The 144,179-nt window shown below is 38.6% G+C and overlaps 2 protein-coding genes across 4 annotated transcripts; one reads left to right on the top strand and one right to left on the bottom strand.

The window, feature by feature from the left end:
• The first annotated feature begins 73,129 nt into the window (after window positions 1-73,129).
• On the top strand, window positions 73,130-109,108 carry rgs5.S (regulator of G-protein signaling 5 S homeolog). The gene is made up of 6 exons (XM_041561538.1): window positions 73,130-73,193; window positions 73,471-74,040; window positions 90,756-90,866; window positions 92,037-92,098; window positions 97,596-97,762; window positions 104,380-109,108. The coding sequence occupies exons 2-6, from the start codon at window positions 73,997-73,999 to the stop codon at window positions 104,539-104,541; spliced, it is 546 nt and encodes a 181-aa protein (XP_041417472.1). The 5' UTR covers window positions 73,130-73,193; window positions 73,471-73,996; the 3' UTR covers window positions 104,542-109,108.
• An 8,003-nt stretch (window positions 109,109-117,111) lies between these two features.
• rgs4.S (regulator of G-protein signaling 4 S homeolog) lies at window positions 117,112-131,521 on the bottom strand. 3 transcript variants are annotated; one of them, NM_001087536.1, is made up of 6 exons: window positions 131,484-131,499; window positions 126,492-126,677; window positions 121,880-121,972; window positions 120,621-120,682; window positions 119,170-119,336; window positions 117,417-118,547 (listed from the first exon to the last, which is right to left on the bottom strand). In NM_001087536.1, exons 2-6 carry the CDS (start codon window positions 126,656-126,658, stop codon window positions 118,308-118,310), a joined length of 729 nt encoding a protein of 242 aa, NP_001081005.2. In that variant the 5' UTR covers window positions 126,659-126,677; window positions 131,484-131,499; the 3' UTR covers window positions 117,417-118,307. The 3 variants fall into 3 exon arrangements, with proteins under 3 accessions (XP_041447140.1, XP_041447139.1, NP_001081005.2); XM_041591206.1 differs by lacking the exon at window positions 126,492-126,677 and having other exon boundaries at window positions 117,112-118,547; window positions 131,484-131,521; XM_041591205.1 differs by lacking the exon at window positions 131,484-131,499 and having other exon boundaries at window positions 117,112-118,547; window positions 126,492-126,746.
• Window positions 131,522-144,179: the final 12,658 nt, after the last annotated feature.

The following is a 144,179-nucleotide window of genomic DNA, read 5'->3' as shown; positions in this document are numbered from 1 at the left end:
ACTGATTTTGCTAAGGTTGGAAACAGCATAGAACTTTTGCACAGGAGCGCTGGGTTTGTAGGTGTCACAATACAAGGACGCGTTTAATCAGAAACTCCGGGTAGCTCACTTTTAAAAAGCTTAGAGAAGGGATGTTAAACTAACAGTTGAATAGGGATTTATTGATTTAGACCCCCCCTCGGTTGTTTCTGGAGAATAGAATTGCTGAGTTTTATATTGAAAGGCCGTATAGTAAAATATATAGTTGGAAAGTGAGGTATTATTTTTCACAAGCACAGGATAAGTTAAAGAGATACTGTCACGGGAAAGCATCTTTTTTTCAAAACACATCAGTTAATATAGCTGCTCCAGCAGAATTCTGCACTGAAATCTATTTTTTATTTTGAAATCTGACATGGGGCTAGACATATTGACAGTTTCCCAGCTGCCCCCAGTCATGTGACTTGAGCTCTGATAAACTTCAGTCACTCTTTATTGCTGTACTGCAAGTTGGAGTGATATTGCCCCCATCCCCAACCAGATAACAGCTGCCTGATAGATCTAAAAACAGCACTCAATAATAAAATCCAGGTCCCACTGCAACACATTCAGTTACATTGAGTAGGAGAAACAACAGCGTGCCAGAAAGCAGTTCCACCCTAAATTGCTGGCTCTTTGTGAAAGCACATGACCAGACAAAATTACGTGAGATGGCTGCCATTTTTCCAGATGTGATCACCACAATACTGGGTCACCCAGTTAGGTTTTTGGATGCATTTGTCACCACACTGTGCTCTGCCCTCTGCTAAAACGGTCTCTTGAGTTTCACTGAAATGTGACGTACAACAGGGCACCTGCGGGAATCTGCCCTTCTTTAATTTAGTCACAAACCATATTTATGGCTTAGAAAATGAGGGATGCTGATCTTCAGCTGAGTACTGGACCAGGCCCGGACTGGCAATCTGGGATCTGGCAAATGCATGAGGGGCTGCTATAAGGTCCCATAGAAAGTCAGTATTCAGTGGGCTGGTGGGGGCTGATTGGGCCTCTATGTGGGCTGTTTGGGCCTCTGTACCTGAAATGCCAGGGAGTGCTGTGCTAAATAATACTGTGTACACTCTATCGTGCAAACAATGGTCAGGAATAAATTAGGTTGCAGTAGAAGAGACAAGAAGTCACCTTGTATCGGACATCTTGCTCTTTCACTAGCAGGAGAGCAGCATTTAGTGTGAGAGTCTTATCTAATTTTGTGATGTGACAGTTAGTGATGTACTTAACATGAACTGTCATGTCAACTCTACTGTGAAAAAGTGGCTTCTAGTGGCCACATTATAGCATCAATACTTTGAAAAAAACGTAGTTGAGAATAACATTTCACGCTCTCAGTTGAAAACTATGTTAAATCATGACAATGCTGTACATCATAAAATTTATGACATCAAGGTGCAGCTTTATTAAGGGTCGATTGAAAATTCTAATTTTCTTTTATGGTCAAAACTGTCAAATTCAACTAGGGAATTATCCAAACACGATTTGAGTTTTAAAAAAAATTCAAATTTCATTTTTAAGTTTTATTCTCTGGACCTTTAAGAATTAGACTATTTGCCACCTAAAACCGGCTGAATTGCTGTATAAGTCAATAAGAGAGGTCCAGAGATGTTTGCAACCTTCCTGACATTCAAGTTTTCTTCAGAGAAAAAACCTGAATCGAGCTTGATCGAATTCAAATCAAATTCAATTAGAGTTTTTGGATAGTTTAAATTTGTCGAGTTTTTACAAATTGGATTTTATTTATAAATTACCCTAAGTCGAATTTCAAATTCAATAGAATTTAAGCGAGTTTTATTTAACTCACATGAATTAGAAATTCGACCCTTTGATAAATGTGCCTCCCAGTCCTTGTGAAAGTTTCTCATGCGGCACTAGACTAAGATATTGCATGATGTGAGGTTGAGAAGAGCCGGGTAGCATCAGTATTCAAAGCAAAGTGGAATTGAAAGCAGTCACCCAGTAGTTCCAGAGTTGCAAAGTGTAAAAGCAATTTCAAAAAGGTCTATGTAGTGTGTTAAAATTGAGAGCCAAAAACCCCCATATCTTGAAGATTATGAAAGAAGAGTCATGAAGTTTGCAGAAGTAATTCCAAGTGGTTCAGAACAATGACAATAAAGTAATAAAGCCAGTAAACCTCCCACCCCACTCGCCCTGCCCCAAGTTGAGCGAGTTGTTCTCCCAAACGAATGAACCATACTAGGCCCTGATTATCAAGAAGGAGTGAAATCAGAGGTTTCTCAATTCAGTTCTCTGATTTACACCTGCTGCTCTCAAGGTGTTAAAGTTTTGTGCAAAAGGGAGCTCCAGTCTAAAAAAAACAGCCCCACCGGGTCAGAGTAGTATATGAATAGAATAGTATATGAATAAATAGAGTAGTGTATGAATCAAAAAGGTGAAGGCCTATGTTGTGGAGATCGTGGCGGCTGCTCTGGTGGAGCTGCAGGTAGTGCCTCAATCCACATGTCCAATCAAAGTGGTTGGAAAGCTTTAGCAGCCATTTCTCCAGGAATATTTCCATCTTTTTCCATTCAGCCCTCTCTGGTAAACCAATGATATGTACATTACTCCAGTCTGACAGTCTGAGGGGTATATTTATCAAAGAGTGAAGTAAATAGTGATGTTCCGCCACTAGAGTGAAATTCCGCCATTCTCCATTCATTTCTATGGGATTTTTATAGGCGTATTTATCAAAGGGTGAACTTTCACTTCACCCATTGATAAATATGCCTTTCAAAATCCCTTAGAAATGAATTGAGAGCTGCGGAATTTCACTCTAGTGGCGGAACTTCACTCTTTGATAAATTTACCCCTGAGGGCTGTATTTTCCAATTGATAGGGTCTGTCTAGGGAATAAGGTGTACCAGATCATCCGTTCAAGTCAGATACAAGTTTTTTAACTTCTGATGTGCTATCTCTAATGTTATGTACATGCTGTTTGACTAGATTAAAGTACATTTTTAGCTCATCCAGTTCATTAAGTAACATAGTATGATTCTGCCTCAGTAACTGCATAACTTCCAGCAAAGTAGGCTCAGTAGCTATCTGTAATGAAGCTGCTTCAGCAGCAATCCTAGTATCTCTCATGTTAAAGGTATTCTGTCATGATTTTTATGATGTCGTTTTTATTTTTAAATTATACTGTTTACACTGCAAATAATTCACTCTACAATATACAATTTAATTCCTGTGATATTGTATTTTTTTTTTTTGTAATATTGGTGTGTAGGCAGCCATCTCAGGTCCTTTTGCCGGGTCATGTGCTTTCAGAAAGAGCCAGCACTTTAGGATGGAACTGCTTTCTGGCAGGCTGTTTCTCCTACTCAATGTAACTGAATGTGTTGCAGTGGGACCTGGATTTTACTATTGAGTGCTTTTCTTATATCTAACAGGCAGCTGTTATGTTGTGTTAGAGAGCTGCTATTTAGTTACCTTCCCATTGTTCTTGTAACGGTTGGCACCCTGAATCTAGAACCAATGTCAAGCACCCTGGTCTCGGCTCTTGCTTCTGCTTGTAGCAGCCGCCTTTGGCCTCGGGAGGAGCCCTCAGCTACTCAGATGCCGCCAGGTCTTAAAATGAGAGGTGCAAGGCAAAAGGTTCTAAACCAGCGAAGAAGCACAACTGTAGGTAAAGTCTTTGTGCAGAAGGTCGTGGTAGAAGACGTTAGGCAATAGAGTAGTCAGATCAGGCCGGGTCGGGGCAGGCAGAGAATAAACGTAGTCAGGCAGGCAAGGGTCACACCAGGAAGTCAATCAGAGGGGTTAAGCAGAAGAGGTAATCGGTATTCAGGCAAGGGTCAGGATCCAGAGGTCAGAATAGTCAAAAGCCAGGCAGGGGTCACAATAGGAATCAAACAGGTTCAAAAGATTAGCACAAGCTCAGATAGCACCAGGAACAAAGTCCTATAACGGGCAATGATAGAATAACTGAGCTCCCTTAAATACCCATTTGAATTTCGTGCCAATCTGAGTCAATAAAGCAAACGAGACGCGGGCGCGCACGCCCTAAGTAGCCGCAATGGCGGCTGAAGAGGAGTGGAGCGGCAGGCGTCCCCGCCAATCCACTGGACCACCAGGTACGTTTTTTATTACAGTTCTGTTGTTATTCTGCTGGTGGAGGGGGAAGGGAGTGATATCACTCCAACTTACATTACAGCAGTTACTGTAAGTGTGACTGAAGTTTATCAGAGCACAAAACACATGACATGGGGCAACAGGGAAACTGACATTATGTCTAGCCCCATGTCAGATTTCAAAATTAAATGTAAAAAAAATCTGTTTCCTCTTTTGAGAAATGGATTTCAGTGGTGAAGTCTGCTGGAGCAGCACTATTAACTGATGATAGTATTCCTTTAAGTAAGCAGGGGGTTTAGGCAGCCTGTGTCATCGCTTCAGGGGCTCTAGCAAATTTGCTCAAATTCTGTTGGGCAGCCAGATTTACAGAATTACAGGTGATGAGTTGAGATCAGGTTCTGGTGAGGAGTCTTGGTTTGGTCATGAAGCTGCAATGCCACCTTGAGCAGGATGGAGTGTTGTATCCGAACACATTTCTCTGTGTTTGCCCATTCAGATCTGTAATAAAAGACACTGGCTAGCTCGTGTCTGCAATTTAGAATTGCTGCAGGTGATGTTCAGTTCCCATTGGCAGTTATAAAAACAACCTTACCAGGACGTTTTGCAGAGCTCCAGCAGTTACATCCTATTCAGTGTGCATCCAGGGCACGCCCCCTGGGTACATCTTAATATATTTACAACTGAACATCAACTTGACAAAAAGGACCAAAAAGCCCTCTCTAGGATTAACATAACTGAGATCCACCTTTTACTCATACAACTCCTTTATTTGTTCAGTCACCACCCTTTCTTGTTTTTAGAGATAACTTAATAATATGTTGGAGGTGTCGGATAAACTTAAAGCAAATATTTACTAAATACAACCTCACTTCTGGTTCCCTTAATAAACAGCTTTCTTGCCCCATGGCTTAACCCAATCCAGTGTAAGAGTTAGTTTTACCTGAAAAAGAGTTAAAAAGGAACAGTTCAGTGTAAAAATAAAAACTAGGTAAATAGATAAGGCAAATAAAAAATGTTTTTTGTATAGTTAATGTGAAAAACAGAATAAACAGAATAGCCAGAACCCAACTTCCTGCTTTATATCTCTCTAACTTAGTTAGTCAGCAACTTGAAGGGGGCAACATGGGACATAACTGTTCAGTTAGTTTGCTTCTGATCCTTAGCATGCACGTTAGTTATGTGGGGGTTGGCTACGAAGGTGCTGCCAGACTTTCAGCACCCTTGCCTGACCCTAACCTCCCCTATTTATATACATGCTCCCGCCCCACCCTGCTGTGACACAGCAGAACAAATAGGTGCGAGAATATAAAAAGGCATGTATGAAGGAAGAAATGGGGGCACTAGAAGGTTGCCCATGAACATTGTGGGGAAGTTGGCCCAACCCACTGGTCCAGCGGGCTTCAGGCCGACCTGCACGTCACTAATGCAGGTCATATTCAAAAGCAAACAGTAATGACCCATATAACCCCCTCTCCCCCAAGTCACTGATTGATTATATACGAGAGCTGCAAAGCAGGAAGTTGAGTTCTGGCTATTATGTTAGACATCCAGTCACTCCAGTCTTTATACATTACATTCTTGGCTGAATAACTATATTGAAAACATTTTTTATATTGCACGGACTATCTATTTACCCAGTTTTTTCACTGAACATTCCTTTAACTTGTAAAGAATTGACAGTATTTGAAACTATCTTTTCCTCCGGATGAGCCTCCAGGTCACATCCTGGAGGCTTATCTTTGTAAAACTCTAGAATATTCATCAAAAGTTTTATGCTTGTTCTAGGGAGCTGAAGACAGAGTTGGAAGATGTACAAATCGAAATTTGATGCAAGATTCGAAGTGCTGTAGGATACAGGACACCTGACAGGATATTTGTTTATACGGTATAGTAGGCGTCCTGTTGACTGCTGATTTGTTTTGATTGTGCTTGTATAAACCTGAAGTACAATGTGACTTTAGTTTGTGTTAGATTTTCCCATTTAGTGGTAGAAGCACCAGACCTATTTATTGCACTAATGCTGACTAATCAGAATAATGAGTGAGTATAATAAGAAAGGTTTGCCATAAGCCCTTCATAGTCTAACAGTTATATTATATTATATTAACTGGTACAGATTAATGGAGAATAACAAATTAAATGAAATATTTAAGAATGTGAATTACAAGACTGTAGATTTACTTATCTAGATCTACCCACTAGATGGTAGTATAGCCTTACATGCTCAGTAAATGGAGTGCCCTATTTCACTGTAATCAGAATCTGAAATACATAAAATGGAAGAGCAACTTTCTATCCAGGTGGTACTATTCCAGCGCACCACTGATCTCTGGAAGTGGAACATTTCTGAAACATAGTTGGTCTGCAATCTATCTTTTATATTCATCTCACAAGACTGAATTGGACAATTTGTGACTTATGAGGAAAAAATACACGTAAAAAGATCTTTCTTTGTTCTCCTGCAATGGGTAACTCATGAAATCAGTACCTAAAGATGAAGCAGGTACTGATAGATGCCATGTTTTTTAAGGAAAACTAAAGTTTATTATAAAAACATATTTAAGGCTATCCCTGTACCTGATATGTGCTGACTTTTTTTTTTTTTTTAAATAATGCTGCGTGGCATCTGTGTTAGTACTAGTTACCTCCTCAAACTGTTTGTCTAGGGCATGTACACACAGACCCCACTTTTCCAATGGTGAGCTTTCATCCTTTGGTTATAGCACTATGGATCTGTTATATCCATTTTAACTCCTAAAATGAGCCAAGCTTTCTGAATGCTAAAAAAAATTTGGATTTCACATATGTTTCGTTTCATTTTATTTGTAGCCTGTTTGTATATATCATAATTTTATTATGATAATAATTTTATTGTTGTAGTATGAAATGCCCGACGTTTCGGTCCACATTTGGACCTTTTTCTTGAAATGTGGACCGAAACATCGGGCATTTGATACTACGACAATAAAATTATTACGTTTTTAAAGGGAGTGCTGGTCTGCTAATTGATATATATATATATATATATATATATATATACTACCAATTGATAAGGTTTATATATAGACAAATACAAGAGTCCTCTGCACTCAACCCATTATCAATATATTTAAAACAGAGCCATTTTGTGCACACTTCTTCTGAAAAATGCCTTACCCTTTAAACAAAACAGGGATTGTTATCCCTATTTGTTTATATGTATTTTGTGGTCACAGCCTCATTGCACCCCCGCCTAATGGTTTTAAAAATTAGTGGTGAGCACAACTTTCCCTTGTTTGTTACAGTTATACAGGAGCAGTGACCAGCTCCATGTTGTAGCTCCCACCCCTCCCAGCTATAGTCAGGTGATCCCACTGGTGTCTAATAAAAGGGCAGCCAAGTTTGGGAGTTTTACTTTGAAAGCAGCAAGTAAGTTGCAGGTAAAACTTAGTCCCTTTGTAAAATGTATAATGAAGCAATAGAATTCTTAATGAATCAGATGAAAATTGAGCCTAGGACTGGCCAGATATGGGATGACTTTGACGTAGTTGGCCAGCTTAAATATATTGCAATATATGGACAAACAATCCCTGTTTTGTTTAAAGGGTAAGGCATTTCTCAGTAGCAGTATGCACAAAATGTCTCTGTCTTAAATATAAATATATTGATAATGGGTTGAGTGCAGAGGACTCTTGTATTTGTCCATATATATATATATATATATATATATATATATATATATATATATATATATATATGTATATATTGTTTTAGCTCCAGTGTTATCTAGCAGAGAAAACATATGTTCACCACAAGGAATGTATAGGGCAGAAATAACAATAAGCACCCCCCAAATCAGACATACTGTATAGAATAAATACAGAAATACATGTATCTTTTATGTTTATGGTTGTACTAAGAACAAGCCTCCCTATTTTTCCAACATCTTTCAAATGAAAACACGAGTCAAATGCTACTCAGCTACACGTATATAAAGCAATACATGTCCGCGAACTAGCCCTTAGATTTGTATTTTGGTTAAATGTTCTCTTTATCAATAATGGTTATGTAATATTGATTTGCTCTTTAAGCCAACGTCCCAAATGAGAAGATCAAGACGGAAGTGGTAAGGAGGTGCTGCCTTTGTCGCCTTATTTGTCAATGCGTCATCCTCCTGTTGTCATGGTTTCTCTCATTCTCCTGATGATTCCTATTCATTGAATAACTCAGTGTGACTTTCATTGCTGTTTTTTCATCGATAATATAGTGCTTATTAAAGGAAGGCATTTAGTCAGCACAAAAGTGGATTTTGGTGCGGAAACACAAAAGTATGTATTAATATTTTGCCATTCGCTGCACAGTTAGGGGCTGATGTCATATACATGCCAAATACAGGTTTCCTGATAAAACTGGAATGCTGGAAATGAAGGTTCACAACATCGGCACTTCCGTAGGTTTAACCAATATCACAAAGTATTTTTGATATCTGATTGATCTTTCTTTTTTTACTTAAACCTTATCAATTGGTAGTATGATAGAAACAAAATAAAACTGAACCTACCAGTACCTGAGCTACCACTCCTCTCCATGTAATGTGTCCCTGGGATAGAGAAATGTAATAAATACATGTAAAACAATTTTACAAATTTATCAGCATCAACCTTGATTAATGCTCGGGCATCTTTATTATCAGAAAACAACAAAAATCAATGGAACATTTTCTGTTGCTAAATAGAAGTTCCTTTTCTGAAGAATTTACTTTGTTTGTTTTGATAAACATGATCTATGGATGAGAACAAGACAAATGAAAACACAAACAGGTTTATATTAGTAAGGAATGGCATAATAGTGTAATGGCGGTAGTATCTGCATCTGCATGGCTTTAGGAAGGCCATTGGCTGAACAATAATTGGTTGTTATATAATGCTCTGATAATTAGTACAGTAAATATCCATCCTGCTGTGCCACTTTCTTTGTACTGTGAAATGCAATTGATGCATTTAGTATTGATAATGGAGCTTCATCTCATCTAAGGACACAAAAAGAGGAAGCGAATATGCTAAAGGTCATGTGTCAGGGCAGATAAAAGCAGGAATGCCATCATGTGCCAATATATCTCTCTTGAAATGTACTTTCACTGTACATTACATTAAATTGCACATTGAATGTGCACCTGCCTGGAGCCTTATTACTGGGGATTGTAAGTGCAGTAAAACTGTACACGTTGAACAACATCCAAATGTGTTTGATGTAGGTGCAGTATTGTTACTAAACTGTGTTCAACAGTCACCCCCATTGTAAATATTAACCCATATTGGGCAGGCATTCAAGATGTGCTCAAACACAATTTGCCTTGAACATGAAATGCAGATGCTAAAAAAGCTGCCAGCTTTCTGCCTGACAGAAAGGCCCTGCTGCCAATAATAATGGTAAAAAATGTCAAATTTAATGCTAACGCTGTTCATGACTACAATATGATATCACTGGAACAGAAAGCCCAGTTTGTGGCCAGTTCTAGTAGTATGGCCTGTAACAATGAAAACAACTGATCGTTTGCCACCAATATTGTTGCTAACCAACTGCTTACAATTGTAGAATGACATCTCTTGGTCTTATATTCCTAGCAATAATGTGCAAATTTTGTAAAATACAGTTGAGGAAAACAAATGCAACTGTTAATAAAATGGGCTTGAGTCAATTCAATGCAATACAGTACATTTTGTGTGATAAGTGCAACTTTTTGTTTTTCTGCTATGCAATTTATTGAGCTAAGCACTTATCGCATTAATCAATATATCTTTCCGTTACCTATGTTTTCGCTTTCGGGACCTTCCCCATAGGCTAACATTGGTGCTCGGTAGGTTTTAGGTGGCGAAGTAGGTGGTCGAAGTTTTTTTTAAAGAGACAGTACTTCGACTATCGAATGGTCGAATAGTCGAACGATTTTTAGTTTGAATCGTTCGGTTCGAAGTCATAGTCGAAGGTCGAAGTTGCCAAAATATACTTCGAAATTCGAAGTTTTTTTCCTTCTAATCCTTCCCTCGAGGTAAGTAAATGTGCCCCTATGAAACAGGACAGTTCTGGCTTTCACCAAGTTAGCCAACCTGTCATCTTCTGATATCTGGCAGCTTTCAGCCATCAGAAGGTCTTGTCAGTGGCATGTCTTAATTCAGGTTCTCTCGGTCACTGACTCATGTTGTACAAGCTCTTAAAAAAGATGTCCTTTATTGATTAATTTTCCCAACACCAGACAGGAGTGGTTGAAAGTGAAAAGGGACTTTTATGTCTGAGGAGGTCTGCCTAACATCATAGGTGCAATAGATTTCACTCATGTGGCTTTATTGCCCCTCGTGGTCAGGAACAAATTTTCCGGAACAGAAAGCAATTTCATTCAATCAACACTCAAACACATATTTGTGATGCAAATATAAGTTTGATTAATGTTTTTGGCGCTCTCCCTGGAAGCACACACTATTATATTCTGTTCAATTCATCATTCTACAGGCATTTTGAATCTGGTCAATTAAGTGGTGGTTGGCTTGTAGATAAGTATTGTTTTAACTTTCCATATAATACTAAATATATTGGCATAGTTTAGTCATGTCAAACATCTTAGAACACTTATTACATATTAATGTTGTTTAGTGATGGGCAAATTTGGGGCGTTTTGCTTCGTGAAAAATTCCGAAACAGCGAAAAATTTGAATCAGCATCTTGTTTTTGACACTGGCATCTGTTTTTGACGCCGGCGCATAGTCGCCGGCGAAAATGCACTGGCGTTCAAAAAAACAGACGCCAGTGTCAAAAACAAGACGGCGATTCAAATTCGCACCTGGCTAATAAATTAGTCCATCACTAATGTTGTTTAAAGAGTGCCAAACAATTAATTAATATGAACTATTACAAGTAATTCTTTGTCAAAATCCACCCTTAGTGCGTAGCCCCTTTGCCTATATGATGTTTGTGAGATGTGTTACTACTAAACACTCAATACCAGGCCTGTTAACAAAGGGATGAAAGAGGTGTCCATTAGGAGCAAATTCGTTGACACTCTAGCCTTTGTTTGTAGTAGTAGTAGTTAACTAGCTGTTTTACATTAAATTTTCTATTCACTCCAGCTGCCCCCCACTAACAAAAATGAAAAAGCAATTGTAAACAGAATTAAAGATGTTAAAAGTGTAAATTATATTTAAAGGTTAATCTATGTAGAATGCTAAAACTCACTATATTGATTTAATCTTATATCCAATCTTTTTTTAGGAGATGCTGGTTATAGCAGTCAACCATGACAGTTTACTGAAATTGCTAATCCAGCCACACCTGGTGAACAATGGTACATTGCAGCTCATCAAAGGGCCAGCGAAGTCACTGAGCATGCATTTGTCTTACACAAGATGCTCTTCCACTGTTTGGACCATTAAGGGGGTGTTCTGCAGTATTCCCTTAGTAAAATGTGCAATATCATTTTAGCAGCCTGCATTTTACATAATATTGCAGTGGACAATAAGCTATTGTGGGATCTACAACTACCTGAAGCTTTTGAGGTGATGAGCAACCTGAAGGTCCTCTTACTTACCAAGTCTTTGATAAGTGGATGGATCTTCTGTATCCACGCAACCAGGTACACCAGACACAGCCAAAGGAAATTTTCTCCCGTAGCAACGATTCCCACACAGAGAACTGTACAAGCTGAAATGGGCTTTCTCCAGTTTTTTTGGCCTGAAGGGCTTCTTCCTACATTTTTTGTTTGACTATTCTTTTGCAGTTGTTAAAGGGGAAGGAATCCTAGTTGGCGCAAAAACCCTCCCCCCCTCCCGTGTGTTGCCCACCCTCCCTCCTCCCCCCTGACCTACCCGTCCCGCTGGGCAAATGCCCCTAACTTGTTACTTACCCTTCTGCGCAGGTCCAGTCCAGGGAGTTCACAGACGACATCTTCTTCCACACGATATTCTTCCTGCTTTGAACGGAGTTTTGGCGCATGCGCAGTAGGAGCATATCGCCGGTACGGATCTACTGCGCATGCGCCAAAAGTCACAAAGTTTTCCGATTTCACTTTGTGACTTTTGGCGCATGCGCAGTAGATCATACCGGCGAAATGCTCCTACTGCGCATGCGCCGTTCAAAGCAGGAAGAAGATCGCGTGGAAGAAGATGTCGTCTGTGAACTCCCTGGACTGGACCTGGGCAGAAGGGAAAGTAACAAGTTAGGGGCATTTGCCCAGCGGGACGGGTAGGCCAGGGGGAGGAGGGAGGGTGGGCAACACACGGGAGGGGGGGAGGGTTTTTGCGCCAACTAGGTTTCCTTCCCCTTTAAACCTTTTTTTTATAATGACATTAGAGGTTCTGAGTACACTGCGTACTCTGGTGACTTATTGTTATTAGGATGTATGGACCTTGTCAGTTCCAAACAGATCATCATATCTTTCAATGAAAGCTGTGATTAGTGCAAAATTTTCTTCAGAGCTAAACCTGTGGACTTGTTGCTTATCATCATCATCATCATCATCATCCACTGGATTGACTTTGGTGTGGCCTGAATGGATGTTGTCTTCTGACCTTGCTGGATTGACTTGGCTTGAACAACTCCTTGTACATGAGCCACGTCTGGAGTTGGTATATATACTGATTTCGCTTTCACTTGTTTTTTAGCCACATCACCATGTGGGTTGGTCTCGTCAGGGCCACCGTGGACTGTGCTAGGGTCCATTATACTTAAAAGTTTTTATGTAAGGGGGAAAAAATGATGTTTAGGCCTTTGAGACACTCTTGGGGGGTTATTTGTCTCAATATTTTCTGCTACAAACTCAGATCAAATCCACTTGGGTTTTTTGCACTTATTTATTATTACATTTTCCTGAAAATTAGCTTTGCTGGAAAAAATCATAATTTCACGATTTTTCCGATTTTCACGGAAACTCCAGGGTATTGCACGAAAACCAGCGCACATCAAAAAATCATTGCGACTTCTCCCATTGACTTATATGCAACTTCGACAGGTCTGAGATGCTGGATTTTCCGATTCAGACCTTTCCATCCTCGGGGTTTATTAAATTCAGAAAAATTTGTGATTTTTTAAAAGTCCCGATTTTATAAAAAAGTAAATAACCCCCTTATAGACACAGTGACATTAACATCAAATAATAACATGGGCTACACAGAGAAAATTCAATATAATTGAAGGTTTAAAATCAAACAAAGCATGGTAATAATGCTTATCTTATATTTTTGTTAATTCACCATTTTTGTGTGTTTCATCATAGCTACTGCTGTTTTTCTTTACAACACCTCTAGTAGTTACCCGTGTTTGTAATGCCAGACAGGAATAGTGTTTGAAACCGACACAAACATAAGCTATTGATAAGCATAAAAAAAAATCAAACCTGACACTGAAAAATTATTTGATCATAAGATCAATCACTAATTGTGTAAATATTATATTATGTTGAAATAATCTTAAATATTTTTCATTAAAAAGTGATTTAACCCTTTAAATGCACATTCTGAAAAAGCCTAATTACATTTAGACTTAAAATAAGTGAAGAAATTAGACATGGCCAATAAATGGTTGTAAATAAATAATTATATACTTGTTTGAATTGTTGGAGATGATGGATGCTACAAATATGATTTGAGTTGTTTTTGTACACTGAAGTTAACATGGTTGTCTTGTTGGTTGTGAATGCACATGGGTGTATAGTTTGCAAGGCCAAACATACCTGGAATAGCGGACTTGAAGCATGCAAGCTGTCACCCCATGGAGGGCAAAGGCAGTCCCACAGATTTTCCAGAACAACTTTTGATTGGATTTGATAAGCCAATATAAGATGTTGATAGAGTGATAACAACTGTTTAGCTCAATATGGGAGTCCAAAACAGATACCGCGATAACACAGTACAGTTGACTTTAATGTTTCTCGCATTCGCTAAATTCCATATTGCAATGAATTGAATTAGGTACAATAGTGCATTATTTATCGCAGGGAAACAAGCCTTTTCTTTATCGCACATTTAGCACATTGAATTGAACCGTGCCTAGGTGTATTATATATTATTGTGCTTGTATATTATGTATACAGATTATAAAATGTATAGTCTTGGTCATAAGGGCTCAAAATGCCACAATTTGTAAATTTCAGGATCTGCAGCAATACCTTGTTATGGAGATATGGCTTTTTAATCTTCGTTTTTCCTCTCTCATTCTACCAAAGAGTAGAGCAGGGGAACTTATGGCTTCAGGGGTACAAGTTTCAGAAATTTTCTAAAAATAAATATAACAAAGCTTTACAATTTGGTATTTTGGAGTAGAATTACTTTCAAAAATATAGTTATTAAAGGACCAACTTACTTTTAGGGGCTTTTACAACACATAAAAGCAATGTTTTAATTTTGCTGTAACCAAATTGTCAGCCACAACAATGGTATGCACTTTAGAAATTCTATGCAAACAGGGCACTAGACTGTTATATACACCTGACTTTTGTATTTATGATGTTTTATATTTGTGCCTATGGACATATAGGATATAAGTTGCAATACGTTGCAGTTGTGAGTTGATTACCAAATATATATACAGTATGGTATCTGTGTAACTTAGTTAGCAGACTTTTACTTTAGCTTTAAAGAAAAAAATTGCAGTTTGGTAGTATGTTGTAAATAGACATATTTACCCACTTTTAGGATACATTGTTTCTACATTTTATGGACAGTTAGCTTAATACTGAAGGCGTTTACCACAAAACACTAAGTTTGCGCAGGAGCAGTAACCAATAGCAACCAATTAGATGTCTGCTTTAAAAAAAAAGGGGCCCAGTAAATGCTACCTGCTGACTTGTTGCTGCACCTGGGCGAACTTAGGGGGTTGTTGATCAAAGTCCGAATTTATCTAATTTATTTCTGAAAAAAACTCAGACTAAATCCGCACAGGTTTTTTTGACTTATTTATTAATACACTTTGCTGAAAATTTTGTTTGTCCGAAAAACCCGAAAAAAACCCGAATTTTCAGGATTTTTTTGGATTTTTCACCCGAAAACTCAGATTTCTTATGCTTTTTGCCCGAAAACTTTGGGATATTGCACCAAACCCACAACACATCAAAAAATCATTGGGACTTCTCCCATTGACTTATATGCAACCTCGACAGGTCTGAGATGCCAGATTTTCTGATTCTGACTTTTCCATCCTCAGAGTTTAATAAATTGCAAAAAATTCGTGATTTTTTTTTAACTAAAAAAATCGGATTTTACACTAAAAAAAAAACCTCAATTTTTTAGGGTTTTTGGCATTCAGGGTTTAATAAATAACCTTCTTAGTGTCTTTTATTACATAACCCCCAAACAGCGGATTTTTTTCCGGGTCCAAAATGTCATTATATACTGGACATAGGTTAGGTAATTATATGCAAATGTTGTATCACAATATTCAGACCTGCAATTATCATATTTATGATGTTTTGTTTTTCTATCCTAGAGCAGGTGGGAGATAAAGGAGCTGATTTATCAATTTTCAAATTTCGATTTTTACTGCGATTCTATTTTTTTTGTTGTGCTAAAACTCACAAACTCAAATTATAACTTTAAATCAAGTATTTGTTAAGCAAAAAAACTTGACACGGGGAGGCCCATTTATCAAAGGTCAATTTTCGAATTCATATGAGTGTTTTTTAACTCGAAAAAATTCTAATATACTCGAAATTTGTTTGGGAGGCTATTTAAGAAACAAATTGGATATCTAAAACTCGAATATAACCAACTTGAAAACTCAAATCGAGTTTTTTCTCTGAAAAAAACTTGAATGTCAGGAAGGCTAATAGCATCTTCAAATTGGTCACTGGACTTCTCCCATTGACTTATACATGAACTCAGCAGGTTTAAGGAGGTGAATAGTTAAATTCAAATTATTCCCAGGGTATAGGTTTGATAAATCTTGAAATTAAAATTCAAATCGAATTTGGATAATTCAGAATTCGAATTTGAGAATTTTGAATTCAAATTCGAATTTACTATTCGACTCTTAATAAATATGCCCTTGATTTTGGCATCTAAAGATTACAAGGTCATGTAGAAGTCATGTAGAGTTGTCAATGGTAACATTTAGGGGCACATTTACTTAGGGTCGAATATCGAGGGTTAATTAACCCTCGATATTTGACCATTGAAGTAAAACACTTAGAATATCGGAGTCGAAGGATTTACCGCAATTACTTCGATCAAACGATTCGAAGGATTTTAATCCATCGTTCGAACAATTTTCCTTCGATCAGAAAATTGTTAGAAAGTCTATGGGGACCTTCCCCATTGGCTAACATTGATGTTCGGTAGGTTTTAGGTGGCGAAGTACTTGGTTGAAGTTTTTTTTAAAGAGACAGTACTTCGACTATCGAATAGTCGAACGATTTTTAGTTCGAATCGTTCGATTCGAAGGTCGAAGTAGCCAATTTTATGGTCGAAGTCCAAAAAAAACATTCGAAATTCGAAGTATTTTTTCTTCTATTCCTTCACTCAAGCTAAGTAAATGTGCCTTTTAAATTATTAATTACATTTTTTTGTTTGTAAACTCACAATTTTTATATATATTTAAGTTTTCAATGATTTTATACATTCAAGTTTTTTATTTTCAGTTTTTTAATAAATAAGGTAAAACAAATTCTAAATTTAGATTATTTTAAAAAAAGAAATTCCTCTAAATTATGCAAAACCATATTTTGATAAATAAGGCTTTTAAATTAGAATTTCCATTTACTGAAATCCTGTGTTCAGCAGCACTGTATTTATGAGAGGCACCACATACAAACTACAGATAATTGACATTGCAGGCTTCAATGCAAGCAATGAAAATTAAAGGGGTCTTTCACTCTTAGGTTATTTTTTAGTATGTTAATAGAATTGCCAATTCTAACCAACTTTTCAATTGATCTTTTCATCTTTCAAAATGGGGTCACTGACCCCATCTAAAAAACAAATGTTTTGTAAGGCTACAAATTTATTGTTATTGCTACTTTTTATTACTCATATTTCTATTCAGGCAAAGTCGCTTCGTTACCCACAACATCCTGTTCGAGGGAGAAGGATCAAACCCCAAATAGCTTACCCAAACCATTCAGCTCTTTATTGAATTCTATAGTATTAGCACACATACTGTCATGTATCACTCCACTTATAGGTGCAGCTACTAGGAAACAAGAACCTTCTGAAATGTCTGATTTCAGAATACATTGTGTTCAGGAAATGTATAGAAAAAATAAATAGAAAATGAATTAAAGATTAACACAGAAGTGCATATCATGCTTTCTGTTAAATACTTAACCTTAATTCTAGTTAATGGTATTTACTGGATATTTGGAAATCTGTATATCAAGACTAGGGTGTAACAGTGTATTGCTGTGTATCAGTTGTCATGACCTACAGGTTCAGATTACGTGCTTCTAAGCTACCACATGGAATATACACACGCTATTATATAATATAATTGTTTTCTTTTGCACGGTAGACCTTATGGCAGCTGCCTCTTCCCTCCCTAAAGGCCAGTGATTATGGAAATCATTAGTTTTGCTTGAACGTTGGACCACAATCCTTCTTGTTAAGCCACAGGCAGTTAGCAATGTCTCACCTGTCTTGTGCATCAGTTTTCCCTGGGTGCTGTGAGAGACAAAAGAATATAATCGTTATTCTTTTGGGAAATATTTCTGCTTTATTGTTAGGTGCATGAACTAAAATAACCAATTCATTAATTCATTAATTAGTTTGTGTGCCTTTATATGCTGCTCATAGACCTCCTATGTGATATCCTATATCCTTATATTTTATCAAAGGTCCATTATTCCCTATATGTTTGTCTGGATATTGTAGTGCTCAGTTTTCCAGAAAAGTTGTCTCTATAAACAGTGCTATTCAGAAACAGTTAGATCCTATGCACAATAGTCTCTGCACATAAGTGGTGAATTTTTGCTCTGGCGAATGCACGTTACTGCGCAAATTCATTAAAATGCGGATTTTACTGAGCTTTATCTGTTTTGCCAGACTTGCCTTCGAAGTTCAGACCAGGCGAAGTGCAATGGAGTAGCTAGATTTTCCTCAAAATTCTGTCACTTACATTATATTCTATGAGCTGAAAATGCATCAAAGCTCAAAAAAGGCTGGCGACTTTTCCTTTTTTCGGTTTCCTTATCTTCGCTTTTAAATGCTCTCATTACCAAAGTACCGCTAGCGTAAAGTCGCCAGCGTTCGGCACCCTGGACAAAACACCACATATTAGGGAAGTAGCGTTGTCTAACGAAGTGGCGAAGTGTTGCACTGGGTGCGAAGCTGACTCTGGCGAATTTTCGCTGGTTAGTGAATCCGCCCCATAGTTGGATAATCATTGTACAACAATTTCAGCGGAGGAGTGTCTAGATTCTATGTATACTTAGTAGTGATTGACTGCAAAACTCCTAAAAAGCTTTTTTGTAACCGGCCTCCCCCATACATTTTCCAACATATGGAACATTAACTTTACAGTGGGCTCATGTTTAGGGCATTAATATAACTCTATGGTCTCTATGGTTCCCTGTACATGTGGTTTAACAGTGGAAATGTTAAGTATTTGAACCAACATTGACAATAAAGACATCCATACAGCTTTAAATTTCCCACCCTATGCAAATTGACCAGAGCGCAAGATCACTAGCAAATTTTTGCTAGCCAGAAATGAACACTAGCACATATTCGCTTTTAAATGCTCTCATTACCAAAGTACCGCTAGCGAAAAGTTTTCAGTGTTCAGCACCCTGGACAAACCACATATTAGGGAATTAGCGTTGTCTGATCGCATTTGCACCTGGCTAAGTGTTGCACTGGGTGCGAAGCTAACTCTGTCGAATTTTCGCTGGTTAGTGAATCTGCCCCATAGTTGAATAATCATTGTACAACAATTTCAGCGGAGGAGTGTCTAGATTCTATGTATACTTAGGAAGAAAAACTTCCCAAAATGCAGTGGGGAGGTCTGGGCTACAACCTCAGTGTGTCATTAGGCACTATGAAATCACAGAATTAAAGCGAATAGAAGACTTATTTCATGCATGCTTAATTTAGATTCAGTTATTGCTGGGCGATTTTGATGACATACCAGCCAGTAGCAAGCAACATGGTGGCCAAAGAGAGGGCTACTTACTGCAGCTTTAAAACATTCATGATAAAATATCCAGGTATTTGATTAAAACAGTATGGTGGTTAGGGTTGCAGTCTGATAGCCTTCCAAAGTGTTGCCTTCCCTTTTTAGAATAAAAAGTTCCTTTGAAATAAAAAATAGATAAAGAAGAAATAAAAAATGAAGATAAAAATATTTGTTGCAGTACAGCCAAGCAACACAGTTGTGTATAATGTAATTAGATAAAGTGCCAGTTTGTGGAATACATATCTAGGAATGTGAGCAATGCTCCAGCACTTCATTAAATGTCCTATGCCAGTAGCTGTTCCCGTTAGGATTTTCTTTTATGCTTGAGATTGTGAAACACTCTTGAGGTTCACAGTTGGAACACTTGTCCACTTAGGAGGCTGATGAAGCATTTATGGAGTGGGCCTCTTAGGCAGAATTCATTGCTTGATATTTGCTCTGAACTCTAAATGTAAACCATGCTAAAAATAGCTTGGATGAATTCTTCTACCTTTCTGTGTATTTAACTGAACATCTCTAAACTCTAAAGTAAGCAATCTCTGCAGGCAGCAAGTGCCTTCTCCTTGAACACTTCTCATTACCCCATAAATAGCTGATGTTGCTTTACAAACGTTTTATAGACCTATGATATGCATGTAGCAATAGGTATTGGCAGATATTTTGTTTAAAGTTTTTATGCCACAGATGGAATATTAGCTCTGGTACGGTACAGGATTATACCATGAAGACTTGCTCTGCCCCAGGTTATTTATTGACAAGGTTGAGAAATTTACACACATTTAGCACTTATGCAAATTGTTATTATTTAAAATACAGCTAACTAGCAGGCTTTATGCTATTGTCTGTCAGGAGATATCAAACCCCAATCCCTTATGCACCAGGAGCTGGAGACCTACACAGACAGTAAGAAAAAGGTCTTGCAAACTGGTCTTCCAGGTGTTTAGTAGAGCAAAAAGGCATTCCGCCCAAATCTTTCCCCGACTGACCTTTAGACTGAGCTTGAACACTGACACTGCTCCAAGCCCTCTCAAGGGGAATAAGCCTTTAAAGTGGACCTGTCACCCAGACATAAAAAGCTGTATAATAAAAGGCCTTTTCAAATTAAACATGAAATCCAAATTCTTTTTTTTATTAAAGCATTCATAGCTGTTGCAAACTCATTTAAAAATCTCAGTTGTCAATCAAATATTGTCTGCCCCTCCTCTATGCCTTATGTGCTCTCTCCACATTCGCCCAGTTCTCTTAACCATTTCATTGTGTAGCCAGGGCATGGGGATGGATATCAAGTCCCCCATTCTGGTGCACAAACAAGATTCTGAGATGATGCAAGGCTTGTCTTAATAACAGTGTCCACAAAATGGCTCCTGCCTGCTTGCTATAATTATGAATTCCCAGACTGATGGAAACAAGATTCAAATAATTAACAGTATACAGTGTATTTAAAGTTCATTTTGCTTGACTAACATGATAAAATAGGATTTGGAATCATTTTCTTGGGTGACAGGTCCCCTTTAATTTGGAAACCACTGCTATATTTCCATCCTTTTCTATAGTAGATTTTATACACCAAGGTGTGCTATAACCCATATTATGTTATACTGTAAACTTTAGGATAGATGAGCAATTAAGATGATGAGGATTAAAATAGCTAATCTTCATTTCTTCTTCAAAGAATATGCTTTTCATCTGTCACGCACTCCAAAATGAGGCTTTGCATTTGAAAATAAGACAAAATCACAAAACCCCCACCAAGCATTACCGATAGAATCACTACAGTTTGTCCTAAAATTGCTCCTGCTTTGAACTTGAATTCCACTATACAGGTAGATCACCTCATGATACTGATGTGACCTTGTAATATGCCTTTCTGCATCTTTGTCTGATTTGAAATGCCAGGAATAGACCCCTGAGAAATTAGCGTTTCCTTGATCTATACAGAGGAAAATTAATCTGCTTATGGTGAAAAGCCCTAACTAAATTTAAATCACCAATAGACCGTAAAAACAGGCACCCTACAGCCTGATCATTTCAAGGCAAACTCACATGAGACTGAACTTGGATGCTTCCAAGATGCTTTGCAAAAAATAAGTCAGTCTCTGGGAACTGTTCCTTATCATGCTTGGGGGACACACTGGCACAGACGAATAGTCCCTATGATTAAGTGTCATGTGCAGATGATTTAAAGGCGGTAAACTCACATCCCTTGTTATGCACCATAAAGACATGAAGTTCTTCTCTTTAACACTAAAGTACTCATTTATAATGTGGGAGCAGGGAGCAAACTGAAACTGGTAAAGATGATGCACCATTGTTTTGCACCTTGCACCCTCCCTTTAACACTATATGAAATGCTGCAGGTCTATATGGTCCGTTCCAGAGGACAGAAATCTGTCTGATGAGTACAGTGCTGCCTACATTCAGCATCCAGCCTCTTGTCCCCCTAACTTTTGTTCATTCAGGCAATATGTTAGGGAGCAGTGACAGACACAGGCTGCATCACGCCCTCTTGGTGGATTTTTATCTGGCAAGAGTTGCAGAGCAAAGTCAGACTTTTAAATAAGAAGTGTAAACACTAATAGGGATGTAGCGAACTGCCGATTTGGTGTTCGCGAACGCCGTTCGCGAACACCGGCAAAAAATGCGAACGTTCGCGAACAGTTCGCGAACTTCGAACACCCGCTAAAATCGTTCGATTCGAACGATCAAAGGATTTTAATCGTTCGATCGAAGGATTTTCATTCGAATCGAACGATCGAAGCCATTCGATCGAATGATTTTCATTCGATCGAATGCTTACAATCGTTCGAACGAATGGAAATCGTTCGATTTTTAGCGGTCGAAGGAATTCGAATGGTCGAACGATCGAACGCGAACTCAAAATGCGAACGTTCCCAAACGTTCGAGAACATTCGGCGGACGCGAACGGTCGAAGTTCGCGCGAACTAGTTCGCGGGCGAACAGTTCGCTACATCCCTAAACACTAAGGAATGCTTCTTTCTTGGGTTTATGTGTATTTGACAGAATTGTTGTAATCTGTATGTTACAGTCATTAACTGATATACATAAATACTGTACATATGTTTAAGAAATAAATCTAGAAATTAGACTAGTAAATATATTCTGATCAACTTTAAAGACAACCTACTTTCTTTTTTTCTGTAAATTTGTATTTCTAAATATTGAACATTTGACTGGACTAAACCCTGAAAAGAAATATGGCTACAAATGCCATATTTTATATACTGAGCTTAACACTATCTTAAGGTTTTAGCATCACTATAACAGTAATGATAATAATTCAGGCCTCCAAATTTGCTACAGGAGCTAATCATTTTGTCAGTGACTCTCACATGCTCAGTGTGCTCTGGGCAGTTGTTGGTAAGCGTAGGGGCTGTTGCAATCTGATGCCACACAACTGATTAGGACTGATTTTGATGCTAATTGCACTGGTTTATGACCTGCCATGTAATCGGAATCTAAATTAATTATTAGCCTTGTATTGTGACTTTTAGGCTGGTGGCACACGGTAAGATTCAAGGTAGATTAGTCGCCTAGCAACAAATCTCTTCTTCGGGCGACTAATCTCCCCCAAGTGCCTTCCCGCCTGCAAGAATTCGAATCGCCTGGCGGAATGGCATATGTAGCATTTCGTTTTTCCGAAGTCGTCCGAAGTTTCCTCGTGAGGCAAACGGTGGGAAGGCATTTGCGGGAGATTAGTCGCCTGAAGAAGAGGAAATTTATCGCTGGGCGACTAATCTCACCCGAATCTTACCATGTGCCACCAGCCTTATATTATATACTATATATTTTCAGTCTGTGCCTAAGCTTAGGTAATAGACAGAAGCCCAGAGCATGTGCAGTGAATCAGAAGAAAAGAAGATGCTAATAGCTTTACCACCAAAGGCTTCGGTTGCTTTGGGTTGATACAGAAAACAAAGCACAATGTGTAGCATTTCAAGCCAACTTCAGTGTTAAGTTTTATTTCTCCTTTAAGTCATTATGACCCTTTAGAAGTTTCAATTAACAGGCCAAAGATCAAAACAGAATGCAGGCAAAATGTAGTGCCCTTGCCAAAATTCAAGGCAGATAGCTGTCAAAGTCCAGCACAGAGGCCAGGGGTCAGAAACAAGGGAATCAGTGACTGGCTCAGGGATTCGTGACTGTAGATTGAAGCAATAAGGCTTCTTGTCCTAGCACTGGTGGCAGGAAGAGACTGGCTATATAGGACCCTAATTGCTGGATTTTCTTTACACGACTATTGACCAAACAAAGCTCAAAAAAAAACCCTCTGGGAAATGCACTTCTGAGATAGATGGTAAACTATTAAGGCAATGTTAATGGCATGAGCCAGAACATTTTATTTGCATTTGTATGTATTATAGGCAGCACTGCTGCTCAGTGGGTAGCACTGCTACCCTGTAGCATTGGGATTCTGAATGTGATTCCAGACAGTGTTTGTATGTTTTCCCATGTCTGTGTGGGTTTCCTCTGGGTACTCCAGTTTCCTCCTACACCCAACATTCAGGTAGCTGATAAATTATCTCTACTGCATGGGAATGTTATAGGAACATTAGATATTAAGCTCCACTGGGACAGGGACTGATGTGAATAATGTATAATCTCAGTTCTGTGGAAATGTGTTGGAAATAAACAATTATGCACATGAATGGAAACTCAAATAGGGCACATAAGCCAGAATGGAACTTTTAAATCACTCGAAGATAGTTTGGGTCTTGTGATTTGTATTCCTCTATAAAAAACAAAATCCCATTTGTAACTTTAAATACTAATTTATAGCTATTATTATTTTTATTATTAACATGTAGTTATAAAGTGCCAACATATTCTGCTGCTCTGTACAATACAGGGCCGGAACTAGGGGGTAGGCAGAAGAGGAAGCTGCCTAGGGCACAATGATAGGGGGGCACTGGACAGCTACCTCTAAAATTGTCTTCTGCCTACCACTAGCCAGGTTCGCACCCCTCAGTCTTACTCCCCTTACTTCCCTCTGTCACCCACCCCTCCGTCACTGTCCCCTCCCTCCTGTCACAATGCTCTCCTTCACTCTCCCCTCGGTCACTCTCCCCTCCCTCCTGTCACCCTCCCCTCCATTGCGTTCTCCTCCCTCCCCTCTGTCGCTTTCTCGTTCGATGCGGCCGTGTGCACGCGCGAATGCATGCACGGAGGACAGCCTGTTTGTCTAGAGACACCTGGCCGGCCTGGCCTGGCACCATAAATTGGTTTAAACATATAGAATTACATACAAAACTACCAATAAATACCTGTTAATAATAACAGCCATGTTAACATACATCATTTAGCATTGTCAGGTAGCTTGTTTCAGGAATCAAGAGACATAAATGCAGCTGCTGGAACTCAGAAGCAAAAAGTACACTTAAGTGATAGAATATTGTATGGTAACAACAGAGGTAAATAAGAAATGAAATATTAGTACATGAGTTTGGTAGCAGCCAAAGGCTATTCTAGGGAAGCAAGCAGAAATCATCCTTTTTATACAGTAACAGCTTAGACAACGTGGAATTGCTTTTGACACAGTCTTTGTCTTTCAGATAAAAGAGAATAGGAAAGGGTTCAGTGATTGGCAGACAGATTAATTCAGGGAATAGCACTTTTCAAGGGTTTCATTCGTTTCATGTCTTTACCTTCACCCAGATATTTTTACACTTATATCTCTTAAGGCAGTATGAGTTAATGAAAGTGTAAAGGAACATTAAAGCCAGAGATTATTTATACTTTCAAATCCTCTTCCCGTATTCCTGGAAAGGTCAAAGGAAAGCAGCACAAGTGGTAGGAGGATAGATTATCAGCCATGCACTTTGATTATCTTCCATTATAAAAAGGCCACCCCCATCTTCCATTTCTTGTGAAAGTTCTCCAAATTGCCCACATTCCAAATCAGTCACAGAGGCTGCCATTATCTGAGCTGTATTTAAGCCTGCCTTCATAGCTGACACTGCATCAAAATAAAGATGTAATAAAAGTGCATTTGCAAAAATATAAATGTTCTGGGATGCTGGGAAAATACACGCAGCTCTCTCTGAATGACATTCTGAGCTCTCATGCTGCTCCAATTTATGTAAAATAAATAGGTCTATTAAATAAAAAAAATGCATTCTGTTACCACTTAAATTGTATGTGTAATCAGTGGGTCATGGTTGAAATGAGTAATGAACAGAGGAATCTGGGACAAATTGTAGTGAAAAGTTAGACACATGTGAAAGAGACTCTGTTGAATGTTAAAGTTATCCCATAAGTCACTATTAGCCCTAAACACAACTTGTTTTGCCTAATACACACACCATATTATTTTTGCTATCAGCATGTTTTACAGTAGAGTACAATATACTCTCTCTTCTGTTACCTCCCTTTAAATAAAATGAAGGGAGGTGATAGCAAAATTATCTGTTTTATCCTATAAAAATGTCATACAGGTATGGGATCCATTATCCGGAAACCCATTATTCAGAAAGCTCTGAATTACAGGAAGACCATCTCACGTAGGGGCAAATTTACTTACCTCTGTAGATCCGCCATCGTTGTCTTCACCACACTTTGCCGAATTTCACCAGGCGTAGATTCGTCAGGACATCGCAGATTCACAAAGATCCGAAGTTCCGCACAAGTTACTGATCGTTTCCGAAAGTTGCGCTAGCGAAGTTGCGATGAGCAGTCTGAAGTTGCGCTAGCGAAGGCTAATTTGCTTACGGCGCCAAATTTGAATTTCAATGGTCGTGTATGCAGCAGCGCATACAGAACACTACACAAGCGCAGGGAAATGTAATAAAAGTTTATTTAGGTGTTCTAATGCCCTACAAATGTGCCCACAGTATAGTTAAGGTGCCACAAATGTAGGGGGGAAGGTGGGCACCCTAAATCATTATTTTTCCATCTTTTTCAACTATTTTGGGACTTAGAAATTTTTTTTTTTAAATTCCTATCTACTCTGTTGCACTTCGCCTGCTCTAACCTGGCGAAGTAAACTCTAACGAAGGAGGTCACGTTAAGAAAAAGTCCGATATTAGTAAATTTGCTTATTTTCGCCCCCTTCGCCAGAGTGCAACTTCACCAGCGTTAGGGTGCGAAGTTGCGCTAGGCTATTAGCATGGCTGGTGAATTTTCGCCAGAGTGACCTATAGTAAATTTGCATAGTTGCGTTAGTCGCTTCGCCCTTTAGTAAATTTGCCCCATAGAACTCACATATCAAATAATTAAAAATGTTAAAATATATTTGGGGAAATGTAACATTGGTTGCTAACGCAAAAATCGTTAGCAATGCAAATTAATGTTTGCAAAGTGAACAATTTTGCCTTTGCAAACACTTCAACCCTCACACGACAGTTGGATAGTAATTGCGAATTTTATAGTTTGCGATAGTACACAGTGTATGTAATAAAACTAAGTTGTTACGTTTGCTCCAAAAGTTTACTCTACCTTCAAGCAATTCTTAAAAGTTCACAATGTGCAATTAAGATTCACAATCAAGGCATAATAAAGAATATTACATTGTGACCTGCAATTTTTTGTTTGCAAATTTGGTCTCTTTGCAAATTTTATTTCATTCCCCCCATTTACTTTTTTGCTAATAGCAGTACCTTGTACTTGATCCCAACTAAGATATAGTAAATCCTTATTGAAGGCAAAACAATCCTATTGGGTTTATTTAATATTTAAACAATTTTTTTAGTAGACTTAAAGTATTATGATCCAAATTAAGAAAGAGCCCTTATCCGGAAAACCACAGGTCCAGAGCATACTGGATAACAGGTCCCATACCTGTAGTTATTCATTTGTTGTAATGGAGATGTACAACTTTGTAACCCCTGTAATACACTAGGGCACCTCCTGTATCCTACTCTTCTCACTGACAATTGTAACCCACAAAATGCAATGCCTCTGGTTTATACATTGGCCATGGCGTGTCAGTACAGGGCAAATCTCCTACAAACCAGAATTATTCTTTTCAATTGATTTGTGCAAGGTCGGCTACTGCAAAATATATAGAGAACTGAAGTCTAATCAGCACACGGAAGTATAAAAGCAGCACACGTTTTCTCTTGTATAAGTGATTCTCCTGTAAGTGATTCATGGTGACAGCCTGTAATTTTCTGCACAGCTGTAAAGTGGCGTCCCAGCATATAAGGAAACAGAGAATAATAAGCAAGGTTCTAAACTGCAGGGAAAATGAGTACCATTGCATTTCACCTTACTTCTACCACTAAGTGTCATAAAAATACATTACTGGACCACAGCTAAAGTGTCGATTAAGCAAATATGTTTAGTAAAATGCAAAATAATGCAACAGCATAACAAATAATATATACTAATAACATATAGAGTAGTTTGATTTCAGATAATTTAGTTCAATGTGGAATGCTTACTGTATTTTAAGAGTCACTGCTAATTTGGACTAGATGCCAGTAATATCCCTTTAAAGGGCAGCTAAGCACTGAGAGTAGATCTCTGCTAAGAACATGGAAATTGCTATACAGGCATGGATTAATAAGGGATCATTCAGCAGTGCTGTATTCATGATGGGTGGGAGGGGACGGCACGTAGTCGTCATTCAGACGTGCATGTTAGGGAGCGATAATGGATGCAGTCCCCAGTTCAGCCCTATGCCTACCACATGCCATGTGATCTGTTAATCTGCAGTGAGGTGCAGAACACTCTTGTGCCCCTCTTTGCCCCTTCTGAACTTCAGCCCAGGGGTATAGTAAATGCCCTCCTTGGTAAGTCTCCATAAAGTCTATAAGAAAACCTCTTCTTAGTTCTTCTTAGGGAGGGTTCCTTTTATAGCTCTGTTTACCTGGCCATGCCCCCTGTGACAATAGATAAATATAATGTTCAGGTACTGGGTTGGATTGTTCTTTTACTTTAAACCTGCTCATCACTAGGTCTGGTAGATAATGGTAATGGGGTAGTTTACCTTAGAATGAAAGATTAAGGGGGTATTTACTAAAACTCCACTTTTTGTCAGTATGATTTAGAAAAAAATCGGTGCTGGAAAAAGTTGTGACAAAATCGTGCTTCAATTCGAATTGTGTGACTTTTTCGATTTGACGCTCGAATCATACAACTTTTTCAAGTTGTTGTTGCCCGAAAAACACAATTTTATTGGATTATCGAACAAAAACCTACACAAAGCTTTCAAAGTGCCTAAAACCACTTTCATAAAATTTACTGGCATCAAAATGTGATCCTTACACTTTTCGTGCACTTTTTGCACTCGGTCCTTCCTGCCTTTTGTTTAGAATCGAGTGCTGCTGCACCTATTGAATGCACAGTCACTCATGGTGAATCCCAGAAATGCGGCCGGGCAGACTTTAAAATATTTGGCACAACTCCACCCAATTTGTGATGAAGTGTATGTGCAGCTGCATCCATTTTGAAAAATCAGATGCAATTGTAGTAGACACAGCGCTATTGCATCAAGAGAATCGTTTGTTTGTGTCTGCAATGATGCCGGAACTTTTGGAGGAAATGGTGCATTGTGGGAAAAACATGGTTATTGCTCTGAAAAGTGGACTGTGCCTCAGTAAGTGAATGCACCCTTTTGTTTTCAGTTGATCGTCAATTTGTATGTTTTTAACTTTAATTCTGAATTCTGTGATTGAAAAGCTCTTCAATTTGGAATTTTAGGCGCTAGCAACCAGGCAGATATACAGAATTCCAAATGGAAACTGTATAGGAGAGGGCGCCTATAGAAAGATAAGTCTTGATCTGAAAATTGACTTTGACACACACACAGACCAGACACACAGCCTATCTACTGTATCTAAACACATACCAACTCATTTAAGATTGTGTTGAGTAGTAAAAAGAATGAAAGTTCCTGATGTAGAAGTAACAATGGCTGTAATTCACATTAAGGCTGAATAATCGTTATTCTAATCACACACTCTTCAGAATGAGGAAATGTATAAAATGTGTCATTTCCTGGAGCTATTTGATGGCTGATTATTTTCATTTAAAAATTGGTCTGTCACTGCTTTACATTGCTGCCACTGTCTGTGTTATTATGTCACTAAACTTTTATATCATTTGATTTAAAAAATCATGTATTTTACTGCTTTTAATGGCTCCCAGCAGAAAACTTTGGCAATGTATATCAGGTGATCCATTATGATGCCCAAAAAAATTTTTGCGATATAAAATGCTTCACGGCAGTACTGAGACATAAATACTTTGTCTCAAGCAGTACATAACATGTTTATGGGATGGAGTTGTGGGAATGTTAGCTCTTTTCTGTTTGAAACAAAGCAGTGCTTTTATACTGAAGACCTCTCTTATGTTGAATTATGTTACAGACGGAATGACTGTGTAGCACATAGACATTTTGCCCTTGTCTTCTGGAAAGCTGATTAACGCCAGGTGGGAACTAGAGATTCTTGTTAAAATGATGTTTTGTTTTGCAGTTTATTTCTGGTTATGGTGCTTTTGTGGAGAAAAATAGTTTCAATTGACATTTCATTACATTTGATTACCTGTTACTAGTGATGGGCAAATAAATTCGGCTGGCATGAATTTTGTGGCGAATTTCGGCGCCTGCGAATAAATTTGCAAATCTCCCACGAAAAATTAGCAGGTGAAAATTTGCCTGTGTCAATTTCAGATTTTTACGTTTTTTTGGTGAAAATTGCTAGGTTTTTTAGTGAAAATGTTTGAATTGTGCAATTTTTTCATGAACTTTCTGATTTCACGATTTTTCGTGAATTTTGCTGCAAAGCAAAATGGGAGAAATTCGCCCATCACTACCTGTTACCTATTGCTTTTCACTAATAATGGGAAAACAAAATCTGCATGCTATCTGTAGCATCTTTGATCAGTCTCCTAATCATATTAATACTACTGCCAAAACCTGCTGTGTGTTCCTTTCTTTCACAAATAACAGCCAAAACACTAAATCCATGTCCTTACCCTATCCCATTTAGACTTTTGCAGTCTCCTACTAAGCTGTCTCCCTGACTCCCTCTTCTCGACCCTGTAATCAGTCTTAAATTCTGCTACTATTTATTATGCTTTGTAAAACAAAATTTGCTGAAAAAAACTGTAAAAAGCTGTGTAAAATAATCAAGGTGTGTGTCAGGTACCACTGTAAGTCGGGTCAAAACCAGAAGATCCAGAAGCCGAGAAGTCAAGCCAAAGGGGTTACAGGAAGAGAAGTCAAAGAACAAGCTGAAGGTCAGGAATCCAGAAGGTCATAAATCTCAAAAGAATGCTCAGTGTCAGCCAAAGACAATCACCTCACTCTGAACATAGGCATTGGTGTCTATTTACGCTGAGAGTGCTTGTGTGTATCCCCATTTTCATATATTGGACTGTCCTGCAGGTCATTACAGCGCTTACCAAATAAAGTTATACATAGGAGTCCAGCACAGGAATGAAAAAGGGCCCTTGTATGCAGACATAGCTGTGTTTAAATATTGGAAGTGTTTGAAGGCACATGGCCATAGACTGAGCCTGGTTTTGTGATATGTTAAAAGGGAACCTATTTGACTATGAGGGGGATTTACTCTATTATGGAATTCAGCTGAGTAACACCAAATTGTGATATGTGTGTGCCTAATAAGTTGGTTTGGGGCTTGGATACACCATAAAGGAGACTTCTACTTGATTTTATACAACACAGATTGACTGTAATGCCAGTTTTGGCTGTACTCCTGGACACTCTCCTTTAAAGGCGTATAATGATTTTAAGTGATTTGCTACCCAACACCGGCTAATAACTTCACAATACCAGCTGCAGCTATTAAAACAATGATTTGGCAATTTCATGAAGCGGACATATACAGGCATATGATATATGTATTAACTAGAGGGGTCCCTTTCAGATACCGTGCTTTTTTATGGGATTGGGTATTTTAACATGAGCGGTGTATAAATAAAATCTGTACTGCATCTTATGGTTTTGGTGCACATGCCGTTATCAATTACTATGCTAAGATTTCCAAGAGGGGAGCTGTAGTTCATCTTCAGTGTTGTTTTAAAGTTATACATACATACATACATAAATAGGCCCTTCAGTGCACTACCTAGAGACCGTCTTTTTTTTTTTTTTTAAACAACAAATAAACTCCTGATGGTGGAAGACATAAAATTCAATATGACATGTGGGTATCAGAGTGTGATGGAAATATATTGGATTCCCATGCTAATTTCTTTAGAATTTCCCCTTAAATGACTCAGTGTGGCTGGGAAATGCTGGGGAATTACAACAAAACATTTGTTTATGATACAGTTTTATTGTTAGAATGTGGAGGGAATAAATGTGGGAGATGCACTGCTGGACCAGTGCTTATTTTCGGTTGTGTCAGATAGCAGGTGTGCTTTTGAATTTGTTTGCACACATACACATGCTCCTCTCTAAGGGGCAAATTCACTAAAGGGCGAATTGTCGCCAGCAACTGCTTCGCACACATTGCACCACTTCACCAGGTGCAAATTCGCTACCACTACACCAATTCACTATATACGAAGTTGGGCCCTGGGCACCAAACGCTGGCGACTTTTTGCTAGCGTTACTTCGGCAGTGTGAGCATTCCATCGCGAAGATGTGCTAGCATTCATTTGTGCCTAGCAAAAATTCGGTAGTGATCTTGCACTTAGGTCAATTTGCATACGGTGGGTAATTTAAAGTTGTATGGACCTCTTTATTATAAATGTTGGTGCAAATGCTTGAAGTTACCACTTTTTCTTACAAATGCCCAGGGAAACTTAATAAAGACAAGAGAGTTAATATAATGCCCCTACACATAAGCCCACTGTAAAATGAATGTTCCAAATGTTATGAAATGTCTGGAGAAAAACGGTTACCCAAAAAAAGTTTAAGCAAGGATTTTTGCAGGCAATTCCGCTTCAAAAAGGAAAAATCGCGAGCATTTTTGGAAATGTAATGCACATTCGGCACACAGGATATAATGTGACGTTAGATTGAGGAAGATCTAGCTTCTTTTTAGCACTTCGCCTGGTCTGAGGCATCAAAGTCAATTCTGATGAAGAGGTAACATTCAGTAAAAATCGCACTTTACTGAATTTGCGGAGTAATAACCTTTCGCCAGAGTGAAAAGTCAAGTGGCGATAGAATGCAAACGAACGCTAGTGACAGTCTCCTTTGCTAGCGAATTGGTGCCTGCGCCTGTTAGTGAATTGGCGATGTCGCTGCGGATGGTAATGCTAGTGAAAAGTCAGCGACTTCTACCTTTAGTGAATCTGCCCCTATGTCGCTGCACCATGAAATAATGTGTCACGACGATGATGTTGTTGTGTTGTGCTTTTGAAGCCAGTTATTTTATATTAAAGACTCTGGTCAATTCTACTTAGCGCTATGGACTTTGGCTTAATTTAAATCCTGTTACTGTCATTTTCACCTTGCCAAGTTGGCTTCAGGTTATACAGATCCTGCTCAAGCCTCTTTAGTGTGATTTGTTGCCTGTTTTTTACTATGATTCTTGCTGCCTGCCTTAAACCCCTTGCCATTTTTTGACCACTTTTGGGGGAATGTAAAAAAAGTCGGTAACGGAAAAAATATTTGCAATGCGAAAAGTTGTGCCTTTGTGCAAAGAAATTTGCCGTTGTGCGAATTTAATATAGCTTTTGTGAACCCGGAAAGTGTTTACCAACCACTTCCGACAGGGGAAGAAGGTTTGCGAATGTTATAGTTTGCACCAGTGCTCAGTAAATGTAATAAAACTTCTTACTGAAAAAGTGGTTATGTTTGCTCCGAAAGATTACGACACCTTCAAGCACTTCTTAAAAGTGGGCAATGCACAATTAAAGTTCGCAATGCGCAATTAAAATTTGCAATGCAATAACTTTAATAGTTTAAGGAACAGTATTACATTGCAAGATGTGAAGTTTTATTCTTATTTGTACAAATTGTTTTGCTCTTTGTGACTTTTATTACATTCCCCCAATCTTATCCTTGCTTGTTCCTAAGTGCCTAGTCTCTGAAGTTATTAGATTGCCAGCTAGTACTACAGTGAAAAGTTCTGGGCATCCAAAAGGACTTCAAAGAAGATTGCAACTATCTGGGGCCTTTTTTCTTTACAGAAGATAAGACTTGTGGCCTCCTTCTGGGTTCTAATGTGCTATACCATTACAACATGCTTTGATACAAGTCTTCATTCTTGTTTCAACAGTGCCTACATGTCACATACCCTAATAAAGGAGCATTTGAGAAGTGATAGTAACCCTTGCAAGTTTGTTCAAATGGTGTGTGAAATGAGGACAGAGCAGCAAGTGTAGCACAAAGGTAGGAGAGCGATGTTCTTCTAGGCAGGCAGCTCCCATGAAGATTCTTTAGCTGAGCAAGGAAGAAAGCCAGCAGGAAAAAATGTCAGAATTAGTAGAAATAAGCAGAGAACAAGTCAAGGTCAGGGCTGGCAGTAAACAAGCAAAGTCAGTAATCAGACATCCATCAAAACAGGCGACAATAGATGAAGTCAAGGAACAGACCAAGGGTGAAACGCATTAAAAAGGGAGAATATAAGCAAGGTTGGTGGCAGGAGTCAAGATACTGAGGAGCAACCAGACAGCCAGGCAGACACCAAGCCAAGAATGTGTTCAGCATCCTTAAATATGTAACGCACAGGCCAAATATTCAGACACCAATGTGTGCACAGTCTGGTGACAATTCATGACAGCATGAAAAAAATGGGCAAAGACAAGTATATTTTTACACAGGAATATGAAACAGAGCTGTGACTTTAAAGCAGCTGTTACAAACCCGACAACCATGTGTGGCACTATGGAATGCTCCAGTCAGAACTCAAACACCAGGCATAGTGATTTTACCGCAAGGTATAGATGCAGATCTGACTGTCTCTCTTATATCTCAAAATGCTGGGAAAATGATCATATAGAACAAGAGATGGTACTATGTGCTATATCAAAGGCCTGACCACCAAATATTAGTTAAGAGGGTACTGCACCATTTAAACAACTGACAAGGATATCACATAGCATTACAGGAACTGCTGAAATTGCACTGTGGGACATATATATGTACTAAACTGTACTACTGTAGTGGTGAAGAAAGTAAGGCTAATTGACATATTCTGCATTTCCACTGTCATCTAATAAATATGGTTTTAGTCGTTTTCAAAATATAAACAGAAGTATATTAAGAAGAAAATATTTGAAGTTCAGAATGAAAAAGTTTAAATATAAAAAGTTTTATGGAAACAATACAGGGCATAACATTAAGGGGTGCAGACCACAAGACTGTGTGGGGAGTTGGGGTTCCCAGTAAGACACCTGTGCCTTCTTATGGATACATTTGGTGGCCCAAGCACATTTGTGGGATGTGTAAGTATCTTATTTGCTGGGGGACAACAATCACATCATCAGGACTCCATCAAAAGAATAGGTTAGGGGTTTGCCATAGCTTATGTTACGATACTGAGGTGTGTATGTGTCTGTACATGTGTCTGTCTCTTTCCCTGTGTCTCTTTGTCAGTGTAAGAATGACTATCCCGTGCCCCTGTTAGTTATTTTGATCATTTCCTGATTCTAGTTAATTATACCATCCCAGCGTCAGGCAGGAAGCTCCATTACATGTTGGCATTGTGGACAGTGGGCAGGAAAGGGCTGTGATCCCTGATAATGACAGATTGAACCCATTGTTTAAGGGACAGTAAACAAAATTTGTGCAGAGTTTATACAACAACATGCAATTTGTACATCGTTTTCTACTGTGTTACGATCTTGTTATGGCTCTTAGGAACTATCCATCCCTTTCCTTTTTCTTGTTTTATCATAACCTTTTCTTCTAATTACGTTATTATTTAACAAATCACTATCTGTTTTCCTGGCCATCAGACTTTCTGACTTTGCATATGCTTCTCTTCATTTTATCATAAGTGTAGGTGTGTGGGCATTTATATATTATATACATTTTTAAAGGGCTAGGTCACCTTAAAGTGAACTTTTTGTATGTTATAGAATGTCCTGTTCTTGGCAACTTTTTTTTTAATAGTTCATTTAATTTAAATGGGAAGCACTGATCCCAGCATCCAAAAAACTATTGCTATGTAAAACTACTGTTTTAGTGTTATTGTTACTTTTTATTATTTATCTTACTATTCAGACAGACCTTCACTTAAGAGCTTAAGACAAAACAAGAAGCTGTAGTTAAGAAAACTTGAAAGATAAGTTCCACTGAACACCAATATTTTTTTAAAAAAAAAAACTTTTATTGGGGTACCCAGGCCACCAATGTTTTTATTTTTTAAACTTTTATGGGAGCTGGCCACCAATGTTTTTTTTACTTGTGGCGGGGTGGCCACCAATGTTTTTTTAAATTGAGGGTGCCTGGCCACCAATTTTTTTTGATTTGTAGGGGGGGCCCTGGCCCTTGTCATAAGGAGCCCTGCTATTTCTGATGGCGGCCCTGATCATCTTGGTTTATTTTGGGAGGGGACTGTGCTGAATAGTTCTGCCAATGCGTGAGAGAAATAAATGTTGGAGAAACTTTCAATTTTTAATATGGAAATTCTGCCTTCACTGAACTGAACACCTTAAGACCTGTGTATACAGGTAATGGAACTTCAAGGTGATGTCTAATATGCTCATAATTTACAACAAGAAGGAAAATCATTTTTTATAAGGATATACAGTATATTAGACTTTATATATCTTTTGACAAGAAAAAAGGGAAAGTCCAGGAATATTATGAAAGGATGAGGCTATAAAGTTTGCACCATGTCTAGTAACTCATAGCCAGTCACGAGGTAGTATTTATGGAGTAAATCACAGCCAGTTACTAGGTAGTATTTATGGAGTAAATCATAGCCAGTTACCTGGTAGTATTTATGGGTCACCTGTTTGAAAGCATACATTTGATAGGTTGCTAGATGATGCTAGAACAAATGTTTTATAACATTTGACACTGTGCTTACATGCCATAAAATTGTCTGCCCCTATCTACACCCCAATAAAATTCAGCTAATAATGGTTTAACCTAGCGAGTTCTGTCCAGTATACAGATATCTTTAAACAAAAGCATGGTACTGTACAGGATCATTGCTAACTAAGCTCCCACGTATATACACAGTGAATAATAAGCATTGTAACATGATCATTTTAGGAATAAAGGAATACATGGATTTTCTGAAAAATGACCCAATGGTGCATTGATGATCACAAGTTAGATTTTGAAGCTAATGCAAACCCTAGTTTTAAAAAATATTAATTGATTAAAAAAGTGATATACAGAGCGGAAAGAATGCCTTCACCATAAACAACTATGGTATGTAATATGGGATACAAGAAGTATGGTATGGAAGCACTGCATTATTGTTTTTACATTTCCTATTGTATGAATGTATAAATAATACCATTTCTGCCTGTAAGATAAAGTGTTGGCTCTGTTGCCCTGTTTCCTAATCCTCTGCTACCTGTTTATATTTATTCTGGATGCATTTCTTATATATCAGAAGACTGGAGGAAGCAGCTTTTGTTTGTAATTGTGAAACATATCCTATTTACAGTGAATAGTGTGCTCGGTGGAAAACTTCATGCCACGTACATTATCAACATAACTATGATTGTATAGCTCATGACTAGTTAACCAATACTATGTTAACACAAGCTGCTTAAACATACAATATGAGTAGAATATTACAAGAAACTTGCAGTATTTAAGTTATTTTTTTACAATCACAGTTCCTTCTAGCAAATGCTTTCATCCCATCATTTATAGTCTTAAACACCCAAAACATCAGTACATTTTAATAACAGACGCCCTTCTTGATGTCAGGTACCAAAGATCTCTATACTTTGGAGTTAAAGTCAGGCATTCTTCTAGTTGTGGATGCTATCAATTCACAGTTCCAGTGAATATATATATCCTGCCTTTTATAATATAAGCTGCAAGAAAAAAAGCCCAAAACTGCAATACTAATATAAAGTGTTTCTATTATTTTATCCATACTTTGCAGATATCTTTTAGAATATGTATCTGTCGTATAAAGGTATATTTTAGTTCATATGGTGAAATGGTTAGCAATGCTTGCTTCTGAGTGTTAAATCCTAGGGACATTTGCTACATGCAGAGCATAGTGCAAAGTGCAAAAAAAAATGCTGCAAACCACTTTGTTTTTAAACACTTTGTTTTAAACATTTGCCCATGCCTCACAACACTGTAGGCAGAATGGAGCAGAAAGATTTGCGCTTACCTAAGCTACATGTGTTTGGCAGTGCTGTATGCTTGAGGGTCAAGGTGAGAAAAGCACAAATGCTTCTCATATCCCACCCTAACAGATGCACATAAGGTATAGTGCAAAGAAGCCCTGTCATTATTGACTATCCTGTTCACAGCAAATTTTACAGCAACAACACTATTTAGGTGGCCTAATATGCTTGATGAGATCTTCTGACTCTCAAAATGGCCAATGGCCCAATAGGAAGCAGCCAGATATTTTTTGGGCAGGTTAGGAAATCCCACCATGCAGGGACTATAAGGGCAGAGACACACGCTTAGGTTCGGGAGATTAATCACCCAGCAACAAATCTCCTCTTCTTCGGGAGCGACTAATCTCCCCGAACTGGCGATTTACATTCTAGCCGGCGGGAGGCAGTTTGGGGAGATTAGTCACCCGGAAGAAGAGGAGATTTGTCGCTGGGCAACGAATCTCCATGAATCTGAGCGTGTGTCTCTGCCCTTATGGCAAACGGTGCGTTTCGTTTTCAGAAACTTCGGACGACTTTGGAAAATGCAGCGCTCTGAGTGTCACCCCGCTGTCGATTTAGATTCCAGCCAGCGGAAGTCAGTTCGGGAAGATAAGTCACCCCAAAGAAGAGGAGATTTGTCGCTGGGGACTAATCTCCCTGAATCTGAGCGTGTGTCTCTGCCCTAAAGTTACATAGCAGTAATTTACAGAGGAGCAATGATAATCCTTAAAAGTTATCAGAATGTATAGAAAGTGAATGAGATTTTCTGTGTAATCTAATTTTACCTTTTAACAATTCTGACCCTTAAAGAATGTGAGAATTCCTTTAATGTAGTACATTTTGCAATAAAATTAAATAACATCAGATTTAGGGAGAAAAGAATGAGTTATGTTATTATACATATTGTCTAAGAGAGGATCATGACTGATCATTTATTATTCTCTATAGTAAGTTTACACTCATTAGCCGCACTTTTTGTATAGCCAGACTATGTGTTTCCCTGGAAGCTCCGTCCCTGGCCTCCTCTTGTAAATCACGGTTTTGTCAAATTATGGGAATCACACGCTGTAGGCAGAATAACTGCATTTAGGATTTATTAAGTATCCACACAACATGTTTCGGGCACCAAACCCTTGAGAAAGGGCCTTGGTGCCCGAAACATGTTGTGTGGCTACTTAATAAATCCTAAATGCAGTTATTCTGCCTACAGCGTGTGATTCCCATACTTTGACAAAACCGTGATTATTTATTATTGTTTCCCTTCCTCCCAAGCTTCTGTGGTTTTTATTCTTTTGTATGTCTAGTGGTAGTCTCATTCCCACATCTCTGACGTATATGCTACACGAAATACAAGTAACTAAAAACAAATTGACAACATGTCTTAGATTTATGGATAACATTTTTTAATCCCTACAGGATGTGGCTTTTAGACTTGTAGATAAGCAATTATACAGTGGATCAGATTACCTCCATAGACCTCTTTAGGCCAATGGGATATGCAATGATTTAGTCACATATTTCAGCTGGCCAAAGAGCACCTGTCACTGCACGAATGCCATCACTTGCAACATGCAGGGGCCCATTTACTTAGCTCGAGTGAAGGAATAGAGGAAAAAAACTTCGAGTTTTGAATGTTTTTTTGCTACTTCGACCATCTAATGGGCTACTTCGACCTTCGACTTCGAATCGAACGATTCAAACTAAAAATCGTTCGATCCATTCGATAGTTGAAGTACTGTCTCTTTAAGGAAAAACTTCGACCCCCTAGTTCGCCACCTAAAAGCTACCGAAGTCAATGTTAGCCTATGGGGAAGGTCCCCATAGGCTTTGCTAGCTAAATCGTTTGATCGATGGATTAAAATCCTTCGAATCGAACGATTCGAAGGATTAATCGTTCGATCGAGAGATTTTAACGCTAAATCGAAGTCGAAGGATTTAACTTCAACAGTCGACTATCGAGGGTTAATTAACCCTCGATATTCGACCTTAAGTAAATTTGCCCCGCAGTGTTATTAATACTAAAAATGTCCAGTTAATTTGGCCCAAGTCAGTAACAGCTTTTGGTGCAACCAGCTAAGAGATCCTAAGTTGCCAGTTCTTCCACACTGTGAATGTGAAATTGTATAGCCAAATACAGGTAGGAGACCTGTTACTCAGAATGTTTGGGACCTGGGGTTTTCCAGATAAGGGGTTTTTCTGAAAATGTTTATCTCCATATCTTAAATCTACTGAAAAATCTTTTAAGCATTTTAAACCCAATATTATTGTACTGCCTCCAATATCATAGCTGGGATCAAGTACAAAGTATTTTTTTTATTATTTCAGAGAAAAAAGTAATCATATTAAAAAATTTAAATTATTTAATTAAAATATATGGAAAATGGCCTTCCCAACATTTGGAGCTTGTCTGGTTTCTTGAAAAACAGAGCCCATACCATTAATACAATGGCTTTTTGTCTGTTTTGTGCTTTATTTCTGATATTTGTAAAATTCTTAACTTGCAAAATTATTTTCTTCATGACTCAAGCACCTGTTTGCTTTCTAACTGGAAGACTATATGCCAGATCTGACCATCCAAAGGACTTTGATGACCCTCAAACTTCCCAAGGGCGTTGTAAACTTCTTTGCATGGCATCATATGTTTTATATCATCTGGCCATCCAATGTGTAGCATATCTATATTAAGTAAATACACTTTTCAGAATGGACAGCTCTGCAATAGGATAATAGCACAGAGCATTAAAGACTCAGTAGTTGATCTAATTTTATTAAAGCAACACCCACCCTAAACCATTAACTAGTTTCTATGTAATAAAGCCCTTCTTGTTACACAAGATTTTTCTCCAGATCTACTGTAATATTAGATTTAGCCACTCACCTTCAGTCCTACAGGCCACTCCCTGCAGTATTTTCTTTCCTAACATTGTAACCGCCACTCAAGTCACTGTTTCTTTTTTAAGCTGAAAGCTTTTGTTCATAGAATGGTAACATTTAATTATATGTACTGAAATATGAGTTAGCTCTCCATATAGTTATACTTCCTATACAAGCTTTATTTTACATTGCCTGAGGTTGGCAAGTATTAAGTATAGGTTATGACTGATTTATTCCATTGTGAATCGGCTATTCTGCCTAATGGCATCCATAATGTATTCATAGTGACTTGTCTCATAAGGAAAATATAAAGGGCTATGCTCTGTAATGCTTATTAGCACATTTAAGCACGCAGGCAGTTATGCTGGAGGTGGTTCTATAGTGTATAAAATTGATTATTCATCTACAAATTGCATTCCATTTTTCCTATTGCGGAGAACCGTCTTCTTGTTGATGATTATGCTGTGAGTGTAGCTATTGCATATATTATGCCTTTGTATTAGTAAGAAGAGCAAACAGTGACCTTGTATTTCTGCTAATTATATGTGTTTGTGGACAAGAAAACTATTGGGGCATCTATACCCCTAAACATTTTGTTTTTGTCATTGAATTCAAAAGTAAATTGGAGAAGGAAATCATTAGTATTTAGATACTCTATGAATTTTCCAAATAGCACTCTATCCCCATTCCAAATGAGCAAGAGATCGTCTATATAATGCCTGTAAAATTGAATGTTATCTTTAAATGGATTATAGTCATCATATATGTACATATACTCCCACCATGATATGTATAAATTAGCGTGGGAGGGTGCAAACTTTGCTCCCATAGTGGTCCCTTGTCTTGGTAAAAAATATTTGTTTTTGAATGGAAAGCAATTATGGATTAATAAGAATTGTATAGCTTCAAGTAAAAAGCTCTTTGTTGAAGATTCACAATCACCAAACCGATCTAGATGAAACAAAATTGCTTTCATGCCAAGATGGTGTGGTATGCAAGATCACACCTATGGTGGCCCATTTGTAACTACTATGCCACTCCATATTATCCATAGTTTTTGTTGTAGCTGGGGGAGGTACAATACAAGTGGTTGTAGATAGAAATCAACTAATTCTGAAAAGTTTTCCAAGTGATCCAATAACGGCCACTATAGGTCTACCTAAGGGAGTCTATCTGGATTATGGACCTTTGCTAAATGATGGAAAATAGCCATTTTTAGAAAATCACAAGTTTTGGGGGTGTATCACTCCCAAATCTCTATATTTATCTACCAATTTAAAGAGCATAGATTGAAATAGGATTATTTCATAGGATTATTTTTAATCAGCTAAAATAGGATTGAAATAGGATTATTTCATAGGATTATTTTTAATGTGTCAGCTAATCCTTTTAACCTTGTTTTTGAATCAGACCCAGGATCAGATACCTGGGTCTTCTCTACTAAGGCCGAATCCTCAATAGTATCAAAAAATGCTTCTTAATAAGAATTTTGCAAATTTATTTACATATATTAGAGTTTCAAATACATCAAACGTCTTAGTTGGACAAAACGAGAGTCCTTTTCCCAAAAGTATTAATGTTTCTTATGTAATAGGTTTTCTTCTGCTATAATTTCCATCAGTTTAATAGAGCAGTCAGTTAGGGGCAGATGTATCAATGGTCGAATTTCGAGGGGTTAAATCCCTCGAAATTCGACTGGGGAATAGAATCGAATAGAATCGAATAGGCAATTCGGGCGAATTTACGCGCTGGCGAATAGTCGAATTGGCGAATATTCGCCAGGCGAAAAGGCGCCCGATCGAATATTCGCTCGAAGGATTTTCGTTCGATCGAATGCCTTTTTATTCGATCAAAAACTTGGAAAACAAGTCTATGGGACTTTCCCATAGGCTTTTAAAGCAATTCGGTAGGTTTTAGGTGCCGAAGTAGACAGTCGAAGTATTTTTAAAAGAGACAGTACTTTGATTATCGAATGGGCGAATATTCGCAGCGTTTTTGCGCTCGATCCAGTACTTCGACTATCGAATGGCGAATAGTCACAGCGTTTTTGCGCTCGATCTATTCGAATCATTCTACTCAGGCTAATTTACGCAGATACGATAGTCGAGGAGCACAAAAAAACACTCGAAATTCGAAGTTTTTTTAATTCGAATCCTTCACTCGAGCTTGATGAATCGGCCCCTTAGTGTCTCAATGTGGCATGAATGTCTTATTATTATCAGTAATTGATGTTGGAAATTGCTTTATTTGTAAACCCCTAGGTATTTGAGTTTGAATATATTTCTCAAAACTAGCTCTCCCACCATGCTCTTAATTCCCTTAGTGAGAGGGTCTCAAACTTTGGGAAAAGATTGCTCGAATCAATGCAAGATTCTGAGTTAGGACTACTCATAAAATACTATTCAGCTTATGCAATGTATCCGTATGTATATTCTCACAAGTATATTTTCATTCCATTATGTCGACTAGGGAGAGTAATAAAGTGACAATAAATAATACAATTAATGAACAGTAAATTCACACTATCACAACATAGAGGAATATTTAATATATATTAATTACGTAAATTCATGAATCCTAATAGCCAAATTAATAATATAGTATCACGGGAATTAATTTTGACCACTAGCTTATTAGCACTAGCTCCTTATTTGTGAACACTTACTGATTAGCACAAATAAATTATACCACAACAATTTAAAATCACATTATTCACCCTTAGTCAATTATAGTCTAGACACTATATATGTATGTATATTTTTATTTGTATAGCGCTCCTTGAGGGCAAAGCACTGTACAGCAAAACAATAAATTAGAAGTAACAAATAAGGGGTCATTGAAATAAGTGCATTATTAAAAATACAATTCATGTAAATATAAATATAATTACAAAACAGATTAAGTGCTCAGTGTCAAGGAGACAAAAGGCTGGAGGACCCTACCCCGTAGGGTTTACAGTCTATATATAGGGTAAGGATTTCCAAATAGGCTAAAAATAATCAAAATATTCTAAATAGTATGATGAAATCATGGCTGGTCACTAGTAGTAATTGAAAGTAAATTCATTGGTGAGACTGAAAACACACTTAGGAGATTATTTATCAAATTCCAAATATTTCGGATAATTTTCGGATAAAATAGTCCGACCAAATCCGCATGGATTTTTCCCCCTTATTTATCAATCCATTTTTCCCAAAATCTCCTGTGCAGGAAAAAACTTTTTCAGATTTGACACCCAAAAACTCAGATTTTTATGAGTTTTGCCTGAAAACCATGAAATCTTCAGATTATTACACAAAACCCAGCACAGATCAGGGTAACTTTGGGACTTCTCCCATTGACTCCTACATGAACTCGGCAGGTCTGAATTGGAGTACTTTTTTATTCAGACTTTTAACACCCTCTGGGTTTAATAAATTCCAAAAAAATTGAGTTTTTTCCAGATTTTATAGTAAAAAAACCCTAAAATTTTTCGGGTTTTTGACATTCTGATAAATAACCCCCTTAAAGTTGCCCTTCCCTAATGTCCAGGTTGGTTTATCTGGCTGCTTACCTGATGCCAGAAGAGAGTAAATCCTTTTCTTTCATTCATGTACGGCAATTTAGAACATTTTCAGGTCTAAGATATAGAGAGAGTAAGACTGGGGAGTAAAGGGAGACCTGGTGCGGGAAAAGACTCGATAAAATTGTAAAAAAAAATCAAAATTGTGAGATTTTTCGGATTTGACACCCGAAAACCCAATGTAGCTCATGATATCTTCCATTTGTGAACATGACATCTGCCGTTGACTTCTACATGAAGTCACCTGCGTTTTGTTGCAGCACGTCGGATCTGACAAGAATCGTGGAGTTCAGCCCTTAAAGGAACAGTAACACCAATAAATTTCGACGCAATCTGACGCTCTGAGCAAAAGCTCAGGCGTCAAGTCGGATGCGACGGAAATAAGGTAGGTAACAGCATTGTCGGATGGTGTTGCAGTGTTGATCCGATGGGACACAACTGTGCTGCGTCTCCATCCGACAGTCATGTCGCGTGGGAACAACACTGTGGCTACATCCGACATTTCCATCTCTTACCTTTTTTTGGTTGCATCCGACTTGACGCCTGCTCTTTTGCGCATTGCGACTGATCGCGCCGAAATCGCCTGTGGAGTTCCTCCCTTAGAGCTCCTGAGAGACTGAGCAGCCTGGCTTTAAGGACTACTGATAAGCCACCGGAGGCTAATCAAACCCAGCTGATCAGCCTGTAGCCTCACTCTGCTACAGTCACCTATTAAAAAGAAGGCATACACTCCCAGTTCACTTTTGTCCACTCTGTCAGCACACTGCTCGGTGTCCACTGTTGCAGATCTAACAATGCAAAGGAAAGTATTGGGCAGCAACTCCATTAAAAATGCTGTTTATTTATACAATTAAAAATTGCATAGCTTCAAAACCTAGGTCTTACATGGGTCAGGCATGGCCAAAATGCATAAGACGCTTTAGAGCCATGCAATTTTTAGTGGAATTAATAAACAGTAGGGGTCATTCATGACTCTGGGGTGCAAGTGCAAGAGCAGTAAGAGGTGCAAGAAATGCCTCATTCTTCCTGGACAGGAGATACAACAATTAAACTTCTGTTTTACAGAACATTGGGAGTAATAAACAATATAATCATAGGTGCAAAAATGGATTTAAGAAACAAAAAACAATGTGTGCCAGTCACATTGCCTGCACTCTCACACTTGTCTGTGCTCTCAGTGTGATATCATCCAGAGCATTTGCAAATTAGTGCAATGCTCTGTGCTATAAATCCTCAAGTATAAACTTCACCACTTCTAAAGCTCCTCTGTGCATTCCAGTTGGCTGAGCAAAGCAGTTACATGAGCCACAAATCCTTTTTGCTTCTGTAAGGTCAGGGCAGATTGCATGAACTGAGGTAAAATGTACTGTAAAATAATTTATCAACCAGAGTGACCAACAAGAGCTGATAAACTTTTTGTTTTGGATCATATATGGACTTGCAGTCGTACAGTCATTTGTGTTCATTTTCTATATGAAAGGCTGCCTATTTACTGATTGCTGTAAAGATGGATTTTTCTACTTTTCTCTGTATTGGTCAGTTTGTATGGAAGCATTGATCCGCATCATAGTAAATATGGAAGATGCAAATTAGGACAAGGATCTAAAAAGTTATCTGGTATAGTCCACTGTTTACATCTGTTACTGCTTAAAGTGTTGAATATACAAACTAATAGCATAACTATCGACAAAGTAGACCCCACTGCCATGGGAGGGACCGGGCTACGGGGAGCAAATTCGTTCACATTGTGGGTCAACCATGATTTTGTGCAAAGGTGGCCCAGCAGGAGCACTGCTGCTATGAGGCAAGTTGAGACCTGCCTCTGGCGGCAACAGCCTCCGAGTTACCAGGGACAGCAAAAAGCCACACCTGGTAACTTTAAGAGCCGAATTCCTGGTCATTAAACCAGAAATTTGGCTCTTCTAGGGCTGAAAGCGCAATTGCACTCTCTGCACTAGCGATGCGGCCACCCCTGGACCTGATCCTGTGAAAAAAAAGGTAAGAAAGGGGGGTGGCGACAAGAGGCAAAGAATCGCCTCTGGGACCCAGACAATTTTCTTGCGGGGGGGGGGGGGAGGCGTCTGTATACAACCAAGCAATATAAAGATATTAAGCAAATATGCAAACCTATTCTTCTGGACAGGGTAAAATGTCATGGTAAATTTTTCATAGGCAGACTAATGATTGGGAAGTGGGAAGCTGTAGAAGCAGGATGGAAAGGATCCATATGAAATATTTTGGTGCCTTTTTATTTCATATACACAATCAAAGTTGAGGTTAGGAGGGGAATAAATATAGATGAACTCCCAGCTCTTCCCACGAGGATTTGCACGTCAGACAGGCTGTTTAATTGCAAGGAAATTCAAAAATACATACCGTATTGCTGGGGTCAGGGTAACAAATTAACCAGCTGTGCAAATAGGAGGGGAAGTGGTATTATCTGATATGATCATATTTGCCTTTGTTGGCCATCTAAATAATTCATAATAATGTCAGCTGCTCCTTACGTTTCCACTGTGATAGACAGCAAAGAAAGCCATGGCATTTCACAAACATACTATATTTCCAAGATTCGTGAACATGGGCTTACTAGTGTTTGTCTGCATCTGCTTCTCTCTGAATGTACAGATGTCTAGCTGCAGCCTTTATAGAACCCACAATTTGAATTCTCAGTTTGACACAGTAGAGCACTATAAATGCCCTGGAGTGGTTACAGCATTCTGGACCCAACATACCAGTTTTTCATGTTCCTAGTTATATTACTAAGACCATGCTACTGCTTGTTTTCATTCAAAGATCTCAAACAGGCACTGATTTTTTAACATTTTCTCTGCCCTCTCATTATTATTAACGTATTTATAGAGCACCAACATATTGCACAGCACCAGTGTCGGACTGGCCCGGCGGGACACCGGGAAAAAAAACAGTGGGCCCCCGACCCTCATGGGCCCCCTGCCGGGCCAGACCCCCTCTCCAGATATCGGGATTTGAAAAAAAAAATCCGGCACTGCGTAGTGCCGTCTGCGCATGCACGAGAAGGAACGTTGTTGCGCGTGCGGATGGATGCCGTTGTGCATGCACGCCAAGTGGCTCCATGAAGAATTAAAGCTGAGCTGGCGCGTCACAGTAGGGGGACCAGAGGGGGGGCCCTGGACAGCAGTCCCGGTGGGCGCCAGGCCCCCCAGTCCGACCCCACAAAGCACTCTCATAGTATCACTAAGTAAAATTCTTCCAGTCCAGTTCTTTTACTGTTCTATTTGTGATTTCGAAAACAGTTTAAGTTTTCCAATACAATATGTATTGCTTGAAACAATACTCTGCAATATACTACGGTATTGCTTTCATCATGTTATTTACAAAGTTTGAATACCACCTATATAAACTACCACATTGTTGCTATTAACAGCGTGAGAAAAAAAAATGTTTGATGCACCAAAGCCTTATACCAAACAAATATGTACTTCCAAATAATTGCAATGCCTTGGAATAATGCAAATCCGGCATCCTTGGGAAGTCTAGAAGATGGACTCTGACTATCAGTTCTGCAATTTTCACTAAGATATATTATAATAAGCTGGTCTCTCTTCGCAGTGATATGGTTCCTTTCTGAAAAATACATACATTTTTGAATCCTCTTGGATAGATTGAATAAAAAATAAAAATAGGAAATGGAACTGTACTGTCCTACTGGGTTGTTCTTAAAAACTAATATATAAAGGGAAATAAAAATGTGGAACTTTTGGAAATATTACTATTATGTATTTATTGTAAATGCAAAAAAAATCTTTTACTTTATTATGGAGCTCTAGTGAAATGTAATTTCAATGCACTGTAATGAGTTTATAGTTTGTATTGACAGAAAAATATCCTTGTAAATACAACATACTAACCTTAGTGTGACACACACAGTCTTTCCTCTGGTGAAATAGGATCTCTCATCAAGGTGTGGGCACGTGTCAGGCCTTAATGAGCTGGACAGCAGCTCATCAAAACTTGTTTTTGACAATTTTTCTTGATACTTGTGTAGCGCACCTGTAGGTGTTGGCAGTAGTCTATATGAGTCTGCTTTTCTTAACCAGGTGACACCCCAAGGCCCCAGTAACCAGGCACACAAGATGGCAGTGCAACAGGCACAACCTGACTTTATTAAACAGCTGCAGCTGTAAGAGATGATTGGTTAGAAATAAAACAATAATATGGCAATTAGTATTCTGCTAACACTGTAGGAAATATGACAATTTAACAAAGACAACCCCTGTAAGACCCTTCAAACCCCGGTGTGCACACCTAAGTCCTGAAACAGTTGCGTACCGATGGGGGACCCCTTACTGAGTTGAAAGAACTGGATGGGCTGCAAATAGCACAGCAGTCTAAATGAAGGGCAAATTCCACCTTAGGTTGCTGCTGAACTGTGCAACTGAATTATCTCCCTGGATGTAACCACAATAAAAGAACTGGTGATGTGTCCCTTGGTAAGGGTATTGATGGTGCTCCCTCTGGTGCTGTTGGAAGTGTGCAGCAATGCTGTCAGCTCTCCTTGCACAATATGTCTCACCCTCCAATGGACTAGCAGGATAATGTCTGTTTTATAACTCCCAAAGTTCCTTAAACTGGTAGCACAAAGGGTTAATAACTTACAGTTGACAAGGAACCTTGCTTCTCTCCACACTGTGGCTTTCTCCTTATCAAGATGGCTGACTGTTGTACTCCTGGATCACAATGGTGCTGACAACAAAACTTCCTCCAGGGAACAGCAGCAAACAGCTTCAAGCAGGCTGCACACTGCAGTGTTCTCCCCTTGCAGGTTAATAGCAGTCTCTCTCTCTGGCTGGTCACTCAGCAGGCTGGAACACAAACCCAGTCTCTAGATCTCTCAGCACATCTCTCCATGCTGGCTGGTCTCTCCTCCTCCTGTCCCAGGCCCTGGTTCCTCTTCCTGTTCCTGGCTGAGAGGGCAGGGCACAGACTGTCTCCTTTATCATTGGCTGGAGAAAATCCCTTCCTTTCTGCAGTCTGAAGCATTAACTAGTTCCTCTGTACTGTAGTGGAAGGCACGGGGGGGACTACATTACCCAGCAGTCTTACAGGTGCAAATATTAAGTGTGCTACACTCACCCCCCTCTTTATAAATGTCACGTCCTCGTGACAGCATTTCGGAACATATGTAACAATATGCAGACAGAGAATAAAGCATGGCAATATACATGTTAACATAAAAATATACAGTGCAACAGAAACATCTCATTTACTGAACAATCTTTTCCACCATGGCATACCATTTTTGTATGTTTTATGGGCTGGGGTGTCACCATTGGGCATCAGAACACAGGGAACATGGGCGATGGTAGCCTTTCGAACAGTGGGCACCATCTGATTGTGACTTGTTCCCAGGATATCATATGTCAGTCTCTGAGGAGGTCTAACTGTTCGTTGTGGCCTGCAGGGCCTTTCAAGAGTCTCGGTACAATCCCTGGTCTCTAGAGTTGGTACAGGAGAAATTTCCTCCACTGTCTCCAGCTGCTCCTGCTGTGATGTCTAATCTGATCTTGGCTCGGGTGTAATTGCAGCATTGGGAATAAACTCATTAGCATCCACACTTAGATTGCTTGAAACCTCTGAACCAAAACTGGGGCTACATTCTTTATTCTGATCTGTGAAGAAATAATCCAGACCCCAGTCATCATCACTTTCAATGTCCTCTGAAACTTCTGTTTCTTTGACGTTTGCTGTGGGTGTCTCAGCTGGAAGGCCTTGCTGTCTTCTAGAACACCTAGGCCGATTGGTAGTGGGTTTTGCATCTGGAAGCTTCAACACCCTAACTTTTTCACCTATTGGCATAAGTGGTTGCGGTGCCAAGTCTTGATGGGCCCGGTTCTCCCCTCAGGCCGTATCTGATATACTGGGATGTTAGGTAGCTGCGTACAAACAATGTAAGGCTGGGATCCCCAGCGGTTGGCCAACTTATGCTTCCCAGGAATACCCAAATTCCGTAACAGCACCCGGTCACCAGGCTGCAGATCATGGAACTTCATACTTCGGTCATATTGCTTTTTATTCTGGTCTTGTCTATTTCCCGCAGCAGCCTGTGCCTATTCATATGCTCTTTGTAAGTTGTGCTTGAGGCGCTCAATGTACCCTTGGTGTGATGTTTCTGGAGTGTCATCCGCTGTTACCCCAAAAACAACATCAACTCGCAATCGGGCTTCCCTTCCAAACATTAAGAAATATGGGGAAAATCCTGTGGTGTCATTTCTGGTACTATTATAGGCGTGGACAACCGCTGCTATATACCTGCTCCATTGTGCCTTTTTTTCTTCAGCCAAAGTCCCCAGCATGTTAAGCAGGGTTCTGTTGAACCGATCTGGCTGAGGGTCACCTTGTGGGTGATATGGGGTGGTCCTGGACTTTTGCACTTCAAGAAGGGTTAACAGTTCTTTTATGAGCCGGCTTTCAAAATCTCTGCCCTGGTCAGAGTGTATCCGCTTAGGCAACCCATAATGGATGAAAAACTTCTCCACTAGGAATTTGGCCACAGTAATTGCCCTTTGGTCTTTTGTGGGGTAAGCCTGAGCATATCTGGTGAAATGATCAGTGACCACCAGAACATTCTTCACTCCCCCCTCATCCGGTTCTATAGATAAAAAGTCTATGCAGACTAAATCCATTGGTCCCTGGCTTTCAAGGTGTCCCATTGGCGCAGCTCTAGTGGGCAGGGATTTACGCTGGAGGCATCGGAAACAAGTACTGCAATAGCCCTCCACGTCTTGCTTGAACCCGGGCCAGTAAAATCGATCTCTTACTAACCCTAGAGTCTTCTCTACACCAAGATGTCCATGGTTGTCATGCAGCTGACCATATACAGAGTCCTTGTGTTTATGGGGTAGTAGCAGTTGCCATTTCTCACATCCTGCAAAGTTAGGAGCTCTTCTATATACCAGACCATTCCGCAGGCTAAGCCTGTCCCATTCCCGGGCCAGAGTCCTAGCATTTGGGTGTTCATCTGTTTTTAACAACTCTGGCTTCTTTTGTCGCAGTGCCTCCAGAGCCAGACGACAAAGTGGATCCTCCTTCTGATCCCTCCGCAGGTCATCTAAACTGAGGGAAGGCAGGGCAGCAGTGTCCACTGTCACAACACTGCAGTACAACTTTGGGATCCCAGCTGCCGATATCCCCAAAGCTTCAGCCACACTGGATCCTGCCTGGCGGCAGAGTACGCCCTGGCATTGAGCTCTTACACCAGGGGCTGGTATTTCAACCCATTCATCTTCTGGGTGCAAACTGTCATGTGGTCTTCGGGACAACCCATCTGCCCGGTGTCCTGTGGCATCCAACTTGGCGAAGGTGTTGATATAAGTGAGCAGGTTGTTGTCTGTATGCACGTCAAATTCAGCCCCATACAGGTAATCGTGGAGTTTATCAACGACAGCCCACTTCAGTGCAAGGAACTCCAACTTGTGGGCTGGGTAATTTCTCTTTGTAGGTGACAAGCTTCTGCTGATATAGGCAATTGGTCGCAACTCTCCTTCATGCTGCTGATAAAGGACACCTCCGAGTCCTTCTCGGCTGGCATCAACATGAAGGACATAAGGCTGGGTTGGGTCTGCGTATGCCAGGACTGGAGCATTGGTCAGGCAGTCCTTCAGTTGCTGAAATGCCTTTTCGCAGTCCTCATTCCACCTGTCCTCAACTGGTTCTTTTGCTTTTCTTTGACCTTTGGACTTGTTAGAATAGTTCTCTATGTCCTCCTCTTCTTCTGTATCACTTTGAAGAAGCTGATTCAGTGGCCATGCAACTTTAGCAAATCCTCTCACAAATCTGCGGTAATACCCACAGAATCCCAGGAATGATCTGAGTTCAGTAATGGTGCGGGGTCGGGGCCAAGAAGTGACTGCTTCAATCAGTGGATACTCCCTCAGCTGATACCACATGGCCTAGATAGGTGACTGAGGGTAAACAAAACTGGCATTTTTCCGGTGACAGCTTCAACCCTTCTTTCTTTAGCCTATCCAGCACCTTAAGTAGTCTCTCTTTATGTTCCTCAAGAGTCTTCCCAAAGACAATAATGTCATCGAGGTACACCACTACCTCTATGAGATGCATGTCTCCTACTGTGTTTTCCATCAGCCTTTGGAAGGTGGCAGGGGCTCCGCTAAGTCCTGGAGGCATTCTTGTCCATTCTAGGAACCCCAAAGGGCAGATAAATGCGGTCTTCTCACGATCATCTGGATGCATTGGGATCTGGTGGTATCCACTTTTTAAGTCCAGAACGCTGAACCACTTACTTCCAACTAAGCAGTGCAGGACATCTTCCACCCTGGGAGTGGTATATTGATCAGGGATGGTGCGCTGATTTAGAGTTCTATAGTCAACACACATCCTAATGGACCCATTCTTTTTACGCACCACCACAATTGGCGATGCATAGGGGCTTCGGGACTCTCTGAGAATTCCTGTGGTCTTCAACTCTTCCAGAAGCTTTCGTAGGTCCTCTATATCCCCAGGAGCTAGTCTGCGGGACCTTTCTCGGAATGGTTTATCCTCCCGGAGCCGTATTCTGTGCTGAGTGCTGGTTGCACAACCCACATCGTAGTCATCTTTGGAGAACATCTCTTTCCTTTGCTCCAAATGTCCCGTCATCCGTGACTTCCATTCCTTTGTGATGGGAGAGTTTTCCAATGAGGCCCATTTGTCTGTGGTTCCTTCCTCAGTTTTAAGATGGGATGCCAGTACTGGGGAGGCAGCATAAACTTTTCCCACCAGAGTGCGGGGCTGAATTACTGCTGGCTGACTTGTGGCAGTTCTCAACCCCACTTTCACCATGCCTCCATTCTTTTTGAGTTGTTCTACTGGGATGGCTTCTGGAAGCAGATCTACCCCCCTGGGCAGTTTCAATTCAAGGTCACTTTCAAGCATTACATGGGATCCAGGGTTCTCACAGTTCATCTTCACCTTGGCTCGCATACAAGTGATCTTCCCTGGAGCAACTACTATCTTTTGTCTGTTCAAATACCATACATTTCCGATCCCATCAGCTGGAACATTTGCCTCCTGCACCAGTGACTTTAGGGTTGGCTGTAGCAGTGGGTGAACTGGGACAATGGATGCCTCCTTTGTTGTCACCAGGTGGTCAAGGAGTCTCCGTACAACAGCTGTGTTGGTTCCCACTACCAAGGCATTCTTCCCAGCCCCAGGGGGTCGGTTGCACACCACCGCCAGTGTCTCCATGGGTTCTGCCGTCCCTGCTACTTTCTGGGAGAATTCCACTTTGACTGAAAGGAAACCCTGATAAGGCAACTTCTTATCACTTAGGCCCCAAATCTCTAACTGTTTGTCCAGGGTTTCCAGGGGTATGCGCTTTAAGTATTTCCTGTAGAAATCTTCATACAGGAGGGTCACTTGAGCACCAGTATCTAGAAGGGCTTCAGCATAGATGCCTTCAATCTGTACAGGGACAATAGGTGATGGACCCACCAAGCCCTTCGGTAGCTTGGTTCAAGCCCTCTCTTTAGCCTGTCCATATGACTTTGCTTGTGTCTGACAGGCAGGGGTTGACTTTTCACAATCTGCACAGACTTGGGCACTTTACTGCTTTTCTGGATCCGGTATGAGCAACTCTTGAGTGGGCTCTTCATCGAGGGCCCCTGAAGCTTCCCTGCTGCTTTTGGTGGTGTCTTGCTTGCTCTTCCTTTTGAGGTGCACTCTCTCTGGAAGTGACCTTCCCCTCCACAACAGTAACAAATAGCTGGGCCAGTCAACCTCCTGTCTTGGGAAACATTGGGCTGTTCAGCTGGTCCCACTGGGACTTCTGTATTTAGCTCTTTTTGTACCGGAGGCATGCCCGATTGTGAGACCACCTTTGTCATTAGCTCAGCCAGCTTGTTGACTGTCTGTTCTAACTGGACGATCCTTTGGTTGGTGTCCACAGCATTTACCAACCCAACTCCAGCGATAAGCTTGGTCACCGGGTCTGCCATAGCTCCCTTAGCTGCTAGCGTGGCTTCTTCTTCCCGAACCCACTTGATCAGATCAATGTAGCGGGTGGTCCCCCCAGCTCCTCGGGTTCTCAATTTGATCACAATAGGGTCTAGTGGCTGAGCCCCTTGGAGGATTTTGCTTCACTCTCACTTGATCCACTTCTTTAGAGTCTATGCCTTTCTTTAGTAAGATTTGGTGAATAATCTTATCAAGGCGTCGGATGTAATTAGATAATTTCTCTCCCTCCCACTGGTAAGTGTGCTTCAACTGGTAGTGGAGATCCTCTACATCCTCAACTCTGCCAAACACTGTTTGAAGGGCAGCAAGGTAATCATATGCCGTGCAATCTTGCTGACTCAGCTTTAAATTCCTCACTGCTTCAGATGCAGCACCTCTTAGACACTCTGCTATTCGCTGCTTCTTTTGTGCCTCTGGTATGTCCCACTCATCAAGGGCCTGCAATGCCTGATCCATCCAGACTTCATATTCCTCTTCACCCATGGGCAATGGTTGTACCCCTGAGAAGATCTTCAGTTTTCGGTAGCCTGCACCAATATGGGCACCATTACCCTGATTACACTTAGCCATGAATTCTCCCATGGCTGTAAAGAACTCGGGCCCAATCATAGCCACAGGTGATGGGGCAGGTGGCACTTCCGGTGCAGCAGGACTTTCCACAGCTCGGTACTCAGTGTGGGCAAGTTGAGGTCGCACAATCTGAGCTTTGTTACCTTCATCACCCACCTCAACTATGTCAGTTACAACAAGAGAAGTGACTTGGCAATCCCACTGTAGTAACACCTGGAGATGCCCCATGTGCTCCTCTCTTTGCAGCTTTACAATGCAGCATCTGTTCTGTGGTGCTAGGCGGTCTAACAGTCTGTAGATCTGCTCTGATGAGAATTTTGTGACAGGCAATAGTAAAGCAGTACAATGGGAAGGATCCACACCGCTACCTTGCACCATTTAGTAACATCACTTGGCTCCATCTTGCTGATTAGAGGGAGACTGGGCGTAGAAAGCTAGTAATCCCGGACGAGCCCCCAAGTGTAGCGCACCCGTAGGTGTTGGCAGTAGTCTATATGAGTCTGCTTTTCTTAACCAGGTGACACCCCAAGGCCCCAGTAACCAGGCACACAAGATGGCAGTGCAACAGGCACAACCTGACTTTATTAAACAGCTGCAGCTGTAAGAGATGATTGGTTAGAAATAAAACAATAATATGGCAATTAGTATTCTGCTAACACTGTAGGAAATATGACAATTTAACAAAGACAACCCCTGTAAGACCCTTCAAACCCCGGTGTGCACACCTAAGTCCTGAAACAGTTGCGTACCGATGGGGGACCCCTTACTGATTTGAAAGAACTGGATGGGCTGCAAATAGCACAGCAGTCTAAATGAAGGGCAAATTCCACCTTAGGTTGCTGCTGAACTGTGCAACTGAATTATCTCCCTGGATGTAACCACAATAAAAGAACTGGTGATGTGTCCCTTGGTAAGGGTATTGATGGTGCTCCCTCTGGTGCTGTTGGAAGTGTGCAGCAATGCTGTCAGCTCTCCTTGAACAATATGTCTCACCCTCCAATGGACTAGCAGGATAATGTCTGTTTTATAACTCCCAAAGTTCCTTAAACTGGTAGCACAAAGGGTTAATAACTTACAGTTGACAAGGAACCTTGCTTCTCTCCACACTGTGGCTTTCTCCTTATCAAGATGGCTGACTGTTGTACTCCTGGATCACAATGGTACTGACAACAAAACTTCCTCCAGGGAACAGCAGCAAACAGCTTCAAGCAGGCTGCACACTGCAGTGTTCTCCCCTTGCAGGTTAATAGCAGTCTCTCTCTCTGGCTGGTCACTCAGCAGGCTGGAACACAAACCCAGTCTCTAGATCTCTCAGCACATCTCTCCATGCTGGCTGGTCTCTCCTCCTCCTGTTCCAGGCCCTGGTTCCTCTTCCTGTTCCTGGCTGAGAGGGCAGGGCACAGACTGTCTCCTTTATCATTGGCTGGAGAAAATCCCTTCCTTCCTGCAGTCTGAAGCATTAACTAGTTCCTCTGTACTGTAGTGGAAGGCACGGGGGGGACTACATTACCCAGCAGTCTTACAGGTGCAAATATTAAGTGTGCTACACTTGCGTAGCTCACAAAACATTACTTGAAACTGTCTGCCGCTCATTCGTCATAGGATGTAGCCAATTTTTTTAGCAGCAATTGTCTTTTGCCTGAATATTGATACAAATATAACTGTATGGTCAGAGCTCTAGCAAATGCCATATCACTGAAAAAGTAAGCCGATAAATCTCTTGGAGTAACCAAGGTTTGGGGAGATTGGAGGACGCAAAAACGAGGCAATTAGTCGCCAGGCGACCAAATCTCCGCAAAACGCCCAGTGTGTGGCCTGACCCTTAAACACCATTAGGGCAGAGACAAACGTGATTTATTCTAATCTAGACTAATCGCCTCTTCTTCGGGAGACTTATCTCCCCGAATCTTTGTGTCTGTCTCTGCCCTTAACCAATACACTTGTGCCCATACAAGCTCCTTGTGAGTAACACATATGCCCTGCTCTGATTAATGGCAAGTAATGTGCAGGGGAAACAGACTCAAGGGAGTTCTGGAATAAACAACTGTCTTGAGTAGGTGGTATTTTAATGAAACATAGACCATTCAAATTGCAGTGAGCACTACCAATTATTATGATACTCTGTTATATAGGAGTGCAACAGAAATACTCCTTCAGTAAGGAGACTTCCCTGTCTCACAAGAATGATCCGCTCCTATTGTGAACAAAGAAATCAATGTTTTATACAAGCTGTATTAGCCCACTAAATCTTTCTTGGTGCCAATGCCAACAGATTATTATTAAAGAATGTTTTTTACTGCCAGTCCAAAGAAATTAAAGATCTATATTAATCCCAGAACAGAAAACAAGAAAACTATTTTCCTTCTGGACGGAAGCCATTAGGTGCCAGGTTCTGAGCATGGATTTTCAGATGATCCATCTTAATGCTGAAAACCTATTAAATACATGTACTCCATATACTCATAGAAAATCAGATGGCACACACAAAAGCATTCGTGCTAAATGGTTAAAGTTTTATTGAGATCCCCACAATGTTTCGGAGGCACAGCCTCCTTTCTCAACTTGATTAGACGTTATCAAATTTGATTAGACGTTTTTCCAAAAAAAGAGTTAGTCCACCAATTGACTAAAGATAGGTTCTAGGAGGTCCCCAGGTGTGTCTCAGGGGCTGCTGCCGCCTGAGGCAGCAGCCCTGATGCCGCCCCCCTCCCGCTCCGCGCTTCTAACTTGTAGCGCCGGAGTGGGTCAAGGAGGGGCCGCATCACTAGTGCAGTGAGTGCTATTGCTCTCGCTGCACTAGAAGAGCCAAATTTCCGTTTTACCGCCCCTGGTAACTGGCCGCTCTGTGCCGCTTGAGGCAAGATTCTCAGCTTGCCTTATGGCCGCAGTAGCCCTGGAGATCCCCCATAGGCTAAAACAGCAATTCGACAGGTTTTAGATGGTGAATGGTCGAAGTCGATTTTTAAATCAACTTGTACATGATACATTTCGACATTTGAATGTTTGAATTTTTTTCAAAATCGAATTTGGACTATTCCCTAGTCGAAGTACACAAAACTTAGCTCGAAATTCGAATTTTTTTAATTCGAATTTTCACTTCGACCTTTGATAAATCTGCCCCTAACTGTAACAGGAAGAAGGGTGGAAGCAAAAGACAGAAGAACTCTGTCTGTTAATTGGCTCATGTGATATTATTATGAAAATGGTTTATTTACATGAAGCAGGGTTTTACATATGAGCTGTTTTAGGCAATATATTTTTATAGAGACATACATTGTTCAGAGAGCATAATTTTCCTTTAAGCATACTTAAAGCATACTAGTAAGTATGATTTTCAAGTCTAACAGATGCCTACCTTATATGTCTGTGTAGGTATAACTAGAGTAAGGGCAATAGCATTTTCCCCAGAAATTGAAGTCTTGTTGAAAAAGTGTTCCCTGTATATAACCAGTCATATATGTGTAAAATGGATATGTAGCCTATAATTTAGAGGAATGCTGCACGGTTGCGCTGAAACCAGTACATGAGGCATTTTGTCACCTAAACATTTTCCAGTAAATCCTATGGAGGCAAATATCAGTCAAGAATGCATTTGTTTTCTAGCAATAATTGCATGACACACAAGTGATGGCATGGCAGGTTTACCCATTAGATGCATTTATTTTGTCTACAAATGAAAGCACTGACATTGACTGATCTAGTTCTGCTCACAATGTGCTTGGCAAAATTATCTCTCTATCATTTACTAGTCACCCATGTTGCCTGACTCAGTACTCAAAAATGGCTTTTTGCTAACAGCAAATGTATGGATACAAATACAGATTTTATTTTGCCTCTTAAATGTGCAACAAAATAATTCAGACTGATCTGAGTTGTATTAATCGCTGCAGAAATGCAATTTGGAAGCTGATGTGAAATCCAGAGTCAAAAAAAGTTCATAAACTTTGCATTCCAGAGAATGATTTTGGCTGAAAAAAAATTAAAACAAAGTATTATGGAGAAAAAATAGAAAAGAGAAAGAAATGATATCCCTAAACATGTGTAACACGTTCTGTGCATAGCAAGCATTTAATCGCTGTAACCATGGTTAAGAGCTAGCTATGCATGATACACATTAGTCATAACTAGTGCTGTAACCCTTGCCTGGTTTTAATATGTTTTTAATAAGCTGGGTTTTTTTTTTACTTTTTTCTCTGAGGTGTGGTGTATATGGATATCTGCTAGCTCTTGATTTACCCTATAGTGATGTGCAGGTTGACCTCAAACCTGCAATGATCCACGGGCTGACCACCAGTTGGGCAGGTTTGGGTTGAAGTTTGGCCAACCATTTAGTTGGGTTTGGGTCAGACTGGGGAAGTACACTCCTGCACTGCTCCTGAAGTTTCCCTGTCTTGGAACCAGAGGCACGCACAGAAATAGTGTACAGAGCGGGAACATGTGGGTACGGGTTTGGCTGCAGGTCCTATAATGGCAACATTTTGCGGGTTAGGGCTGGGTATGGGTTATGTTTTTCCTGACCTACACACCACTACTACCCTACTGTTTAAAATTTGTCTTTCACAAACCATTACAGGATTGGGAATCATTTGTATATTTATCTTAGAGATATATTTGTTTTCAAATTCAATTACTTTTGGATGTCTCGCCAACCAAACATTCCCTTACTTTATTGCCAGTCTCAAAATGTAGTCCTTGTGTTTGACATAATGTGTGATTTGAAATGCTTGGTTTGTGTCCATGATACCCAAGCAAATCTCATTTGGATTAAGCAAAAGGTTTTGATGGTGATGTGCTTTGCTGAAAATAAATATTTTGAAATGTTTCCCAGTGAGAGGACCCTGTTATAAATAAGCACTAAAAAAGGCAAAATGTATTATTGATCACATATAATTTCACATAGAAAAGCAGAGGAATAAAATAGGAATGTTTTATTATTGAAATTGTTCTATTGCAATAGCATAACTTTATTTACCGATTATGGCATCTGTTTGTATGTCTTGCTAAGTATTCAAAGAAACTATTGATATTTCAGTAGGATTATTTTATTGCAAATAACCAATAAAATATATAACCAGCTAGTGCAAAACCTAAGCAGACCGTCTGATGGCTCATACCCAAATATAGACATATGCAGTGCTGCTTAAAAACTTTTTTGAACTTTCAATATTCGGACATAAATATTTTTCATGCAAGTTCTAAAACTAGATAATGAGAACCCAATTAAACAAGAGTAAAAACATTATACTTGTTCCTATAGTTATTGAGGAAAATGGTACATTAGAGTCAGGTGTTTTTGTCAATGGGATGATAATCAGGTGTGATTGTGGGAAGCCCTGAATTATTTAAAGAACAAAAATCTGTGTTTTTAACTATCTAAGGGTGGTTTTAACATCGCAAGATAATGGAAGTGTGTCATTTCTCAAACAAAGGAGATTCTCCAAATAAACGGGTTACTTGCCAAGCTGGAAAAGATTACAAAACAATATCTAAAGCATTTGGACTCCACTAGTCCACTATAAGACACATCATATGCAAATGAAGGAATTTCAAAACCATTGTTACCCTAAACAGTAGTGGTCAACCAACAAAGATAACACCAAGAGCAACTACCACTACTACTAACTAAAAAGAACATTGTTGCCCGTATAAATTATGCTAAAGACCACTTGAATAAGTCAGTGTAGCAAAGCTTATGTCTAGGCCACTTAATCAGAATATACTCCATTCTGTCCTATGGATTGGTAGTGCTTATCATGGCTTTAGCAACAGCTCTGAGCACTCCTACACCCTATTCTCCCTGCAAATACCATGTGGAGAAAAATTAATCAGACAATCATTTTCCGAATTAGAAAGAGAGAAAATAAATTGTACGATCCAAAATGTTTTAGAAGTCTTTTATGAGCTGTACAGCATACAACACACACAAAATGTTCAGACGCTTTATTTGTGAATTTAAATAATAATACAATTATATAATCAATCGTTTTAATCTGACTAAAAATAGACAGGGTTTAATAACAGGTTCTGCAAAAATGTTTACATTTCCATGAAGCAAGTGGGTGCACAGTGCAAATAAATACTGTGTAGCTACACAAACATTATTTGATCAATAATTGTATCTCATCTATTATTGTATATCATCTATATATACATGACAATTTAAACTAATGTGTGAAGGATACTTTTGGAAGACATATGCTCCACAGAAACAGTTACATGGTACCCCTGCCTGGCCGTTGAGAGACCAGGAGACTCATCACTTGTTTTTGCCCTGCTTTGTGTCCCTTTGCAGGTTGTTGAAAGATGCCAGATGCCCAGGTCACTTTGTATAGAGTGCTCTGGACTTTATGCTGATAGACTTGTTTAGAAACTGCTATGATCTGCTACTTTCAGTCCCAATTAGATGTTCCAAAGGATGAGAAAAAAAAGGTGAGCAGAGAACATGTGAGTAAGAGAGATCAACATGCAGTGGCCACGTACAGCAAGCTGAGGATCCACCAGGAAAGAACAAAACTGTTTTAAGTTACTTTGAAGCAATAACCAATCAATAATTAGTTTTCGTTGGTCAACTTCAATTTCAGTGAATTCCTCACTGAGAGAGGCAACTACAATTTTTTAATTATTATTATTTATAAAGGCTAAAATATTCCACTGTAGAATAGGTAGATGTATACAATAAACATATAAGTTACAATAATATAGTGACTGATACAGGATTTAAAGCGGTCCATGCTCATCAGAGTTTGTATATTAAAGGAGAAGGGGGTACATAACATAAGGCTTGGGGATGGGCAAGATAAGGAGTCCAAAAAGTGTACATTAGCATTTAGCATTGCTCTGTGTCATTGCCATGCTTCTGCCTCCTGTTCCAAAGTAAACACAAGTGCATCTAGTGAATCAGGGTTCCCAGTACAAACTGTGTCAATAGATGCAGCAGACTTTCACCTTAAGAATCCACTGCAGTGGCTGCACATGTCATGAGGGTAAACACCAGAAGTGACACCAACCAGATTTTTTTGGTATGTATATTTTTATTTGTAAAGCGCTCAGGGCAAAGCACTGTACAGCAAAACAATAAATTAGTAGTAACAAACAAGGGGTCATTGAAATAAAAAGTAACAATAAGTGCATTATTAGAATTACAATTCACATAAATATAAAATATAATTACAATACAGATTAAGTGCTCAGTGTCAAGGAAACAAAAGGCTAGAGGACCCTACCCCGTAGGGCTTACAGTCTAAATGGGAGGGTAACATACAGACACAATTCAGAGGGGGTAATAAGGTGCTGTGGGTTGCAGTTCGTTACACTGTTATATACGTGCCAGTTCAGGTGTTATCCAGGTGCTCCCAGAGGTAGTCTTTGAGTTTTGTTTTAAAAACATTGAAGGAGGATTCTCTCCTGAGAGATTCAGGAATGGCATTCCAAATATAAGGAGTCACAAGAGAGAGGGTTTGATACGGGAAACAGCAGTAGTAGTGGGGGGTACAACCAAGCAGTTGCTCTGAGAGGAGCGGAGGTTTCGGGCAGGAACATATAGAGAGAAAAGAGATGAGATGTAGTTAGGTGCAGAGGAATGAAGGGCTTTGAAAGTTATGAGGAGGAGTTTATAAGTTATTCTTTGTTTTATAGGAAGCCATGATAAGGACTTTAGCAGCGGAGGGGCCTGTACCCTTTTGGATGAGAGGAGGATAATTCTTGCAGCAGTGTTTAATACAGACTGTAGAGGGGAGAGATGGGAGTTAGGGAGGCCAGTTAGTAGAAGGTTACAGTAATCTAGTCTGGATAGGATGAGAGCATGCATGAGTGTCTTGGATGTATCAGGTGAAAGGAAGGGACGGATTTTGGCAATATTGCGTAAGAAAAAGTGACAGGTTTTGACAGTGGTGTTAATATGATCAGAGAAGGAGAGAGAGGAGTCAAAGATTACCCCCAGACAGCGAGCTGAGTTGACAGGATTAATGAGATAGTAAATAGGGTAGTAGGACCAGGCTTAGGCGGAAAGATGATAAGTTCAGTTTTTGTTAGGTTGAGTTTGAGGTGGCGCTGGTTCATCAATTTGAGATGGCCAGGAGGCAGTTAGAGATCTGAGCCTCTGTTTCAGCTGTTAATGAAGGGGTGGATAAATATATTTGGGTATCATCAGCATACAGATGATAATTATAGCCAATGAATGGATGAGATCTCCCAAAGACAGAGTGTACAGGGAGAACAACAGTGGACCAAGTACGGAGCCTTGCGGCACCCCCACATTAAGTGGAACTGGAGATGAGGTTTTGTTATCATAGGAGACAGTGAATGATCGGTTAGAAAGTTAAGAAGAGAGCCAAGATGCAGCCTGGTTACGGATGCCAAGCAAATAGAGAATCTGCATCAGGAGATAGTGATCAAATGCAGATGATAGGTCAAGGAGGAGAAGGATGGAGAAGTGACCTTTGGCTTTGGCAACCTGAAGATCATTTGTAACTCTGCACAAAGCAGCCTCAGTAGAGTGACCAGGCCGGTAACCATAATACGGGAGGACACAATACGCTCTAGGAGTTTAGAGGCAAGTGCTAAAAGGGAGACAGCACGGTAATTTGATAGACAGGCTGGGTCAAGCGTGGCCTTTTTAAGAATAGACTTTACACAGGCCTGTTTGAAAGGAGAAGGGAAGGTTCCAGAAGCTAGAGAAGAATTGAAGATTTGCGTAAGTAGTGCGGTAAGCTCTGCAACACAGTGTTTGAGCAGAGAAAAGGGCATAGGGTCAAGGGGGCAAGTTGTGAGTGGGGAGGACAAAAGAAGCTTGGAGACTTCAGACATTGTTACTGGAGGGAAAGAATTAAGAAGTGCAGAAGGGGGCTTAGGAAGGAGGAACTGGTTTACATTAGTAGAGGTAGGGATCAGATTGCGGATGGACTCTACTTTGTCTTTAAAGAAATCAGCAAAGTCCTGAGGAGAGTGTGTCAGGTTGTCTGATACTGTTGATGAGGGATGGAGAAGAGTATTGAATAGAGAAAACAGGCGTCGTGGCAGGGCCGAAACTAGGGGTAGGCAGAGTAGGCACGTGCCTAGGTCGCAAAGCTGAGGGGGCGCCAGGCACGCACCTGCTCTTTCGCCTACCCCATGTCCGTTCCTACGTCTCCCTGGCTGCTGCTGGTAATTTGCATTTAAATGCGCTTGCGCGCATGCGCATAATTTCGCGCATGCGTGCTGGCGCGTAATTTCGCGCATGCACGCTGGCACATACTTTCGTGCATGCACAATTGAGCAGACACTAAGCCGGTGCCGTGGCCGACCAGGTTGCCTAGGGCGCCTGGCCGGGTTGGCCCGGCTCTGCGTCGTGGGTTGGATTTGTGATTGTTTATAAGGGTACTGTAGTACTTTTGTTTGGCTTTTGACAAGGCAGAATTGAGGCAGGACAATAGAAATTTATAGTGAATAAAGTCTGCTTGCGTACGGGATTTTTTCCACATACGTTCAGCAGATCTCGTGCAGGAGCGTAAGTATCTGGTTTGTGGATTCAGCCAGGGTCGTGGGTTCAGAACACGTGAACGCCTGTAAAGGGGCAAATGAGCCAATGGTTGAGGATAGTATGTGATTATACTCACTTACCAGTATATAAGGATCATACGTTTCCTTAAGGGAAATGAGACTGGACCTGAGAGACTGAGTTAAGGCTGGAAGGTCAATGTCATGTGTATCCCGGACTAAGACAGTGGGGGAAGAAGCAGGTGGGCACGGAGAGTGAGAGATGGAAAATGGAAAAACCAAATTGTGATCGGAAAGGGGGAAGGGTTCACTGTTAAAACCAGAGAGAGAGAGTTTTTTAGTAAACACTAGATCCAGAAAGTGGCCATCCTTATGAGTAGGGGTGTTTGTCCACTGCTGGAGCTCAAAGAAGGAGGTTAGGTGGAGAAAACGAGAGGGCCAGGGTTGTGAAGCATCATCAAAGTGGAAGTTGAAATCCCCAAGAATGATTGCAGGGCTGTCAGTGCAGAGGAAGAAAGAAAGCCAGGTGTCAAAGTCAGAAAGGAAGGCAGCAGAGGAGGATGCTGATGGGGTCTGTAAATGACAGCTATGCAAATGCTCACCCCAGCAAATGCTCTCCCCTAAAGAGGTCTTAATAAACAGGGAGAGTGGGAGCTGCTGCACACAGCTCTGCAGCAAATGAGCAAAAACACTGCATTATGCGTAAAAAACACGAATGTGTCCAAAATTGAATTTTGCACACTGCACTTGAGGTTGTAAATGACCCCCCCCCAATCTACAGGAGAAAGTTTTATCTTTGCAGCACCCTGGATTCATCCACCCTTATTTCTTTCCATTAATACACTTTTGTGCTTTTCTTACTTTTTAGTTTATTAAATCACTTTTATTACATTACCAAATCATATCACATTATCCAACAGACATCCAGCATGGGCTGATCAAGCATTTAGTTTTACAGTTAAATCATCTCCCCACTAATAACCATCTTGAGACTGAGAATTCTTTTTGAAGCATATATTATACAGGCTCTTATTAGCTGTCTAGAATGATTCCATTCCATTTTCTTTTGTTCATGTAAAGAGCTATCCCATACTATTACATAGTTCCTTAATATTATGCCCTTATTGTTTCTTTTTTCTTCAGAGCTATCCAAATACATTCGTTCCTTAATGTCATGCCCTTATTGTTTTATTTTTCTTCATTGAGTGCCAAAAGTATTGTATATCCTCAACTATGTTCTATTTTAAACCATTGATATCAGGTTTCCCTGATTTCACCTATGATATGGACAATTACTTTTTTTCTGGACTTTTTTCAAATTTTTACATAATAATTATTAGTGGTTTATATTTTCTTAAAAAGGTAATATTCAAGAGGTTTAATATGTAAATATCATGTAATAGGAAAGTCGTCTCCCTTTCCTTTGCAGACATTGTCATTCTGACTGTCTGATAGTGATCTCTCAGCAGATCTGTTTTGTTTGTGGCATTCATTTTGTTCCCTTATGTTCCCTTTGAACAGAAAACAGAACGTGCCGTTCACAGGGGCCCTTTGAATTCCGCCAGCTGCAATTACAATTACAGGAGAGAAAGGAAGCAGAGCCAGCTCTTTACATCAAAAATGGCAACTGAAAATAAGATGCCCCATAGCCTGTTCTTCTAAACTTAGATTGCATTCAGATTAGTCTTTGTAATGACAAAATGCTTCACGCTTCCGCTTGCATCATATGTAGAGCATACAAGACATCATTTAGTAATCATATATTTCACCATAAATCTTATCTATAGTATATATAGATATATACAAAGAGTACTCTTTAAACTATAGCAGTAACAAGCGATCATATTCTTTAAAAAGTACTTTTACCATGGCAACTACATGAACCTGGATACACGATAAACATGCAAAATGTTTGCTCCAGGTCTAGTAACCCATAGCAAGCTGACGTTTGCTGTCAAACAAATGACACAACAATACTACCTGCTGATTGGGTGCTATGGGTTTCTAGACCTGCTGGAAACTTTAAAACCTATATTACATTACCCATTATAGAGACTCTAAAAATATCAAAAGAGGCAGAGAGGCCGGTGTTAGTATGAAAGTAAGCAAACTACTAATCACAGGTATACATGATTCCCACATGAGACATTTTCTACAGCTTCCCAACCAGAGCAATCACTCACCCTGCAGTGGATCTTCCAAGTTCAAATTGTTACAGTGCTTCAAATCTTTTTGCACTAAAACTCAAATTAGGGTTTCCAAAACTTGAATGTTTGATATTTATGAAAAAATTTGAAAAACTTGAATGTAAAACGTCTCCATCTAAAAGCTTGCGAGTTCACGTAGAAGCAAATGGGAGGCAACATTTTTTTTATTGAAAATAATGAATAGAATACAAATTCAATGAATTCCGTTTTTTTTTCACTGTTTTATTTATTAGATCAAGTTTTCTAAATTCTAATGGTTTTAATAAATAAGCAAACATTCCAGTTTGATGAAACGTCTCCTTTTTTATCATTTAAAAAAAACCTGTAAAATCCACATAATCGAATTTTGATAAATATGCTTATTTATTTGAGGAATGTAATGAACAGCAATAACAAAACAGCAGAAATGTGCACAATAAAAGTAATTTTACTCTGTGTGGATAAGTTTTCTATTGTGCATAGTTTATATAAAGTGCCATGGTCTGTGGAAGACCAAACCATCAGACTAAAAAACCTACTTTATTAATTGGTAAATAATAAAAACATAGTTACATAGTTAGACTGGGTTGAAAAAAGGCCAAAGTCCATAATTTTTATCCCCTCCAAATGAAATCCAGCATCCATACATACACACACTCACACTGACCCCTTCATACACTCACATAACTATATATACCCATATACTAACTATAGATTTTAGTATCACAATAGACTTGAATATTATGTCTGTCCAAGAAATCATCCAAGCTAATCTTGAAGGCATTAACAGAATCAGCCATCACAACATCATCTGGCAGTGCAAGTTCAATGAAATTCAATGAAAGTTATTTTCTTCTAGTCTGAAGGGGTGGCCTCTGGTGCAGTGATCCTCTTTATGGGTAAAAATGTCTATAAATTGTCTATAATGTCCTCTGATAAACTTGTAAAGTGTAATCATTCCCCCTCTCAAGCTTTTTCCAGAGAAAACAACCCCAACCTTGACAGTCTACCCTCATAATTTAAGTCTTCCATCCCTCGAACCAGTTTAGTTGCACCTCTCTGCACTATCTCCAGCTCATTTATATCCCTCTTAAAGGAGAAGTAGAGCTTAACTAAAGACGTAGGCTAGCAATGTTGTACATTTTGTTTTGAGCTTCTATACCTGCTCAAGGCAACCACAATCCTTTAGCAAAGAAGATTAGTGCCTCCAAAGATGCCCCTGTAGCTCCCAATCTTCTTTTCTGCTGATTCACTGCACATGCTCTGTGTTGCTGTCACTTACTGAGCTTAGGGACCGACTCAAATATACAGTACACATAGAATATAAATGTCACAATATAAGGCTGATTAGTAATTAACACAGATAATTACTACATGGCAGCACAGAAACCAGTGCAATTATCATCAGAATCAGCCTTGTAGCATCAGCTTATATTACAAACCAATCTCATTTTCTGCTTGATACTTCAATATCAAGCAAAATAAGTACTGTAATTACTGAAACTGATGATTGATACAATAAAGTTTTAATTTTGCTTTAACCAAGCTGTGACAAAAGGGGGTCCTGATCAGATGTTGGATTGCAAATAGGAACTTACACCTAAAAAGTCTAAAAAAACATTGAAGAATGGCCCATGCAAACTGCAGTAAAACTTTTCTCTAGGATGGGGCAAATACAGAAAGGACATCATTTCAGGCTAGAAGAAAGAGTTTCAGTAGCAACATAGGAAAGGTTTAGTTACTATAAAGGCATCCAGAATATGGTATTGACTTTCAAGAGAAGAAAAAGGACATATGAATACAATTGATTATTAAATAATCATGGATTGCGACCTGTTCCCATTTTGTAGCTAGGAACGGTGGATGAGCTTGTAGAGGTTTTTGAACTAGATCCGCTTCTATCTTCCCCTGTTTTGTATCCAGCTTACAATGGGATTCAAATATAACAGTTTGACTTTTCTCTGAAAGAAATACATTTCATTGCATGACAATGTGATATTTCCTGATAACTAGCTTGTGACACGGGACAGGATTTCATTAGAATTCATTGTGGAATTGGAAAGTGTAATTAACTCATCCACCATATAACCTTTCTGCATGAGCAGCCATTAAAGAAAAAAACTCTTATTTCAGGTATTTTATCCACAAGCAGGCTTTCTTAATGAGAAAAAATTTGTCAGCTTTTAGGCAGAATACCTTGGGGACTGTATGTACAGTATATTTTCCTTTTAATAAAGGTTTGTGGATAAATTGTGTACTTTTATGGAAATATTTGCGATACAGGATATTCTTTTTGGTAATATTTTTGGTAATATGGTCCCCAAAAACTGATTGGATGCAACTTAATATGTTTTGTATTAATTGACTAAATTTTGTACTTTTGTGAAAATATTTAAGTTACAGGATATTACTTTTTTTTAGTTTGATGTGCTCTTGATGATAGGGGCTGTATTCTGATAATGTTGGCCCTTTTAACTGTCTTACCATATCACCTGCATAGATGTTGCCTTGCACCCAAAATGAAAATTTTTGAAAAGGTCATTGGCCTGTTTAGCACGACAAATCAAAAAGCAAAAAGTGTTAAACAATTAGATGGGGGAGTATTCTAATATTTATTTGGACATATCTAATCCCTGCTTTATTGTTGTTCTGCAGTTTAACAGCCTAACAAAATTAAAACACAAGCAGTAATCTTCTAGACCTTTTGTGGAGAGTTGCCACCTTTTTTAATATAACAATAGCCTTTCTATTGCTACTATCTTTTGCTTAATTATAACATAAAAGATTAGTTCTACTTGCTGGGATAGTATAAAATCTAGCACATGGCATAACAATGAGTCACACCCTTTACAAAGCTTTCCAATGTATGTAAACACAGAAAATAGCATTCCATGGAAAATAATCATGAACATTAATATTTCATTTGTTTCATGTAAGGTTTACCGGAGCAGAATAGCGTTGGAAATGAAGATAATAAATCAATTATACCAATTTTGCCATGCTTTAAAATTAGATAAGCATGGTCCTAATTTACATGGCATCATTATTTTAATATTACAAGAACAAGTGTATGGGGAACAACATAACAAAATACAAAAATCACAAAACTGAGACTCAGTATTTGTACCCTTTTGACATGGTGAAGACTTAGTAGAATGTCAGCTTAATAGTCTACACTAGCTCTAAGTAGGAAGTCGCCATTCTGAAAGAATTGCTGGGGCAGCTGTGAGCCAGAGTATTGTGGCTTCGTAGGCTGGTTGTGAGAAAAAAATAACCTGACCTAAAGTCAATTTCTGTTTATCAGAATCCTAAAATAAACAAGTCATGCAGGAATTCCTTATAGCAGCCTTGACCCCTGCCCAGCTAATGCTGGCAAGCATAAACCAGGGAATCCTAGCTCACCTGCAATAACATTTCTGACGACTACTTGGGTTAAAATTTGTTTATTTAAATCTCCTGAAGTCCAATGTTTATTAATACAAGTCACTTGCTCAAACTAGATACACATGTATGACTGATACCTATGTACATACTGCCAAAATATCATAGCACAAATGATTATGGTTCCTTTGATATTGATAAATTACAAATCTCCAAATTGATTTATTTTATGATCACTTCATTCCCTTTCATTCTTTCTTACATGAGGCTTGCCTTTACCACCTCAGACCAGGCGAAGTGCAATAGAGTAGATAGGGATTGCTTCAAAAAAAGTTGAAAAGTCCCAAAAACCGCTGGCGTCTTTTCCTGGTGATAGGCTGATGATAGGCTGAAAAAGATAAAAAAAATTTTTTGGAGGGTACAGTGGGCAAATGTATAGGGCAAAATAACAACTCTATTTTATTTTATGAATCTTTCCCAGGCTTGTGTAGTGTAATGTATTTGCTGCTACATATACGTCCATTGTACTTTAACTTGGTGCCGTATGCAAATTAGGCATCACTAGCGTAACTGCGCTTTCCTTGACGAATTAACGCTAGCGCAACTTCGTAACCTTTCGCATCCCTGAGCGCAACTTTGGATTTTAGTGAATTAGCGGCGCCCTGGCGAAGTGCGGCGAAGTGTGGCGAAGCCTGTGCTAGCGCAACTCTGCAGGTTAGTGAATTTGCCCCTATATACTTAAGTCTGAACCCAAAAAAAGTACACATGCAAACACCACCTAACAATGTCATTTCAAACATCAAGAAATAATTGGAAATTATTTTTCATGGAAAAAATCATCAAACTCTAATTTGTATTTTAAATTATAGAAAGCAATGAGAAAAAAAAGATGTTGTTCTGATACCCAAAATACAAAGTTTTGATCGTATGTTCTGGGGCCAAGTATTTACATACCTGTATATGCCTTGCCTGAAATCCCTTTGTAATTCCCAACTTGTCAAAGCATAATATATTCTCATTGATTTTCGGAAATTATCAATTAATGTTTGTCAATACTAGTTGAATAATTGTTGCACTTAAATGAAAATGTTAATATTTGTAATAATCTCTGAGTATAAAATGTATAAGTATGTTGAGCCCATTTTTGTTTCTGGCTGACTGCCTACATGACAAGTTCATTTTACATTTACTAGAACATATATGAGAGGATGACGTGTGTTTATATGCACAGTCAGGGATGTAATTTTTCTTTTATCGTGTATCTTATTTAATGGTGAGGTCCACATAATGAGCAGCTATATTAAGCATGCCAGTAAGAACATTTTCCAGACTAGGCTGGTATTGTAGTGGGATACTTTGCTGCTATGTATTCTCTGGTTGGATATTTCTCTCTGCTTGTAAGTCTAAAAACATGTACACAATGTTACCACTTCTACTGTATCACTATCTCCAGGAACAGAACTAGTAATACTAGTAAGTAATAATATAGGGAATATTTTACCCCCTTGAACTTGCAACTGGAGAAGGAGGGGAGATAGAAGGACTGATCCAAGTGAGGAACTCCTGTGCTTAGCTGTTGTTATTATTAATATATATTCTTATTATTATATTTATATTAATCATATGATTGTAAGAAAAGTAATAGGCCCATGTGAAATGCAAAATGTAGGCAGAAGAGCGGCTGTAACTTTCTAGTAAATCAGTTATTTCCCATGCTAATCTCATTGTCCAAACCATGAAGATTTTTTTTAATGTGCTAATACATTTTGCTGATTTTATTTTTTTTATATAATAAACTAAGACACACTACATACTTCTACTACAAACATTTCCTTAGTTTGTTGCAAACTGTCATACATAATTGTTCATATTTTGTCTTTTAGCTGACTGAGGAATGCAATTACATCTGTTATATATTCCTCCTGTATATTGCATTCCCTTAATAGGGAAGTAAGGAGAACGAAAACATTTCCTCGTTCAGGTTCCAAACACAGCTGTCCATCTGTCTATTTTTCTGTCTATATCAGAGAATATATCTTTATATATCAGCTGCAAATAAAAATAAGTGGAGTGTTATTATCAGTGGCCTATTAAAGGTACATTGTTGCTATGTCTTAGGATATCTAGGCTGTGTAAAAGCTTGGCGAAGCTCTGTTTTTTATTATATATTTTCTTTATAATTTGATGAATGATATTTAACTGGTTGCTCTAATGAAAAACAACATGGAAGCCCCACTAAAATGTATTAACAAATGATGTGCAGATAAATAAATCTCCCTGCACAAAATAAATGATACCAATTAATTTACCAAGGATTTATAAAAAAATACACTAATAAGTAGGGTATACTTTGACACGCACTACCTCCATGACTGTTGTGCAGGGTTTAATATTTCACTTTGAAAACAGCTTCCTACCAAACCATAACTGATAAAAGATGCAACCTTTCTAAATGGCCAGTATTATTAACCATGCATAGATTTCATGTTTTGGGTGCTGAAACCTGTAACTCTGCACTAGTGCCTACGTTGTTTATTCCTGCTATATACTGTGGTTGCACTTAGGTCAGAGTATTAACTTAACTTACACAGGTGTCAATGCTATTTGTATTTATTTATTACTGTTGATTTCAGGATTATTGTTGTGTGCAAAGAAGGCAAGTGTATTGCTTAAAAGTGAATCCCTGGAGTGGAAAAGTTTATCAACCAGTAAAATCATTTACAGTGATTTCTATAACTAAATTAAAGGAGAAGGAAAGGCCTATTTACTTGGAAGATGCCAAAAGTTAGGCACCCCCAAGTGATTTTATATACATACCTGAAACCCTGGATCGATGCTCCTATCAGGAGAAAGCTGCAGAGGTCCAGGGGGTTCTTCCAGCGAGCACTACGGAGCGATCGGCTTCCTCCTCCTTTTTTTAAATTTCCCGGGGGAAAGATGCATGCACAGTAGAATAAAATAGCCAACTTCTTTGTTAAAGTTCAGCTTTTCAAGCTACTGCGCACGCACATCCGCACGAAGAAAGAAGAAGAAGGAAGCCGATCGCTCAGTGGTGCACGCTGGAAGATAACCCCGGACCTGTGCAGCTTTCTCCTGATAGGAGCATCGGGTTTTGGGTAAGTATATACAATCACTGGGGGAGCCTAACTTTTGGCACCCCCAAATGAATACAGCCTTTCCTTCTCCTTTAAATTCATGCCATGATTATAACTGGTAAAGGATCTGTTATCCAGAGTGCCTTGGACCTGGTGTTTTCCAGATACAGTATGAACACAAAAAAGTGCCTGAGCATCTATGTACTACTGTACATACTACTTGTATAATTACATTGTCATCAGCCTTGATTTATGTTGGGTGGAGAGACTTAAAGGAAAACTATACCCCTAGAATGAATACTTGGCCAGCAGATAGTTTATATAATACTTAGTGGTCTGTTAAAGAATCTTAATCTGTAATAACTGAAAAAAAAACACAGAAATTTGTTCAAACTTTCATAACCTGCCAAATTTTGTAGAATGAACATGGTAATTAGGGGGTGTGGCCACAAAAACAGGATTGGTCAAAACATTGTTGGGAGGTATGTTATACAGATATCAGCAAATATCACCCTTTTACATCTTTTTTGCCCACCATGTAAGAGGCAGCAGGACAGATGTGGGAAGATACAGTAACATGCAGCACAACTGGAGCAAGGGTGCTGTTGAACTATACCAGGATTAGGTGCCCTCTAAAAGGTACAAGATTGCACTCCTTAGTGTGCCTAGTATTTACACCTGCTCATGGTATGCCCTAATGAATGTCTTTTACAGAGAAACAATCACCCTGAAAGGAATAATTATTTACTGAAAAAATTAAACAACAGGGAATGGTATTGCTGGATTTGTACCATTATTTTTGGTTAATATTACTCTGAATATAGCTTTCAAAAAATGCAATTACTTCAATTATTTTGGTTACATAATGTGTTAGATAATGTTAGATTCTGTAACATAGGTGTGTTTTGTGTTACAGTACCGCACCCTTCTCCTATATATTAGGGGAGGGATGTGCATCATATATACAGCGTCCAGCAACTTTATTGAAGGTCAGCAGGTCCTGCTGGGAGATCAGACTGTCAGAACAATTTACTGAACTTCAGAGAGAAATACACTGGGGAGTGTGTGTAAAGTGATGCTGTCACAGGCACAGAGAATCCCCTAACTTAGTTCCGTCTGCAGTCCCTGCTGCCTTAGGGAAAGCACAGAGTTTATTTCTGTAGCCTGAGTGGAAAGAAGAATATCATTGGACAAGGGGACTGGCTCCCATCCAGCATGAAAGCTGTATATACTTGTGACAAGAGGCGCTTGCCTCAGACCGAGGGAATCACAGACTGCTCCTGTCAAGAGTCATAGACAGCTTGTATCAGAGTGCTACCAGCAAGTTCCGCTAAAGGGCAAGGCACTGTCTATAAGAAGACACAGACTGTGTCAACTGAGGGGGAAAAAACACTTTATATTCATTTCTTCTCAAGAAACCTAAGAATCCATAAAAAGCCAAGATGTGCAAAGGATTAGCTGCCCTGCCTCACACCTGCCTGGAAAGGTGAGATATTATGGGACTGTGTGTGTGATACTGAGTATATGGCTTTGGTTTGTTCTATGCATTAATACTAAATAATTACAGTTTATATGAGCCAGGAGGCTGCATTGTATCATGATACAGAATATTTACATAACTATCTGTTGAAGGAGTAAAGCAAATGAAGATGTTTCTATAGCTACTCTAGAAAGCACTGTATACAGGTCTGTAAGTATAGCCCTCTGTGCTAGACACTTCAGCTAATATATTGTTACTTACTGATCTAATAATCTGCTTGTTGGACTGTAAGTAATAGATGTGGGTGGTAAAAGTATCTTGTCACACTACACACAACTTAATCCCCTTCATAATAATAAGGTGTTATTGAGTAATAGCTGCGAGAAATCCCCTTTTCCAGGCAAGAGCCTTTCCTGGCATACCCCTATAATATTATCCTTATTATGTAGTGTTAATATACCTTGTGTTTAACTATTTAGAGACAGGACAGGACTAGAAGACACACTTTGACAAGTTCAGTGAGTGAACCATCAAGCCGCTTCTTATTGGCAGTTACTCAAAAGGAGAATTTGTATTTTTTGTATGGATTGAATATTCTGACATGGAAATCCCAAACTGGTTGCAGCGGATTTGAATTAAATAAGTTCTTACAGTGATTAACGTTAAAGAGACATTTGTTTGCCCCTTGTTTTCCAGTTTGCATTCTATTTGGATTACTGATGGGTAGTCCAGTAGTATCAGAAAAAGAGATAGCTGACTTAATTTCATAGTTGGGAACTTTACAGATAATCTAGTTTTAGCCATTCTATCAGTAGTGCCCATACTTTACTTATGTGAGGTCTACTTTTAGCGATGATTTCTTATTATGATCTACATCCATAATAGCACTGTTAGCATTCTGTTCTATGGAAAATATGACAAATATTATATTGATTAATGAGAGAATTTATATTGTTATATTTAACAAACAACTGTTTCTTATGTATCCTTAACATAATAACTATCTGAATGAAAAGCATGAAATAGGAGGGTGATTTAGACAAGCTGTTTGTTGGCTGCCTTGAGATCTACTGATCACCAGCTAAAGGTTTACTGGTAGATCCCAATCTACCTTTTGGGCACTCCTGTATTATTTGGTTTTATTGTTGTATTGTTGACGTGCAGCACTGTGTGGTCACTTAAAGGAAAACTATACCCCCAAAATGAATACTTAAGCAACAGATTGTTTATATCAAATTGAATGACATATTAAAGAATCTTACCAAACTGGAATATATATTTACATAAATATTGCCCTTTTACATCTCTTGCCTTGAACCACCATTTCATGACTCTATCTGTGCTGCCACAGAGATCACCTGACCAGAAATACTACAACACTAACTGTAACAGGAAGAAGTGAGGAAGCAAAAGGCAGAACTCTGTCTGTTAATTGGCTCATGTGACCTTACATGTGGTCTGTATGTGTGCACAGTGAATCCTATGATCCCAGGGGGTGGCCCTTATTTTTTAAAATGGCAATTTTCTATTTATGATTACCCAATGGCACATACTACTAAAAAGTATATTATTATGATAATGGTTCATTTACATGAAGCAGGGTTTTACACATGAGCTGTTTTACTCAGTATCTTTTAATAGAGACCTACATTGTTTGGGGGGTATAGTTTTCCTTTAAGAGTGCCTAATGGTAGATTTGTCACCCACAAGAAATTTTCCCTATTCGCAGATGACTAGTGATGGGCGAATTTGTGGCGAATTACATCGATTCGCCGCCGGGGAATACATTTGCGAAACCGCCGCTAAATTCAGTTTTTTTGGTCGCCGGTGCAATTTCACCAAAAACGGACGCTGTTGTCCAAAAAAACAGACGCCGGCTTCAAAAACAAGATGCCGGCGTCATTTCGCAAATTTTTCGCCATTTCGCAGGAAATTCGCAAATTTATCGTCGAAGCAAAACGACCCAAATTCGCCCATCACTACAGATGACAAATCTGAAAATAGAGTAAACACTTTACATGCTGAGTTCCAGTGTCATTACTTAAAAAAAATAGGATAAAGAAATTTGTATTTTTTTCTGGTGTTGTTATAATAATTTACTGAATGTTAGAAACAGTGTGAAACCAACGTTTCACTATACTTCACTATTAATCTACTTCTCTAATATTTTCATATACAGTTCAAGGGACTTGTTTAGACTAACTTTATCCAGTGTCTAGTTTGCATCCTTCTATACGTATACCCCTGGGAATATAGATAAGGCATTTAGACTCAGATCAGTACTGAATCATCCAAATCAGGAAAATAAAAATCGAATCCAAACTGTAATTAATATATTGAAATTTGATCAACATCAAACATTGCCATCAATTGTGAACATATATCCTTTAATTACTCAGTTCTTTATAGTCACATGATAAAAAAGCACAGGGTTTAGCCAATTTTAGAATCAAATCTTGGATTCAATGTATCCTTTGCCTACAGTACTTCTGGTACATTAGTTTTTATAAAAAACTTATTCCTCAATTTTTAAGCCCCATCAGTAGGGAACGAACTTGCAAAGTGTTTTGGAAGGATTGATGTATTTTTTCAGTCTAATGTCCAACATAACTACAGTGTTGAAGGAAGTTTGTTTTGAGTTATGGCATCAACCCAGCCTTATGTCTGTGTGAAATGTATAGTTACTGGTGCTGATTAAATGGTTCTGGATGAAGGTGTGATATGAAGGCATTTGCACTATAACCAGCAGGTTAAGGAGAGCAAATTATGTTTGGGACATCTGGACCAATTCACCCATCATGATTCTCTTGTAGGAGAATGAAGAGATGTCTAGTGGGATGTTAGATGCATATGAAGGGTTTAAACTTGGGGTTTGTTTGACATTTTCATAATCATTGGGATAGGATAGAGATCAGAAGATAAAGGACTAGATTGATGGCTATACCAAAACTGTTGGGAACCCCAAATAACATCCTTTGAAATAACTGATTGAAAAGAGAAATTTGACCCATATTTGCTGTTCTTAGTAGTATGTAATAGATGTGCTTCTGTGCTCCCATTGTAACGCTAAATCACAAAGCTGTACTTTGACAGATTGTTTAATGAATAAAAGAATAAATAATTAAGCACACCCCTTGGAGTTCAAATATCCCAGTTTACACCTTTGAGAAGTATTATCTTAAAGCAGGTGATGCCCTCAGCATCAGTAAACCTGAGAAATGGTGGCATTTGCTACTGAAACATTGTTCCGAAAAGCCACTACTTTCCTTTAATCTGTCACTTCAGTTTACTCATTCACCACTATATTTACTAATTTTTGTCTGAATTTACACTCTGGAGTTTATTTACTATGACTCTGTTTTCAGATATAATTATTATATAATGTTGCACCCATAGGAAATAAAACAAGGTGTTAAACTGGTTGAAAATAAGACACATTTATAAATACACTGGCTGGCTCTTTGTAATCATTGTTATTATCGTGGTGATAACAATGTCTCGTTTTCATTTGTGAATAAGAACGATAGCAGAACTGTGTACCTGTTAATGCATTTTCCAAAAAATATTCTTAAATAAATGTTTTTGTGAGTAAAATATTTGACACACCTTTAAAAATAAGTCTCTTAAAGGAAAACTATACCCCCAAAATGAACACTCAAGCAACAGATAGTTCATATCACATTAAGTGGCATATTAAAGAATCTTACCAAACTGGAATATATATTTAAGTAAATATTGCCCTTTTACATCTCTTGCCTTGAGCCACCATTTCATGATGGTCTGTGTGCTGCCTCAGAGATCACCTGACCAGAAATACTTCAACTCTAACTGTAACAGGAAGAAGTGTTGAATCAAAAGACACCACTCTGTCTGTTAATTGGCTCATGTGACCTAACATACAGTACAGTGAATCCTACGATCCCAGGGGGTGGCCCTTATTTTTTAAAATGGCAATTTTCTATTTATGATTACCCAATGGCACATACTACTAGAAAAGTATATTATTATGAAAATGGTTTATTTACATGAAGCAGGATTTTACATATGAGTTGTTTTATGCAACATCTTTTTATAGAGACCTACATTGGTTGGGGGGTATAGTTTTCCTTTAATGTAGAAGCAGGAAAATAGGCATTGCATCGCTTTCTGTGTATTTATTTACTGCAAAGTTTATCCACCCTATTTGCACTCACTTAACTGTATTGTAAAAATGTGCAGTGTTGCATATACTTGCAGCAATATATAAATAAAGCCATATATACATACCATAAGCACCGACTTCCCCATCAGACTTTTGAGGAAAATCCTGCAGCGCTTTTGGTGCCTGTACAATTAAAAGTGTTATCCCAGTGCAATATAAATTGGAAAATATACCTTCTCCTTCCCTCCATGACCTCTCATTCATTCTTGCTTTTTGATTCAAGGTCCATCACTTTTCTTGCAATGTCTACTGAACATGAACCTACAGCACACATGTACTGTATATCACTAAGAAACCCTGTATTAACTTGACACCGGCTATAATTGTTATATAACATTATTATAAAAGACTTAGGAAAGGGCATGTGAATGCTAAACTGACACATGTGCAGTTTTCATATGTGTCAGGGACATGCAATATTCTTTTACATCAAGGACAACTCATTTTTGTATAAAACACTAGTGTTTCTTAAAATCAAGGAACAATTTGATCTTGGTCTCCTTATACAGAAAGCAACATTGAATTCACTGAATAATAGAAGTTATAGTATATAGGGATAAGATTTACAATAAAATAGGCAACAGATGCCATCGTTAGAGGGTTATATTCTGCATGAGATCGGGTATGAGATCTGTTAGCTTCTAACCAATTTTTCAGAATACACCAAAATGTAGCATTGCCATGAAATTTGGCGAATGATAAAGTGAAGCAGCACAAGTTATGTTATGTTAATAACTGGTTTAGTGGTATAAGTATAACAAAATGCAATGTTACCAAAGGATGTTACACTTCGAAGAATATCAAATTGAAAATGTTCAAGTAACAGTAATGTACAATGCAAACTCGTCTTTCATCTATGTCATGTGTAATAAAGTAGAATACAAAAAAGTATAACATTTGGCATATAATTGATCACATTTTTATAAAGACAGTTTGTAAAATTCATTTTGGCATAAATTCCATATTTAAAAGCTCTTGCTCTCCTGTTTATAAAAGTTTGTACTCCAGAATTATGGCAGATTATATACCAACACTTTACACATCATTTGTCTTTTGCAATGCTTTGACAGCCCATAGGAAATTCTAGATTTTGATGGCTTTTGGCTATTCAACACTTTTTGACAATAAATCAAATTGGAAAAGGGAGAAAATGGCGATGGAGTCAACCCATTAAACTCTTTTCTGGCTGTTATGAACTTGAACTTCTGGGAAAATACCAGCAATCCCCAATTTGACCATAATAATCCAGTGTCCAGATTCCTCAGAATGAAGGCAGCAGGAACATAAAGAGTTTTGGATCTGTAATAATCAGAGTGAGAAATAATGGAACGTCAGTGAGTCACAGTATCAGACAGTTGCTACATAGTCAGATGCAGGACATGAGGCCTTGTTCCAGATTCTTCCATTATTTGTGGGGTTGAGTATGAAATATCTCCCTTCCCAATTTGTTTTAGCTCTTCTGATATGGAAGGATCAAGTGCATTAATGTCAAGGAAGGGCAGCTTATTTACCAATGCCACAAGCAAACAATATGTGCAAGAAATGTAGCAAATTGTGTCAATCAGTGTGTAATTGATTTTTAGCAGTTTTGGAGCATAATACATCTTGAAAAATCTGAGTTTTATTTCCACTAGAAATTTTAATTTCTCCCCTTAAAAACTCGACAAGAAAATTTTGAGGCTTACTAAATGGGCCCTTAAGTGTATGTAGAGCATTTGCACCTATGATTAATGAGACCTATAGTCATATACCAAGTGGAAAAAAACACGAAAGTGCAAAGAGTGTTATCTGCCATTTGTTTGTACTTCGCATATTGCCTTCCATTCTCTTTAAATTGCCTCAGTCCTCTGCCTTATTTCAGAGCACAGAGACCTGAGACTGCCCCCATAAACCCAGCATTATCTGTGTACATTAGTGTGTATTTATGAGGGGCACGAGACACATAGGAGCCGCCAATCTAACCCCTAAGTCATACAGAGGCTTTCATATCTTGTCCTAGAATGAGCCTTATGTGGAAGCAGCCATATAGGGTATTTGAAAACTTTTGTACCATTAATATGTGTCTTCCTGCTCTGGGTTTCCTCCTTTTGCTAGTTAACAAACACAAAATCCCTGGCTGTTACTGAAACTTGGTTTATTTGCTAATGTACAATATATTGTATGCACTATAAAGTCTTATATTTGGTATTGCTTTGCATACATTTGCTAAACTGTGGATTTGCTATGCCAGCCTCCAGCTGTAACTTGAAAAATTAATTTAGTTGTGATAGAAGCTGTGCGGTTTGATTAAGTCCACTGGCTTTATGCCTTCAGTTTGTTCTAATATATTGTATTCACATTATAAGCTCAGAGTTCATGTCTACAATAATAGCTAAGCTTTAAATATTACTTCCCTTTTGGTAATGATGCGTTGGAAATTTTCCTTTAGTTAGTCATGCTACATTCGCTTTTATAAAATGCCTTATTGCAACTAATTGGGGAATACAATCTGCCCTGTGTTTAAAGCAGCACTGCTACTAATATATACCCCTCCCGTATAAGTATAAATATGACACTCTATCTTTCCTTGCTGTTCCATCTGTTGCTGTTTATATATTTCTTTCATGTTACATATTGGCCAGTGGTGGAAGTGAAATAAATATTTTTATGAGTTCAGTTCAAAGGTGACCTGTGCAATATAGTAGACTGGGGCTGCACTTTGAGGAGAAAAAAAGCATAAATCAGGGACATCTATATTGTGAGTCTTCATCTGATGTTGCATTGTATTTCTCAGCTTGCCACCTAGCAAATTCCATGTTGTCAATAACATCTAGGGGCAGGTGTATCAATCAAATCCCTCGAAATTCGACTGGGGAATAGAATCGAATAGAATTGAATAGGCAATTCGGGCGAATTTACGCGCTGGCGAATAGTCGAATTGGCGAATATTCGCCGGGCGAAAAGGCGCCCGATCGAATATTCGCTCGAAGGATTTTCGTTTGATCGAATGCCTTTTTATTCGATCAAAAACTTGGAAAACAAGTCTATGGGACTTTCCCATAGGCTTTTAAAGCAATTCGGTAGGTTTTAGGTGCCGAAATAGGCAGTCGAAGTATTTTTAAAAGAGACAGTACTTCGATTATCGAATGGGCGAATATTCGCAGCGTTTTTGCGCTCGATCCAGTACTTCGACTATCGAATGGCGAATAGTCGCAGCGTTTTTGCGCTCGATCTATTCGAATCATTCTACTCAGGCGAATTTACGCCAATACGATAGTCGAGGAGCACAAAAAAACCACTCGAAATTCGAAGTTTTTTAATTCGAATCCTTCACTCGAGCTTGATGAATCGGCCCCCTAGTGTTAATGCCATTACTTGGTCTTGTTGAGATGTGTTAGCCTACTAGCAGTGTATGTGTTATGAAGACCTCTCTACAGAAGAAGGTCTCATTAAGGCAATGCAATATCTCCCATATCAACATATATATATATATATAGCTTCCATAAGCTGACATAGCTCTAAGATCATTTACATTATGTGAGCTGTCTCTGTAATACCCTGAGCATATTTTGACCAATATTTAGTACACACATAAAAATGACATCTGGCAACATTCATATTTTAAAATGGCCATGGGTGGAGGAAGAAATTTGTCTTATGGTTCGTGTTATGCATGCAGCATGAGTTCTGCTGAGAAAGGTAATTTATGTTAACAATTAACCAACTACATCACCTCTGCTTTTTATACGATAGTTCAACTGAAATGACTTCTCTCCCAGACACACAGGATTTGCCTAATTTGTCTAAAGCAAGTGAACATTTTCAATGTGACTGGATCAGTCTTTGTTAAAATGGGTTCAGAAGAAAAAGTGGAAGAAACTTGTAGGCAGTGATGTCAGGTTTTTCTTTAAAATAACCTAAAATTCTAGCCCCTTGTTACAAAATATTGCTTTTCTATTATGGTTGATTGTTCCAGTTGGTATAATGGATACTAGTTAATATGTAATTGTTACTGTGCCCTTTCTGATACCATCTGGTGCAAAGGCTAATGCACTAATATTCTTTCTTATATGTAACCCATAAAAAGACTGGCAATCTTTAGCCAAACATTGGCCCTTGTTGGTGAACTACATCAATGGCCAATACAGCTTTTGCTATTTGAGAATGGTGGGCTTACAGATCAACAACATATGTTAGTTACTCTACTGAATATGAAGTTCTCTGCAACATGCTGGTGTTATATAAAAAAAATTATAAGTGCTGAGGGGCCCCGAGTTGGATGGGCTTTTTTAGAAACTTGAACTAATAATGAAGACCTCATTTAAAGTGTTTCACAATGATGCTGTGGATCTTATATACATTTCTTTCCTGGGTTTATACATATATTTTGTACATATTTTTATGTACGTTAACTATTGACTGGATTTGGTACTCTAAGTAAGGCTGGGGCCCTTCTCCCCATGGAGAATCATCAAATCTTTTACCTGTAGGTTTTAGCAGTTTGTATAGTGTGTTGTCCTGTGCAAATGTTAAGATGTGAATCTGTCAGCAGGAATACATTAGGCCAGCTGCAGGTACATATCATGCTGGGTTTAGAACATAATTGCTTACAGCCGAAAGGCAGAGAAAGAGAAATAGATCTACATATTAGTCAAGTGTCCTCTCATATGCAATAATAACAGCTAATGGCTTTTCAGGTCCAATGGGAGGAACAAAGATTTTTAAAATTCTCATGAACTCTGTTTCATACATAAATAAATTAAAACAAACTAATATGATAACTATATTATAATTAATTTCTAATATTTGGTTAGCAACAAATATTTCTGTCCTTTTTTGGTGAACTCCTCATTTGCACAAATCTCAGACATTCTTGCTGTCCACACAATACCTTTTAGTTGAGCTTCTCTTTGTGTCACTAAAGTTTGTACCTGTTTGTACTAGTATGTTTCACCACTAAATGTCACTGAACTCTATGTACTGCATTGGTCTTATAAATTCTTGTGTCTACTTTCATTCCTTTTAATTTGATCAGCTTCTTCATTGTGTTTCCAAAGTCTACCTTACCCCTTCATCTGTTTTCTTTTCGACTCCCATTGATTTAAATATTTTGTTTTAAGATATCTATGTCCTCTGTTTATTTTTATATCTCATCTCCACTTCACTGTCCTGTACCCAGTATCCCGTACTTGGGGGGGGTCTGCTCATTTGTTTCAATCCCAACAATACTGCTATAACGTCTGGATTTTCTTTTGTAAAAGAATCACACAATTATCCTGTTTTCTGTCCCTTCCCACCTTTCCTTCACATTTTTCAGGTTCTGAATGAACCTTTAGTGAAAAATGTTTTAGCCATAAGTTTGAGGGGGTGGTGAGAATGATGCTACAATGCTACACGTGGCACAAAATGGCACAAAAACTATACATTGGGCTTTGTAAAACATGAAAACCAGTTTTCCTCTCAAGGAAATTTTTGGAGACTTCGAAAACCGAATCAACGCATATGTTTTCCCACCGGTCATTTACATAATTGCCCCTTGGAAAGCATTTGTAGATTAGTTGCCGCAGAAGAGGAGATTTAGCTCAGGGGTAAACTGTCATTGCAATACTAGGTAAGTCAGGAGCAAAAGTAATATGTTTATTATAAGTTTTTATTGAATTGAATTTGGCCTAGTGTACAGTAAATAATGAAAAGGGCTAACTGCCTTACTCAGGTTCATTCAGGTTCAGTGCCTCATTCTCTCACTACATAATAGGTTTCCAGAGTTTTTCTACATACAATAAAGAACACCAGGGGATCTCACAGACTTAATTTTGCACTTAAAAGAGAAGGAAGCCTAGGTGTTACCCTGGGTAAATGCCCCTAACTCTTTACTTACCCCTCGTTGCAGATTCAGGGCATCGGAGTTCACGCTCTCAAAAGAGCAAACAGATTTTTTTATATATTCAATTTTGAAATCTGACATGGGGCTAGACATATTGTCAATTTCCCAGCTGCCCCAAGTCATGTGACTTGTGCTCTGATAAACTTCAATCACTCTTTACTACTGTACTGCAAGTTGGAGTGATATCACCACCTCCCCCCCCCCCAGCAGCCAAACAAAAGAACAATGGGAAGGTAACCAGATAACAGCTCCCTAACACAAGATAACAGCTGCCTGGTAGATCTAAGAACAACACTCAATAGTAAAAACCCATGTCCCACTGAGACACATTCAGTTACATTGAGAAGGAAAAACAGCAGCCTGCCAGAAAGCATTTCTCTCCTAAAGTGCAGGCACAAGTCACATGACATGGGGCAGCTGGGAAATTGACAAAATATCTAGCCCCGTGTCAGATTTCAAAATTGAATATAAAAAAATCATTTTGCACTTTTGATAGATGGATTTCAGTGCAGAATTCTGCTGGAGTAGCACTATTAACTGATGCGTTTTGAAAAAAAACATGTTTTCCGCTGACAGGATCCCTTTAAGTTTGGCTCTGCTAAACATTGTTAGGTTGTTTTAGGATATTCCATACTTTCCTCATCTGGCCTTAATTCCCACTAATTATGAGCACAAGTTTCACACAATAAAAGTGAATAAATGGACACTGGGGGTTAGGAATAAAACCATAGCCAATAAGAGAAAATTTCTATAATATGCATGAGAATATTATCAATACACTTTTCAGGTCTACAGAATGTTATTTATTTTAAAGCCCGACTATCTCCTTTGTAGAGAATTCTTTGGAAAGGTTGTTTGGTATTCCTTCTTGTAGTCTTTCTCTTTCTACAACATTAATTTGTTGACAGAACGTCAGACAAATAGTTTTAAAAACATTCCAGGATCCTTCTCACTTTCGGATAAATCAGCCTGTATTTATATAACACTCTCTACTCTAAACATTTGCAGCACATTAATAGCCACAGAGCAGGCCCATGTCTACCACAATGGAGGTCCTGTGGTAGAATTAAACCTTAATCATTTAATGGGCAGCTGAAATTGCTGTTGCTACTTGTGCAATGATCTCATGTTATTACGAGGGTGCAGAGTTACAATAAAAACATATATACTTAATCTTATATACAGTATGATATAATGACAAAAAAAATGGTTGTGTACTATTCACTTCCGATTTTAATATTTGCATGAGAGTTTATCACGGGATCATAAATACCCACTGCTGCAGCAGTCAAATCTTGTGTATAAGAATTGGCTCGGTTATTTTTCTGGGTGCAAGAAAGAGATATCCATTGCCAAGGAGAGCATAAAGAAGACAGAGGCTTGCCCACTTTCATAATACATAATTCAGAAACCACAACTTTCACTTGGATACTTCTCTGTTTGAAAAAGGGGTTGCAGATAAACTTAGAATTTTCTTATTTAGAGAAAAGGAATTCTGCTTTTATCTTTAAGTAATGTTTTTCAAAGTGAATGTTCAAGAAACTGAACATGGGAATGCAACTACAGCACTTACTACCATCCCTTTAAAAGTTTCACATTGAAATGTTGTGCTTAAAATCAGTTTGTGCCAGTTCCTGGGCTGAAACCGTGCCACAAAGTATAACAATAAACCTATTGTATCAAAATGATTGTCTTATGTTGTGGCTGAGCACAATGGGAAATACATGCTTACGTTCATTCGTTTTGCTTTCCCTGCCACTCCCAAATGACTCTAAGAACCCATCAGTTTAATTTTCCTGCTTTCTGTTATTCTCCTGGGACATGTTGGTAAAGTGAAGGAAGTTTTCTAGCTGGAAGTGTTTGATCAGAATACTTCCTCCCCTTCAGTACACAGACTAAGTGGCACAGTCATGAAGGAAGCCTTGTTCAAAACAATCCCTGCTGATCTATTGTATAGTCTCTGGGCTATTCTCATTTAATAACATGGACGTAATTGGCTTTATTTCAAAGACTTTTGAAAACTTGCCCCATCATCTTCCATCCTGTATTAAGTTGTAACTTAAGATCACCTCTCGCTTTGTGCTGTAATCTGTTATTTAACAAATTAACTGTTTGCACTGAACTGCTTGCTGTTTATAACAGATCTGTACATTCTACACTGATGAGATAACCCCGCTCCATGTAAGCAATACTCAGATTCACTCAGGATTGTGAAATAAGGATTTCCAAAGCTAGCTAATTCCGACAGTGAATAAGGGTATCCAGTTGCGCTTAGATATGACCTAGAAGGGAAACTTGCAACTAACAACTGATATGAATGAAATTCTGATATACAGAAGTAGGCACCTTGGTATTGGTTGGCTTCCATAGAGAACCATAGCAATTAAACGTAATTGTAGAATAGTTTTGCACTTTTGCTCTTTCTAGGTTATCCAATGAAGTGCAGTTAAAGGGGGCAGTGTCAGGAGCACAGGATGAGAGTATTACAATTAGGGGGTTATTTACAAAAACCACGAAAAATTTGTGATTTTTTATTTTATTTTTTTATAAAATCAGACTTTTAAAAAAAATTTACAAATGTTTCAGAATTTATTAAACCCTGAGGATGGAAAAGTCAGAATCTGAAAATCCGGCATCTCAGACCTGTCGAGGTTGCATATCAGTCAATGTGGGAGAAGTCCCAATGATTTTTTGATGTGCGCTGGGTTTCATGCAATACCCCACAGTTTTCTGAGTTTTCAGTGAAAAAATCATGAAATTAGTGAAAATTTAATGAAAAAATTGAATTTTTTCCCGCAAAGCAAATTTTAGGAAAAATTTTATAATAAATAAGCCTTAAAAAACCCAAGCAGATTTGATTGTAGTTTGTAGCAGAAAATATTTAGATAAATTCGGACTTTGATAAATAACCCACAGCTGGTGTTGCTGACTTGGAGGCCTATTTACAGAAGATCCAATTTTGGTGTCAGTCATTTATCAATACATCAAAACAGAAAAACCACGAATGAGAAAAAGTCAAGAAAACCGCTACTTTTCAACTTGTCGCATAACTACAACTTTTTATTATTGTCACACAAAAGCCAGCATTAAAAACACCCGAAAACCTCAAAAACCATGAAGCAAAGAAAGATCTTCCAGTTGTAAAAGGGACATTGACTTCTACATGATTTCGACATGTTTTAGCTGGAGTATTTTCGGATTCTGAATTGTCAAAGTTTTGGCGCATAATAAACTTTTTGGGGATTTTGGCGGCAATAAGCCTGACTCAAAAAAGTCCTTGTTTAGTAAATCATCCCCTTAGTAATGGGTGGACAGATGAAGACAGCCTGGGGTGACAGAATGCTAGAAATGTTTGGCACATAGAATGTTATCAGCCTCTATATTAGATCTTTTCATTCATAGCTGCATTACACATAGTAAGGAATACACAAGTGTATGTTTTTATGACTGTATCATGTATGGAGGAAGAAAAAATCACAGTTGTTGCTTCCCACTAGTAATGTGCTGACTGGCTCGATACCCACAGGACTCACAGGTTTGGGCTGACCTTGGTGCACCTTTTACGTCCGTGGGTGGGTTTGGGTTGTGCTCTTCTGCCTGTTCTCCTCATCCTGATCTTACATTGCCGGTTTCCAAAATCTGGTTTTCTAGGTACGCCAGGTGCGGGTTCAGGTTGGGTGCGGGTTCAGGTTTTCTGAACCTGCACATCGCTACGTCCTACTGCTAAAAATATGAAGCAGATCCCATCCAACCTTAGCAGTGGCAGATGGACATTGTTTGAAAAGGATGGTGTTAGTATGTAGTGATGTAAAAATCCCCCCTGCAATAAGGCTTACCATGACTTTGGTGGGCCTAGGTGAGATCGCATCCCCCACTTCCACAGTAGTTACAGTTACTGTTAGTATGTAGTTAATACAGTTATATACAACTATTTCTCCACCTTTGTAAAGTTTTTTTGTTTTTTTCCCACTGAAGCCTTCCTTTGGTTCCTGGTGGAAAGTTTTAGCACCAATACATCCTGTGCCACAAGCTTAACTTCCTTCTGACCCTACTTCTTGTTAGCTTCTGATTGTGACATGAATTAACCTGTTCTCCATAAATACACATACTTTTATTACCGTAGTAACCCTTTCTCTTTTACTTGATGGGTATATTTCCATTTGCAAACCTGTTTAGATTTTGTTTCTAAAAAATGATTTATATGCTTGATAAATTAAGCAAAACAGAACATCTTTCTGCTTTCAGTCCAGATAAATTCTTGCATGAAAGCTGTTACCCCAGAACAAATAAACTGCAATTCTGGAAATAGCAGCAGCTCCCTTTGATGAGAAGACAACACTCCAATTATGGAAAGTTTCTGTCTTTTGTTGATTTTCTTTGTATGTGTGTTTCACTTCATATTTTGATCTGTTAGATTTGTGTTATGAATTTTTTATGGGGCCCAGACAGTGGATCTTTGGATGAAACATGGAGAAGCACAATAGAAGCTGAGTTGTGACAAATGATGTAGGTTCTTTGCTGTAAGGCAGAGATGTTGGCCCTGCAGCTGCTCTGTAACTGCAGTCTCGATTTCCCTTTCCCAAGAAGCAAATATGGGGATATAAAGATCACATTTTACCTGGCTAATGGGAAATCAATACTAAGGGGCAGATTTATCAAGGGTCGAATTGAAAATTAAAATTTTCAAGTTTTTTATGGCCAAAACTGTCAAATTCGGCTAAGGAAATGATAAAATTCGATTTGAGTTTTTTTAAAAATTCTAATTTGATTTTCGAGATTTTAAAATATTGTTACACGGTATTTTCCATAATTTATTTCAAATAGTGATAAAAGCCTTTCCCTAGCATAAAAAATGCCATAACTATGTAATTGTCACAGTATTATTGATGTGGCTCCCCTCCCCTTTTTCAGGTGGAAGGAGCTACTAAAGAAAAAAAAAAAACCTTAATTAATAAATAGACTCACTAACCCATGTCAATAATTGTAATTATAATAAGCATTTTAAGCAATGTGGTGATGGCATGTACTGTAAATGCAGACTTTTAAAAAATCTCTTTTGCCTATGATAGTAAAAAGCTTTATTACATAACAGGCCTGAGACTTATTTAGTTATAGTAACCAGCAGCCCCAATCTTATGTTTGCTATCAAACAGCAGACCAATCATCTGTTATTAAGTTATGAGCTGAAGTCTAGTTTGGCTACAGTCTTTAGGACTGGGACACAGCTTGAAAATCTCTGACTATATATGACTGAATCTGAATGTATATTAATATTTACTTTGTTTTTCAAATTATTACAGCCATATACATATCAAAGGAAAAGTATGGTTGACTGAAATATTTAAAAGGTCCTAAAATTAAAGAGCAGAAAATGAGTAAAGCAATAGAGGACATAATTCTAGTTTTTTCATACTCTTAAGCTGGCCATAGATTCAAAGATCTGATCATTTGAATCCTCAAACAATCAGACTTTCCCATCTCCCGACCTGCCACTAAGCATTCAGATCACATAAAGTAGTAAAAGAACCGATCAGACGATGTTCTGCCCCTGACAGTGTGCGAAAGTTATGTCCGACAAAACTAGTGACAGTCTCCCACTGAAAATCGTACAATCGGCAATACATGCAGAGATATTATCGGCAGCCGTCAGAAATCTTTTAACCTGTCCGATCGACCAAACGACCGATCTCTGCCAGATGAAAAATGTCGGGACTCTCCACACACAATACGAAAATCGTACGAATCGTCGATTCGTACAATCGGATCTTTGCGTCTATGGCCAGCTTTAGTGATAGAAGCAGGATATGAACTTAGAGCCTTTCATGTCACTAAAATCCCAAGCAATGTCTCAACAATGGCTTCAAGTTTTAAATTTTATTAATATAAGGCAAAGAGTCTGCCAGGGCAACAATACAAATTGGGGATCATATTTGTGTGACACTCTGGCTTTTGTTGAATTGTTATATTTATGAAAAAGTTGTCTTTAGAAATGCTGGTACAGTATGCTTTATTTACAGGTGACAATGTTAAATGATGAGGCTTAGCACATTTTTCTACCAAATAGGTCTACTATGACTTGGTTTGCTTGCAGTGGGGAATAGATAGAAGGGATACTCACATTTTAAAAAGGGATTTAAGTATGGCAAATAATAGGATTGCACACAAGGGGCTGAACAGACAAGATAAAGGAATTAAAAGATGCAGTTTAATGAAGATCTTTTAAGAAGGAATGGTAGGGAGAATGCAGAGGTTATTAATAGAGTTCTGGAAAGGAAGAGAAATAATAGGAAAGGAAGGGGTCACAAATGGAATGAATATTGAAGGGAGGATATGAGATAAAGCAGAGTTTGGGGAAGGGCCAAAATGTGGTATTAAATGAATTCTTCTGTTGCAGATCTACAATTTCCAGCATCACTACCACAGGATGTTGGAACATGTACTGTATTTAAGTAAAAGCTGGAAAGCCTCATGTTTCTAGTTAAATTATGACGTGTTCACCATTTGTGTCATTTAATGTGTAACCACCACTCCTCTCCAGAATGGTAACTGAGATCAGAAAATGCCTTTACTATAATACGACAATAACTTGCAAATCGATTGTGTTTGGTACCTTAGTTCATGATCCTTTTTTGTTATCTTCTTTTGTTTTGTCCCTAGAGCCAAGGAGATAAAGACCAAACTTGGGACTCTCCTCCAGAAGCCTGAATCAGCCATCGATTTGATTATCCCCTACCCAGATAAGCCTGAAAAACCACCGAAAGCTTCCAAGTATGATTTTTTCCTATGTATTTTTTGTGTGATGTTCTTTCCTGCTTGAATATTGTCTTTGCATAGAACTTCCACTGCAGAGCCTTCTAAAGGAGTAATTATATATGGTTAGTTCTAATGGCTGTTCAGGTTATCTGGATGGTTGACAGGTTTCGAAGATCAATATGATGCAATAATAAACAGCTATTCTTTTATGTATTTAAAGTGAATTCTACTGTATAATTGTATGTCTCCTCTGTCCATAATCTATTATACTGTCAGCCCCCTTATTTCTCTTTCTTGGGATCTCTTCAAGGGGTACAACATTGTATTTATTGAGTTGATTTCTCTGGGCATAGCAGTTCCCGGTCAAGACTTTTTATAAGCCATATAGTGGATTATCCTAATTCATATTCTTTGATACAAAAACAATATTTGATACAACTTTATTTGATGCAACTAGGAACAGTATTAAGCCTTGGTCTCTAAGTTCTACTCTACTTTATTAAAATTAGCACCTACGTTTGATGCATTTATTTTAATGCTCATTTCCATTTAAGTTTTAATTAGATGGGAAAGCTGGTTTATGTATCAGAAACATATTAGCATTTGTGACCTTGTTTGTGGACAGTTAACAGTTTGTATTCTTTGTCCTTGTGTGTCTTTTGCTTTTCCTATCAACACTCTCTATTTCAAGACCACAATTTGATCTCTTGGCTGTCCTTTCTTTGTGTCTGATACTGCTCTGCTCTTGTTTGAAGCTTGCAGGTGCCCCGCATAAATAATGTTTGTACTCCTTTCATAGATCTAATCGCCATGATAATTGATAGAGACATATTGGATATTGTGGTTCTAAAACCTCTCTAATTTAATTCAGGAGCAATTATTGGGTGACTGTGAAATATCTCATAAAGCCTTTTATTTTACAGTTCCCTGGCTTATAAGAGGCAATGGACCAGTTCCTATTTGATGGGAAAAAATGTATCTCCTATTTCAGTTCCAGATTTCCCCATAGACCTCAATGGATTTTTCACATGATAAACCATGAGATACATTTTGAAATACATTTTGAGCAAGAAAAAGAAAGTTGCTGTTACTGCGCAAGCTGTCTCTTTACTGAGACACTGTGTATATAGTACTAAGCTTGGGGCCATGTTTCACTAATGATTCCCCTTCTGATTCCTTTGTCAGGCCATCAGCTGAAGAAGCAGGGCAATGGCGTGATTCATTGGAAAAGCTGCTAGAGAACAGCTGTGAGTATTCCACTGTCTTCTGTCTCCCTGCTCCTTTCTGCTTCCTGTCTATGTCCCCTTGCTCTGCGTTGTGCTGCTTTATGCCATTGACCCCTAAGAGATTATTTTTTCCCACAAGCAGGAATATTACACACTGACTGGAAAAATCAGACCTTTCTGTCCTTTGGTTTGAGTTGACCCTGTATGGGTTTGAATTCCTAGAAAGGTTTAAGGGAACACTGCAATCATCTGACAGTTTGTATGTATTAGTCTGTTGTCATTCACACAGTTCACTGTCACACTGATGTGAAACATATGACACATGGAATAAAAGTGTTGTCCTCTGTACAGTGCCTTGCAAATGTATTCAGACCTTTGACCAATTCTCACGTTTTACTAAATGAATTCCAAACTGAAATGCCATTATCTGTGAGACTTTTACTGTATATGAAAGTGCTGAAAATGAAATTAAGCTTACATTGCATTAAAGTTGTATTTGTGATTCCTGGCTGCCACTTCTCCTTAAATGTTGTCATATTTACTTATATTTACCTGATGTTGGTATCTATATATGTGTCTATAATACATTTTAGAGCATTATTGGGTTACATAGCAGTATACAATTTTACAATGGAGAAAAGTACAAACAGGGAGGACACGCATTATATATATGTAGTAAAATAATAAATAAATAAATAAGTATAAATATATATATAGATTATGTTCCATTGGTAAAACACACCTTAGAAAGGAGGTCCCTACATTAAGGTAGACCTTACAATCTATTAATCATGCATTTTGGAGTTGTAAGTAAATTACCTTTATTAACATAGTACCATAGTAAGTTTAAAAAAGACACATATCCATCAAGTTCAACCTTTTAAGTCTATATATAATTTAACACAAATGAGGGAGCACCACCCATCAATTGGGAGAAACAGTAGATGGTGTGCAGGGTTGAGGAGATAAATAGTAATTGGAAAGAAAAAAAGCTAACCCTTAAAGTTGCACCACCCCATCGTAGAACCCGGTAACTCAGGGAACAGATTTAAAACTTAACTTTTACTAGTAAATTACATTAAAATCATGAGTCCAGGAGAACATTTAAAATGAAGTTAGGAACAGGGACATAAACTATTGAAGCCACCTAATTCAACTATCTCCTTCTATGGAAGTGGGAGGGTACGCCTGAGGGTGAAGGTGTGGCATAATAACCAAGGCTGGAAAGTGTACTGTTGGTGGAATGTGTAGTTGAGTCTGTGACCATTGTTGTCAGGTTGTGTGCAATTGCCGCTTTACTTACCCGTCTTTTGTGCCAGGAAACTGGGAGGGTTAAAGTGAGGGTGAAGGGGTGGTGGACTAATTGAGGTTCATAAGTGAACCAATGCCAAGTTGGGCAGCTGGGTTGGATACCCATTTTCTATAGACTACTAGACAATTGTCTTTATTGCCACCACGACATTACTGTAGCGCTCCACTGCAGACCTAACGAATCAGCCTAATATTTATCTTGCGGCTTGTATACATCGCTTAACCTAATTTCAGGCTCTTTATCCTAACTTCATTTCAAATGTTTTCCTGGACTCGCGATTTTAATGTAATTTACTAATAAAAGTTAAGTTTTAAATCTGTTCCCTGAGTTACCAGGTTCTATGATGGGGTGGTGCAACTTTAAGGGTTAGCTTTTTTTCTTTCCAATTACTAAGTCTATATATAACCTGCTTAATTGCTAGTTGAACCAGAGGAAGGCAAAAAAAACCATTTGAGGAGCATTACATTAATTACATTACATTAATTTCATAAGTCAGTTCTGATCTGTTTGTCTTATCTATTTCAGAAAAAGCTGCCTTCTCAAGCATACATAACTTTTGCATTATTTTTATTTATTTACAAATAAACACATTTCTTTCAGAATTACTACTGTACTCTTCCTGACTCACAAGGTCAATTATGGAGACCCACTATTCATGAAGCAAAAGATGATGAATAGTGCTCCCACTCATACTTTCCACATCAGCTGGTTTAACCATATTTCTTTTTTTTTACTATACCTACACCATAAATATGTGTGTTTGTTATAAAAAATCAAAGTAACTATTTGTCACCTACTTTTTAATTTAAAGCCCTTATCTGCCCTTATCATGAAATTAAACAGCCAAGCCTTGTTTTTTTCAAGTCGCCATGCAGTTCTGTTATTATAACATTACAAGTTAAGTCATAGTGTACAATTTTTCCATATTGGAAGGTAATTTATATCTAGACTATCCTTCTGTCTGGGAATGACAACAGACAAAGTCCTTTTCTTTCAAGGTGACTAATGGAGCCATGCTCACCATAAGGGGACAACATAAGCCCAATTTCCCACACTAAACAAATAGGGACCAGTAGAATCATTCAACTCAAATCAAGATTTGTAACGCAGTGGTACACTTCAAACATTGCTAAGTTAACTGTGCAGCCTTATTCTCGTCTTAGCACAAGCTACAGAATTCACTTCCTAACAAATCAAGGGAACTAAAGGAAGTTCTACCAAAGGGGAGATAATGGTGCTTTACTACCAATACTGATGATCCTACTCTTCATACATATGCCCTTTGCTTCCAACAGTCCAAGATAAATGATAAACAGGTGATGAACAAAACTTTGGTTTTCCTTTGTAATTGAAAACAATTCCTATTATAAGACACTTTATAACTACAAAGACAATTGTTCTGTCAGTTTTACTGTTTTACATCTGGCAATATAAACTGCTACATGAAAAGCATTCACAGTTAGGCTCATTTCACATAAATATTTTAACTACATACTAAGGGCTTCATAACACCTCAGATTTGGCTTAGTGCCCACCTTCCCCTTCTCAGTCCTCAAGTTCTACTTTATGGTTTATTGTTGAGTTGCCCCCCGGCTTCCACATATAATAATATCATTTTTATTGGACTTAATTGCTTGAAAAACATTCAGCATGTACTGAACAGATACCCTCAGGCAACAATGAATGAAAGTATGAATTTCTATTGTCATTATTTGTCATATTTTCCCCTGCTTAATTATAATCTGTCTTGTCAGTTCTGCAATTATAATAATATTCTGGCCTTCATGGCATCTCAGTCTGTTTAATCACTTTCTGCTGCAAAAATACACTCTTACAGTCTGACATCAATGCTCAGTGAATAAACATGTTTTTCATATAGAAATGCACATATGATTTGGTATAATGCTGTATTTTCAATTATATCACTACAGGGTTATCGTTTGTACCCATTTAATAGCCATCCATCCACTTTCCTGCTGAAATGTCTTTTGCATGTGCCAATGAAGGCTGGAGGTGCAAAGGGAAAAGACAAAAAGATGCAACTCATCTTTGGGTGCATATGTAGTATGTATATGTAGTCTTTGGGTGCATATGTGTATCATTCACTTCTGCAGAAAAGAGAATTCTTATGCAGCACACTAATGAAATACAGATTCATTCAAAATAATAAAACTTTATTCAGTGACAAAGACTATGTTATTGGGTAGAAAAATTGGTATTTGAGTCATTGATGAAGTGTTCCTGTTTATTGCTCTTTTATATCCTGAAATCAACATTGGGGAAGATTTACTAAATGGCTAAGTGGACATCGCTCGCGAAAATTCACTAGAAATTACATCCGCAGGGACATTGCCAATCTACTAACATGCGTGGAGGACAATTCGCTAGCGAAAGAGACCATCACTAGCGTAGTTTTGCTCCCTATCGGCAGGCGAATTGACCTCACACAAACGATCATTACTCTGCAAATTCACTAAAGTGCAAATTTTACAGAACATGACCTCTTTCGACTACATATCTATTTTTGCATGTTTCTGTGGTGAAGCCACGTCTGTCTCTGCCAGCAGAAAACATGAGACTATTATTCTGCTGTTTTCTTTCCAAGTAAAATTAATTGCATTGAGCATCTTTACTGTAACATACACAGATGTCTATTATGAGTAAACAAGATGGAAATATTCTTACTAGAAAATGTAAATGATATGAGAAGCATACGTGGTACGGGAAACCACACGGAGTCTATTTCTGCGAATCCTCCAACACTTGCGTTTTTCTCTCTAAACTTCCTGATTTATAAAAAATCTTTTTCCCATAAAAATAACTTTTAACAAAGAATCTCATATTTGTTTACACATTCTGATTCTTTAGCTATGACGATTAAATGAGATATTACATGGTATATTTAATAGTCAATCCTATTAGATTTTGTATGGCCTCGGTGCTTCTCTTTTCTAGTTTAAATTTGCGATCTGCACTAATGGCTATTCTTTAATGTTGACAATCTTTGGTTCTTTTACCAATTCATAAATTGTCAGTTTCTTCATTAGGATGGCTGTCACTCTGTGTAGCCACTCCAGGTTGTCTATGCATAGTTACCATATAACATGCCTAATCTTTCAACCACATTTTTCTGGTACACTCATATGTAGGCAGTGATAGCTGCCTCAAAAAAAGATCAACAGCTATATATTTACTTATAATTGTGATTTCCAATGGAAACCCCTCTGTTGGTAGCCCCTCAAACAAAAACTTCCGTCTCCTACCTTGCACAGCACAGATAGTTCTGGTGTCTTGGGTGCTGGAAAGATCCACTTTCTGCATTGTACAATTACCAGCACCTACCAATTATTTCTCTAATAGAGAAAAAAAAACACAGTTTAAGTGGCAGATTTATCAAGGGTTGAATTTCGAGTTCATGGGAGTTTAAAACGTTATTAAAATTCAAAATTTATTAAAAAAATCAAATTTTTCAATGTTGGTTGTATAGGATCAACCTGCAATCTTGAATCAAATTCAAATCAAATTCGATTTGAGTTTTAAAAACTTGATTAGAGTTTTTTCAAAAACTCGAATGTCAGAAAGGCTGCAAACAACTCCAAATTGATCCCAGGATGTTTTCCATTGGCTAAAACAGCAATTTGGCGGATTTAAAGGTCAAATTTAATAGTCAAATTCGAGTTCTTAAAGGGACAGCGCATGATAAATCTCAAAAATCTAATTCGAATTTTTTTAAAAACTTTAATAATTCTCTAGTCGAATTTGACAGTTTTGGCCATAAAAAAACTCCATAATTCGAATTCGAAATTCAAAAATTAGAATTCTCACTTCGCACCCTGATAAATCTGCCCCTAAGAGTTTGGAGCCATTAAAATAGATTATATATCTTCTGCCACTAAGAATAGCAAGAATCATTTAAACCCCATGTGTTTGGGGTCATATTTAATAATAGGGGTGTAAACTTTAATATATTTAAGCTTTTACTGGGAATAATTTCTTGTCTGAATGAAAACATTCAAAACCTATACGTTATTATTTTTAAGACACTATAATGTTTATATAGATGAGAAGCCAGTGTGAGAGTCCTGTTTAAGATATTTTTTTAAACCTTGGTATCTAAAGTGAGAGTTTCTGTAAATGACTTGTTGAACTGAGATTCCGTTTAACCTGTTACCATACCATATTGAATTATGTTCTCTTCCTCTGCAGATGGTCTCTCTGTCTTCCAGAGTTTCCTGAAGTCAGAGTTCAGCGAGGAGAACATTGAGTTCTGGATGGCCTGTGAGGATTACAAAAAGGCCAAGTCTCCATCCAAGATGACAACCAAGGCTAAAAAAATCTATGAAGAGTTCATCCAAACAGAGGCTCCCAGAGAGGTAAAATAATTATCCTAATGTATGTCTCTCTCACTGCCACTAACTGGGCAATTTCAACCTACCACCATGTCTCACCATATAAAGTGCAACAGGGCATTAAATTAATTGTATGATACGATACAGTATGTCATAGTATTTCATTTAAAACTGCTATTTCTTTCCTCTTACAAAATAACCCTCCTGGGTCCCTAGTACGTATGGCATTCAGTGTAAAAGTCAAATATCACCTAAATAACTTTCACTGGAGTAGTTCTATATACAGGTACATGGCCACAATCAGGGGGGGGCAGTTGTCCCAGGCCCACAGGGTTTTGTATTTAAGGGGGGCCCAGCCATGCTTCACTCACTTTATTAGCCAGCCCCCCCCCCTGCTTTTAGCGTGCTGCCAGCTTTTTCTCCTATTCAGATTTTCTGTACCCTCATTGGTTCTTTAAGGATAAGTCCTGGTAAAGTTGTACAGGGAAAGGATAGGGATAGGGAAAGTTGGAACCAAGTAGGCCACCAAGTTTTTTTTTTAACTTAAAGGAGGCCACCAATGGCTTTTTATAACTTGTGGGTGGGGGGCCATCATTTTTATTTTCTCTTGCAGGGGGGCCCTGATCACTAATGGCTTTTTATAACTTGTTGGGGATAGCTGGCCATCAATGTTTTTTTTTTTTAACTTGATGGGAGTCCTGGTCACCAGTGGATTTTAATAACTTGTGGGGTGTCCTGTCCACCAATAGCAATTTATAACTTGTGGAGGGGGGGCAGGCCATCAATATTTTTTTTTCAGGGGGAACCCTGTTCACCAATGGCTTTTTATAACATGTTAGGGGGGGGGGGCTTGCCACCAATGGCTTTTTATAGCTTAGGGGGGTTTAATATTTTAGCTCTGATGTCTGTGTGGCCTTTTTACTGTGGGGTTGTCGAGATATGGGGTGGGGCTTGAGGGTGGGCGGAGACCAGGGGGCCCAGAAAATGTTGCAGAGCCCCGTGATTTTTGAAGGCGGCCCTGTACAGGTATGTAGATAAAGGGGAAGCAGTTGTTTTTTGCAAGTTCCTGTACTTCTTTCCCTCTGTATATAAGTTGCTACTCACAGAAGATCAAAGCTTAGGGTGTTCCACAGGCAGAAAATATTCAACCCTGACCAAGTCTGAGGTCTGTGCGCAAGCTTTGGTGGATATAAAATATAAAACAGCATTACTTAATTTACATTAGTGCTTGACTGTAATAAAGCAATGGAAAATATGTAATGGCTTTTAAAGCACCAGTGCACTGTTAATTTAACATATCACTCTGCCTTTCAGCCTCACATGTTTCCAAGAATATTATCGTGTCTCAGGGACAAAGCTTTTATACATTTTGCTTAGAGCATATAGCCATTAGCTGTACCGAACCTTTTGATGTTCAGCAATGCCAGGGCTTTAATTCAGGGACCTCTAATTTACAGTATATGAGTGCATCACGTGCTCTAAAAAATTCTAGACAGTTTGAACACTGATTAAACAGCACTAGTCTCCAGGGGAAAGTTATATGTTATGTATTAATATTGTCTGGAGTAATTTTATGTAAAATGTGACATGGGGATGGGGGTTATTTATAAAAGGGCGAAGTTCAAAGTTATGTAAAAAAATTTTGAACTCAAATAAATTCTAATGTACTCACAACTCGAATGGGAGGTTATTTAAGAAAAAAATGTGAATCTAATATTCGATCGAATAGGAATGGCACGAAAATTTGAATGTAATTGAATCGAGTTTTCCTCTGGAAAAAACCTCGACTGTCGGGAAGCCAATAAACATATTCTGCCATTCTACATGTACTTGGCAGGTTTTAGGTGGCAAATAGTCAAATTAGAACTGTTTTCAGGGTCGAGTTGTGTGATTAATCTCACATATGAATTCAAATTCAAGTTGGTGATTTTAAATTTGAATTTATGAGTTTTGACCAAAAAAAAAATCAAAAATTAGATTTTACCATTCGAACCCTAGTAAGTCTGCCCAAGGGTGGAACAAAATGAGTGTTACTGGTTAATATTATAGGCATTTTTCCTGTTCTGCTTATATATATATATATATATATATATATATATATATATATATATATATATATATATATATATATATATATATACATTTCCAAATGCTAATAGTTCTACTAATCCACATCCACACCATTTCTTAAATAACTGCAGCCATACCAGGCTTAGAACAAGCATCATTAGCTTAGGGAAGTGAATTCTATTATTTGTCAGGAGCTTTTGCCGTTACTTATTTCTGTGCATGTTACCATATTTCTACCTCAAAATGCGTATTTTAATTCTTATTATAATACTACTGCATTTTCATTTCATCTGCAATTGTATTGTCTGATATTTCCAGCTAGCACATTATGTAGTTTTCTTAATTATTGTAGAACCTCTGGGAATAATTGTGGGGTTGAGGTTAAGGTTAAAAAATAAGCAAAGCAAAGCTTTCCAAAATCACTAGCAATTAGCTTTTGTTAATAATTAGCAGATTCGCCTTAGGAAGTAAAGGATGTTTCTTGAAGTTGGAATGACTGGTATGGCATAAAATTATACACACTTCTGTAGTCCTCATAGTAACACAAAAGTTGTAGTTAATAATGAGCTATTTATTCCGTCAGGCATGGATTTGCGGTGAATTTCTGCATTTCTTCATCTGCAACAAAAATGCGCTGTATAAATTAGAAAAAGCACCCATTGACTTAAATGCATTTGGACAAAAAAGCCACTGAGACAAAAAAGTCGCCACAAAAAAGTCACCACAAGAAAAAATGCCCATTGACTTTAATGCATTTGGAGTGAGAAAAAAATGTGCCGCCCACAGACTTAAATGCATTTCGCAAATTTTTCACCAAAGAATTCTTGAAACACATTGGATTATTTTTATGGATGGCAAATTTTTACGCAAGCTTCAATTCACTCATCACTAGTTATGGTGTCTCCAAGCAAAGATGACTTTCTCCACATAGTTTAAGGAAAAACCAGGATATACATATAGTGAATAAAGTAACCCCTCTTGTAAAATATAAGGATATTATAAGTCACGAGGAGTTTCATGACCATATAAAACACGAGGCCGAAGGTCATGGAACTCCGACGTAACTTCTAATATCCTTATATTTTACAACTGGGGGTACTTTATTTATTATAATACACAAATTTCAGTGAGTCATGTGACAGAAATGACATCAGAACTCACCGTTTATAACTGATGACATCAGAACTCACCATTTATAAGGATATAATTAAAAGATATTCATGGCTTTTGTGTATTACTGTATATAAAGTATAATTATGCCTCTGGGGCAGTCGCTTGCCAGGCGATCAACACTCATATTAATTTCATGGCAACCAACAATTGCCTGACAATCACAGGCAATTTCCAGATGAGGTAGAAATGCAGTTTCCTTTATTGACAGGAAAGTAGATTGTTATTTCGACAACAGGGCTTGTCATTGCCATTTATATCAGGGAAACGGGCACTGTAGCTTCTGTGTGAGTACAGGGTAGTGGAGTACTAAAAGTTGGAAGTTGGACACTGCACGTAGCCCTGTCTTGAGTCTTCCCTTCCCATGCTGATTCTTCCAGCAGGATACAGATGTTTTATCCCAGAGGAACAGGCTGTGCCACATAATGCAGATGTTGGGTCTCCCAGGGAGAGGCACAGTGACCCGAACTGCGTTCAGCCACTTGTGTAAATATTTACTTCTCAATCTAATGATGTGCTGCACTGTGAAAGAAGCATGTCAGATCTAGCTGGTATAGTGGTAACTGGCATCAGACACACATTCAGAGCAGAGATAAAGACAGTCTCTAAATTTGAGTGCTAACTTGTACTGGTGAATGTAAAGAAAAATTGCATATGAGCAAAACCATCTAAGGGTGGGGGCAAAGTAGTTATATGTAAAAAATAGCTGTAGTAGAAACTCTCAAAAGAGATTGCCCAATAAAATTGGAGATTTCTTTTTAAAAACATAATTGAGGCTGTACAGCAGTATATCAGTTGTTATTTTTGCAGCCTTGTAAAAAAAGTTTTGGCATTCGGACTTTAATAAAAAAAATAAACAAAGGTTCTATGGATAAAATATTGTATTACAAGCTGCATTTCTGTATATATTTTATAAATCTTGTTGCACAGGTTACAGCAATTTTATTCATCAATAATTATACAACATATCAATGCGGTACATTATCAGGTTGAGTTCTGAGAGTAAGTTTGCCATTCCTGCCAGCAGTTATATACATTCGGGTCTCCTGTAATTCTCACTGACTTGTTCATTATCCAAGTAACTATAGAATTTAGGGTTTTCAGTCTGAGGAGCAAGTAAATATGTTTTAAGGGCCTGCATGGGGAACCTCCCACTCATGGACTACTCAGGAGACTTAAGAATCCCATGTGAAAAAGTGAGGCAGTGAATGTCAATATTATTATTTATTATTAACTAGTGATTGATGAACGAATCTGCTGCGTTTTGCTTTGCCAAATAATTTCCATTTTTCTGGAGAAATTCACAAAATGGTGGAAAATTCGCAAAACTTGTTTGATTTTGTCGAGCGTCAAATTTTTTTGTGCCACTTACTTTTTTACGCATGGTGAAATTAATCGAGTGGCTAATTTTTGCAGCGGTTTCCCAAACAAATTGGCCTGCGGCAAAACTGCCAAATCCGCCGCAAATTCAACAATGGTGATATTTTTCGCCCATCACTATTATTATCATGTATTTTTAGAGCACCAACAGATTGCACAACGCTGAATATGACAATGTTTGGAAGCCAAAATATTCTCCTACTAAACCATCCACATTGTGCAAATAAATTTTCAATATAAATGTGTCTGCATTCAGTGGGATAAAGAGTGGGAAAAAGCCCTTCCTTAGCAGTGGATATGGAAACAGCCCATTAGTTACTTTGAGGGAGTAAAAGTTAGAAGTTTGTACAATTCAAGCACAACGTGTATGACCACAAATAGCACAATTCCCGGGACTTATATATCATTAATCACCATAATTTTCCATTCTAAATAAATACTACATTATTATCACAAACATCATCACAAAAAATGTAAAAATTAAAAAGACATTTAAGTCCACTGAAAAGTGTGCAGAGACATCTTAATGGGTGTTTGTAATAAAAATGGATTATGGTTATTTAGTTGTCACCACAAATCAAAGAGATCTCACTTGCAATATTCCCCTGAGGTAAGATTAGAACATTAAGATGAATAGTATGTCTGTGACTAAAATAAGAAACAGAAGGAATCTTAAAACCGAGGCCGACAAACATGTTAGTACCAAAATAAAAAGCTTACAGGTAAGAATAGGTTAGACAGTTAGAATGAAAATTCTGCACATGGGTTAATGTCTTACAGTTGTCACATTGTAAATTGAGAAATGGCTGTAAGATTCTAACTTTCTAGCTTCAGTTTAAATATACAAATTTAGAATACTGAGCATGGGAAGATACAATAGATCAGCTCCAGTTTATAATGTTTCCATCATTCAATTTCAGATAAGTCATTTTTATTTTATAATATTGGAAATAGAACATTTAAACTAGCACATTATAAACGTAATTTAAACTGGGATGGATCTAGAAGCCATATTAGGTACACAACTTTTCTTTTGATAAGAAACAGAGAAAGTAAAAGTTCTAATGACCCAGTATTTCTCAGGCGGGGGCTCTTGGGCTGGGGCAGCAGTAAATACTTTGGCTTCATCCATTTGCAATACCATTAATAAAAATTACAAGTAGGTGTATGCAAACAACATAGGTGCTTCAGGGTCTGCTACAACCTGAGATAGAAGACCAGAGCACCCCCATGCATTCTGTGTATGCAGATTGACCCCATAAAGCCCCCTGACTTTGAAGAATACTCATAGGTATGCATGTATAAATACATAGGGTTTCCTATGATTGGTGCGGCAATCGACCAATTGCCAATAGCAACATCAAAGTCCTGTCCTAGACATCACAACCCCACCCCCATTGTGTTACTGCTCCGCCCCCATTATGTCATGGCTCCGCCCCCTTCCCAGAGATGGATAGTTAAAAGGTGGCAACCCTAGTAAAGGGGCAAAATTGGCTTGAATTCAACAACACAAGTCCAAAAATAAAACAAATAGCTTACTTCAACAGTTCTAGCGTCCAGGTGAATATCACAACAGCAAAATCTCTAAATTGCTATCAGACCTAAACACTCTGGTCTCAGTAAATTCAGAAGGTGAAGTACAAGGCAGTTCTCATGTGTGACTCCTACTCTCTCTCACACCTTCAACTACTTGGGTGTCCAGCCCACACCTATGGCTGGTAACACTGTGGTGTCTCTTAAAGGGATAACACTTAAAGGGATGGCTCTAAACCTAAAGAATGGGATATATCTGCCATCCTCGATACATCCCCTCCAACTTGTACAGCATGTTCACATTTTTATTCACACTTCGAATCAGCTTCACCTAAATAATAACTGGACTACTGAAGAGACAGGCCATTTAGCTTGCTCTCTCTGTATATGTATATTTTATTTAAAATGTTTTATAATGACTTATGACTTTATACAGACTGAAGGTACAGTACTTAGCAATTTTCCTTTGTTGTTTTCTCTCATAATAGGTCAATATCGACCATTTCACCAAAGCTGTTACCATGAAGAACTTGGTTGAACCATCGTCTGCAAGTTTTGAGCTTGCCCAGAAGAAGATCTTTGCTCTTATGGAGAAAGATTCACTGCCCAGATTTGTGCGCTCTGAATTCTATCAAGAGCTAATAAAGTAACGGCATGATGGAGCTGTGCAGTGGATCCTCAGCACTCCTTGAGTCCCAGACACTGGTTAGCTGGTATTTTCCTATTGCATCTGCTTTGGCCAATGTGTGCTTTGTTTGGTTTTGTAGTTAAGGTATCCTTCATAATATAAAAGTTTAAAAATATACGTCCCCAGGTACATCACATCTAACCATTTCAGTGATGTATATATGATGGGGTCCATCAGTGCTGAGATGTTATATCCCAAATTGTTCACACAAACCTATCCCAGTGTGTGTTGGAGAGACAGGTCTTAACTAGGGCGTATTGATATATTCTAATGTTAAATGCTTAGAACATGAATAGGTTAGCACTCTAGAGTTAATGTGCCATGAAGAGAAGCTGAGAAAGATAAGTGTTGCCCACTATCTTGTAACAGTAAAGAATATACTTAATCTTCAGGGAAGGAAACTGCTCACTATATATACACAGGTGAAGGACATGGTAAAAGTAATCACAAATGTACATAGTAAGTTAGGTTAAAAAAAAATGGACGCCCATCTAGTTCAACCTTTTAAGTCTATATATAACATGCCTAACTTCTAGTTGATCCAGAGGAAGGCAATAAAAAAAGCTTTTGAAGCCTCTCTAAATTCCTTCCTCACTCCAAGATGTCAATGGGACCAATCTCTGGATCAATCGGACCAGTCCCTGGATCATGTACTCACACAAAGAGACAAGTCCCATGGGACCATCCATATATATTTAAACCTGTCACTAACAAGGTATTCCATAAGACCCCGCCCTTCCATAATGACCTACATGTAAGTTTTTTCCACGGTATGGGCCTTGTAAAATGATTACATCTGTTGGAAAAGGAAACTGAAAGAATGCATGAATAGAACTTTGTAATAAGTCCAGCTAAATGTGTACTTCCAAATTAAATCTGTTTTAAAAATGTATAATTTGAAGCAGTGGAATTTATGACTAGTGTGACTTTATAAGAAGACACCAAACACAGATTTCAACCTTCTTTAAAAATAAGGAATGTGTTAATTGGAGCATATATTGATGACAAATTTAGCTTAACGCTTCCATTGCACTTTAGAGATCTCTTTAGATTTGAACACAGGAGAACAACTGCTTTTACATGCCCTGGTGACCTGCACAGATTGTGATTGTATGTTATTTAATGGATTACTTATCTAAACTAGAAATAGGGCTTTTTGGATGAAGCTCTTAGTCACATGATAAGTAAAGGGAGATTATATGGCTTGATAGTAGTCAGGTGTATGGGTTACGGGAATTGGTTGAAATGCTTACAGAAAGGTTCAATAGGATTGAATTAAGTAAAAACGGTATATGTGGGAGCTGAAAGCTTGCCAATAAAGGCTCTCAGGGTTTAAAGTGAAAGCATTACAATAGGAATAACTGAAACATACTTAATCTCATTTAATAATAATAATAACAACCCTTAGCATCTGCCACCATTGCCTTCTGTTGCTTTTTATCTAAACACCTCTTTATGTCAGTAAAAAATATTTAAAATCAGATATGGCATATTATGGTGGATCCCATTAAATTTCAGCTAAGTGGTGTGTGTGTACACAAGATGATATTACCTAACTTTTCTAATCATAATTTGCTTCATGCAAAAAAAACTGCCATGTCACTGTGTAACTGCAACATTATATTCTAATCTGGAAGAAAAAAAGTACCCCAAGATAATTCAGAGCACTGTTATTGACTGATAGAACCCCCTAAAATTTTTATGAGAAAGATACGGTATTTCTCTTTTGCCATACTCTTCCCAAATTATTTATAACCTCCTCCTCTATTTTCCATATTTTCATTTGTAAACACCACCCACCTCTTTATGACTCAGGATTTGAATTGCTGGTCTATATCATAAACTAAACAAAATAAAAAGACATGGTTTATGCACAGTAGTTAGATACTATAATTACTCATGGTGAAGAACGCTGTAAGAGTGGTAAAGTAGGACAAAGGTAGCAGAGTGATAATATTAAAAGCATAACATTCAGAGCTTTACAATATAACTACAGAAGGTGACTTACACACTTGTTCTTTGAAGTGTGGCATGCAAGCTGTAAAGGGCAGGCTTCTGTACAGGATGAACACTCAAGAAGAATGCTCCAGCAGCACTCCAACTTTATTGGTGCCAAAAACCAGGTAACATATAGGCTTCACCATCTCAAGCTGTGTAGTAAAGGGCTGTTGAAGCCTGAAACATCGCCCAGTTTGTGGACACAAATTACCAAATCATTTTCATTATAATTCAGAGTGCTGCCGTAATATTATTCTTATGTGGAGTCTTACAAATACTGTTTTGAAGTTATCAGCATCACCTTCACCTGTACATGTCAAAACCTTACATTCAAATATAATTCCACCCCAACGTAAAGCACACTGATCTTTGTGCGAAAGTATAATTTTAAGCTTAACTGGCCAATATAACATCTTTGAGCATTATTATCTGTATCTTTTAGCTGAATTTTCAAATCTTAAACATTTGTGTATAAAACTGCTCCAGGACATCTAGTCCAAATTCAAAAGTACTAATACCACAGCATTAGGCAAGGAAGATAAACAAACATTAGGCAAGGAAGATAAACAAACATACCGAAGGGAACCTCTCTGTAAGGCAGGCAAAAGGGCTCAGTGAATCCAAGCATGTTGTGTTAAAGCAGGCCAACAAGGCATTTAGTGTAGAAAAGGCTTTCATCATCAGATAGAGCATGGTCAGTAATTGTTCTACAATATGAAAGCTCTGTGTCTTCTTAACACTTTTAATTTGGCCAGACACCCTCACTGGTGAAAGTATAAAGGTTTTCTTGTGGTAGGAAGCAGCTAGTGATAGGGTGGTAAAGATTATTATCAACCAACTGTTTTTTCTCTGTTTTTGGGGCGAGAGTGATGAATATAGAATATACATAAAGGAGATATATAACTAAGGGTGAAAAGATCATGCTTCTCACCATTAGTCTTTAAAGTACTCTTTAGATTTTTTTTAATTAGCGGAATTGCGTATGTGCCCTAGGCTGGAAATTTCAAGTGAATTAACTAGAGTGGTTTACCCTATAATTTCTTATTGTAGGCCAATGTTTTGCCCCATTTCTGTTATCTCTATATTGTGCAATACTAATCAAACTACCGTGGACATGTGGAAACGGGTGAAAAGTCTGGTTCAGGTCTTCCATCCCACAGCAACCAATCAGGTGTAACCTTTTACAATTTTAACTGCAGCAGACCTATGATTGGTTACTATGGATTTCTAAACCTCGATAGGGTTATGCATCTTTCCTAGTGGTCACATCTAGTATTGATGCAGGAGCAAACATGCACACTAACATGTAATGCAGTTGCACATACTAATCTTGGTATAACTGAAAGACAGGACACCTTTTGTAACCTGAAACTGATGGTTTCTCCCAGCTAACGAATAATTAGAAAAAAAAAGTACAGAAAATGCTATTACTACTATTTTATCAGTGAAACAACATTATGAGTGCACAATAAGGGACCACACTGCACTATTTGGCCATTGCTTTTGCATGTATGACATTTGTGGGATCTCTGCACAGCTCAATGAAATGTCTGGGATATGCATAAGCTTTTTGTATCTTCTTCTTTTGCCATATGTAATTTTCTTGCTTTGTAGGTGTAACGCCAGTTTGATGTCCTATGTAAGTGACCATCATCCTTAGAGATTCCTTTCAGGCTTAACTAATAAGTTCTACAGAGGGCTGCATTTGAATGAATTATGTAAAGGACTCCTAATAAACAAATGGGTTAAGCTCTGTTTCTGAAGAAGGCTAGTATTAGAGTATGTCTTTTTTTAATGCATCTTAACCAAAGTGACCACAATAAAAAAGGACATCTAGCAGGAATGTAAAAATTCACAAACTCCTCCCTACATGCATTTTACAAAAGGTGGGTAACCTATTCCTTTTATCTATAGTGCCCACCAATCAGGCTTCTTACTTTAAAAAGAAGGAAGGCAACAGGGTCATGAACGAAGGCAATAGGGTCAGTTTCATGTCAGGCAGCATGAGGCTCCTATTTCTGTTATTGCAGGAACCAAGGCACACACAGCCACTGTTGCAGTTACCTACTCTAAATAACAATGTGAAAAGTCATCTGTTTTGTCAATATTAGTGAAGTGTGCTAAGAATACATTAGTCATACTGTGTAGCACAAACGGAGAAGAGGAAACTGGAGTTCCTTTCTTGCACTTGTAGGGGGTGTAGTTCCTAAATCAGACACCTTTCTGTTGTTTTATCATTAAAATGGACTATGCTATTCAGCCCTGCTCTTTTAATTTCTTGACAGTTACAACCTCTAGCTTTTCAAAAGAAATGGAAGTGATGCTTTGTTTTAAAATGGGTTAAGTTAAACCAGCACCCAGAGAGAATCATGGTGATAAAGTATAGTTTTCAGGGTTCCAGCAGTTCATAATACAATGTCATGATCTCTGATTACTGAGCCTGAAAGAGGATTCTGGGATTTGTAGTTCGGCAACAGTTCAAGATCTGTAAGTTGCCTATGCTTGTTGGTCATTAAATTATAAAAAATGTGGATGTAAGTGCTTATTTACTTTTATTAGCTGGTCTAAGTTTTCTGCAGGTCTTACTCTTATTTCTCTGTTGAGATAACCTCAATGCTTTTGGATAAGGGGCTGCTTTGTTAACATAGGAACTAAATTGCACATGTGTTGTTGCGCTAGGGATGGGCGAATCTTTTCGCCTTGTTTCGCCGAAAAAATGACGCCCATAGACTTTAATGGGCGTCTGCGACATTTCGGCAGCGCAAATTTTTGGCGAAACGAAATGGGTCGAATTCGCCCATCCCTTGTTGTTGCCAATAAAACAGTTGGTTTTGAACAGCCCATTACAAGATAGACATTTATAGCAAACAGGTTACTGATTGCTATTTGCAACTGGCCTTATGCAAGTTAGCTCCTGCTAGTAAAGAAGCTCATGCAGTATGTATTCTGCCTACTGAATACCATCATCAGTGAGTAGACAGCATTGTTGAAGAGCAGAAGCTCCACCTAATGGCAGTTACAGAACATTGCAACTGAAAGAAAAATGCAACATGTCATCTTCTTTCCCCCAGAGACAGAAAAAAAATCTGCTTGTGAAATTTACAACTGTACCACACAGGTCTATAACACATAGGGGGTTATTTACTAAACTCTGAATGCAAAAATCATGAAAAAATCGTGATGTTTGTTTATAAAAAATAACAAATTTTTTGGAATTTATTAAACCCTGAGGATGGAAAAATCCCAATCTGAAAATCCGGCATCTCAGACCTGTTTGAGGTTGCATATAAGTCAATGGGAGAAGTCCCAATGATTTTTTGATATGCGCTGGGTTTCGTGCAATACCCCGAAATTTGAAAAATTCCAAAAAAATCGGGAAATTCGTGAAAATTGGATGAAAAAACCTGCAAAGCAAATTTTCAGGACAATGTGATAATAATTAAGCGTAAACAAACCCGATCAGATTTGATCGGAGCTTGTAGCAGAAAATATTGAGATAAATTCCCACTTTCATAAATAGCCCCCATAGAATGTATGGTTAGATCAATTAAATTAAATTTCAAACAAGCAACTTGTCATTAAAGCCTTACCCAGCTGCCTAATCTTACTGCTGTTTGTTCTACTTTACCATTTCAACTACTGTATCATAAGTAAGAAAATCTCTGTCAACAGAGAAGGGCAGTGTATTGCAGGTCCCTTTATAATTAACAGGGTTTATCATAAACTTTTCCTATATGCACATAGCAATATTTCTTTAATAGTGCTTTGCTTCTAATATATACATATTTTATTCATATATTGGCATATTTTGTAGAATTCATTTAATAGATCACCACACAGAGAGAGACACACATAGACAGATACTCTAGGAGGAATGTATAAATCCACCCCAATATTGTTTGTTGTTAAAGGACAAGGAAAGGCAAAAAAATTAAATCCCATTTTTACTTTCTTTAATGGAAAAAGAAACCTATCTCCAATATACTTTAATTAAAAAATGTGTACCGTTTTTATAAGAAACCTGACTGTATGCAGTGAAATTCTCCCTCCATTTACTGCTATGGATAGGAATTGTCAGATGGTCCGTAACTGCTGGGCAGGGAAACAATCATACTTATGAACAGCAGGGGGAGCCCCCGCCTTACTTTCCAGCCGTACAGAACTCCAGCAGCTTTGCTTCCCTGTAAAGCAGTCGGTGACTGTGTAGGTTTGTATTGGATTTTATTTTTGCCTTTAAAGGTTACATTACATATTAATATATTAGATAAAAACACTGATTGCTAACCAAAGGCTCCAAATATTAGGAAGCTTAAATATATTCATACAGTGCACCCTGTGGGACATGACACAGTCCAACAATTCGCAGGTGACGAATGTAGGGTCTAAAATAGATAATTTGAGTAATGTCTGGAGCTTAGTTTTGAAAAATTGTCAGTATAACCCCCAAACAAAAAATACAGAATTACTATGATTATATGGAACACATTTACTTTATCATGTATCAGAGGCATAACGATTCAGCCCTGGCATTTTAATGGACATATTTAATGTCTCCTGTGAGTGTAATAAAATGACTTACAGCTACCATGACTGTATCACTAATGGCCTGGAGTTAGTTGACATTCCTGATAAATGTGATTCTGTTAAGATGAATTAATATGAATGGGAGAAAGGAAAATAATATTCCCCAGACAGCATTTCTTTGTCCAAAGGATAACAGACCACGGCACTAAATAACAGTAAGCATACAGAGGCTAAATATGTCTATGAGATATTTGGATGTAATGGAAAACTGTTTTCCTGGACACAACAAGCACATTGCAGAGCTTCAACAAATAGAGCAAGCAATGTTTTCTCCTTCCAAAACCATGATACTTGGTTAGAACCTTTGCCAGGTTATTTGTTGAATAACAGAAAGTTCTCCTTCTGTATCAGTCATTGTAAAAATGCCTAAAAAAGGTTAGAAAGGGAATTGTGAAGCTAATTCTGAGATCTTTTAGTGTGTTATGGTACATTGGCAGTGAAATCAGAATATTTGACATAAATATAACTTGCTTGAAACAGCAACAATCTATTTTGTGTTGGATATTTGTGTTTCAGCCCAGGAAAGTACTTGTTACATGCATTCCATGCATTGCTCTGTTCCCTAAATCAGTTAGCAAGAAGGAGACTTTTAAATTCACATTTATATTCTGGTACCATTACATTTTTTTGGGCACCAAACGTGTGTAAGAATAGAAAAGACTTAAATCCAAAATCCTATGAAACTATTCCACGCTAAAATACATAAAGCAACATTTGGTTGAGGTTTGAATCTATTAGCAAACCAGTTGCAACATTTCAATTTATGGCCCAACAATGGTGTGAGAATATTATAAAATGACATTTTCTGGCTCCATCCCTACTTGTTTCTCAAAGTGGAACATGGTAGATCTATTTTGCATGCATTGGATATCTTGGCTTAAGCTGTATATGCTCTATGTCACTGCATATGAAATAAATGTACACAAATAGTTTGGTTCTTGTGTTTGTATGCATTAAAAGTGGTTTGCTAAATCCAATCTGGTGCTAGTGTAAATAAAATATTCCCATGCTGATATACTGTACATGTACAACCTCTGTGGGGTTGCTAATGCATTCAGTATATGCTACAGGCCAAGACCCTCGGTATATCAGAGACTAGGGTAAGTATTATCACTGGGTAATGTTATTTATTAAATGTGTTTGCACATTCATATTCTTTATACTAAATGCAATGCATCAACACATTATGGATCTATGTTCTCAGACTAGAACAGAGTACTTCTCTACAGATGTCTGTTCTGAGTAATGGTGAAAGAAAATATCAGATGGGTTTCTGACAAATAAGGGAAATACAAACTGGGTATGCCCCTACAAAATTTCTCATCTGCAATCTAAACTGAAGTATGCAAGTATTTATAAATATATACACTATATTCCACAGCATAGTACAATAAATGGGTGTATACACCCAATATACAGATGACATCCAAAAAAAGGAGCATCCCAAAATTCCCTCATCTCTTGCCTCCAGGTGCCACTATGCATATATATAATCAGAACATAATTCACAGCACAAGGTTAGGGGATGGGCCAAATAGAGGTGCCACCAGGGTCGGACTGAGGGGCCTGGGGCCCATCGGGACTAATGTCCAGGGCCCCCTCCGCCCCCCTACTACTGTGTGAAGGTGCCACTCGGCACTCCTGAATGCATGCACAGATGGCGTGCCGCCTAAAAAAACTTTTCCTTTGGTGATCGGGAGAGTGAACTGGCGTCGGGAGAGGGAACTGGCCCAGCGGGTCGGGGCCCCCCAGGTTTTTTCCCCGTTTCCCGCCGGGCCAGTCCGACACTGGGTGCCACAGATGGTTAGAAAGTATCGATAGGGAAGATCTCAAAGCATAAGCTTTATACTTTACAAGAGTACATGGTTAACATGGAAGCCTTGCCAAATAAGTGGACTCATTCCTATATTTACATATATTGCCATCTTATAGATGGCAGCATATGTAAACAGAGTCTTCATGCAACAGGTATTCACTAGAATAAAATTATTCTGCATTAAAACATTAAGGTACATTATTTAGCCTTTAGCTTTATTCTTTAAAGAGATCTTATATTGCACATAACCTGAATATGACATACATTTTTATTCCACAATTGATGTTACAGTGTAACTCATTTACCAACAGTGGGCAAATTGGCACCTGGGCAGTAACCCATAGCAACCGATCAATAATTAGCTTTGTTCAACCAACTGCTGGTAGAACAATGAAAGCTAAAATTGCAGTGATTGCCATCTGTAAGTGCCCAGGTATAAATGAGTCCAAGTGTGTTTTGTTACACACATAAATATATGATTTATCACAGTATAGGGTCAAGAATATTCCTATTCATAATCCATAAATAACCCATAAATATATAACCAAATGTTATTGGAGACAGTAAATACGATTACAAAAAGCATGTGTCAGCAATTAGAAAAATAAACATGCATGTCTATCAATTGGTCCAGCAAGGTATGAGAGTTTTACCTTTTATGTTTAAGATTCAATTGCTTGATCTTTAAGTATTCAGAACTATAATGCAAGGGCCAATGATTTTTATTTCATTTACTAACTGCATCCACAAAACACACAATACAAAAACACAGGACTGTCTGTATTTAATGATTTGTTAACCTTGGATTTGTGACTCCTAGCTGGTTTAACCTTGTTCTAGTGCTTGGATTGGCTGCCTGTTGTTTCATTATCAATAGGCATTAATTAAAAATAGCTACCACAATATTCAATACTTCTTTTTGGTATCAGAATGACCATCTGTATTTCAGGGTGCATTTCACCATTGTGATATTAGAAGTAATCAGGTTAGAATTATTATGTCCCTAATAAAACATGCTATCTGTTTATAGGGAGAGTATAGTCTAGAGGACAACAACACAAAAGACCAGGCAATATGAACAACATTGCACCCTTCCAGAATCACAAGAAATAAGCCTTAACTTAATTGGAAAGCAGAAGAATTAGGTAGAAACATTCATTGCATTCAATTACTCTGCCTCAGGGAGCAAAGTACAAATTTGGACACAATGCCAATGTTTTATACGTATTTAGGACAGTGAGACATTTTGTGCCTTAAGCTACAAAAAGAATGCCTTACCTTTTAAACAAAACAGGGATTGTTTGTCCATATATTGCAATATAATTAAGCTGGCCAACTACGTCAAAGTCATCCCATATCTGGCCAGTCCTATGCTCAATTTTCATTTGATTCATTAAGAATTCTATTGCTTCATTATACTTTTTACACAGGGACTAAGTTTTACCTGCAACTCAATTGCTGCTCCCAGACATGGTTGCCCTTTTATTGGCCACCACTTGGATCACCTGACTATCGCTGATAAGGGTGGGAGCTACAACATGGAGCTGGCCACTGCTCCTGTATAAGCAAAAAGTTTGTGGTGAGCACAACTTTCCCTTGTTTGTTGAATCAGATGCAATAGCGATGTGAATGACTCAACTGTGCTGTATCTGATTTGTCAAAAATGGTGCAACTGTTTCTGCACTTCATGGCAATTCTTTAGGTGCAACTTCACTGGAGCTACCACCTGGTCAGGAGGGGATGGTAGTTCCAGAGCACAGTGTAGCACTACATTTGGAACAGGAACTATGAAGGACTCATTGGTTCTGGTATGGTAGGATTGTGACTTTCTTCAGCCACCTTCTTCCTTCACCATTACTGAAGGGTGCAACTTGGGGTTTCTTTGTTTGCAGTTTTGTTCCTCAGGTTTTTGTTGAGGATATCCCCTGATATGTTTATTATGATATTTAGTAATTTAGTCTGTCCCACTGCTCTAAAAGAATTGCATAGCCTGAAGATCTATATTTGTATTTAATGCATAGTGACACTCAAAATGTTTTAAGGCTAAACTAAACAGGAGATTTTGATCAAATGTTGTGGGTTAGATTTTATCTCATTTTGTCAGACAAGAGAACAAGATCTTGTATCATCCTACAAAATCTGATCCCCATATTTGCAATGTTAAGTCGAATCAGATAAAGTCATGTGGTGTGGCTTGCTCATGCAGTTACATCGGGCATGTCCGAGGTTATTTACTAAACTCTGAATTTATCTGGTTGGGCTTTTTGGGGCAAAACTCACATTTTATGGGGGTTTTAAAACTCAGATTTTTTGAGGTTTATTAAAGCCCGATGCTGCAAAAAGCTTGAATCCGAACATCCACCATCTCAGAGCTGCCAAGGTTGTGTATAAGTCAGTGGCAGAGGTCCCCATCCTATTTGGATTTCTGCGCTGGAATTAGCCCAAAAATCTGAGCTTTTTGGGCAAAAATCCCAAAAATTCTGGGTTTTTGGGAAAAAACACCCAAAAAAAAGTATGATTCGGATTTTAACTTTATGTTATCGAGTTTTTACCTGAACCGATCAAATTGAGCTTTTTGAATAATAAATAACGCTACGGGTCTTTATCATTTAAATAATGAGATACATTTGGATTTAGTAAGTAAGCCCCTCAATGAGATGGTCAGACACCATCAGATTTTATTTCATACAGGAGTGTTGCGTCAGATGGCAAATCTTCCATGTCGTTTACATTATATTATCAGACTTGTAGGATGCATTCTGTTGATCAAACACCATCCTACAAAATCTCCTGTGTACAGTAGTTTAGCCCTTAGAAAATGTGTTTTATCTATTGCACTCGGGGTCTGTTTCCTGTTACACTCGTTAAAAGAATAATTGGTTTGTGCAAGATTATCTTTATCATAATATATATATTGATTTAACAGTATTCGGTTCCTGGCTCATTGAGAAGATCACTCTGTGTAATATGAACACGTATATCAGTCTTGTTAAAAACCAGTTAATAGCAAGCTAAATCCTATTACAGTCATAACATACATAATAACCCAGTGCTTCACCTCTATTGGCTCTTATTATTTTCTAATATAGATATTATGAGCTTTTTATTATATGCATGGGAATGCACAAAATAAACAGATATATACACAAAACATAAATATATTACTACACATCATCAATCCCACCATCAATCCTCCTATTTACTCTTCTCTGTTACCGAGGCAACACAAACTGAAAAGCAGAACCAAATAAAAAAAGCTTTTGTTAGACTGATAAAAATAATGTCTCAATTATATCTTATGTAAATGTATATTATGGCACGCACTGATGTGGTGAAATCTTCACATTTTTGAAAAAATTCCTTTTATGGCAGTAAGAAACTTCCTGGCCTTCTGGAAAGAGCAATGGAGCCCTGTACTCCTGCCTATGCCTTTAGCACCTTCATCATAGTAAGTGTAAGGATCTGTCTGGTGTAGAACCAAACCTTATGTTTGATGGCCACTGCTTCTACTAGTTGAGTCACAATAGGCTATGAGTTTAGTAATGTAAATGTATTAATGACTTTCGCATTTGCTTTTCTTGGCTAGAAGCTGTAAACTATCTGGTCCACCTGAAGGCAATTATCCAGTAAAGTGGTTTTTTTTTGGTTTCTTCCTTCATCTTGTGCTAGACAATTGAAGCAGCTTCATAAAGTTCCTGGTTTGAACCTCAAACTTGTTTATGGACTTGTTCTGTCTTCTACACTGACCTCTTGCCTGTTTATGGACTGGTGCTTGACCTGACCTCTGGCAAGAGATAGATAGAGAGAGAAATAGAGAGAGATAGATACTGTAGATAGATGCATACTATAGATAGATACATGACATATACTGTACATGACATATGGATTTGCAATGTATTGCTTCTTTTTTTCTTCTTGACTCTTCTTGGTTAATGCATCTATACCATTATCTAATGTGGTCGTTTTATTGATTGTGTAATCTATTAACCACATGTTTGGGGTTAAACATGACCACTGGCATTCCTATTTCCTAAGTCTGTGCCTTCTGGCTGGCCCAAGCAATTCTCTGTATTACAATATACATACCAAATGGGGATTATCTTCTGTATCATCCAGAAACAAAACACACAAGCATTAGAGCATTCATATTTATTGTGAGTTTAGGACAATCACTACTAAGCTGTGTATGTATGCCAAAAGCAGTTGAGATGCTGCCTATCTACAAGTGAAAATTACCAAAGCATTGCAGAGCATAGGGGTTGATACAAACAGTTCATTCCTTGGTGTCACTCGCTTTTCATAGATATATTATCATGCTTTGCTAATGTATGGAATAAGTACAGTAAACCAGTTTGTTGATTACGTTATCTCTGCTGATAGTATGGGTGGTGGTGGTGACTCACAGTGCCTGTTCCATTTAACCATATACAATAACAATATTTGGTTTGTATTACATTGTTTATTTGGTTTCACAGACAATTTACTACAAGCATGCACAAGTTACATAGTACTCAGGCACACCCATGCTTGCTCAAAAAGAAAGTGAAAGGATTGCACCCTTTGAACACAAAATATTTCCACTTTCCTCAATAAATATCCAGTTCCCTCTATTGTCCAGAAAACAAGGTTTAGATCAACAAGAACCTTTGGCAATTATTTTATCTTTATCAAACATAAGTTATAAAGGAGAGAACAGCAATATATTTGTAAAAAAAAAGTCAGTATTGTTAAGCCATAGAGAGCTTTGTCTCCGTGATTATCTCTTAATAACCTGCAACTGATGAGCTGAAATTTCTGCCTTAACCAGTAGTCTTCCTAAATAAACATGTAGTCTTGACAATGCAGAGGTACAAAACTCCCCTGTTACAAATGGACGGTAGCATCAGTGTATACTAAACTAGCTGCACTTAGCTTCTCCGCAACAGGGAAATAATTGGCACTCTTTTATAAGAGTATGTAAAAGGCTAGTTTTCGGGATGACAAACTAGTCTCGTCAGTGCAAAATAAAATGTGCACCATTCTTGGGAATAACGGTGCAACAAAGGTAACTTAAAATTATTCAGTGCAAAGCCACCTACAAGTATTGCCTGAGAGTGGTGTGTGGAATCTGTGTTACCAGCTCTCCAGTGAGTCACAATCCTGTACCAAACCACACAGGTCTATGTGATTTTTCCAGCTCACCCCAAATTGACATGAAATGCATGCAACACACATATGTAATAAATATGAGGAGCTGGCTCGACACCACTTCTGAGCCATCGTACAGTATAAATAGGAGCACATAGATGCTAAGTTCTCAGCTGTGACAGAGCACAGTAGTGTCTTGTACATCAAGCACACTGCGGGATGAAGGGGTTACTGTCTGTAGTGAGACCTTTCATCTTCTTGGTGCTTGCCCCACTGCTGCTCAAGTTTACAATATCAAGGTAGAATTTGGACTTGAGAAAGCGCCGGTAGGAATCCTTCTCCATCAAGATAAATATCTTGTGCTGGGCCTCATCAAAGGTAGAATAGGTGGGTTGTAGGATATTATTGCTTGTCTCCTCGCGGGTGACTGAGTCCAGGTTCACCTGGGTGGACCAAGATAAATATAAGCTGATATGAACTATGGTGGTGATTTATAACAACCAATATGAACATTTCAGAACTTAACAAAATATTGTCACAGTCTATTAAAGGGGCTGCAATGCATTTAAAGTGTCAACTAGAAAAATCAAATATTAATAAAAGACTATTGTCTATTGTATACATACTTGATATTTTAAAGGAGCTTGATCCTTTAATATATTGTATCTCTGCAATTTAAAGATAGGCCTATAGCCAGCACTGTATTTTGTTTCAGTGGTACCTTAGACAACATGTCTACACATGACCACTTCCGCCTGAGCCCTGTTAAAGGAACCCTCTACCCCCCACCACCACCTCTGCTGCCAGATTTGATATGAAAGTATCTGGCAGCAAAGAAAAGTGACTTTTTCCCGGAAAATTTTATTTATCATATAGGCATCTGAGGGCTACCCCCTAGGCACAGGACATAGAGTACCTATAAGGTAAATACAACTCTGCCTATAACACATAACTGCCCTGAAGATGAATTTCTTTGCTGTTCTTAAAGGCAAATTTGCTGTGGATATAAAGTATACTAGTGCCAATTATTACTGTTGATAAAGGGAATGAGTATAGCCCTCTTACTTCTTTTGTGGCCTCCACTGAGATAAAGTCTTCATAGATCTTCTGAGCTTGCTCTGGTAATCTTGCTTGGGTCTTGATTTTTTTGTAATTCTCACAGGCTGTCCAGAAATCAATGTTTTCCTCACTGTATTCTGATTGGAGGAAAGACCGAAAAGCTGCCAAACCACCTGCAGGGTAATAAGACAATTCTAGTAAGGATTAGCAGCATGGAGGCTCATGTAACAACACATTATCCTAAAACCATCAAGCAGTTGGAAGCCACTGGGTATCAATGCTGTGTATTAGTGATGGGCGAATAAATTTGCCAGGCTCGAATTCACATAGAATTTCCACATTTTGCAAAACTGCTGCGATAATTCATCATCGAAAAATCCTCTGCAGTGCAAAAAATTTGGGTGAGTGTCAGAATAGTCGCGCCCATAAACATTGCCGTGCGTCGAAATTATTTGGATGCCATTGACTTAAATGCATTTGACCAAATAGGCGCTTATAACAATTGTCACGGGCGGCGAAATGGAGGCACGCCAAAATAATTTTGAAGCCCATAGACTTTAATGCAAATGTATTATGAGGGCGTGTAACTGTGTGTAATACTACAGTTAGATTGTATGCAGGATGCAATTTCTTCAATTAAAGTCAGTTTTAGCAACAGCTAAGAGTAAACAGAAAGGCTTTGCCATACTGCAAGACTGGTGCAACATTCCCACCAAATGCCTATAATGAAAGATTCGGAATCCTCAGGCTGAGTTGGGACCTGATCCCCCTGACCTCTGAAGCCTGGGAACTGGTGTCTGACACTAAGCCAAGGGTTTTTATTGTCTCTGTCTGGGGATTCTTAACAGCACTCAGTGTCTGAATTACAGCCGAAGAGGGTCACATCAGCAGAGGAGTGGACTTGTTTCTGCGTCATTGTCTGAGATCTCATTTGTATCCTGTCACTAAATGTACATGAGAATGGAATGGACTCTTCAGTCACGTCCCAGCTGGGTGTCCTTTACATCTGGGTGTCCCTAACTGTCCAATTTTGGTCATGTAGTCAGTGGAGCTATGGAGGGGGCTGTAAGCCTAGCAAGAGCTCATTTAGCCCTTCCATCCTCTTTTATACTTGCTAATATTTTATTGGTAGTGATGGGCGAATCTGTGCTGTGTCGCTTCGCCTATAAATTTGCAAATTTACTGCAAAATTTGTGAAACTGCAAAAATTTGCGAAACGCATTGAAGTCAGTGGGCATCAAAATAATTTTGACGCAATCAACAATTTTATTATGTGCGACTATTTTGTCAAAATGCATTATAGTCAATGGGCGTCTGAATAATTTTGACGACCGAGAATTTTATGCACACGACAAAATTTGCCGCAAATTCGAGCCTGCTGAATTTATTCGCCCATCACTGTTTATTGGTGTTCCATAACCATTTCAGCCAGTTTTGTTTCTTGGTCTATCACTTACATTCGTTATTTATGAGGTTCTCCAAAGATTCAGCCCATTTTTTAACTTCCTCTTGTCTCACCCTAGAGAGGAAAAAAGAAAAAGATTTTCAGGGGTATTCCCACTCATTTATACACCTTTGTTCAAACTGATAGCCCTCTATTATTCTCTGTTCTAGAGAGACACTATGGAATGTTCATGGTATTCGACAGATTTTAATAATGTTCTTCCTGAAACAAACATATTTTCACTGCAACAACCAATTGACTCATACTTCCAGGATACTGGGAATACCAATAGTTGAGTCATGATGGAGTCAATGTGAAACACACTGAAATCCGTGATTGATTCATTGGGAATTTATTTACAAACAGAGGTGTTAAATTACATAAGTGCAAATGCCAATAGCACCTGATCAGACCTTTGTTTTCATTTTCCAACTTGTGATAGACTGTTCATAACCAATTGCTGATTGTTTGCTATTGGCACCTGCACTTGTGCAGTTTAGCTATGTACAACATGATACAGTATAGTCCCAATGTATTCAACCCTACATGTTGTTCGACAGCCTGTGTGCATGGGGAGAGCTCATGCTGTTCTAGGTGATATTTTCTATTAAACTGGTCACATTACAAGGATTCCAAATACATGTGCATTTCAATTCATATGCAGGTTTATTTGGGTGTTGTTATAGGAATGCACTGTAACCTAGAAAGGTGACCAATTCTTTTTTTGTGGTTTCACACCCATACTGGATTCATTAATTAGGCTATTTAAGTCGCTCAATAAGCTTATTTTTAATTTGCAGAGAAACAAAATAACCCCATGCCATTTAGAAGATAATTATCAACTTTAGGTATTTTTGAGACCTTATTTTTGAGATTTTACATTTGAGACCTTGTTTTTGAGACTCTTATTTTATGTTACCGTTTAGAGGGTAGAAGAATTAAATTCTAAAAATACCAGGACATGATTATTTTCAACCTAATGACATGGAGTTACTGTGCCATCTCTGAAACAGAGAGTTCTATAACTCCTTCTGACATGTAGCAAGTAGTTAAGACCCACCAAATACATTTGACTTGGAGAGACCAAATGTCCAAATGGTATAACTAAAAATCTCATTTTATGATTCTAGCACAGGAATTGTATGCAGCAGTGGCAATAAATGTTATTTATGATATTCATATGACACACATGGCAGTTGAGTTCATTTTCAATCATTTTTACTGCATGGGTACCGTATATTACAGTTTAGCAGATACTAGGATAGTGCTCACCTCTGACTGCCAGGTTTCTTCACACCTGGGCTGTGTTCACACCCGTCTGCTTTCTGCAGCAGGAATCCCAAGCGATGCTTGATATCTTTAGCACTGGAGAGAAATGGAACAGAGATAGGGGTAAATATATAAGCATTTTTGTAAACGAATGAAAATCAATGGAATATATTTATCATTTTCTGTCAGGGGATGCTGGCTGATTCTTGTTTTGGGATATAAATAAACCTGCAGTTCTGTTGAGGACAGCATCACAATTACACACAGATCCAGGTCATTATAAATCTATCATGTTGACTTATCTGTTTCTGGACAAGGGATACCCAATATGCAGTTATCCAGCTGCTTTTTAATTGCAGTTTCAGGGATACCTCACAGGTTTGAGCCGTAATTTGTATTTAATAAACAGCTGGAGGTTAAATGTGTATGTTGGTCTAGACCCACCTGGCCAACCATACTCTAAGATATTCTATGCTATAGGCTGGTAATCAGTATTTTGCATGTACAACTTTCTATTCTAACACTCGTAGTATTGTGCTCTAATAAATACATGTATTTGAAAGACATAGGAGAAAAGCAGATAGCAATAATCAAATATAAATGAAAATAATTGGCCAACACTTCCTCCACTACCTTTTCGTATTTTAGAATATTTTGGCACATTCTGAAACCTAGGGCTGTCAGTAGCAATAGCAGGCGCTGGCGACCTAGTTCTCTAGAGTAGGTCTGTTCTACAAATGTCCTTTTTCGTAATTGAACTCTGAAGCCAACTATAACTAAAGGCTGTATTTTAACAAGGGCCACTGTATGAGTAGTTTTAACACGTATCACTCTGCAATATCTGCTTTCTAAAGGTCACCTTGTATTCCTACAGCCAATGAATCCCCACAACACTGAGCTCTCCCCATGCACACAGGCTGCCGTAGATAATGTCATTGTTTGGTTTCATGCTGCCTGGTGTGCACAGTCAAGACGTATTATTAAGCTTCTCCATTACTCTTCCCGCTTGAAACTGCTGCTCTGAGGAACTCAGGACAGATGAACGTATTCTGACCCCCCATCCCTAACGACAGCTCTGGTACAACCTATCTGCCCCACCACTGTCGATATGCAATAAACTTCACATCCCTGGACATACTGAATGGTGGTAGATGCCAGTAAGGCCTCTCCTAGGTCCTTGTAGATATTCTTATAGTCTCAATTATTTCCTGTTTGATTATTGTGAATGTTTCTGCAGTATCTGTCTCTTTGCTTTATGTGTTATAAATTAGAGGTACTCATATCAAACAAATGTTCCTAATAATGTGGCATCTTGGGCTAATGTATCACTATGCACTGCAGGGCACTTTCCATGTAGCCAGGCTGCTGTGGGTAATGTAATTGTTTGGTGTCATGGTGTTCTTTCTGCCTCTGTTATATTTCCATTATGCATTTCATGGTCACCAGATTATATTAACCTACAGCAAAACCTAATTTACTAAGCTTGTGAAAACTGTTCAAGTCAATATTACACATGTACACATATAGCAAAGAGAGCAAAGACAAGCTTTGTATTACTCATTTCCCCAGGCATTAACCTTCTTCGTGTATTCTCAAACTACTATAAACTGCTCCATTGCTGAAATGTTGTCACACACAAAAATACACAATGTCCTATACAAATAAAGGCCAGATATTAGCAAGGCTGCACATAGTCGCTGGGAGTTATAGTTTATTCTCCATAAATGATTTTTAAATCATTGAGTAAAGCTCCCCTCTGTACAAGGGGAGTGCTGTATGTGTTGCTCAATGATACCTGCTCTTCCACAGTGTCAGACCTGTCCCAAATTGAAGGGACAGGTTATATTTTCCCAAAAATGCATCAACTACACCCACATGTTTCTGCACAGGCAAAAGGGAAAGTTCTAAAGCTTTACATTTGTTTGGGCTCCCTGGTGCCCAGTTAGCCGACAGATCTTTTTTCGGCTACGCATTTCGTGTTTTAAGCAATGACAATGGAATAAAGAGTTGTGCTTGGAATTAACAAAATCCACTTGCATTTAAAAAAACACATACAGACAACATATAACCACAGTATAAGTGTTTTTTCGCACTCACTATGTGTTTGCAGATGCAAAAAAAGTAGGAGTTCTTATTGTGTAAGTGTATGTGTCTGCTTGTCCTCCCTCTCCTTGGCTTCATCTCTCTATTAAACCACTGCTCCTTGCCCGTCAGTTTATATCTGTGTGTCAATGGATGGTACGTTTCCAGATCACCTGCTAATTAGAGGGCCTTTATAACAATTCAATGAGCTTCACTGATTGCATTTAAAATGCACTGATTCTTATTCAGGACTGTAGAACTGGCATCTAGTAGGCTTTCTATGATTTTCTAATAATTTACGGACCCTAAGGTATGATCCTCTGGTCACTGAAACCCACTCATTAACCCTTAAGCTCAAATGTGGTATAAATCAACCCTCATGTGCCAAATTCTTCTTTGCTCCCACCGGGCATTCTTGTGACAGGAGAGTGGCCTCTCAAAAATTAACCAGCCATCCCCCCTGCAAGCATTCTCACTCACAGCCATCACTGTTTGTCAGTTAATAAGGGATGTTTGTCTCTGTATCTTTGTATGTATTCTTATCAATATGGGACTACTGTTTTGCAAACAATTATATGTATATTAATTGGCAGAAACTAAGCAACATAACAGCACAGGCTTGATCCCTGAGCTAATGAGTAATAAAAGTGTCTAGAAATCATTTCTCTTTAACCCTGACATTTTATCACAGCACTTAGTAAAATGAGAAGAACCCCAATTAGAATTCCTAGGGGACATCAATCATGTTAAAAGTCATTTTACATTAAGCCTGTAAAAACTGGCATGTTGTGGCATTTCATTAGGCAAAAGACTTAGGCATGGAAAACTAGGCATAAATAACAGCACATTTATTAAACCAGCTCTGACAACTTATTAATGCAGGCATAATCACAACCAATAACAAAACTGACTCCCAAATATTTGTTCAAACTGTTATATGAATGTTTGTTAATTGAAGCCCTTAAGCATGATATGATTATTACAATGCACACAATATAAGTTGGATGTGACAGTTCCAAGAAGAGCCCTACAATAAAGCTACTGGTTATTCTTTCACCAATAAGCAACGAAGGGTTTTAGTTTCCCTTACTACACTGCATCATGGGACATGCAGACTTTAGGGCTGAACTAGAAGACAGAACTTGGTCAGTTCGATTTGTCTGTGCCACACACAATCAGTGGGGATTATTTGTTGCTTTTATCCGTTTTTGTTTCATGAAAATGCCGAGTTTGCTCTGGGCTGTCTTGTCTCGTTACATGGCAAATCTACCATAGAGTTTAGAGAAGCTAGTTATATTATCACTTTATAAATTATCACTTTATAAATTATCAGAACAAGTTGAAATAAAAGCTCTCTTATGATTTAACAGTTTTCAGGTGGAACAAATTCACAAAGGTGATTAATGCTAGCTGAGCTGATTTTTAAATCAAATTCACTGTAAATGAGGGTAGAATAAGTCTATAAGCAGGTTTAAGCATCATATATTTCATAGTCTTATTTAAACACATGTAAGTATGAAAACCCTTTCACAGTAAGTTTCACATCACAAGCTATTGGTAAACTATAACTTCCATGAGCCTGAGGCAGCCAGCAGATTCTAGGAGCAGTGGAACATAGGGAGTTTCCCAGCTTTTTCTGCGCATACAGGAATCCGGTGAAATCTGTAAAAATGTCTAGATGTGTATGTACAAGAAACACTACATAAATATATATATCTGAATGACTACATGAACCATTGGATCACCAGCTATTGTTGAATAACTGCCATTAGTTTGGCCATTTATAAACCATGTTGGCAATTATTGTTAGAACTATTGATAACCTAGAAATTATGAGAGACAGAAAGTTCTGTTGTGGGTACTACTGTATTTTACCCAGCTGTTCCCCAGTGAAAAAAAACTGATACAATTTTTTAATATTATTACCTTATAATCTAATGTACTTTTTCCATAGTCTAAACACCACAACTTCATCTTGCCAAGTACTATAATACAGTACTGATTAAATGGCACATTTCTATAACATTACACTCCATTGCTACAAAAGACATGTAAACTAAATTCATTTGCAACAAACAACACAATAACAGAAGGGAGTAAGAGGTAAGAAATCTCTGGTTCAATGAGCTAGCAATCTAACCAGTAACCTTGCTGTCCAAGGCTACACACTGCCCCATCATGCTAGGCTTGATGATACATAGATGTAGAAAAGGTAGAACTGATCGTGGCATCTCACATTCTCAGGCAAGGAGCCAATGATTTTACAGCTTACAAGAGGAACCCCAATAGACGCAGAGAATACAGTATATGTGCAATGCTGTGCAAGCTCTGCAGGCAGTATGATGCTCTTCCTACATCAACCCCTGATAGAAAATGCTCTGCACTCAATTTAGGATGCCCAGCAGCTTGCAGCCATCTTCTGCAATTCTCTGCACCTGGTAGCTCTCTACATTTAGGGTCTCCTCAAGGGAAGTATCCCTCAGTGCTCAGTAAATAATCCTGTAGTGCAATGATCTGCAGACTGCAGTCTCACCTTTTCAGACAGGTAGCAGGGAAAGTGGTCACTCCAGCCAGTCCCTTGCACATCCTTGAAGTAAGATCAGGTTCCCAGACTCTGCTGCTGTTAGATCTCTGTCGTGTGTCTGTCTCCCTGGATCTGTCTGTCCAGCTTGTCACTGCTCGGCTGCTGCTGCTTCCCATCCTCTCATCTTTTTATAGCCTCAAAAAGCAACACTCAGATGCAAGAAATAGCCAATCACAGCAGCTTCCTTCTCCCCTGCAATCCTCCCTCCCTCTCCATAGAGCATCATTCCTCCCTCCCTATGACTTTCCTCAGCTTCCTCCCTCTCATTCCCTCCCAGCGTTTTTCCATCTACTCTCAGTCCTGCAAAGGGACACATAACACTGACGTGTAACAAGGGGAAAAACCAGAGCAGGGAAGTTTTCAGAAAAGTGCTGCCCGAATTCAGATGATGTCAACTACAAATGAAGATATGTTTCCCAATGAATGATGTCACTGGGATATGATCTAAATCAAAGCCCCACTCCACACCTGCCTTGTCTAGTAATATAATAAATTATACATCTTATAATTCCCTTGTCTAAAAGCCTTAGAGTTTACAGATAAAGAAATCAACACTGCAATTCAAACACTGTAACTAGTATTGCAGCCTGTTCTGGGGAGCAATATACAGGTTTTTTTCCATTTTTTGCTTGCCTAGTTATTATTGTAGTACCAAGTACCTTACTCTGGGACTATAATATATCAAGCAGGTGGCAACCCAAATTGAAACACATATCTAACTTCTACTACCGGTTTAGCTGTGTGTGAGCAAATCAAATACATTTATATTATTTCATGCACCAAAATTAGTTATGGGGCAGAAAATCTGACTGTAATAAAATCAGTTGCTGTGTGAGTGCAAACGAATTTCGGCTGTAGTTGCTTTTACTCAGACCCCTCAGACTGAAGAGGTCCATTAGGGGGTTCTTAAAGAATAGGGTCAGATATAATAAATTAATGTTGAAATTACAGCATAATGCTGGGATGATAAAGTATACATACTGTAGATCTGCAATATGAGTTAAGGGAGTTAAACATTAAACACAATGTAGGCTCAAACCCAAAAAGTCTTAAAATAATTACATTAGGGGGGTTATTTAGTAAAGTTGTTTTTTTCTGGTCAGACTTTTAGAGGAGAAAACACAATTTTTTTTGTGGAAAAAAAACTCAAATTTTTCGAAATTTATTAAACACTGATGGTGTTAAAAGTCTGAATAAAAAAGTACTCCAACTCAGACCTGCCAAGTTCATATAGAAGTCAATAGCAGATGCCCTGTTGACATTCTGAAGATATCCTGATCTGCGCTGGGTTTAGTTCAGTAATCCAAAGACTGTGGGGCAAATTAACTAACCTCCGAATATTCACCAGCGACGGCTTTTCTCACAGCGCAACACTTCGCCAGGCATAGATTCGCCAGGACAATGCTATGCTATGATTTTGCGTAGTTACGTCCATTCGCCAGAGACGCAAATTCGCCAGGCGTTAGGGAGTGAATTACCATTAGAGTCTATCTCCTTCGCTAGTGAAGTTACGCCTGCAACCGTTAGTAAATCAGTGAAGTGCCAAAATGACGTCACGCTGGCGAATTTTTGCCCGCGTTAGTCACTTTTTGGGTGTCAAATCTGAAAAAGTTGCAGATTTTGAATATCAAATCCAAAAAAGACTCAGTTTTCAGCAACAAACCTGAAAAAAGTGAAATTTCCGTGAAAATGTATTGATAAATAGGAGGGAAAAGTCTGAAAAATTTTGAATTTTGATAAATAAACCCCTTGATCTTTCACCACAAAAGAAATAAAATGAGCCAGGTGTATGGGGTACTGGCTGACAGAGGAGATGAGACAATAAAAGTTTTGAATAGATATTAAAATGAGAAAATGACCACCTCGGCTTATTTCCTATAACCCATATAATATTAGTTTGTAGTTCTGCAGCAGCTTCAATTGGAAGGTTGTTTATTTCTATATAGCAAAATTGAGTGACTGTATGCCACACAAGATAGCATATCAAAAGTTGCAAACCTCCCAAAATGTTGGGCACATTTTTATGCTCATTTACTGATATTTTAATCTTTGTGCATCCATCATTCCAGTTGCAATTAATACTTGGCCAGCTTTTCCTGGTGCACATGGCCTCTTTGGCATAGCAGGTATATGGTGTGCTATTCTTGTACTGTTTCTAGTCCGTATAACACAATTCCCAGTCCGTATAACACAATTCCTTGATCATAAACCATGACATCCATTGTGACAAGCATGTTGGCAACAATTCCTAGCTATTTTTTGAGTTATATCAGTGGCCCTGCACTTGACATAACAGTTGTTGGGCTAGTATTAACATTGTAAAAGATTTTAAGCAAAAGCAAAAATATGCTTTTATACAAAGCCCCTTCTCAGAATGCAGTACCCTTGATACATCTTATATATGTTTACCAGACACCATCTTAATTTAGTGAACATCTTGACATCACTCATACAAGGAGCTGTCTGGCCTGTTTCCATATACTGCATATGCAGTAAGACACATCCCATATTCCATAAAAAATACCCAATTTGTTGCTTCTATAGTTACACTGTATCAAAAATTCAAATATACAGCCACTGTTAACAAGCCAGACCACATAAAACATAAAAAGCTTTATAAATAGTAGTGGTGGCTGGATAAAACTTACCAACCCATGTACAGTAATAGGTCAGTCTCTCAATGCTTAATAAAGCCAATTACAATATTTATCCCTGTTTAATGGCCAAAATCTCACTAGTCATAACTTGTAATCCTAAGAATACCTCATATAAAATATAAAAGCTAAAATTAACTGCTAGAATACTGCTGCATGCTTCCTTAATTGGGCTGCCTTCAAATCTACTTTACTAGGTAAATTGTTTTATGTCCGCACGTCAGACAAGGCAGTCAAATACTAGAAGTAAAATAACAAAGCCATTACTGCATATACCAAGTTTTATAGATTCCAAAAGGAACCTAATTATTGATGAATCACTTGCACATCTGTTAGGGAGGGTGGAAGAAAGATGAGGCTCCAGGAGGGGCATTGTGGGTGCAAAAACCTAAAGACAAGCTATTGTGCAGAAGATCTAGATGCTATAGCTAAAGAATATTTAGTGAACATACTTGGGAGGAAAACAGGCAATAGTAGAGAAAATATGCAAAGGTTTCACACTTGATCAATTTGATTCTACCCTCCTTAGCAATATCAAGAAGCCAGCCTCCATAATAAGGCTATATTAATCTTAGGATACACTCCACTGAAAATGACTACAAATTTCCAAAAACAGATTTTTAGGACTTTAGATCAGTTTGGTTGAAGGAACAGTAGCACCAAAAAATTAAAGTGTTTTAAAGGAAAGTCAATATAATGTACTGGTGCCCTGCACTGACAAAACACTGACTATAGTTTATATAGCCATGGGGGCAGCCATTCAATCACAGGATACACAGTAGATAACAGACAAGTTCTAATGAATACAATACATGAATATGCTACACATATCTGCTTTCTGTTGTTTCTTCTGTTTTCCTGTGCCTTTTATCCTTTTTCAGCTTTGAATGGCTGCCCCCATGGCTACACATCAGCTTGTTTATATAAACTATAATTAAGTTTCTGAAGCAAACACACCAGTTTTACCAGTGCAGCACAACAGAGCATTATATTTTCATTACTTTAGGACACTTTCATTTTTTTGGTGTTAACTGTTCCTTTAACAAAAAGTTATGCTCACAGCAAGAAAAAAGAGCCAATCGCAGGGTGATCAGTGAGACAGAAAAACACACAATACTTGCAAACAGCTGTCATTATTTGTGTGCATATAGCGCTCGATTAACTTAAAATTTCTAAGCAAACACCTACACATTGTTGCATATCTGCACATTATCAATCAAAGGGAAATTTGGTCAGTATTTTAAGAGAAATTCACATATTCAATGGAACATATCTGTAATAGGGTAAGACAGTTAATGCAATATATCTCCATTTTTCTAGGGCTTTTGATAAACACAGGAGATCACTGCTAATTTCCCCTGAAATATGAGCTCACTTAGTTCATCTGTAAATGGATAGAGCACTTGCTAAGGAGTAAAGTACAAAGCATTTATGTAAAAGGGACATTTATAGACTGGACAAAGATAGCAAGCGGTAAATCAAAATGGTCTAATTATAGGGCCTTCCATTTTCAGCTTATTTAATAAAGCAAGTCCTGAAAGGCAGCTAATCTATATCTGGAGATAATACAAGGATGTAACAAATAATTAATACAGAAGATGTGGTTTCCTTAAAGAGTCAGTAAGATATATACGAAAAATTGGCAGATAAAAAATGGCAGATATTTTTCTATGTTAATACATCTAAGGATTTACAGTATATTTTGCCGTAAAAAGTACTTATGAATTAAAAGACACTAGTTATGTATTTATCATCTATCTAGTGAAAAATGTAAATCAAAAGGTAAAGACTGGCACACTCAGGGTTTGAATATTATGCAAATAAAGTAAGGTCCTGGTTTAGGATTGAAACGTTGAATAAACTCTTTTTTTGCAAAATATAGCAAAACCTGAGTGTGGCAGTCTTTACCTTTTGCTATATATATATATATATATATATATATATATATATATATATATATATATATATATATATATATATATATATATATATATATATATATATATATATATATATATATATATATATATAGTCAAATACAAGAGTCCTCTGCACTCAACCCATTATCAATATATTTAAGACAGCGACATTTTGTGCATACTGCTACTAAAAAATGCCTTACCCTTTAAACAAAACAGGGATTGTTTGTCCATATATTGCAATATATTTAAGCTGGCCAACTACGTCAAAGTCATCCCATATCTGGCCAGTCCTATGCTCAATTTTATCTGATTCATTAAGAATTCTATTGCTTCATTATACATTTTACAAAGGGACTAGGTATTACCTGCAACTTAACTTGCTGCTTTCAAAGTAAAACTCCATACTTGGCTGCCCTTTTATTAGACACCAGTGGGATCACCTGACTATAGCTGGGAAGGGTGGGAGCTACAACATGGAGCTGGTCACTGCTCCTGTATAAACTATAACAAACAAGGGAAATATATATATATATATATGCAGTCCCACAGTACCAGCACTCAGACAGATGTTGCCAGTGGTGCACGATCAATAAATCGTATATAGTCTTTTGAAGGATCAGCACACACTGTTCTGTAGTGAAGTAATAGTGTTTATTTTCAAACAAAATAAAAATGTGGATGTGGATAAAAATGTGTTTTGTTTGAAAATAAACACTATTACTTCACTACAGAACAGTGTGTGCTGATCCTTCAAAAGACTATATATATATATATATATATATATATATATATATATATATATATAGACAAATACAAGATTCCTCTGCACTCAACCCATTATCAATATATTTAAGACAGAGACATTTTGTGCATACTGCTACTGAAAAATGCCTTACCCTTTAAACAAAACAGGGATTGTTTGTCCATATATTTCAATATATTTAATATATACATTTTATAAAAGGGACGAATACGTTTTACCTGCAACTTACTAGCTGCTTTCAAAGTAAAACTCCCAAACTTGGCTGCCCTTTTATTAGACACCAGTGGGATCACCTGACTATAGTTGGAGAGGGTGGGAGCTACAACATGGAGCTGGTCACTGCTCCTGTAGAACTATAACAAACAAGGGAAAGTTGTGCTCACTAGTTTTTAAAACCATTAGGCGGGGGTGCAATGAGGCTGTGACCACAAAATACATAGACAAATACAAGATTCCTCTGCACTCAACCCATTATCAATATAATTGAGTTTTTTTACTTTGAAAGCAGCTAGTAAGTTGCAGGTAAAACGTATTCGTCCCTTTTATAAAATGTATAATTAAACCATAGAATTCTTAATGAATCAGATGAAAATTGAGCATAGGACTGGCCAGATATGGGATGACTTTGACGTAGTTGGCCAGCTTAAATATATTGCAATATATGGACAAACAATCCCTGTTTTGTTTAAAGGGTAAGGCATTTTTCAGTAGCAGTATGCACAAAATGTCTCTGTCTTAAATATATTGATAATGGGTTGAGTGCAGAGGAATCTTGTATTTGTCTATGTATTTTGTGGTCACAGCCCCATTGCACCCCCGCCTAATGGTTTTAAAAACTAGTGGTGAGCACAACTTTCCCTTGTTTGTATATATATATATAACAAACAAGGGAAAGTTGTGCTCACCTATATATATATATATATATATATATATATAACAAACAAGGGAAAGTTGTGCTCACCACTATTTTTTAAAACCATTAGGCGCGGGTGCAAGTTTGGGAGTTTTACTTTGAAAGTAGCTAGTAAGTTGCAGGTAAAACTTAGTCCCTTTGTAAAATGTATAATTAAGCAATTAATTGCCAGATATGGGATGACTTTGACGTAGTTGGCCAGCTTAAATATATTGCAATATATGGACAAACAATCCCTGTGTTGTTTAAAGGGTAAGGCATTTTTTAATAGCAGTATGCACAAAATGTCGCTGTCTTAAATATTTTGATAATGGGTTGAGTGCAGAGGACCCCTTGTAGTTGACTATATATATATATATATATATATATATATATATATATATATATATATATATAAAAAGCAACAAAAAAAACACTTTGTTTGCACTAATCAAGTCCTGTGAGTGCGGTTTTTTGTTGCTTTTTGTATTATTATATAACAAGCACCCAGGCAGTTGCCCTTTTTTCATGTGAGTGCTCCAGTTTGCTTGTTATATATATATATACCTTGAAAAAGGTTCCCAGGTGGGACCGAAACGTCGGATAAAAATGTGTTGTGTTTGAAAATAAACACTATTACTTCACTACAGAACAGTGTGTGCTGATCCTTCATAAGACTATATATATATATATATATATATATATATATATATATATATATATATATATATATATATATATATATATATTTATATATAAGATGCCTGTTCTACAACCTAGAACCACAGGTTTTTGCTTGTCCCAGCATCAGCAATTAGTTGACATGAACAAAACTGAAAGAGGAGGTTTATCATCAGGGTGGGTACAGGGCACAGTAGAGGAGAAGCATTTTAACTGCAAATAATTATTGTGTTTTTCCAAAGACTAATATATCCATTATAATTCATGTACCCTCTACTAAAATTAGTCAGACATAACCATCAGAAATAAGCCAAAACATTTAAAATGAGTCCACGGGTCTCATGGATGTGATTTGTAGTCTCTGTTGAAATAACAGATATGACTGGCTAGATAGGAATTATTTTTATGTAACTAAGATGGAGGAAGCACTTTGTTTCTGGTTTCTAGTTCTAGTGTTAATGACATCTGTCTGCTACCTTCAGATCAGCACTTAGCATCTCACACAGATTGCTACAGCCAATACAGAGAAGGAAATCTAAATAATATATTCATGCAACAGTACACAAACAGCGTGAGTGCTGGCTGTCTTATCAGAATACTTAGCACTCCTGCTGCAATTAAAGCTATGATTAATCTCTGGTTAGTGCCAAATTATAAACATTTCACAATGCACTCAGAAAGAAATTGAGTAGCTGGAAGGGCAACCTACCCACAGCAATGTAATAGTGTATATGTCAGACTATAATCCTCTTAACCACATCAATTGATACTATGTTCATTACAGAATTTAGAATAACCTATACAATTAAGTACATGTATGAAATCTATTATACAGAATAATTGGGACATGGGGCTGTATAAGAGGTCTCTCCCTATAGCCCTGTATTGCCATAATGAAGCCTACTAAAAATGTTAATAGATTGTTTTGCTACTATAGTTGTATATACCTTAGCTGCCAACCCCTTAGATATGTAAGCAAATTAAAAAAATGGACACTAGGGACGATCGCCTTCCCAAATTTTGCAGCTTTCTGGCTAATGGTTGTCCAGATAATTGATCTTATACCTGTACTCTATTCTAACATACAATGTAATTAATGAAATATTCCAAATTAATTATTGGTATCAGTATCTGGTTACTTTAGCAGGAATGCAGCTGTAATTGCTGGACTAATGGCCCTACATTATAAATACAGTTGAGTATGATGTTATGCTGTATAAACTAGAATTTATGGGACAGTAATAACTTGAATATAGTATTATGGCCAATTCTAAGCAACTTTTTGGTCTTTATTATTGGTCTTTATTATTTATTTATTATATCGTTTTTTAATTATTTGCATTCTTCTTCTTCTGACTCTTTCCAGCTTTTAAATGTGGGTCACATACCCCGTCTAAAAACTAATACTCTGTAAAGGTACACATTTATTGTTATTGCTACTTTTTATTACTCAGCTTTCTATTCAGACCCTCCCCTATAAATATTCTATATTCTCATACAAATCAATGCATGGTTGCTAGGGTAATTTTGACTCTAGCAACCAGTTTGCTGACATTGCAAAAGGGAGAGCTGCAGAATAAAAAGAAAAAGAAAAAGCTAAATAACTAAAAAAATAAATAAAAATGAAAACCAATTGCAAATGGTCTCAAAATATCACTCTCTACATCATACTAAATGTTAACTCAAAGGCAGTGCTTGAATTGGGGCGGGATGCCATCCCGCCACTTCTTTTTTTTCACGAAATTGCATCCCACCCGGTAACGCTCCAGCTCACTTCCCCAGCTTACAGTAGTAGTGGTAGCTGGTACTCTGCCCAGCCCGCTGCTACTTGCTCAGGCAACACAAGTGGTGAAGAGCATGGCTTTGTTAAGGACTGCTCATGTCAAACAATTGTATTTACTTTTCTGAAGGTACGAGTAGGATTTTTGACAGTGGTGATGCAGTACTTGTGATCTTATTCGAATTTGTAACCTCTTGGTATAATTGTTACTTTAATGATCTGACTTAGAGTAGAGTTTTGTATGTATTAGAGTAGCATATCACTAGCAGGAGTAGCACGATAAGAACACGGTTGTGCCCTAGTGGCCCTTGCCAGGGAAGAACCACCTGCACCGGAGTAGTTCTAAAAGGGGGAAGCCACCAGCAAGTAGCAGCGGGGATGGGCGGAGTACCAGCTACTGCTACCAGGCAGGGGAAGTGAGTAATGCGGTTTGTTAATCAGAAGCCTCAGAACTACTTGGGGCACTGGGACTGGGACGCTGGCACTTGGAGCTGCCTGCTCGCGTTTGAGACCAATTGATATGCCAGCAGTGTGTGTATTCCCGGAGTTTAAATTACCTACGTCCAATGCGGATTGGCTGCGTGGGTGGCCCTTATTAATCCCTGCTCTGCCAACACGCTCCGCTGCAACCCTAACATTGGGATTTAAGCGTGGCTGCACAGAGAAAACCAAGTGGTGTAGGAAGATGGCGGTCCAGAGCTTTTTTTGGGTGTAGCAAGATGGACCACGTGTTGACAGTAGCTCAGGCAGCTGTCGGAAGTGAAACCCCACCCGGAAGCTTCTCTTTCCTTAGTGCTATGGCTCCGCCATTGTCCCGGTGCTGCCCGGTGTGATCCAAACATGGAAGAATTGTATCAGGAAACACTGGAGCCAGGAGAGGCTCCGACTACCCTGATTATCCCAGCCCCAGGAGCGACCCTCCTAACCCTGGACTCGCATGCTCTGGCTCTCGTTCTCCTCGCAGCCCAGAACTCCAGGAATCTTCAGGTCGAACAGGGAGCAAAAGGGTCCAGTTGAATATTGGCAGAAATTTTTTGGACCAACTTCCTCCTTTCCCGCCTGTTGCCTGTGGGCAGGGCTACATCTGCCACACCCCCATCCCTTCACCTTTTTGTTCCCAATTCAAGCACTGCTCAAAGGTAAACAACCCCTTTAAGTATATTAACATCTCACTGATGTTAATATAATACAGTTTTGTAATATAATTTTGTGATATTCAAGTGATATACAATATGTAAGTTTAAATAAAAATATGGATTTGAACATTGAATGGCTGACCTCAAATTCTATTTTAATGTATCCAGTGAACAAGTTCACACAGAGCCCAGTTTGGATGTGAAAGGTCTCTCCCATTTCCCCACCACAGCTCTGACCAAATTAATAAACCCTCCAAATCCAGGTGTGTGGGATGTTCCTTACTGTGAACCCCTTTAGACTATCTCCAGTCCCTCTTCGCCCCACATATGGCAAGTATTGACCCTGTGCACCCTGCCTTCCTAACCTAGTCAGGCTCCCTTTCCTTAACCTCAGTCATTGGCCAAGCTGGCTGGAAACCCTAGGCAACATGGCCAGCTACCTTGCCCTCCCTTTACTCACATGCGTGTGTATTGACTACAGGGGATTATCAATAAGTGGGCGGTGGGGACAAGGACCTGTACCACTGGGCAGGGGACAAAGAGGTACATGCCCTGGGCCCTAGGCACATGCCTCTGTTGCCTACCCCTAGTTCTGGCCCTCCTTCACCTTTGTGTCCAGGAAACACCATTCTCTGGCCATCCCTGGTCAGCATTAACATTCGGGTTAGCCCCGCCCCCATAACCCCGTGCAGACGCGTCCCCTAGCAATCCTTAAATATCCCTCCTCCCCTACCCACCGCGTCTTTTTTTGCGAGTGTCTCCCTTAGGAGAAATTTTTTTTGGTGACTCACCCGGTCTTCGGGGCTGGATTCCGGGCATAGTTGTGGCTCTCTCTGCCCGACGCTCAGCCAGTGTGGTCGCCATAGTGCTTCCTCAGGCTGGGGTCCCTCATATCGGCCGGGGACATAGTGTCAGCTAAGCTGGCATCGGATTTGCTTCAGGCGCATTGCGATGATGCCATCGATGAGTCATCAGCGCACGTCTTAAAAGCATACTGGCAGTTTAATCCTTGCCCTAGCTGCGTTTGCTGCTGAGCTACAGAAGTAGTTTAGCTGGCTGCCAAGAATTGTGCCGCTTCTCAGGTTTATGGTGAGTTCACCAAAAGAGCCTGAATCAGTGATTACTGGTTGCTGTTTCTGCAGATGGACGACGCATCTGGGAAAAGGAAGCCTGCTACTGAATTAGATCCAGACAGCAGTGTGATATGTAAGGCCTGCAATAAACCTGCTGTCAAGGGATAATGATTGTGTAAACAATGTGTACTGGAGCTGCTTGATGGTGACCTGGAGCAGCATTCCCCATGCAGGAAGAGAGTTAGAGCTCACTCTGAAGAGTCTCAACCTCCTGCGACTAGGTCTGATGCAGGTTCAGTGGACCCTTCTACAGCGGATATACTGTCCTAGATATCGCAGGCGGTGGCACAGGGTATTAAAGAAGCAACTGTACAGCAACAATCAGTAACTCCAAAGACAAAGGAGACAGAGATAGAGCTTCAGGAATCAGAAGGGGACTCCTCCTCGGAGCAGTCTGAGTCATCCTTTGATATGAAGCTGGTTCCCGCACTTATTAGAGCGGGGAAGCAGACTTTAGTGCTTTAGGATGAAGAACAGCCATCCACTTCTCTATTTATTTCCAGTAAAAAGAAGCAGGTCTTTCCTGTACATAAGGAGGTTCAAGACCTTTTGTCTGCAGAGTGGCAGAAGGGCCCCAGAAGGGTGCCAGTAGAACCTAAGTTAGAGAAGTTGTACCGCTTTCCAGTGGAATGCACAGAGGCGTGGGATACACCACCTACTGTAGATGCTCTGGTGGCACGTTTATTAATGAAAACGGCCCTCCCGATAGATGACTTGTCCGCTCTCAAGCACCCTATGGAGAAAAGAATGGAAACTGAGTTGAAAAAGTCCTATATGTTTGCGGGGGCCAAGTGTAGGCCAGCGTTGGCCTTGATTTCAGTTATTAAAGCCATGTCTGTATGGTTGGAAGAGGCTACTCAGTGTATTGAGGGTACAGCAGACAACGAGCAGTCCTTACAGTTGTTGAGTGACATTAAGATGGCTTGTAACTTTTGCCTAGAGGCTTCGGTTGATTTGGCAAAATTATCGGCAAGAAGTATTACCTTTTCTATAGTGGCCGACGTGCCTTATGGTTGAAGGCTTGGTTTGCTGACACTGCATCAAAGAATGTTCTTTGCAAACTCCCCTTTGAGGGGAAAATGCTTTTTGGAAAGGCCGTGGAGGATATTATATCCAAATCATCTGGGGGGGAAGAGCACCTTTCTACCTCAGACACCAAGGCGTTTTAGGCCTGCTCAGAGGCGTCAAGACAAGTTCACACCGAGACGCAGGGAGGAAGTCAGAGCTTACAAGTCAGGCAAGGAGTTTTTTCGGGCGGCCTCTTGGAAGGCAGGTCAGCCGAATTTCTTTAGAGGTGATAAGTTCAGAGGAGCAAAAAATTAGACAGAAGAATAGAAAAATCAGCCAAAACAACAATGAGGAGACACCTGTCCAGACTGCAGTAGTAGCAAGGTTGTTACACTTTGCAAGGGTCTGGGCAGAAGAGACAGAGGATGCGTGGGTGATATCAGTGGTCACACAGGGTTACAGAATAGAGTTCTTCTGTACACCAACTCAAGATTTTTTTGTAAATGCACCAACACCATTGGAAGAGCAAAAGAAAGTTATTTTGTTCGATTACATTGAAAAGTTAATTTTAAAACAAGCAGTGGCACAGGTGCCCGAGTCAGAAGTAGGAAAGGGGATCTATTCGCCCCTCTTCTTAGTTTGCAAAGCATCAGGTGAGATGAGGCCTATTCTGGACCTCAGAAGACTGAACCAGTTTAAAGAGCCTCGACATTTCAAAATGGAGTCGTTACAGACAGTAAAAGCCGCAGTAAATCCAGGAGATTGGTTGATCTCGATAGACTTGAGGGACGCTTATTAACATATACCTGTAGCAACAATCCACCAGCGTTTCCTCAGGTTTTGCTTCCACAATCAGCACCTACAGTTCAGATGCCTTACATTTGGACTATCCTCTTCGCCGAGAACATTCACAAAGGTATTGGTGGTAGTCATAGCAGGGCTGAGAAGGTAGAAGATAGAAATGTACCACTACCTCGACGACCTGCTGTTAGTGACAAGAGACCCAAAGACTCTTGACGGGACCTAGTTATGAAGGAACTGCAAAGGTTTGGCTGGATTCTAAATATAGAAAAGAGTCAGCTACAGCCGACCCAGACATTAATTTACATAGGAGCACTGATAGATACTCAGCTTGGTCTGGTATCTCTCTCAGGGGAGAAGATTATGAAGATTACCAAGATGGTAGAGTGGACGATATGAAGACATTGAGTTCCGGCCAGGCAGTTTATGAGATTCTTAAGCTCTCTGACGTCCACAATTGCCATGTTCAAGTGGGCGAGATGGAACATGAGACAAATACAGTATCTGTTTCTAGTTCAGTGGAACAGAGAGAAGGAGGACTGGAAGCAGTCCATATACCTGTCTGAGGAAGCGAAAGAGGAAATGTTGTGGTGGATGGCACCTTCGAATCTCAGGAGAGGAATTCCGCTACGAGAAGCTCAGCACTTAGATAGCTTTACAGATGCTTCAGGTCTAGGCTGTGGGGCTCATGTTCAAGAGTATTTGTCCAGGGTTCCTGGAGTCACAGGGCAGCACAGATAATATTTCCCTCAGCACATGATGCTGCCTGGCCTGCCTCCAACTTTGAGAGTCCAGCCCATCCCCAAATCCATAGGTCCAGCCCACCCCCAACTCTGATAAGCCAGCCTATCCCCAAACTCCATAGGTCTAGCCTGCCCCCAACTCTCATAGGCCCAGCTTTCCTCCAACCTTGATAGGCCCTGCCTGCCCCCAATCCAACCAAGCCTGCTCCCAAGCTGAATCGGCCGAGCCTGCCCCAAACTAATTGGCCCAGTCCACTCTCCTATTTCCTCCCTCTCTCTCTCTCTCTTACCCTGTGTGCCCCTATTATGTGCCCCTATTTCATCCCTCTCACTCTCTTACCTTGTCTGCCCCTTTCCTTTCTATTTTGTGCCTGTATGCCCTTATTTTCCTAAATACTTGGTGTGTCAGTAGCCAGCAACACTTTGTCTAGGGGCCCCGCCAACATGGTCCCAATTGGGCCCCACATTTGATAGGATCAGCCCTGCACAGGGTACTGAACGCTGGCAAAAGTATGCCGACTAAATTATGCTCAGCAGTTCAAAGTTACGCTAGCGTTGTGCAGTTAAAGTACAATGGCCGTATATGCCATTGTAGTGTAATACCATTGTAGTGTAATACCATTGTAGTGTAATGTAATACATTACACTACACAATTTTATATAATAAAATTATATAAAGTTGTTATTTTGCCCTACACATGTGCCCACAGTATAGTTAAGGTGCCATATGTTAACAAATGTAGGGGGGAAGGAGGGTACCCCAAAAAAAAATTACGATCTTTTTGAGTCTATCATCCTTAGAAAAATGTTCAACTTTTTTTTGAGGAACTCCTATCTACTCTATTGCACTTCCCCTGGTCTGAGGTCAAAAACTTAGTGAATTTGCGTAGTAACGCTCTTTTGCCAGACCGAAAAAACATGGCGAAATTATCCCAGCTATCATTAGTAAATCGGTGAAGTGACGAATTGACGTCACACTGCCGAATTTTCGCCAGCGTTACCCACTTCGCCCTTTAGTAAATTTCCCCCTAAGGGTGCAAGTTTCGGCACTTTCTGCCATATTGGGTAGAAGTTTGTCAGCGGAACCACGGATCATCCAATATCTTAAAGCAGCAGTGAGGATTAGGATTAGGCCTCCAGTGAGGGCACTAGCTCCACCATGGGACCCTGCCGCTTGTTTTAGAGATCCTTTCAAAGTCACCTTTCTACACTTCAGGAGATAGTTCCTTATGGAATTTGACGTTGAAAACTGTGTTTCTAGTGGCTATTGCATCAGGTCGAAGAATTTTGGAGAGTCAGGCACTATCGGCTCGACCTCCACAGACTACCTTCAATGCCCAGGGTGTGACGCTTAGACCAGTCCTAGAGTTCTTGCCGAAAATATTATCAAGTTTTCACATCAATGAGCCTATACATTTGCCAGCAGAGACTTCAGTCATGAGTGATCCTATGGATGTAAAGAGCTGTCTGGAGGCCTATCTTGCAGCGACAGAGACTATTCGGAAGTCAGACAGGCTCTTTATAATTCCAGCAGGGGCAAGGAAGGGTGAGATGGCTTCCACAGTAACACTGAGAAGATGGATTGTGATAATCATCAAGAAGGCTTATTCGTTGAGAGGAGAGAGTACACCTGAGAGAGTGCGGCCTCATTCAACAAGAAGTATGGCGGTTTCCTGGGCAGCAGAAGCAGGAGTTTCAGCATATGACATATGCAAGGCGGGCTATTGGGCTAGTTCCAACACATTCATAAAGCATTATCGGATCGATGTTAGGGCCAGAGAGAAGGCCTCTTTCGGTCGGAGGGTTATTCAGAGTGCTAGCAAAATTGATTAAACACTTCAGCATTACTCCCGCCCTTGTTTAATTGCTTTGGTATTTCCCGAATGTTAATACTGACCAGGGATGGCCAGGGAAAGGATAAATCCCTATCATACTTACCGTGATTTTCCTTTGTCAGCATGCCCACCCTTACTCACTAGCTTTTTACATAGACGCGGTGGGTAGGGGAGGAGGGATATTTAAGGATTGCTAGGGGACGCGTCTGCACGGGGTTATGGGGGGGGGCTACCTGGAATGTTAATGCGGACCAGGAGGTTGGCCAGGAAAGGAAAATCATGGTAAGTATGATAGGGAATTATCCTTTCTAAGACAATTGCAATTGGTCTTCAGTTTTAAATTTTCTTGTTTGTTTCGCCTCCCCCCCCTTGAAGGCCCAACATTTGAACACCGGACTAGGAATGTGCACATTTTTCTGCTTGGTAAAAATAAAATATTGCTATATGTTTTGCTGGAAAAATGCAAGAAAAGATGCCATGCATTTAGTTTGTGAAAAATACCCATTGACTCCAATGTATTCAGACTGGGGTCCACCCAGCCAAGGCTCTGAAACCCCTAATAGTTTGGGAATCACTGCCTTGATACTTTTTGTTCTGCTCTTCACACTAATGACCATTAAAGGGGACCCGTCACCAAAAATTGAATTGTGTTTCCTTCAGTCTGGGAATTCATAATTATAGCAAACAGGCAAGAGCCATTTTGTGGACACTGTTATTAAGGCAAGACTTGCATCATCTCAGAATCTTGTTTGTGCTCCAGAATGGGGGACCTGATGTCCATCCCCATGCCCTGGTTACATAATTAAATGGTTAAGAGAATGGTGGGGAATATGGGTAGAGCAGTGACATCTAGGAAGTGCTGAATGGAAAGTGAAAGTAACTGCCTGTCCCACCTCTATGCCTTAGGCATAGAGGATGGGCAGGCAATATTTGATTGACAGCTGAGTTCACAACAGCTATTGATTCTTTAATAAAAATACAATTTGGATTTCATGTATAAATTGAAAATGACTTTTATTATACATTTTTTTATGTCAGGTCCACTTTATTGCAATACAGTACAATATAGAGCACGCACTACTATAACTAATGCTTCTTAGAAAGATGTATGTTTTCATGGGTGCCAGTTTAGGGGGTATATGAAACATACATGAAATCCTTATTATGCACTGCAATTAATGAGATTGCTTTCTGATCTGGCATGCACAATTCTGTAAATGTTAAAAAATTAAAGTAAGGTATATACAAATAATCAATTGTAATAAACATAAATACTCAGTTTAATTCAATGTATTTTGGTTAAATCCCTGTGCAATTCTGTGAGGCAAATGTCCTCATCAATGTCTAGCTGCAGGGAAGAGTATGACAACACCAATGATTCCATGCATAACTGGATTTCATGAATTCACAGATCTTTCTCATCCAGAGATAATGCCATAGAAACACTCAAACAACATACAGTCTCTGGACCCTGACAAGAACGTGAACCAGAACTTCCCTTCACAAATTTCTCTAATTGCACATTTGTAAAGATATAGCAAACCCAACCCCACACACTCTTTTAAAGATCCAGTAATGTGCCAAGGTGACACCTAAAAAGGAAATAATTTAAACAATACTGCACATAACCTAAATTATTGAAACATACAAATAGTGTGTTGAAATAGTGTGCTTTAAATATTCTCCAGTCCTCTGAACACAAACTGGGAGGTAACTGCATGCATTTCTGTACTTCAGGGCTGGAACTAGGAGTAAGCAGAAGAGGCACCTGCCTAGGGTTCAAAAATATGGGGGCGCTGTGCAGGTACCTCTTCTGCCTACTCCAGGGTCATACCTACAGAGGAAGCAGACCCTGTGGCTGCACGGGGGCCCAGGAGGTATAGGGGCCCCATGAGTCCCTATTTCATTTAGAATTTTAATAGATGTTGGTAAAGTCAACCTCTAGACATTGCCACTGGCAAGTTCATAGTCGCTTCCTTCTGTTGGTTTGCCCTTCCCTTCTGCCACTTCCCATCCCCACTCTATCCCTCCCCTCTGCTGCTTTCCCTCCCCACTGCCGCCCTTCTGCAGCTTCCCCCCCCCTCCCCTCTGACCCCTTACCTTGCCTGCACCTGAATCCATTGCATTGTTCCAGGTGCAAGGAAACATGGGGGAATCCAGCAGCAAAATGAAAAATCCCCATGTGACATTAGCATTATGGGGTAATGTAATACCTGTAATTGGTCTAAAGTTTGCTGATACCTAATAACCTATAGCAACAACATGTGTGTTTTCAGATAGTTGACCAGT

This window comes from Xenopus laevis, chromosome 4S (genome assembly GCF_017654675.1).
Source record: "Xenopus laevis strain J_2021 chromosome 4S, Xenopus_laevis_v10.1, whole genome shotgun sequence".
NCBI classification, from domain to species: domain Eukaryota; kingdom Metazoa; phylum Chordata; class Amphibia; order Anura; family Pipidae; genus Xenopus; species Xenopus laevis.
The sequence above is the reverse complement of the archived record's forward strand: the minus strand, read 5'-3'. Positions and strand labels throughout refer to the sequence as shown.

Coding starts and splice junctions, on each gene's coding strand:
- rgs5.S (XM_041561538.1), top strand. CDS start 73,997: ATGTGCAAAGGATTAGCTGCCCTGCCTCACACCTGCCTGGAAAG. Junction 74,041..90,755: donor CCTCACACCTGCCTGGAAAG/GTGAGATATTAT, acceptor TTTTGTCCCTAG/AGCCAAGGAGATAAAGACCA. Junction 97,763..104,379: donor AAACAGAGGCTCCCAGAGAG/GTAAAATAATTA, acceptor CTCTCATAATAG/GTCAATATCGACCATTTCAC.
- rgs4.S (NM_001087536.1), bottom strand. CDS start 126,658: ATGGGAAGCAGCAGCAGCCGAGCAGTGACAAGCTGGACAGACAGATCC. Junction 121,973..126,491: donor CCTGCTACCTGTCTGAAAAG/GTGAGACTGCAG, acceptor ATTTCTCTCCAG/TGCTAAAGATATCAAGCATC. Junction 120,683..121,879: donor AAGAAACCTGGCAGTCAGAG/GTGAGCACTATC, acceptor TTTCCTCTCTAG/GGTGAGACAAGAGGAAGTTA.